The sequence below is a fragment of the Heteronotia binoei genome, chromosome 6, assembly GCF_032191835.1.
Source record: "Heteronotia binoei isolate CCM8104 ecotype False Entrance Well chromosome 6, APGP_CSIRO_Hbin_v1, whole genome shotgun sequence".
NCBI classification, from domain to species: Eukaryota; Metazoa; Chordata; class Lepidosauria; order Squamata; family Gekkonidae; genus Heteronotia; species Heteronotia binoei.
Window position 1 is genome coordinate 138,819,875 of NC_083228.1, and position 136,346 is coordinate 138,956,220.

At 50.3% G+C, this 136,346-nt stretch overlaps 1 protein-coding gene and 1 pseudogene across 1 annotated transcript; both read left to right on the plus strand.

Moving 5' to 3' along the window:
• The first annotated feature begins 40,839 nt into the window (after positions 1–40,839).
• Positions 40,840–82,952, plus strand: LOC132574467 (cytochrome P450 2J2-like; annotated as a pseudogene).
• Positions 82,953–84,442: 1,490 nt separating this feature from the next.
• On the plus strand, positions 84,443–120,373 carry LOC132574373 (eukaryotic translation initiation factor 4E type 2). Its single transcript, XM_060242735.1, has 6 exons — positions 84,443–84,577; positions 92,749–92,863; positions 97,094–97,228; positions 112,122–112,226; positions 119,135–119,287; positions 120,188–120,373. Exons 1-6 carry the CDS (start codon positions 84,558–84,560, stop codon positions 120,371–120,373), a joined length of 714 nt encoding a protein of 237 aa, XP_060098718.1. The 5' UTR covers positions 84,443–84,557.
• Positions 120,374–136,346: the final 15,973 nt, after the last annotated feature.

A 136,346-nucleotide genomic window follows, 5' to 3' on the forward strand; every position in this document is an offset into this window, starting at 1 on the left:
CTGCCTGGGGCTTTTTTTGTAGAAAAAGCCCAGAAGAAACTAATTTGCATGTTAGGCTTCACCCCCTGACATCACCATTGTTTTGCGCAGGGGTTTTTTGGTAGGAAAAAGCCCAGAATGAACTCATTTGCATATTAGGCCATAGCCCCTCATGCCAAAGCCTGACGGAACTGTATTCCTGTGCGCTCCTGTTCAAAAAAAAAAGCCCCGGGTCTGCCTATGGGGGAGTACTGCAGTCAAGCTCTCTGCTCACGACCTGAGTTCAATCCCAGCGGAAGCTGGTTCAGGTAACCGGCTCAAGGTTGACTCAGCCTTCCATCCTTCTGAGGTCGGTCAAATGAGTGCCCAGCTTGCTGGGGGGGAAGTGTAAAAGACTGGGGAAGGCGATGGCAAACCACACCGTCAAAAGTCTGCCGTGAAAACGTTGTGAAAGTGACGTCACCTCGCTGTGGAAGCACCAGTCGGAAACGACTGGTGCTTCCACAGGGGACAACCTTGACCTTTATTAAATTTCTCGTTCTCTACAGCTGCCAACGAGACATTTTGTCCCTGACAGATGTTAATCGGCTCTGCCGTGCCTCTGGACTCTGCTAACTGGATCAGCTTATTTTTCACAAAGCGTTTTCCTAGATTAGACCTGATTTCAGAGTGCTCTCACTTTGCCTGTCTAGCTGCAAGCGGGAGTCTTCCTCCCGTGGGCATTCGATGAAATTGCTGAGCAGACAGGTTAAAACGGATAAAAGGAAGTCCTTCTTCACCCAAAGGATGATTAACATGTGGAATTCACTGCCACAGGAGGTGGTGGCGGCCACAAGCATAGCCACCTTCAAGAGGGGTTTAGATAAAAATATGGAGCAGAGGTCCATCAGTGGCTATTAGCCACAGTGTGTGTGCATATATAAAAATTTTCTGCCACTGTGTGACACAGAGTGTTGGACTGGATGGGCCATTGGCCTGATCCAACATGGCTTCTCTTATGTTCTTATGTTCCCCTACACGGAGCAGGCGGCTTAAAATTTTGACTGGATCTTGTGCTCAACTGGCTTTCCTTCCTCATGTTCTACCCCACCACATTCCTTCCCCACTCCGCAACCTCGAATATCAACATTTCTACCCAATGAATGGGCACATCCCATTATACCTTTGCAACGGTGCTGCTGCCCACTATGCAGCGATCTGGCAATGACCTCTTTCACAATGAACTACTGATTTAGCGATCCAGAGAGTGTGAACTCATTGCAGACAAAAGGAGAGCATTCTATTAACTCTGTCGTTAAGATACTGGGAGCGATGCAGGATCAGGTACATCAATGCTATTAGTCACAGTGTATGGTTGGAACTCTCTGTCTGGGACAGTGATGCTCTGTATTCTTGGTGTTTGGGGGGTGGGGTGCAACAGTGGGAGGGCTTCTAGTGTCCTGGCCCCATTGATGGACCTCCTGATGGCACCTGGGTTTTTTTGGCCACCGTGTGACACAGAGTGTTGGACTGGATGGGCCATTGGCCTGATCCAACATGGCTTCTCTTATGTTCTTATGTCTGAGGCAGTGATGCTCTGTATTCTTGCTGTTTGGGAGGGGCAACAGTGGGAGGGCTTCTAGTGTCCTGCCCCCACTGATGGACCTCCTGATGGCACCTGGTTTTTTGGCCACCGTGTGACACAGAGTGTTGGACTGGATGGGCCATTGGCCTGATCCAACATGGCTTCTCTTATGTTCTTATGTCTGGGGCAGTGATGCTCTGTATTCTTGGTGCTTGGGGGTGGGGGGCAACAGTGGGAGGGCTTCTAGTGTCCTGGCCTCACTGGTGGACCTCCTGATGGCACCTGGGTTTTTTGAAATACAAAAGTGATCTCAAACCCAACAACAGGCAAATGCAAAGGATATGAAGTCCTACGTTGGCATCTTTAGCCCAAGTTCTCCAAATGAAGACCTAGGTGCTTTATTTTCTCCGTTTCAATTTCATATCAATCTTCAATAGTGGTTAGGCCTTCATTTTATGAGGTGTGATTCAAACCAAATTCAACAGTGTTTTTTGTTTCCTGTTCAAGAAATGATGTTCAAGTCACATCACAACTTGTTCTTTTTTGTTTCTTATTCTGTACACTTATATTAAAAGTCCTGGACATCAAGGAATTATTCTTCATGTCCTTATTCTGAGCTCACTCAATGGAGCCACGCTATAGGCTCATAGACGTCTTCACTAAACACGGCTGAAGGTTCATATGAAATTGAAACAGAGAAAATAAAGCACCTAGGTCTTCTTTTGGAGAACTTGGGCTCAAGATACCAATGTGGGACTTCATTTCCTTTGCATTTGCCTATTGTTGGTTTTGGGATCATTTTTGTACTTGTGTCATGCCGGCAATCCATATTATTGTTTATTGTATAACCTGACTTTTTTGGCCACTGTGTGACACAGAATGTTGGACTGGATGGGCCATCGACCTGATCCAACATGGCTTCTCTTATGTTCTTACGTCTGGAGCAGTGATGCTCTGCGTTCTTGGTACTTGGGGGGGGGGCAAGAGTGGGAGGGCTTCTGAAGTTCTGACCCCACTGGTGGACCTCTTGATGGCACTTGGGTTTTTTGGCCACTGTGTGACACAGAGTGTTGGACTGGATGGGCCACTGGCCTGATCCAACAGGGCTTCTCTTATGTTCTTATGTGACACAGAGTGTTGGACTGGATGGGCCATTCGCCTGATCCAACAGGGCTTCTCTTATGTTCTTATGTGACACAGAGTGTTGGACTGGATGGGCCATTCGCCTGATCCAACATGGCTTCTCTTATGTTCTTATAGATGGAACATTCTGTCTGGGGCAGTGATGCTCTGTATTCTTGATGCTTGGGGGCTTCTGAATGTCTGGCCCCAGTGGTGGATCTCGTGATGGCACCTGGGTTGGCCTGATCCAGCATGGCTTCTCTTATGTTCTTATTTTGTTTAACCCCAGCTTTTAACTGATTTATTAGGGGGGTTTTTAGCCGCCACTCACCTGAGGAGGGTCTTGGGGCCACAAGACTTTTAAAAAATAAATCATAATAAGTTAAAAACCAAGAAACTCAAACAATTCATAAAAATATTAAGATGAATAACTCAATTCTGAATAAATTTCTGAATAAAACTTTGTTGGCCTTAAAGGTGTAGACTCCTACTTTGTTCCAATACCCCACAACTATCAAACCAACCCAGAACATCTAGTGAATCTCCAAAGGCCAACCTGAACAATTTGGACTTACAAACCCTGCAGAAACGAAACAAGTCCTGCAGGGTGTGGGTGTTTTTGGACAGTGCACTCCACAGGGTAGGGGCCAACACTAAGAAAGCCCATCCCCGGAAGGAATTCCCTATTTTAAAGCTGCATTGGTGGTCTGCTTTCAGCTGCATATGGAGTAGTCCATGAATTAGACATAGAACGAAATTTGAGTCCAGTGGCACCTTTGAGACCAATAAAGTTTAAAGACAATCAGTTTCTCCTGGTATGTCCCCCAGAGAGCATTATGCTCAGGCAACCAACACCTACGGGAAGTCTCTGGTCCAAAGCATGTCCAGATACAACAACTCAGCCTTGGCTTCAACTTGATGGAACTACTAACTGAGACCCAGTTTGGTGTAGTGGCTAAGTGAGCAGACTCTTATCTGGGAGAATCGGGTTTGATTCCACACACCTCCACACACACCTGCTGGAATGGCCTTGGGTCAGTCATAGCTTTCGTAGGAGTTGTCCTTGAAAGGGCAGCCGCTGTAAGAGCTCTCTCAGCCCCGCCCACCTCACAGGGTGTCTGTTGGTGGGGGGGAGGAAAGGTAAAGGAGACTGTGACCGCTGTGAGACTCTGAGATTCAGGGTATAGGGTGGGATATAAATCCAATATCTTCTTCTTCTTCTTCTAACCTCACCGCCCTGTAGAGCTGGCTACAATTCTGCATGGCCTATGAGGCACAGATGTTCTGCCAAGTTGAAGACCGCAACAGTTTTTAACAGTTTTAACAGGTTTTAACAACTATCCAGCTTACTGTTTTTCACCCCCACTCCCCCACGCTGTCGTTAATAGGGGGCTCAGAAATTTGTTTTACGGTGCCATGTAAATATTAAGTTTGATCGATCAGGATTTTAGATGGATTAATGTATTTGATACGAATTTGTCGTGCATCGCCCTGAGCCCACTTGCAGGGAAGAAGAAGAAGAATTGCAGATTTATACCCCACCCTTCTCTCTGAATCAGAGACTCAGAACGGCTTACAATCTCCTATATCTTCTCCCCCCACAACAGACACCCTGTGAGGTGTGTGGGGCTGAGAGGGCTTTCATAGCAGCTGCCCTTTCAAGGACAGAGTCTCAGAGCGGCTCACAATCTCCTTTATCTTCCTCCCCCCACAACAGACACCCTGTGAGGTGGGTGGGGCTGAGAGGACTCTAACAGCAGCTGCCCTTTCAAGGACAGAGTCTCAGAGCAGCCTGCAATCTCCTTTAACTTCCTCCCCCACAACAGACACCCTGTGAGGTGGGTGGGGCTGAGAGAACTCTTACAGCAGCTACCATTTCAAGGACAACTCCAGCAAGAGTGATGGCTGACCCAAGGCCATTCCGGCAGGTGCAAGTGGAGGAGTGGGGAATCAAAGGCAGTTCTCCCAGATAAGAGTCCGCACACTTCACCACTACACCAAAATGGCTCTCAGGAGACAGACACCCTGTGAGGTGGGTGGGGCTGAGAAAGCTCTGACAGAAGCTGCCCTTTCAAGGACAACCTCTGCCAGAGCTCTGGCTGACCCAAGGCCATTCCAGCAGCTGCAAATGGACTGGACTCAAATCTTGTTGCTGGACTCAAATCTTGCTCTTCTTTGCCAGAAAAGTGGACTACCCACCTGAAATGAAAAGAAACGACTTAGTCGTGGAGGGGGAGGGGTCGCTAATCAACCATCTTCCTGTGAAAGGTTTTAGTCTGGGACCTACAGAACTACCGCCCCTGCCCCCCCCCCCCAAGATATTTCTGGTTGCAACCATTTTCTATTCTCCCATCAGTACCAAAAAATGGTGTCTACATTCATCTACAACAGGGATGGCCAAGCTCGCTTAACGTAAGAGCCACATAGAAACCACATCAGATGTCCGAGAGCCGCAAGACAAAACGTCGGAGTTTGAGAGCCGGAAGGAAGGAAAATAGATGGGGGGTAGGGAGGGAGGGACATGTGGAAAGGAAGCAACTTTAGGGTTTGTAGAATCTTTCGGGCTCAAGTGCCGTGTCCTACTGGAGAAAGTTTTCCTTCCAGACGTTTCGTTCTCAGCTGCGGAGAACATCCTCAGTGGCGTTGCAGCCGGAGCAGGCGCTCAGACCTTCTTGGCTGCTGTGCATTGAGTGGGGCCAGGGCTGCTGGAGAGCTGCTATTTATAGGCTGGAGGGGGTGTGGTGAAAGGGCAATTGGTTTGTTTGCCCTTTGTTTGCCAGGGCAGCTCTCCAGCAGCCCTGGCACAGCAGCCAAGAAGGTCAGAGCACCTGCTCCGGCTGCAACGCCACTGAGGATGTTCTCCGCAGCTGAGAACGAAACGTCTGGAAGGAAAGCTTTCTCCAGTAGAACACGGCACTTGAGCCCGAAAGGTTCTACAAAACCTAATGATGTGACCAGCCGTGAAAACCTGAAATCTTTGATAAAGCAACTTTAACTTTAAATGCACTCTCCAAGCTGCCAGATGTGCAGGGGGAGACAAATGCCTTCTCCCAAGCCAGCCAGCAGGGTGGTGGGGGCTTTGAGAGTCACACATTATGTGTGAAAGCACTACATTTAGCTCCCAAGCCACAGTTTGGCCACCCTTGATATATAAGGAAAAGAGACTGCTTAGTCAGAGAAACTGGGAGGGAACATTTCTTTCCACATAGCCCTGCATGTGAGGATAGCAGAATCCAATGAGGCACACATTTCGTAGAATCATAGAATCATGCAGTTGGAAAGGACCTCCAGGGTCATCTAGTCCAACCCCCTGCACAATGCAGGAAACTCACAAACCCCTCCCCCTAAATTCACAGGATCCACATTGCTGTCAGATGGCCATCTAGCCTCTGTTGAAAAACCTCCTAGGAAGGAGAGCCCACCATTTCCCGAGGAGGAAGCCTGTTCCACTGAGGAACTGCTCTAAACTCACAAACCCCTCCCCCTAAATTCACAGGCTCTTCATTGCTATCAGAGGGCCATCTAGCCTCTGTTGAAAAACCTCCAAGGAAGGAGAGCCCACCACCTCCCGAGGAGGAAGCCTGTTCCACTGAGGAACTGCTCTAAACTCACAAACCCCTCCCCCTAAATTCACAGGCTCTTCATTGCTATCAGAGGGCCATCTAGCCTCTGTTGAAAAACCTCCAAGGAAGGAGAGCCCACCACCTCCCGAGGAGGAAGCCTGTTCCACGGAGGAACCGCTCTAACGGTCAGGAAGTTCTTCCTCATGCTGAGCCGGAAACTCTTTTGATTTCATTTCAACCTATTGGTTCTGGTCCTACCTTCTGAGGCCACAGAAAACAATTCACAGAATCCTAGAGTTGGAAGGGACCTCTGGGGTCATCTAGTCCAACCCCCTGCACAATGCAAGAAACTCACAAACCCCTCCCCCTAAATTCACAGGATCTTCATTGCTGTCAGATGGCCATCTAGCCTCTGTTGGAAAACCTCCAAGGAAGGAGAGCCCACCACCTCCCAGGGAAGCCTGTTCCACTGAGGAACCACTCTAAACTCACAAACCCCTCCCCCTAAATTCACAGGATCTTCATTGCTGTCAGAGGGCCATTTAGCCTCTGTTGAAAAACCTCCAAGGAAGGAGAGCCTACCACCTCCTGTTCCACGGAGGAACTGCTCTAACGGTCAGGAAGTTCTTCCTCATGTTAAGACAGAAACTCTTTTGATTTAATTTCAACCCGTTGGTTCTGGTCCGACCTTCTGGGGCCACAGAAAGCAATTTCCAAGGCCAAAACAATTCTCTTGATTAATATACAACTGTCAACAACTGCAATTGCTCTGAACGCACTGGGGCTTCACAGTAGCTATAGTAAAAGAAAAAAATGCAAACCACGTCTGTAACCTGTAAGAGCCCCGAAACTTCTCGCCTGCTTATAGACTAATAAACCTCTTATAGAGTAATAAACCTCTCTTCATTTAATAAATCATTCATTTGAAACACAGAAGAAGAAGAAGAAGATATTGGATTTATATCCCGCCCTCCACTCCGAAGAGTCTCAGAGCGGCTCACAATCTCCTTTACCTTCCTCCCCCACAACAGACACCCTGTGAGGTGGATGAAGATATTGGATTTATATCCCGCCCTCCACTCCGAAGAGTCTCAGAGCGGCTCACAATCTCCTTTCCCTTCCTCCCCCACAACAGACACCCTGTGAGGTGGGTGGGGCTGGAGAGGGCTCTCACAGCAGCTGCCCTTTCAAGGACAACCTCTGTCAGAGCTATGGCTGACCCAAGGCCATGCTAGCAGGTGCAAGTGGAGGAGTGGGGAATCAAACCCGGTTTTCCCAGATAAGAGTCCGCACACTTAACCACTACACCAAACTGGCATAGAGATGGAAGGGACCTCCAAACTTGCATAGAGATGGAAGGGACCTCCAGGGCCGTCTAGTCCAACTCCCTGCACAATGCCGGAAATTCACAAATACCTCCCACTAAATTCACAGGATCTTCATTGCTGTCAGATGGCCATCTAGCCTCTGTTTAGAAACCTCCAAGGAAGGAGAGCCCACCGCCTCCCGAGGAAGCCTGTTCCACTGAGGAACCGCTGTGTCAGTAAGTTCTTCCTAATGTTGAGCCAGAAACCCTTCTGATTTAATTTCAACCCGCTAGTTCTGGTCCTACCTTCTGGGGCCACAGAAAGCAATTTCCAAGGCAAAACCATTCTCTTGATGAATATACAACTGTCGACAACCGCAATCGCTCTGAGCGCACCGGGGCCATACCGTAGCTATAGCAAAGTAAATAAATAAATAAAAATGCAAACCACGTCTGCAACCCAAAACTTCTCGCCTGCGCATAGACTAATAAACCTCTTATAGAGTAAGAAACCTCTCTTAGGCCATGATCACACACATTAAATAATGCACTTTTGATCCGCTTTCAAATGCACTTTCCGACTCGATTTTACTGCTTGAACTGGCAAAAGCCCAGTCGTAAAGTGCACTGAATGTGGCTTGAAAGTGCGTTATTTTGTGTGCGCGATCACGGCCCCAGTTTAATAAATCGTTCATTTGAAACACAGCTGCAGAAATACCTCGGTCAGGATACTGCGGTCTAATCGAAAATATTTCAGTTGCCATAAACATCCGACAATTGGGATCGGAGCGGGCCCAGGTGGGAATTTCCTTATTTCTCTCCGCAGTTTGACAAACTGCGCCACAAGGTAGCTCAGAAAAAGCAGGCTGAAGACGGCACCTAGAGCCAACATTGCGCTGCAGCTTTCTCAGGCTACTGGAAGAGCAGCGGCGTTGCGGCACTGTCCCGGCACCCTGTTATTTCTTTCCCACGGGTGTGTTCCCATCCACTATCCACGGATTTCCACCAACCCTTCCCTTTCGCCTTCGCCTCTTCCAATCGCAGGCCTGCCACTTCAGGCGTTTTCTCAGCTGAAGCGTGTTGAGCAGCTTTTGTGACTGAGTTCTGGCTGGAAAGCCCTTCCAAGATGGAAAAAAAAAACAAAAACCCGTTCTCGTTTGCTCTTTGAAACCTGCAACTGGTAATTAAACGCAGCTGCACGGACTACACCTTTTGGCTTGTGACATGCCGTCTGACTTGCCAGAGATGGAGATCTGTCCTATCTGCAGCTATCCAATCCGATCCAAATACCTTTATTGGCATAAAAATAAAAAGTACAGCATGGCAAATTTACATAGAGTTTCAGTTATAAATGACGAGCCCCGTGGCGCAGAGTGTTAAAGCTGCAGAACGGCAGTCCTAAGCTCTGCTCGCGACCTGAGTTCGATCCCCGGCAGAAGCTGGGGTTTTCAGGTCAAAAAGGCAAATGCAATTTTGGGCTGCATCAACGGAAGTATAGCATCCAGATCACGTGATGTGATGGTATCGCTGTTAAGAGAACATAAGAGAAGCCATGTTGGATCAGGCCAACGGCCCATCGAGTCCAACACTCTGTGTCACACAGTGGCAAAAATTTTTATATATACACTCACACTGTGGCTAACAGCCACTGATGGACCTGTGCTCCATATTTTTATCTAAACCCCTCTTGAAGGTGGCTATACTTGTGGCCGCCACAAGTTGTGTTCAGTTTTGGGCACCACATTTTAAGAAGGATGTAGACAAGCTGGAACCGGTCCAGAGGAGGGCGATGAAGGTGGTGAGGGGTCTGGAGACCAAAGTCCTATGAGGAAAGGTTGAAGGAGCTGGGCATGTTTAGCCAGGAGAGGAGGTGGCTGAGAGGTGATAGGATCACCATCTTCAATAAAGGGCTGTCATATAGAGAATTGTTTTCTGTGGCCCCAGAAGGTAGGACCAGACCCAATGGGTTGAAATTGAATCAAAAGAGTTTCTGGCTCAACATTAGGAAGAACTTCCTGACAGAGCGATTCCTCAGTGGAACAGGCTTCCTCCTTGGGAGGTGGTGGGCTCTCCTTCCTTGGAGGTTTTTCAACAGAGGCTAGATGGCCACCTGACAGCAATGAAGATCCTGTGAATTTAGGGGGAGGGGTTTGTGAGTTTAGAGCGATTCCTCAGTGGAACAGGATTCCTCCTTGGGAGGTGGTGGGTTCTCCTTCCTTGGAGGTTTTTAAACAGAGGCTAGATGGCCATCTGACAGTGATGAAGATCCTTTGAATTTGGGGTAGGTATTTGTGGGTTTCCTGCATTGTGCAGGGGGTTGGACTAGATGACCCTGGAGGTCCCTTCCAACTCTAGGATTCTAGGTAGCTGGCTGAAGGTTGACTCAGCCTTCCATCCTTCTGAGGTCGGTAAAATGAGCCCCCAGCTTGCTGGGGGGAAAGCTTAGAAGACTGGGGAAGGCAATGGCAAACCACCCCATAAAAAGTCTGCCGTGAAAACGTTGTGAAAGCAATGTCACCCCAGAGTCAGAAATGACTGGTGCTTGCACAGGGCATAACTGGGGCGGCATAAGCAGTAGTGAGAACATAAGGAAAACCCTGCAGGACCTTTCCTTTCCTAAGTTATAAAAGCCAGTCAAACATCAAGAAGGGGCGAATAGTCTTTTGCTCCCTGATTGTTATGGCAGCCAAAAAGTACTTTGTGTCAAGCATGCGGGTTCAATGAAGTTGATACAAAGACTACGTTTATTGATAGACCGATATTTTCTGTGTAACAGGTTCTTGAGAGTAATGCTGCCAATATATTGATACAATACTTTTAAGGCTTACTTCCAAAGGATTCCAAGGGATGGGGGTGCGGGGTAGCTCTCACACATAAACTATCATAAATGTCTACATTCTCATAGTGTTATCAGGACTCTGTCCTTGCTTTCCCCGGATTTTATTTATTTATTTTATTTTATGATTTATATCCCGTCCTTCCCAAGTGGCTCAGGGCGGCTTACAGCATAAAATCCCACATAAATTAAGTTTAGGTATTTAATACAGTTAAAATATGTAAAACATTTAACATTAAAACATTAAGAGCAACAAAAGTCTAATAAACCACACTTAGTTTCCTGTGCCAGTTAGTTATAAGCCAGCCGGAAGAGGGTTGTCTTACAGGCCCTGCGGAACTGAGCAAGGTCCCGCAGGGCCCTCACCTCCTCCAGCAGCTGGTTCCACCAGGAAGGGGCGATAACAGAGAAGGCCCTGTCCCTGGTAGATTTCATGCGGGCTTCTTTTGGCCCAGGGATAACCAGGAGGTTTTGAGTTCCCGATCTCAGTACTCTCTGGGGAACATGTGGGGAGATACACCGTACTCCCTACCAGGAATGTATGGGAAGGTGCTGATTACTTCTCCTCATGTTAGTTTCAGTTCTCACTACTTCTACTTTTAGGCAATAAAGCAAGACGGGAGAAGGGAAAGAATAACAAAGCTGGATCCTCCATGACACTTCACAGGCCAGGTTTAGGCAGGACCCTACAACAATCAATTATCAATGGAATTTCACCACGCTTGACACTTCGCAACTAGGCTTGTGATACGGGAACACTGGTCAGATAGCAGAAAGAAAACGATCTTCACTTCCGATAATCCATAAAGGCTAGACAGGATAGTTTTGATTATACAGTCCCGCACTTCCCCGTAAAAATCACAATGGAGTAAGGCATGGGCAACCGCTTCGAGGCGCCTTCCAACACATGGGCAGAATCTTCCCTGATAAGGGATGCTGGCAAACCTCCCGGACAGTACCGCTGAGGGTAAGACGTTGAGTCTTGCTAACATAAAGGAGTGGCGTAATTGGGGCGGTGTAAGCAGTAGTGAGAACATAAGAAAAACCCTGCAGGACCTGAGCAGATGCCCCTCAAATTCACATGTTCTGTTTCGAAAAGCACCCGATCGGATGCTTCTAGGAAACTCTGAAGTACAGCCGCAAAGCCAGGGCTTTTTTTTGTAGTCAGAACTCCTTTGCATGTTAGGCCACGCCCCCCTGATGTAACCAATCCTCCAGGAGCTGACAGTAGGCCCTGGACGAAGAGCCCTGGAAGCTCTTGGAGGATTGGCTACATCAGGGAGGTGTGGCCTAATATGCAAAGGAATTTCTGCTAGAATTCCACTCCTGGGCCACACACCCCTGAGGTAGCCAATCCTTCTGGAGCTGACAGTAGGCCCTGGAAGAAGAGCCCTGGAAGCTCCAGGAGGATTGGCTACATCAGGGAGGTGTGGCCTAATATGCAAAGGAATTTCTGCTAGAATTCCACTCCTGGGCCACATGCACCTTGATGTAGTCAATCCTTCTGGAGCTGACAGTAGGCCCTGGAAGAAGAGCCCTGGAAGCTCCAGGAGGATTGGCTACATCAGGGAGGTGTGGCCTAATATGCAAAGGAATTTCTGCTAGAATTCCACTCCTGGGCCACACGCACCTTGATGTAGTCAATCCTTCTGGAGCTGACTGTAGGCCCTGGAAGAAGAGCCCCGGAAGCTCCAGGAGGATTGGCTACATCAAGGGAAGGGGGGTGGCCTAATATGCAAAGGAGTCCCTACTAGAAAGAAAAACCCTGCGCAAAGCAATTTGCATCACAGCAATTCAGATGCTGGAGAAGACTCTTCCGAGTCCCTTGGACTGGAAGAAGAAGAAGAAAACTGCGGATTTATACCCCGCTCTTCTCTCTGAATCAGAGTCTTAGAGCGGCTTACAATCTCCTATATCTTCTCCCCCCACAACAAACACCCTGTGAGGAGGGTGGGGCTGAGAGAGCTCTCCCAGAAGCTGCCCTTTCAAGGACAACTCCTATGAGAGCTATAGCTGACCCAAGGCCATTCAGCAGCTGTAAGTGGAGGAGTGAGGAATCAAACCTGGTTCTTCCAGAGAAGAGTCCACGCACTTAACCGCTACACAAGATCCAATCAGTCAGTCCTAAGGGAAATCCACCCTGACTTTTCCCTGGAAGGTCAGATGCTGAAGCTGAAGCTCAAATACTTTGGCCACCCAATGAGAAGGGAGCCTTCACTGGAGAAGACTCTTGAGAGTCCCTTGGACTGCAAGGAGATCCAATCAGTCAGTCCTAAGGGAAATCCACCCTGACTGTTCCCTGGAAGGTCAGATGCCGAAGCTGAAGCTCAAATACTTTGGCCACCCAATGAGAAGGGAGCCCTCACTGGAGAAGACTCTTGAGAGTCCCTTGGACTGCAAGGAGATCCAATCAGTCAGTCCTAAGGGAAATCCACCCTGACTGTTCCCTGGAAGGTCAGATGCTGAAGCTGAAGCTCAAATACTTTGGCCACCCAATGAGAAGGGAGCCCTCACTGGAGAAGACTCTTGAGAGTCCCTTGGACTGCAAGGAGATCCAATCAGTCAGTCCTAAGGGAAATCCACCCTGACTGTTCCCTGGAAGGTCAGATGCTGAAGCTGAAGCTCAAATACTTTGGGCACCAAATGAGAAGGGAGCACTCATCGGAAAAGACCCTGATGCTGGGAAAGACAGAAGGCAAAAGAAGAAGGGGATGGCAAAAGAGGAGATGGCTGGATAGCGTTACTGATGTAACTAACCTGAATTTGAGCAGACTTTGGAGGATGGTGGAAGACAGGAGGGCCTGGCGTGACTTGATCCGTTGGGTCGCAAAGAGTCGGACTCAACTGTACAACAACAATTCAGATACTTTGAATACAGCGATTCTGTTTAGCTGTCATGCCTCTGATGTGTTGGGTCTGTGTTGTGGGGATGTCAACTCTGGGCTGGAAAATTCTGGGAGATTTGGAGGTCAACCATAAAGCAGGCTTTGTTGAAGGTGTGTGTGTGGGGGGGGGGACACCTCAGTGGAGTATAACACCATAGAGTCTACCCTCCAGAGTGGCTGTCTTCTCCAGGGGAACTGGTCCCCGTCACCTGGAGACCAGTTTTAATTGTGGCGGATCTTCAAGCCTGACTTGGATGTTGGAAATGCTAGAGAGGAGTGTCAGCAAGCTACCCAGCTTGCAGGCAAGTAATGGTGGTACTCAAGCAATGGGTCTTTGATGCAACACAGCTCTGTGGGTAGTCCAGCAACATGGAGAAAGATGACAGTATGGTGGGAATCAACCTATTGGAAAAGGAGGAGGAGGTTGGATTTATACCCCACCCTTTACTACCCAAAGGACTGTAGTGAAGGGTGGGGTATAAATACAATCTCCTCTTCCTCCTCCTCCTCCTCTGCTTACAATCTCCTTTCCCTTCTCCTCCCCACAACAGACGCTCTGTAAGCAATGTTACCTTTAAGCTGCAGAGCCTTGCGAGCAAAAATTCCACTTTGCGAGCCGCTGGCATTAAAGTTGTGAGCTCTTGGCGTTAGAGTTGTGAGCTACAGCATCAATTAGTGTGCTCTGGGCCTCTTTTCCCAAGACAAAAATGTGTGAGCCGGAGGCTAAAAATCTGCGAGCTAGCTGACGCCAACTCAGCTTAGAGGGAACATTGCCTGTAAGGTCGGTGGAGCTGAGAGAGTTCCGACAGAATCTGCTCTCGAGAGGAACAGCTCTGCTAGAACTTGTGACTGACCCAAGGCCATTCCAGCAGGTGCATGTGAAGGAGTGGGGAATCAAACCCAGTTCTCCCAGAATCAGAGTCCGCGAACTTAACCGCTATACCAAGCTGGCTCTCACACATCATAAAACTGGCTCTCATACATCATAAAGCTGGCTCTCATAAATCTTAAAAAGGTGAGAGCTGGCCAGATACAAGAGCTCAAACACCGCGATATGTAATACGTGTGACTCCTCCAATATGAAGAAATACGGCCCTTTTCAGACAGCTTATATATTCCGTTCTAGTAACTGGTTATTAATGTTATTTTCCCTGTCATTTCAGACAGCCCTGTTTTAGTAACTGTCTGCTAGGGGAATCTATTTACTTGTCTGTACAAACCCACTTTCCTCCAGTTAGCAAAGACGGCTGAGCCGTTGCTGATGCAAACGGCTTTCTCCTATTTTCAAAACCCTCTCTGCATCTGAATCACTGTGGTGCGCTGTGTAAAATGCCTGCAATGCTGGTTTTTTCCTCCCCTCCCCCTCTCCCGTGGGGAGGGACGGGGGCTCAGTGGTAGAGCATCTGCTTGGGAAGCAGAAGGTCCCAGGTTCAGTCCCTGGCATCTCCAAAAAAGGGTCCAGGCAAAAAGGCGTGAAAAACCTCAGCTTGAGACCCTGGAGAGCCGCTGCCAGTCTGAGTAGACAGTAATGACTTTAGGGAGGGACGGTGGCTCAGAGGCAGAGCATCTGCTTGGTAAGCAGAAGGTCCCAGGTTCAATCCCCGGCATCTCCAACTAAAAAGGGTCCTGGCAAAAAGGCGTGAAAAACCTCAGCTTGAGACCCTGGAGAGCCGCTGCCAGTTTGAGTAGACAAGACTGACTTTGATGGACCAAGGGTCTGATTCAGTATAAGGCAGCTTCATATGTCCATATGTCCATGTTCCTCCCCATGGAGTTTTATTTGAACTTTCTATGGCCCTTTCTACATTGGACCTCCACCCAGGTTTTCTCTGAATTGAACTCGTGTTCATTTACCTTGCAGGAAAGCCCTAGGCAAAACAGCATCCGTATATCCCAGGGTAATTGTGGGTCAAAACTGGAATGAACTCAGCGTCAGTCATGTAGCAATGAAACAAAAGCCCGAGATAACGACAGTGGTGAATTCAAGTGCAGCATGGAAACGAAAATGCTCTCCTTCGATGCCAATAAAGGTAACTGAACTGAACTGGATTTAAATCACAAAAAAAGGTGAGAGCCGGCCAGATACAACAGCTCAAGCAATGCAAGATGTAATATCTGTGACTCCTCCCGTATGAAGAAATATGTAAGACGCTGCTGCTTTTGTCACATCTGAACAAACTAGGGCATCTTACGTTATTACATATCGCTAAGATGATATGCCTATCATAGATCTGCCGGAAGGTTTCTGGAACCAGTGTGTTCTTGCAATGATCAGATAGAACCAATAAGTAGGGCTAAGCAGGATAGGTAAAGATGCAAATTATGGATTAACTGTGGGTGGTGGGGTGGGGGGGTGGAAAGGGCCATCTCATCATAGCCAATTCATGGTGTCCCCAGAAGGTTTTCAAGGCAAGAAATATTCAGAGGTGGTTTGCCATTGTCCGCCTTTGAGTAACAATCCCGGACTTCCTTCGTGGTCTTCCACTCTAGTACTAACCAGGAGGGACCCAACTTAGCTACCGAGATCTGACAAGATTGGGCTACCGTGGGTGTGGTAAAGTTCAAACTGGATGATAAACAAGTTATGTAAAATTCCAGTGAAGTAAGATCAGGCCATTGGCCAATAAGAACATCAGAAGAGCCCTGTTGGATCAGACCAGTGGTCCATCTAGGCCAGCATCCTGTCCCACCAGTGGCCAACCAGTTCCTCTGGAGGGCCAGCAACAGGGCACAGAGGCCGAGGCCTTCATGAGAACATCAGAAGAGTCCTGCTGGATCAGACCAGTGGTCCATCTAGTACAGCATCCTGTCCCACCAGTGGCCAACCAGTTCCTTCGCTTGGGAGGGGCACAGTGAAAGGGCTTCTGACCCCGCTGGTGGACCTCTTGATGGCGCTTGGGGTTTTTGGCCACTGTGTGACATGGAGTGTCGGACTGGATGGGCCACTGGCCGGATCCAACATGGCTTCTCTTATGTTCTCTGGGCCAACAACAGGGCAGAGAGGCTGAGGCCTTCATAAGAACATCAGAAGAGCCCTGCTGGAACCAACCTGTGGTCTATCTAGTCCAGCATCCTGTCTCGCACAGTGGTCAACGAGTTGCTCTGCAGGTCCAACAACAGAGCATAGAGGACAAGGCTTTCCCCCCATGTTGCCTCCTGGCACTGCAATTCGGAGATTTACTGCTTCTGGGCATAGCTCTCTTTAATCACCATGGCTAGAAGCCACTAATATAGACCTCTCCTCCATGAATCTGTCTAATCCCCTTTAAATCTCTACATCCTCCAATAGTGAATTCCACATTTTGATCACTTGCTGAGTGAAGAAGTATTTCCTTTTGTCCAGAGAACAGAACCAATCAAGCTGTATGACCAGGGTGGGCAGAGGAGGCTAAGAAGATGCTGACCACCAGGGGTAGAATTCTAGCGGGAGCTCCTTTGCATATTAGGCCACACACACCGATGTAGCCAATCGTCCAAAAGCTTACATAAAAGAGCCTTGTAAGCTCTTGGAGGATTGGCTACATCAGGGAAGTGTGGCCTAATATGGAAAGTAGCTCCCGTTGGAATTCCAACCCTGCTGACCACCTTAGGTGGTGGTGAGGTGACCACACAGGCTTTTCAAGACAAGAGACATTCAAAGATGGTGTGACATTACCTGACTAGGCCTAGAAGCCCTGGAACTTCCTTGATGGTCTCCCATCCAAGTACTAACCGTGACAACCCAACTTAGCTTCCGAGACCTGACAAATTCGGGCCACTGTGGGTGTAGTTAAGTACGAATTAGATAACAAATGAGATATGTAAGATCAGGGCGAAGCGCAATCAGTCCCTTAGCTAATAAGAACGTAAGAAGAGCCCTGCTGGATCAAACCGCTACTTAGCTTCTGAGAAACGGACGGGCAGGAGATCCCCTGGTTTGGAGGACCTTCCCCTGCTTCAGGGTCATCCGAAAGTGGGGGAAGGTCCTCCAAACCAGGGGGCCTGCAAGACCATCCTTTTAGGTCGGCTTTTACAGACTGCTGATTTATGACTACTAAACGAATGGATCCGCCAAAATGACTTTGCCTAGGGACCCTCGCTATCATGTAAACTGACAGAAATAGCGCCAGGAACATCACTGTTACTGTCAAATTGTGTCAAATGTGAATTTTAGAATTGTTTTGGATAATGTTGATTTTAAAGTCTTGTATATTTATTGTATTGTATATCTTATGGATGTTGTTAGCCGCCCTGAGCCTGCTTAGGCGGGGAGGGCGGGATATAAATAAAATTTTATTATTATTATTATTATTAAAGTGGGGTGGGGGGGATGTCTGCTGGGTAGTCCATTATTCCCTATGGAGACCAATTCCCATAGGGAACAATGGAGAATTTATCGGTGGGTATCTGGGGCTGCTGTTATTTTAGGTAGAGACACCAAATTTGAAGCATAACATCCGATGCTTCTCCTCAAAAGACCCTCCAAGTTTCAAAAAGAGTGGACTGCCGGGTTCAATTCTATGAGCCCCTAAAAGACGTGCCCCTATCCTTCATTATTTCCAATGGAGGGAAGGCGTGGGGTCCCTTTAAATGTAATGGCCAGCATTCCCTTTGGAGTTCAGTTATGCTTGTCACAACCTTGTTCCTGGCCCCACCCCCAATATCACCTGGCTCCACCCCAAAGTTTCCAGATATTTATTGAATTAGACTCGGGAAACCTAAGGATACCACCAAGAAATCGTTTCCCCACCAGACCTGGCCTGTTCATGCAGTTTGGAGTGCTGCTACCGTGGGCAACAGCAGCACTGTCTCTGGGCACCTCACACACGTCCCCAAATGATTCTGGGCAACCATGAGTATGGGTGGCAGAGCGCTTCAAGTGGCCCTTCTCTGTTAGCCAAATTGCCTCTGAGATCGAATTGGGGAATTAAATGAATAGGCAAATGGCCAGAGCAGGATCAACAACTTATGTCTAAGTTGTGGCAGCCCGGGAAAGGATATAAGAACATAAGAGAAGCCATGTTGGATCAGGCCAATGGCCCATCCAGTCCAACACTCTGTGTCACATAAGAACATAAGAGAAGCCTCATTGGATCAGGCCAACGGCCCCTCCAGTCCAACACTCTGTGTCACATAAGAACATAAGAGAAGCCATGTTGCATCAGGCCAATGGCCCATCCAGTCCAACACTCTGAGTCACATAAGAACATAAGAGAATTCATGTTGGATCAGGCCAATGGCCCATCCAGTCCAACATTCTGTGTCACATAAGAACATAAGAGAATTCATGTTGGATCAGGCCAATGGCCCATCCAGTCCAACACTCTGGGTCACACAGTGGCCAATAAATCAAGTGCAATCAGGAGATCCATCAGTGGGGCCAGGACACTAGAAGCCCTCCCACTGTTGCCCCTACCAAGCACCAAGAATACAGAGCATCACTGTCCCAGACATAAGAACATAAGAGAAGTCATGTTGGATCAGGCCAATGACCCATCCAGTCCAACACTCTGTGTCACACAGTGGCCAAAAAACCCAGGCGCCATCAGGAGGTCCACCAGTGGGGCCAGGACACTAGAAGCCCTCCCACTATTGTCCCCCAAATACCAATAATACAGAGCATCACTGCCCCAGACATAAGAACATAAGAGAAGCTGTGTTGGATCAGGCCAATGACCCATCCAGTCCAACACTCTGTGTCACATAAGAACATAAGAGAAGCCTCATTGGATCAGGCCAACGGCCCCTCCAGTCCAACACTCTGTGTCACATAAGAACATAAGAGAAGCCATGTTGCATCAGGCCAATGACCCATCCAGTCCAACACTCTGAGTCACATAAGAACATAAGAGAATTCATGTTGGATCAGGCCAATGGCCCATCCAGTCCAACATTCTGTGTCACATAAGAACATAAGAGAATTCATGTTGGATCAGGCCAATGGCCCATCCAGTCCAACACTCTGGGTCACACAGTGGCCAATAAATCAAGTGCAATCAGGAGATCCATCAGTGGGGCCAGGACACTAGAAGCCCTCCCACTGTTGCCCCTCCCAAGCACCAAGAATACAGAGCATCACTGTCCCAGACATAAGAACATAAGAGAAGTCATGTTGGATCAGGCCAATGACCCATCCAGTCCAACACTCTGTGTCACACAGTGGCCAAAAAACCCAGGCGCCATCAGGAGGTCCATCAATGGGGGCAGGACACTAGAAGCCCTCCCACTGTTGCCCCCCCCCCCAAACACCAAGAATACAGAGCATCACTGTCTTATGTTCTTATGTTCCTTTAAATGGCTTCCTTCCATAGGAAAGAATGAAGGATAAGAGCACCTTCTTTGGGGGCTCATAAAATTGGACCCCCTAGTCCAATCTTTTTGAAACTTAGGGATTATTTTGGGGAGAGCCACTGGATACTATACTGAAAATGTGGTGCCTCTGCCTCAAAAAACAGGGGCCCCAGAGCCCCAGATACCCGTGGATAAATTCTCCATTATTTTCTATGGGAATAAGTCTCCATAGGGAATAATAGAGTTCCCAGCAGACATTTCCCTCCCCTCCCCCCCCCGGCTTTCTGATGACCCTGAAGCGGGGGGAGGGCCTCCAAACTGGAGGATCCCCTGCCCCCACCTGGGGATTGGCAACCCTCTCTCTGTGGCAGCGCCAGTTTTATGGAACACCCTCCCGGAGGCTATCGGGGCCCTGCGGGACCTCTCTCAGTTCTGCAAGGCCTGCAAAACTGAATTGTTTCGGCTTGCACACAACACCTAAGGTGGGAGAGAGCTACCTCTTTGCTTGGATTGATTACTGTTGCCAGCGATAGTAGTAACATCTCTGAGGACCACCGACGGTTGTTGTGAAATGCCGAAAGCCCATTGTTGGGCTGTTGGGAATACTGAGTGGCATGGTATAACCTGGGGTGGCCAAACTGCTGCTCAGGAGCCGCAAGTGGCTGTTTCACACATATTGTGTGGCTATTGGAGCCCTCACTGCCTTGTCAGCCGGTTTGGAGACGGCATTCAAAGTGAGTTGCTTTCTTTCCACCTCTCCGATCGATTTCCTGCCTTCCTTCAGCCTGGTGTAGTGATTAAGGGTGCGGACTCTTAACTGGAAGAACTGGGTTTAATTCCCCACTCCTCCACTTGCAGCTGCTGGAATGGCCTTGGGTTAGCCATAGCTCTTGCAGGAGTTGTCCTTGAAAAGGCAGCTGCTGTGAGAGCTCTCTCAGCCCCACCCACAACACAGGGTGTCTGTTGTGGGGGAAGGAGATAAAGGAGATTGTAAGTCGCTCTGAGACTCTGATTCAGAGAGAAGGGTGGGGTATAAATCTGCGGTCTTCTTCTTTTTCTTCTCCTCCCTCCCTCCCTTCCTTCCCAATCCGGATCAGAACATCTACTGACCATCCCTGGCCTGAAGGACGTCCGACTCTCCTCAACCAGGGGCAGGGCCTTTTCAGCCTTGGCCCCAGCCTGGTGGAATCAGCTCCCCACAAAGACCCAGGCCCTTACTGAATTGCTACCTTTTCGTAGGATCTGTAAAAGGGAGATATTCTGCTGGGCCTTTGGTTGAGTCAGCAGATGTCCTACTCCATCGGCGCCCTTCTTTGCTGTGATACCATCTTATTATCATAACAATTACTTACTGTAGAATTAGACCATCAGCATGCTGTAGAATGTGCCCAATTGAAACCGTCATCTATAACTCTCTTACAACTTGTTTGGCGTTTTTATTGGATTGTTTCTATATTGCTTGATTTGATTTGGTGTAGTGGTTAAGTGTGCGGACTCTTATCTGGGAGAACCGGGTTTGATTCCCCACTCCTCCGCTTGCACCTGCTGGAATGGCCTTGGGTCAGCCATAGCTCTGGCAGAGGTTGTCCTTGAAAGGGCAGCTGCTGTGAGAGCCCTCTCCAGCCCCACCCACCTCACAGGGTGTCTGTTGTGGGGGAGGAAGGTAAAGGAGATTGTGAGCCGCTCTGAGACTCTTCGGAGTGGAGGGCGGGATATAAATCCAATATCTTCTTCTTCTTCTTCTTATACGTTTTAATTGGTTTTTAGGATGTTGTAATCTGCCCTGAGCCCATTTCCGGAAAAGGGCGGAATATAAATGAACTAAAATGAATAAAAACCATGCACATTGCACAAGAGATCACTTTCCCTGTAAAAGGACAGCAAGTCGATATCAGAGTCTTGAAAAAGGAAATACAAGAAAAGGATTTTGTTTAAAAAAGGTAAAGGTAGCCCCCTGTGCAAGCACCTGTCATTTCTGACTCTGGGGTGACGTTGTTTTCACAATGTTTTCACAGCAGACTTTTTACGTGGTGGTTTGCCATTGCCTTCCCCAGTCATCTACACCGGAGGTCCCCAACCCCTGGTCCGTGGACCAGTACCGGGCCGTGGCCTGTTAGCAACTGGGCCATGAGTTGTATAATTATTTCATTATATATTACAATGGAACGGGGTGGCCAATGGTAGCTCTCCAGATGTTTTTTTTGCCTACAACTCCCATCAGCCCCAGCCATTGGCCTTGCTGGCTGGGGCTGATTGGAGTTGTAGGCAAAAACATATCTGGAGAGCTACCGTTGGCCACCCCTGCAAATGGAAGAAGACGACGACGACTTTGGATTTACATCCCACCCTCCACTCTGAACCTCAGAGTGGCTTACAATCTCCTTTATCTTCCTCCCCCACAACAGATATCCTGTGAGGTAGGTGGAGCTGAGAGAGCTCTCCTAGAAGCTGCCCTTTCAAGGACAACTCTGTGAGAGCTATGGCTGACCCAAGGCCATTCTGGCAGCTGTAAGTGGAGGAGCGGGGAATCAAACCTGATTCTCCCAGACAAGCGTCTGCACACTTAACCACTACACCAAACTAATAGAAATAAAGTGCACAATTGTGTTATCCTGAAACCGAGAGCTCCCCCACCCCACCCCCGGTCCGTGGAAAAATTGTCTTCCACAAAACCGGTCCCTGGTGCCAAAGAGTTTGGGTACGCTGGTCTACACGGTCCCCCCGACAAGCTGGGTACTCATTTGACCGACCTCGGAAGGATGGAAGGCTGAGTTAACCTGGAGCCGTCTACCTGAACCCAGCTTTTGCTAGAATCGAACTCAGGTCATGAGCAGAGCTTAGGACTGCAGTACTGCAGCTTTACCACTCTGTGCCACGGGGCTCAAAAGAAGAAGATTACCATCCATTAATCAAATGCTATAAATCATGCTATGCGATCTGAGTGATATGGATTATAATAATTAAGCGTTAATCCTGTTGAAGTCTTGTGAAGGCACGTATGGGGGACTTTCTGGAATACAAAATGTATTCTTTACGGTGGAAAACTAGTTTTATCAGCCTTCTCTGGGACACGCTGTTTGTTCTCAGAGCAGTTGCACAGGGAGCAGCATTTGAACCTCCGATCTGCCTGCTCCTGCCTGCTACGATATAGGCCTCGGACTCAGGTTCGAATCCCCACTCTGCTACGAAGCTTAGTGGATGACCTTGCGCCAGTCAGGCTGTGACAGGGCCATGATGTAGATGTAGGGTTGCCAAGTCCAATTCAAGAAAGACCTGAGGACTTTGGGGGTGGAGCCAGGAGACTTTAGGGGTGGAGCCAGGAGCAAGGGTGTGACAATCTGGGGATGTTTAGCCTGGAGAGGAGGCGGCTGAGAGGTGATATGATCACTATCTTTAAGTACTTGAAGGGTTGTCATCTAGAGGAGGGTGTGGAATTGTTTTCTGTGGCCCCAGAAGGTAGGACCAGAACCAGTGGGTTGAAATTATTTCAAAAGAGTTTCCAGCTCAACATTAGGAAGAACTTTCTGACAGAGCGATTCCTCAGTGGAACAGGCTTCCTCAGGAGGTGGTAGGCTCTCCTTATTTGGAGGTTTTGAAACAGAGGCTAGATGGCCATCTGACAGCGATGAAGATCCTGTGCATTTAGGGGAATTTGTGAGTATTTGTGAGTTTCCTGCATTGTGCAGGGGGTTAGACTAGATGACCCTGGAGGTCCCTTCCAACTCTATGATTCTAAATGACCCCTGCCCACAACAGTTGGAACTTCTACACCCAAAGGGTGATTAACATGTGGAATTCACTGCCACAGGAGGTGGTGGCAGCTACAAGCATAGACAGCTTCAGGAGGAGATTGGATAAACATATGGAGCAGAGGTCCATCAATGGCTATTAGCCACAGGGTATCATAAGGCCCCTGTATAAATCGATGCTGCAGCTTCATTTGGAGTACTGTGCACAATTCTGGTCACTGCACCTCAAAAAAGATATTATAGTATTGGAAAAAGTGCAGAAAAGGGCAACTAGAATGATTAAAGGGTTGGAACACTTTCCCTATGAAGAAAGGTTAAAACGCTTGGGGCTCTTTAGCTTGGAGAAACGTCGACTGAGGGGTGACATGATAGAGGTTGACAAGATTATGCATGGGATGGAGAAGGTAGAGAAAGAAGTCCTTTTCTCCCCTTCTTACAATATGAGAACTCGTGGGCATTCAATGAATTTGCTGAGCAGTCGGGTTAGAACTGATAAAAGGAAGTATTTCTTCACCCAAAGGGCGATTAACATGTGGAATTCACTGCCTCAGGAGGTGGTGGCAGCTACAAGCATAGACAGCTTCAAGAGGGGATTGGATAGGCATATGGAGCAGAGGTCCATCAGTGGCTCTTAGCCACAGCTTATCATTGGAATTCTGTCTGGGGCAGTTATGCTCTGTATTCTGGGTGTTTGAGGGGGGGCACATTGGGAGGGCTTCTAGTGTCCGGGCCCCACTGGTGGACCTCCTCATGGCACTTGGATTTTTATGGCCACTGTGTGATACAGAGTGTTGGACTGGTTGGGGCATTGGATTGATCCACCATGGTTTCTCTTATGTTCTTAATTCACTGTCACAGGAGGTAGCGGCGGCTGCAAGTATAGACAGCTTCAAGAGGAGACTGGATACACATGGAACAGAGGTCCATCAGTTGTTGGAACTCTCTGTCCGGGACAGTGATGCTCTGTATTCTTGATGTTTGGGGGGGGCGGTGCACAGTGGGAGGGCTTGTCATAGAATCATAGAGTTGGAAGGGACCTCCAGGGTCATCTAGTTCAACCCCCTGCTCAATGCAGGAAATCCACAAATACCTACCCCAAATTCAAAGGATCTTCATCGCTGTCAGATGGCCATCTAGCCTCTGTTTAAAAACCTCCAGGGAAGGAGAGCCCACCACCTCCCGAGGAAGCCTGTTCCACTGAGGAACCACTCTAACCGTCAGGAAGTTCTTCCTAATGTTGAGACAGAACCTCTTTTGATTTAATTTCAACCCATTGGTTCTGGTCCTACCTTCTGGGGCCACCAAAAACAATTCCACACCATCCTCTATACGACAGCCCTTCAAGGACTTGAAGATGGTGATCATATCACCTCTCAGCCACCTCTGCTCCAGGCTAAACATTCCCAGCTCCTTCAACCTTTCCTCAGAGGACTTGGTCTCCAGACCCCTCACCATCTTAGTCACCCTCCTCTGGACCCGTTCCAGCTTGTCTATATTCTTCTTAAAATGTGGTGCCCAAAACTGAACACAATACTCCAGGTGAGGTCTTACCAGTGGAGAGTAAAGCAATACCATCCCATCACGCGATCTGGACACTATACTTCTGTTGATACAGCCCAAAATTGCATTTGCCTTTTTAGCCGCTGCATCACACTGTTGACTCATGTTCAGCGTATGATCCACTAAGACCCCTAGATCCTTTTCGCACGTACTACTGTTAAGACAAGTCTCTCCCACCCTATAACTATGCATGGGATTTTTCCTACCGAATTGCAGAACTTTACATTTATCCCTGTTCAAATTCATTTTATTGATTTTAGCCCAGTTTTCCAGCCTGTCAAGGTCATCCTGTATCCTGTTTCTGTCTTCTGTCTCATTTATATCAGATCCGGCCCTCATAGCAAATGAGTTTGACACCCCTGATCTAAAGTTACGGCTCCCCAAAGAGTCTGAGACTGATTTCCTTCTGGGGGCCTGATTTGGCCCTTGGGCCGCATGTTTGACACCCCTGTCCTCCGAGAGCTTACAGGGCTCTTCTTACAGGGCCTACTGTAAGCTCTTGAAGGATTGGCTACATCAGGGTGTGCGTGGCTTCATATGCAAAGGAGTCCCTGCTACAAAAAAAAAGCCCTGGATATGAAGAGTCTGAAACACGCTTCCCTCCCCTCTCTGTTTCATTTGGTGAGTCCCACCCAACCACTCCCCCCCCGCAAATATGCAATGTAAATGTTCCAAAGTACCTTGGTACCATTTTTGGCCTGACTTGATCTTCTTGCCAAGCAATGTCATTAAATCACCTCTAATTGCTGGTATTATAAAAGGGGAGCAAATTTATCTGAATCCATTCTCTCCAACTCAGGTGTAATTTAATAAACGTGTTCCATATCATCTTTCTTCCCCTTTACCCATGAAGCCCCTGAAGTATAAGCATTGCTTATAGAGACAGTGTTCCAGTCCCATGATTATGTTAAGAACATAAAGAGAACTTGCCATGTTGGATCAGGCCAAAGTTGAGATTCTTCTTCCCTTCACTCGGAGTCTCAGAGTGGCATACAATCTCCTTTTTCTTCTCCCCATGTGACGGAACGGCCCTGGTTTCCCTGACAGACCCCGTTCCGCTTTTTGGAGGGAGCTATTTCTCCTCTGGTCACTTGGGCTCGCTGCCACCACCTGCTCAGTCTAGGGGTTCGGATTGAGAGGAACAGGACTCCCAATCCCCCTCTCCAGCTCTGAGGCCAGGCCTGCCACCCTGTACTTGGGTATCACAGAGGCCACAGCACTTCTTCGGAGAACCCCTGGAGGATTGGCACCCTATCCAACTACTGGCCTTCCCCCTTTCCCCGGGGCCCCCTTCATAAAGCAGCGTGGTCTAAAGCGGTTGGGGATCTATGTGGTACAGAGTTTGACTGCCAGCATTCAAAACAGTAAAAATATTTAATTAGAAGAGGAAAAGAAAAGAAAAGAAAAGAAAAGAAAAGAAAAGAAAAGAAAAGAAAAGAAAAGAAAAGAAAAGAAAAGAAAAGAAAAGAAAAGAAAAGAAAAGAAAAGAAAAGAAACAGTTGCATGTAAAAGTTTAGCACAGCACCCGAACAACAACCAGAAGGACAAATAAAAGGTGGATTTAAACGCATCCTCCCGTCCCTGGTCTAACCTTGCCCTGCCTTGTGGATGCCTTCTTCCGTCTGACTGCCTGGGGTCCTCTTCCTCTTGAGTAGGCCTCTCCCACAGTCAGGAGCCCACAGACTGACAACCTCTCTCCTTGAGGGCCAGGGGGAAGGCCGGTAGTTGGATAGGGTGCCAATCCTCCAGGGGTTCCCCGAAGAAGTGCTGTGGCCTCTGTGATACCCAAGTACAGGGTGGCAGAGGACCTTGAGGCCTGGCCTCAGAGCTGGAGAGGGGGATTGGGAGTCCTGTTCCTCTCAATCCGAACCCCTAGACTGAGCAGGTGGTGGCAGTGAGCCCAAGTGGCCGGAGGAGAAATAGCTCCCTCCAAAAAGGGGAACGGGGTCTGGCAGGCAAACCAGGGCAGTTCCGTCACACCCCACAACAGACACCTTGGGAGATTGGTGGGGCTTAGAGCGCTCTCAGAGAACTGCTCTCGAGAGAACAACTCTGAGAGAGTTAGGACTGACCCAAGGTCACACCAGCAGAGTGGGGAATCAAACTCAGCTCTCCAGATTAGAGTCTGGACACTTAACCATTATACCAAACTGGCTCTCAGGAGGAGTGGAACAGAAGAAGAAGACTGCAGATTTATACCCCAGCCTTCTCTCTGAATTAGAGACTCCAAACGGCTTACAATCTTCTCTGTCTTCTCCCCCCACAACAGACACCCTGTGAGGTGGGTGGGGCTGCGAGGGCTCTCCCAGCAGCTGCCCTTTCAAGGACAACCTCTGCCAGGGCTATGGGTGACCCAAGGCCATGCTAGCAGGTGCAAGTGGAGGAGTGGGGAATCCAACCCGGTTCTCCCAGATAAGAGTCCGCACACTTCACCACTACACCAAACCGGCTCTCCAAACAGGGCCTGAAGGCCAGAGCAGACCCGTTCTGCCACACGTGTAAAAGTGTGTTTCCTCTTTGTTTGCCGTCATCCCAAGTTACAAAACGCAGTCTGTGATGTATCCAGTGCCTTGGGGTATCCTGGTAATGCTGCACAAAGGGCAGAGGTTTCCAGTCCCTTTAGCTCACCCTTGTCATGGATTAGTGTTCTTGGTGGGTGCAAGAGATCCAGGCATGTAGGTAGGATCTGCATGACAGACTACCTTTTTATTAATGATCAAGCTGGAGCACATATATGGAAAAGACCTTCCATGTCTAATGGATACAGACCTGAGCAGGGGTCGTTTTGTAGAAAAACAGGTGGTGGAGCTCATTAGCATAACTCATCAGCATATGTCCCCCCCCCCCCAGCCAAAGGCAACCCGATGCAAGAAAGGAGAGCCCCGGACATAGGGTTGCCAAGTCCAATTCAAGAAATATTTGGGGACTTTGGGGGTGGAGCCAGGAGACTTTGGGGGTGGAGCCAGGAGACATTAGGGGTGGAGCCAAGATCAAGTCTGTGACAAGCATAATTGAACTCCAAAGGGAGTTCTGGCCATCACATTTAAAGGGACGGCACACCTTTTCAATTTCTTCCTTCCATAGGAAATAATGAAGGATAGGGGCACCTTCTTTTGGGGCTCATAGAATTGGACCCCCCTGGTCCAATCTTTTTGAAACTTGGGGGGTATTTTGGGGAGAGGCACTAGATGCTATACTGAAAATTTGGTGCCTCTGCCCCAAATAACAGCCCCCCAGAGCCTAGGGTTGCCAAGTCCAATTCAAGAAATATCTGGGGACTTTGGGGGTGGAGCCAGGATACTTTGGGGGTGGAGCCAGGAGACATTGGGGCGGAGCCAGGAACAAGAGTGTGACAAGCATAATTGAACTCCAAGAGAGTTCTGGCCATCACATTTAAAGGGACAGCACACCTTTTTAAATGTCTTCCTTCCATAGGAAATAATAAAGGATAAGGGCACCTTCTTTTAGGGCTCATAGAATTGGACCCCCTGGTCCAATCGTTTTGAAATTTGGGGGATACTTTAGGGAGAGGCACTAGATACTATATTGAAAATTTGGTGCCTCTACCTCAAAAAACAGCTCCCCCAGAGCCCCTGAAACCTCCAGATCAATTCCCCATTATACCCTATGAGAAGACTTTTCCCTCTCCACCCCCCCCCCCCCCCGTTTCTGGCAAATCTGATGCAGGGGACTCTGTACTCACGAGTTGCTGCCAGCTTCTCACAGCAACACAGGCACACCAGCTAGGCACTTTATGGCATGGAATAGGAAGCCGGCAGAACTCACCTCCGGAGGTGCAAAGGCACATGGTCCTTTGGGGGCGTGGCTGGGCTCCCCTCCCTTCACCGGCCAGCTGACTGGGGGCGGGAAGCAGCCTGAGAAAACGGAAGAGCTCTGGCTGCTGCGATCGGGGCTGGGTGGGAAGGGCTGCCGTTCTCCCCCTCCCCCCCCGCTTTCCCTTTTATGGCCAGCGGGGGGAGGAGGCTCCAAATCGGGGGTCTCCAGGCCTAGCGGGGGATTTGGGAACCCTACCAGAGCCCCAGATTCCTGTGGATCAATTCTCCATGATTTTCTATGGGAATAAATCTCCATAGGGAATAACAGAGTTCCCAGCAGACATTTCTCTCCCCTCCCCCCGCTTTCTCACGACCCTGAAGCGGGGGGAGGGCCTCCGAACGGGGGGATCCCCTGCCCCCACCTGGGGATTGGCAACCCTACTCAGACAAGTGAGGCCTGCTTGGACTGACTAGAGATCCAGCCTGCCCTTGCACTCACCTGGGGCTCTCCTTGGCCACCCCCCCCCCCCCACAGCAAAAGGCCAGCAAGCCACCTGCCACCCAAAATCACATAAGAAGCTTCGGGGAGGCGGGCGCAGCATGGCGGAAGGGAAGGGAGGGGGCTGTTGGTGGCTAGCCGCAGCGGAGAGAGGCAAACTAGGCGGTTGTCGTGGGCACTGGGAGGGGGAAGCCCAATTCGGCGCTGACAGTAAGCAATATCACTCTAAGAATGTAGAGGTGTTATCTCCTTGAATGGGATGCCTCTCTCTGTCTTAACCTGGGAGCTGCCCTCTGAGCCCCTCCTCTCTCCCTTTGTCCTCTCCCTCTGTCCACATGGCCCTTCATGGAGACACGTGTCTCTGAACTCATTTTTGGGCAGCAAGTCAATAAGACGGTTACAACTTGACGCTTTCCAGTATTTGAAAAAATAATGGTCTCGGCCTAAAGAGAACCAATCCTGGCTTTAAAAAAAAAAAAAAAAAAGTATATACAGATATATTTGACAGAAGCTTATTTTTATATCTCTGCCAGATTGTAAAAAATGGAATTTAGGAACAAGTTTTCAGTCAGCTTAGTTTGTGTGTTTAGCTTTGCATGCCATAAAAAATCTTTTATCAGATGGGGTTAAGTATGAGGATTCTATTTGTTCCCAATATGAATTATCCCAATAAATTATTGGGAACAAATATTCATATTCAGCTTTTATTCAGACTGAATTATAATATGCTAATGTTCCAATTATAGCTTATTTAATTGTAAACGAAATCAATTCGAATATCTATATTCAGCCCAATTCAAATTATTAAAAAACAACAAGTTTCATAGTTTTGTTCTTCTTTTTGAAGCCTCTCTTGTGGAGGAGGGGGAAGATCTCCTCCTCTTCCCCCCCCCTTTCTGAACAGTCACGATTGGTTTTGAAGTAGGAATTCCATGAACACCACAGGAGGTGGTGGTAGCTACAAGCATAGCCAGCTTCAAGAGGGGATTGGATAAAAATATGGAGCAGAGGTCCATCAGTGGCTATTAGCCACAGTGTGTGTGTGTATTGGCCATTGTGTGATACAGAGTGTTGGACCAGAGGGGCCATTGACCTGATCCAACATGGCTTCTCTTATGTTCTTATGTGACACAGTGTGTTGGACTGGAGGAGCCATTGGCCTGATCCAACATGGCTTCTCTTATGTTCTTATGTGACACAGAGTGTTGGACTCAAGGGGCCATTGGCCTGATCCAACATGGCTTCTCTTATATTCTTATGTTCTTCTGGGGAACACACTGTGTGGCATGCGCGAAAGTAAACTTGTTAGCTACTTTTTCAATGGAAGAAGATACTGGATTTTATTCCGTCCTCCACTCCGAAGAGTCTCAGAGCGGCTCACAATTTCCTTTACCTTCCTCCCCCACAACAGACACCCTATGAGGTGGGTGGGGCTGAGAGGGCCCTCACAGCAGCTGCCCTTTCGGGGACAACCTCTGCCAGAGCTATGGCTGACTCAAGGCCATTCCAGCAGGTGCAAGTGGAGGAGTGGGGAATCAACCCCGGTTCTCCCAGATAGGAGTCCGCACACTTAACCACTGAACCAAACTGGCTCTCCAATGGACTTAACTCTGCATAGGATTGCCCTGTAAACTTGGCAGCGAGCCAGTATGCATTTTTTAATTCCCCATGTTTGTATGCCTTTTCCCATCCGTATGTGTTCTCAATCTACTCCAAAACAAATAACAGATTAAAACACCCAATAAAACCAAGAGATGATAAAACTACCATAAAACCAAGAGATGATAAAACTACCATAAAACCATCAAATCAATCGGTAATCAACCTGAGAGGGAGAAAGGGAACAATAAAATACCAAGCACCTTCCAGTACATTCAGTGTAGTCCAAAGGTTCTTTAAGGTGCCGCATCTTTGTCCTCTTAGAATCATAGAGTTGGAACCTCCAGGGTCATCTAGTTCAACCCCCTGCACAATGCAGGAAACTCACAAGCACCTCCCCCTAAATTCACAGGATCTTCATTGCTGTCAGATGGCCATCTAGTCTCTGCTTAAAAACCTCCAAGGAAGGAGAGCCCACCACCTCCCCAGGAGGAAGCCTGTTCCACTGAGGAACCGCTCTAAACTCACAAACCCCTCCCCCTAAATTCCCAGGATCTTCATTGCTGTCAGATGGCCATCTAGCCTCTGTTTCAAAACCTCCAAGGAAGGAGAGCCCACCACCTCCCAAGGAGGAAGCCTGTTCCACTGAGGAACCACTCTAAACTCACAAACCCCTCCCCCTAAATTCACAGGATCTTCATTGCTGTCAGATGGCCATCCAGCCTCTGTTGAAAAACCTCCAAGGAAGGAGAGCCCACCACCTCCCGAGGAGGAAGCCTGTTCCACTGAGGAACCACTCTAAACTCACAAACCCCTCCCCCTAAATTCACAGGCTCTTCATTGCTGTCAGATGGCCATCTAGTCTCTGCTTAAAAACCTCCAAGGAAGGAGAGCCCACCACCTCCCCAGGAAGCCTGTTCCACTGAGGAACCGCTCTAAACTCACAAGCACCTCCCCCTAAATTCACAGGATCCTCATTGCTGTCAGATGGCCATCTAGTCTCTGCTTAAAAACCTCCAAGGAAGGAGAGCCCACCACCTCCCGAGGAAGCCTGTTCCACTGAGGAGTCTCTCCAACCGTCAGGAAGCTTTTCCTAATGTTGAGGCGGAAACTCTTTTGATTTAATTTCAACCCGTTGGTTCTGGCCCTGCCTTCTGGGGCCAGAGAAAACAATTCCACACCATCCTCCATCTTAGCCGATTGAGGAAGAATTTCATCATCTGTGCACAGGTACATAGATCAGGAGTCCTCATCACAGTGCCCACCAACCCCTTGAAAGCCAGTTTGGTGTTGTGATTAAGAGCATGGACACTGATCTGGGAGAACCGGGTTTGATTCCCCATTCCTCCTCCACGTGCAGCCATCTGGGGAGACCTTGGGTCAATCACAATTCTCTCAGAGTTCTTCTCTCAAGAGCAGTTCTCTCTGAGCTCTCTATGCCCCCACCTGCCTCACAGGGCGTTTCTTGTGAGGAGGGGAAGAGAAGGAGATTGTAAGCCACTGTCACATTCTCAGGGCGCAGGCAGGCGGGAGTCCAAAGCCAGTCCAAGGTCAAAGTCCAGGAAGTCAAGCAGGGGCCAAGTCACCAAAGCAAAATCACAAACCAGAATGAGAAGTCAGTGTCCAAAAGCCAAAGGGGTCAGGGTGCCAAGGAATTCAAGCAGGTCAGGATCTGGAATCAGGAAGGAGCGTGGATGCAAGCCAGGGAATCAACTTGGGTGGGAGTTATATGGGAGCCTCGATCAGCCTGCTGCCTGGGCAGCAGCGACTCTGCTAGAATATCTCAGGGGCTGAGAGTTCTGAAGCATCAGCGTGCCTCATGTCTTCGCTCTGAAAGTTCTTTCCGAAGCCTGCTTCGAACTCTTGACATGGGAGAGGGAGAGCTTGGAGGAGATTGATTGTCAACAGCCGGCACTGGTGCCTGGAATGTGGGGAGAGGGATTGATGGGCCAGCTGCTGGTTGTACGGCTGAGGAGCCGGTTGGCAACCCTTCCACATCTGTTAACCCTTCCAGCTCCCCCTCATCAGGGCTCATGATGACAGCCGCTCTGAGACTCCGAGTGAAGGGCAGGATGTCATTCTTCTTCTTTTAAGTAATAATATCTTTATTAATGATTTTTAACTGTGTCAATACTGCATAGCTAGATAATCTCCATAGTCAAATTTAAGGAGTATTACAGTCAAATTTCAATATGTCAAAATATAAAAGGTAACAGAAAATAGCTCACATTCGAATTAACCATCTTCATCAAAGTTCTAAGTGAAACAGAAATCATAGTATAGTTTAGTCCTAAGTCTCCAAGTACATTAAATAAAAAAAGGCAAAAGGTAAAGGTAGTCCCCTGTGCAAGCACTAGGGTTGCCAAGTCCAATTAAAGAAAAATCTGGGGACTTTGGGGGCGCAGCCAGGAGACTTTGGGGGTGGAGCCAGGAACAAGGATGTGACAAGCATAATTGAACTCCAAGGGAGTTCTGGCCATCACATTTAAAGGGACAGCTCACCTTTTTAAATGCCTTTCTTCCATAGGAAATAATTAAGGATAGTGGCACCATCTTTTGGGGCTCATAGAATTGGACCCTCTGGTCCAATTGTTTTGAAACTTGGGGGGTATTTTGGGGAGAGGCACTAGATGCTATACTAAAAATTTGGTGCCTCTACCTCAAAAAATAGCCCCCCCAGAGCCCCCAATACCCACGGATCAATTCCCTATTATTCCCTATGGGAATCGTTCTCCATAGGGAATAATAGAGTGCCTAGTAGACATTTCCCTCCCCCCCACGCTTTCTAAAGGGGGGGGAGGGCCTCCATACCAGGGAATCCCCCCTCCCTGACCCCTCCCTCTCTCACACACACAAATACTTACTGGGTCTTCTGCCGGAGAACTCTGCCTGCTGTGAAAACGAAAGGAAAGAAAGGGAGGGGCCGTTCTCCAAAGCCCTTCCTGTTACCTCCTTCCTGCCCAGCCTTAAAGGGGCAGACATTTTACAAACTGCTCAGGAGCTCTACACCAACATGAACCCTACAGGTATGTTCTCCCCTCGCCTCCACCCCCCACCCCCCCCCCCCGCTTCCCGATTTCTGGAGACCGGGGGATGAAGCTGCGAACCCAGAAGTCTCCCGCCAAAGCGGGGGGGTTGGGAAGCCTAGCAAGCACCAGTCGTTTTCGACTCTGGGGTGACGTTGCTTCCACGACGTTTTCACGGCAGACTATTTACGGGGTGGTTTGCCATTGCCTTCCCCAGTCATCCACACTTCCCCCCAGCAAGCTGGGCACTCATTTCACCGACCTCGGAAGGATGGAAGGCTGAGTCAATCTGGAGCTGGCTACTTGAACCAGCTTCCGCTAGGATCGAACTCAGGTCGTGAGCGAAGAGCTCCGACTGCAGTGCTGCAGCTTTACCACTCTGCGCCACGGGGCTCTTAGTCTCCAAGTACATTAAACAAAAAAAGCAACTGCGAAAAGAATGCCATTTGTTGATATAATACTCTACGTGGTAGAACTTACCATGTGTTGTCAACTCAGAGAGCTGAGGAAGGAAGGAAGGAAGGAAGGAAGGAAGGAAGGAAGGAAGGAAGGAAGGAAGGAAGGAAGGAAGGAAGGAAGGAAGGAAGGAAGGAAGGAAGGAAGGAAGGAAGGAAGGAAAATAGATGGGGAGGGAGGGAAAGGTGGAGAGAAAGCAACTTTATAGTTTAATAGATTCTCCAAGCTGCTGGCTGGCTTGGCTTGGAGAAGTGATTTAAAGAGACAAATACCTTCTCCAAACCTGTCAATGGGGCCTTCAAGAGCCACCCGCTACGTGTGAAAGAACCACATATGGCTCCCAGGCTGCAGTTTAGTCTCCCCTGCACGCGACTCAAACTTTGTCCTCTTGCTTCAGACCAACACGGAGACCCGCCTGAATTTGCTCTGCTCCGCCGGGAAGGGAACTCTGCTGGCACTCGAGCGGCGTTCCTGCCAGTCGTGAACAAACAAAGGTTTCGTTTTGATATCCGAACGTGACCTCCGGAGAGGTTGATAACCTTCCAGTCCCCTCCTCTGCAGGCATCCGTCTAATTGCAGAGGGGTTCTTCCGTTTAAAGGCGAAGTGTACAGATCATTACGATGAAGATTTTATGGTGTTTTCCCCCATGGTTCTCCCCTTACAGGCTCCTATCTGTTTTCACTGACTCATAAGTCGCACACGGTGTCCAAATGCCATTGAAAGAGCGGGATAAGCATATAAATGAAGCTGCTGGGCTTGCCAGTCCCTAGGTGGGCAACCCGGAAACTGCAGTATACTGATTAGCAAACACTATAAATAAACCGCTGTGTTTTTACGTTGCAAATAAATGCTTAAGCAATTTCTTTTATAAGGATGCAGTCTGGTGTAGTGGTGCAGTGTGCAGACTCTTATCTGGGAGAACCAGGTTTAAATCCCCACTCCTCCACTTGCACCTGCTGGAATGGCCTTGGGTCAGCCATAGCTCTGGCAGAGGTTGTCCTTGAAAGGGCAGTTGCTAGGAGAGCCCTCTCAACCCCACCCACCTCACAGGGTGTCTGTTGTGGGGGAGGAAGGGAAAGGAGATTGTGAGCCACTCTGAGACTCTTCGGAGTGAAGGGCGGGATATAAATCCAATATCTTCATCTACCTCACAGGGTGTCTGTTGTGGGGGAGGAAGGTAAAGGAGATTGTGAGCCCCTCTGAGACTCTTCGGAGTGAAGGGTAGGATATAAATCCAATATCTTCATCTACCTCACAGGGTGTCTGTTGTGGGGGAGGGAGGTAAAGGAGATTGTGAGCCGCTCTGAGACTCTTCGGAGGGGAGGGCAGAATATAAATCGAATATCTTCATCTACCTCAAAGGGTGTCTGTTGTGGGGAGGAAGGTAAAGGAGATTGTGAGCCGCTCTGAGACTGTTCGCAGTGGAGGGTGGGATATAAATCCAATATCTTCATCTACCTCACAGGGTGTCTGTTGTGGGGGAGGGAGGTAAAGGAGATTGTGAGCCGCTCTGAGACTCTTCGGAGTGGAGGGCAGGATATAAATCCAATATCTTCATCTACCTCACAGGGTGTCTGTTGTGGGGGAGGGAGGGAAAGGAGATTGTGAGCTGCTCTGAGACTCTTCAGAGTGGAGGGCGGGATATAAATCCAATATCTTCATCTACCTCACAGGGTGTCTGTTATGGGGGAGGAAGGGAAAGGAGATTGTGAGCCGCTCTGAGACTCTTCGGAGTGGAGGGCAGGATATAAATCCAATATTTTCATCTATCTCACAGGGTGTCTGTTGTGGGGGAGGAAGGGAAAGGAGATTGTGAGCCGCTCTGAGACTGTTCGCAGTGGAGGGCGGGATATAAATCCAATATCTTCATCTACCTCACAGGGTGTCTGTTATGGGGGAGGAAGGGAAAAGAGATTGTGAGCCGCTCTGAGACTCTTCGGAGTGGAGGGCGGGATATAAATCCAATATCTTCATCTTTCTCACAGGGTGTCTGTTGTGGGGGAGGAAGGGAAAGGAGATTGTGAGCCGCTCTGAGACTCTTCAGAGTGGAGGGCGGGATATAAATCCAATATCTTCATCTACCTCACAGGGTGTCTGTTATGGGGGAGGAAGGGAAAGGAGATTGTGAGCCACTCTGAGACTCTTCGGAGTGGAGGGCGGGATAGAAATCCAATATCTTCATCTACCTCACAGGGTGTCTGTTATGGGGGAGGAAGGGAAAGGAGATTGTGAGCCGCTCTGAGACTCTTCGGAGTGGAGGGCGGGATAGAAATCCAATATCTTCATCTACCTCACAGGGTGTCTGTTGTGGAGGAGGAAGGTAAAGGAGACTGTGAGCCGCTCTGAGACTTTTCGGAGTGGAGGGCGGGATAGAAATCCAATATCTTCATCTACCTCACAGGGTGTCTGTTGTGGGGGAGGAAGGTAAAGGAGATTGTGAGCCGCTCTGAGACTCTTCGGAGTGGAGGATGGGATAGAAATCCAATATCTTCATCTACCTCACAGGGTGTCTGTTGTGGGGGAGGAAGGGAAAGGAGATTGTGAGCCGCTCTGAGACTCTTCGGAGTGGAGGGCGGGATATAAATCCAATATCATTATCTTCTCCTCCTCCTCCTCTTCTCTTTGGCTATGTATCCTGAAAGAGCTTGTTGCTTTTTAAAAGGTTGGAGTCCTAAAGAAAACTCTTCATAGCCCTAAAATTTTACCGTGCCTTGGAGGGTAAATTAAGAACATAAGAACCCTGGTGAAGCAGACCAGTGGTCCATCTAGTCCAGCCTCCTATCCCACACAGAGGTCAACCAGTTCCTCTGGGGGGCCAACAACAGGGCACAGAGGCCAAGTCCCTCATAAGAACATCAGAAGAGCCCTGCTGGATCAGACTAGTGGCCCCTCTAGTCCAACATCCTGTCTCACACAGTGGCCAACCAGTTCCTCTGGAGGGCCAACAACAGGGCACAGAGGCCAAGGCCTTAATGAGAACATCAGAAGAGACCTGCTGGATCAGACCAGTGAAGGTCCATCTAGTCCAGCATCCTGTCTCACAGTAGCCAACCAGTTCCTCTGGAGTAGCTTCCCAATCCCCAGGTCCCAGTGGGGGATCCCCAGGTTTTACAGGCTTCCCCCCTCCCACAGCCATCATGCACCTCCATGAATGATTCTCATAGGGAATGATGGGGAATTGATCCGCGGGTATTGGGGGCTCTGGGGGGGGCTGTTTTTTGAGGTAGAGGCACCAAATTTTCAGTATAGCATCTAGTGCCTCTCCCCAAAATACCTCCGAAGTTTCAAAAAGATTGGACCAGGGGGTCCAATACTATGAGCTCCAAAAGAAGGTGCCCCTATCCTTCATTATTTCCTATGGAAGGAAGGCATTTTAAAAGGTGTGTTGTCCCTTTAAATGTGATGGCCAGAACTTCCTTGGAGTTCAGTTATGCTTGTCACACCCTTGCTCCTGGCTCCACCCCAATGTCTCCTGGCTCCACCCCCAATGTCTCCTGGCTCCACCCCCAAAGTCCCCAGATATTTCTTGAATTGGACTTGGCAACCCTATGTCCGGGGCTCTCCTTTCTTGCATCGGGTTGCCTTTGGCTGGGGGGGACATATGCTGATGAGTTATGCTAATGAGCTCCACCACCTGTTTTTCTACAAAACGACCCCTGCTCAGGTCTGTATCCATTAGACATGGAAGGTCTTTTCCATATATGTGCTCCAGCTTGATCATTAATAAAAAGGTAGTCTGTCATGCAGATCCTACCTACATGCCTGGATCTCTTGCACCCACCAAGAACACTAATCCATGACAAGGGTGAGCTAAAGGGACTGGAAACCTCTGCCCTTTGTGCAGCATTACCAGGATACCCCAAGGCACTGGATACATCACAGACTGCGTTTTGTAACTTGGGATGACGGCAAACAAAGAGGAAACACACTTTTACACGTGTGGCAGAACGGGTCTGCTCTGGCCTTCAGGCCCTGTTTGGAGAGCCGGTTTGGTGTAGTGGTGAAGTGTGCGGACTCTTATCTGGGAGAACCGGGTTGGATTCCCCACTCCTCCACTTGCACCTGCTAGCATGGCCTTGGGTCACCCATAGCCCTGGCAGAAGTTGTCCTTGAAAGGGCAGCTGCTGGGAGAGCCCTCGCAGCCCCACCCACCTCACAGGGTGTCTGTTGTGGGGGGAGAAGACAGAGAAGATTGTAAGCCGTTTGGAGTCTCTAATTCAGAGAGAAGGCCGGGGTATAAATCTGCAGTCTGCTTCTAATTCCGTTCCACTCCTCCTGAGAGCCAGTTTGGTATAGTGGTTAAGTGTCCAGACTCTAATCTGGAGAGCTGAGTTTGATTCCCCACTCTGCTGGTGTAACCTTGGGTCAGTCCTAACTCTCTCAGAGTTCTCTCGAGAGCAGTTCTCTGAGAGCGCTCTAAGCCCCACCGATCTCCCAAGGTGTCTGTTGTGGGGTGTGACGGAACTGCCCTGGTTTGCCTGCCAGACCCCGTTCCCCTTTTTGGAGGGAGCTATTTCTCCTCTGGCCACTTGGGCTCGCTGCCACCACCTGCTCAGCCCAGGGGTTCGGATTGAGAGGAACAGGACTCCCAATCCTCCTCTCCAGCTCTGAGGCCAGGCCTCAAGGTCCTCTGCCACCCTGTACTTGGGTATCACAGAGGCCACAGCACTTCTTCGGGGAACCCCTGGAGGATTGGCACCCTATCCAACTACCGGCCTTCCCCCTGGCCCTCAAGGAGAGAGGTTGTCAGTCTGTGGGCTCCTGACTGTGGGAGAGGCCTACGCAAGAGGAAGAGGACCCCAGGCAGTCAGACGGAAGAAGGCATCCACAAGGCAGGGCAAGGTTAGACCAGGGACGGGAGGATGCGTTTAAATCCACCTTTTATTTGTCCTTCTGGTTGTTGTTCGGGTGCTGTGCTAAACTTTTACATGCAACTGTTTCTTTTCTTTTCTTTTCTTTTCTTTTCTTTTCCTCTTCTAATTAAATATTTTTACTGTTTTGAATGCTGGCAGTCAAACTCTGTACCACATAGATCCCCAACCGCTTTAGACCACGCTGCTTTAGGAAGCGGGCCCCGGGGAAAGGGGGAAGGCCGGTAGTTGGATAGGGTGCCAATCCTCCAGGGGTTCTCCGAAGAAGTGCTGTGGCCTCTGTGATACCCAAGTACAGGGAGGCAGAGGACCTTGAGGCCTGGCTTCAGAGCTGGAGAGGGGGATTGGGAGTCCTGTTCCTCTCAATCTGAACCCCTGGACTGAGCAGGTGGTGGCAGCGAGCCCAAGTGGCCAGAGGAGAAACAGCTCCCTCCAAAAAGCGGAACGGGGTCTGTCAGGGAAACCAGGGCTGTTCCGTCACATGGGGAGAAGAAAAAGGAGTTTGTATGCCACTCTGTGAGTGAAGGGAAGAATCTCAACTTTGGCCTGATCCAACATGGCAAGTTCTCTTTATGTTCTTAACATAATCATGGGACTGGAACACTGTCTCTATAATGATGGGGAATTGATCCGCAGGTATTGGGGGCTCTGGGGGGGCTGTTTTTTGAGGTAGAGGCACCAAATTTTCAGTATAGCATCTAGTGCCTCTCCCCAAAATACCTCCGAAGTTTCAAAAAGATTGGACCAGGGGGTCCAATACTATGAGCTCCAAAAGAAGGTGCCCCTATCCTTCATTATTTCCTATGGAAGGAAGGCATTTTAAAAGGTGTGCTGTCCCTTTAAATGTGATGGCCAGAACTTCCTTGGAGTTCAGTTATGCTTGTCACACCCTTGCTCCTGGCTCCACCCCAATGTCTCCTGGCTCCACCCCCAATGTCTCCTGGCTCCACCCCCAAAGTCCCCAGATATTTCTTGAATTGGACTTGGCAACCCTACTCTGGAGGGCCAATAACAGGGCATAGAGGCCGAGGCCTTAATGAGAACATCAGAAGAGTCCTGCTGGGTCATACCAGTGGTCCATTTAGTCCAGCATCCTGTCTCACACAGGGGCCAAAAAGTTCCTCTAGAAGGCCAACAACAGGGCAGAGAGGCTGAGGCCTTCATAAGAACATCAGAAGAGCCCTGCTGGGTCAGACCAGTGAGGGTCCATCTAGTCCAGCATCCTGTCTCACCCAGTGACCAACCAGTTCCTCTGTCCAAGCAGAGGTTCTTCCACTAAGCCACAAGCTAACACACCTCTGGAATTATTATCTGAGGAGGGATCCAAATAGGCAGCCGTGTTGGTCTGAAGGAGTAGAACAAAACAGGAGTCAATTGCACGTTTAAGACCAACTGAGTTTTATTCAGAACACAAGCTCTCGTGTGCTCTCTAAGCACACTTCATCAGACGAGAGCACACGAAAGCTTACGTTCGGAATAAAACTAAGTTGGTCTTAAAGGTGCAATCGACTCCAGTTTTGTTCTATCCGAGGAGGGTTGTCATATTGTCCAGAACCGAAAGACCTGGCCTGCTATTGGACCTTTAACCGCTCCAGGGGGAGCAGGGTTTAGACAGCGGCGCTTTCGACGACAGGGAAATAAACGCTGAGATAACCTGCTAAGGTTAAGCTGCGGATAAAGGCACGGGACAGAGGTCGATAAAAAAAAAATACCATTCATAGGTTACCAAATATTTGAACTGCCCATATAAGGGCAGCATGAGAGAAGATTTGAGAGCAGCTTCTCAGCGGAATCCTGCTGAAGCAGAGAGCGGAGGAGCCTGGAGAAGGGAGATGGGCCCTCTGTTCCCAGCCCTTCTGGGTCTCCTGGCTGTTTTTTTGGCCTGGAACTTCCTGAAAGTCCAAAAGGCCAGGAGCAAACTCCCGCCAGGACCGGCCCCGCTTCCTTTCTTCGGCAACCTGGTGTCGCTCCGCTTTAAAATCCATCACGAAGCTTTGATACAGGTACTGCGGCTTGAGCGTGGGGCGGTCACTGGCTTCTTCCAGGGAGTGGAGGCGTTGTTGGTTCTACTGGGTGGGTCCTGCTCACCAGCGGCGGATGTCAGGGAAGGGTTGCCGTGGCTCAGTGGTAGAGCATCCGCTTGGCATGCAGAAGGTCCCCGGTTCAATCCCCAGTATCTCCAGTTAAAAAGGACCAGGCAGGAGGGGATGGGAAAGACCTCAGCCTGAGACCCTGGAGAGCTAAGGAGGGGGGTTGTGGCTCAGGGGTAAAGCATCCGCTTGGCATGCAGAAGGTCCCAGGTTCAGTCTTCGGCATCTCCAGTTGAAAAGAACCAGGCAGGAGGGGATGGGAAAGACCTCAGTCTGAGACCCTGGAGAGAAGAAGAAGAAGAAGATATTGGATTTATATCCCGCCCTCCACTCCGAAGAGTCTCAGAGCGGCTCACAATCTCCTTTATCTTCCTCCCCCACAACAGACACCCTGTGAGGTGGGTGGGGCTGAGAGGGCTCTCCCAGCAGCTGCCCTTTCAAGGACAACCTCTGCCAGAGCTATGGCTGACCCAAGGCCATTCCAGCAGGTGCAAGTGGAGGAGTGGGGAATCAAACCCGGTTCTCCCAGATAAGAGTCCGCACACTTAACCACTACACCAAACTGGCGGCTGTGGCTCAGTGGCAGAGCATTCGCTTGGCATGCAGAAGGTCCCAGGTTCAATCCCCAGCATCTTCAGATAAAAAGGACCAGGTAGTAGGTGATGGGAAAGACCTCAGCCTGAGACCCTGGAGAGCTAAGGAGGGGGGCTGTGGCTCAGCGGTAGAGCATCCGCTTGGCGTGCAGAAGGTCCCAGGTTCAGTCTTCGGCATCTCCAGTTGAAAAGAACCAGGCAGGAGGGGATGGGAAAGACCTCAGTCTGAGACCCTGGAGAGACATAGACAGCGGCAGTGGCTCAGTGGCAGAGCATTCGTTTGGCATGCAGAAGGTCCCAGGTTCAGTCCTCAGCATCTTCAGATAAAAAGGACCAGGCATGAGGTGATGGGGAAGACCTCAGCCTGAGACCCTGGGGAGCTAAGGAGGGGGGCTGTGGCTCTGTGGTAGAGCATCTGTTTGGCATGCAGAAGGTCCCAGGTTCAATTCCCGGCATCTCCAGTTAAATAGGACCAAGCAGGAGGAGATGGGAAAGACCTCAGCCAGAGACAATGGAGAACTAAGAAGAGGGGCTGTGCCTCGGGTAGAGCATCCGCTTGGCATGCAGAAGGTTCCAGGTTCAACCCCCGGCATCTCAAGTTAAAAAGGACCAGGCAAGAGGGATTGCACAATAAGCCTCTACTTTCCATTCCGATAAAGACTAATTCACCCCCAAAAATTCTTTATAAGTCCAATTTTTTTTACTGATGGCAAAAAAATATTTTGACAAATCCGGGTTTGCTCAATGTATGCAGAGGATACTTCAGCATCAAGTTAAGGTACCAACACCAGCTTACACTCAATCCGACAATTAATGGTGTTAATACCGTTAATTAATTGTTGGATTGAGTGTGAGCAAGTTATTTCTTGAGTAAATCCAAGCGGGCAGCCGTGTTGGTCTGAAGCAGTTGAACAAAGCAGGAGTCAAGTCGCACCTTTGCATCAGACGAGGAACCCAGCACAGTGAGCAAAGTCATACATAGCTATGTATGGCTTTGCTCACTGTGCTGGATTTCTCGTCTGATGAAGGGTGCTTAAGAGAACACGAGAGCTTACGTTCTTAATAAAAATTGGTTGGTCTTAAAGGTGCCGCTTGATTCCTGCTTTATCTATTGAGCGTGAAGAGTGAAGCGTAATATTGGCAATAAATCCTGTAGCTTAGAATCATAGTTTCATAGGGTCATCTAGTCCAACCCCCTGCACAATGCGGGAAACCCACAAATACCTACCCCTAAATTCACTGACTGAGGTCCCGATGCTAAGCACACTTACCTGAGAGCAGGGCTTTTTTTTTGTAGCAGGAGCTCCTTTGCATATTAGGCCATGCCCCCTGATGTAGCCAATCCTCCAAGAGCTCTGCATATGGCCCATATCCAACCTGTCCTACATGAGCTGCCCTGGCTCATGGAATCATAAAATCAAAGAGTTGGAAGGGACCTCCAGGGTCATCTAGTCCAACCCCCTGCACAATGCAGGAAGCCCACAAAGACCTCCCCCTAAATTCACAGGATCCTCATTGCTGTCAGATGGCCATCTAGCCTCTGTTGAAAAACCTCCAAGGAAGGAGAGCCCACCACCTCCCGAGGAAGCCTGTTGCACTGAAGAATCGCTCTAACGGTCAGGAAGTTCTTCCTAATGTGGAGCTGGAAACTCTTCTGATTTAATTTCAACCCACTGGTTCTGGTCCTACCTTCCGGGGCCACAGAAAACAGTTCTGCACCATCCTTTTTTGACAGCCCTTCAAGTACTTGAAGATGGTGATCATATCACCTCTCAGCCGCCACGCCCCCCTGATGTAGCCAATCCTCCAAGAGCTCACAGTAGGCCCTGTAAGCTCTTGGAGGATTGGCTATATAAGAGGGTGTGGCCTAATATGCAAAGGAGCTCCTGCTGCAAAAAAAAAAAAGCCCTGCTTGAGAGCTTTTTGTTGTTGTTGTTCAGTCACACAGTCAAGTCTTTGCGACATAAGAACATAAGAGACGCCATGTTGGATCAGGCCAATGGCCCATCCAGTCCAACACTCTGTGTCACACAGTGGCCAAAAAAGAAAGGAGGTTCACAAGTGGGGCTAGAAGCCCTTCCACTTTGCCCTCCCCCAAGCACCAAGGATACAGAGCATCACTGCCCCAGACAGTTCCAATAATACGCTGTGGCTAATAGCCACTGATGGACCTCTGCTCCATATTTTTATTCAAACCCCTCTTGAAGCTGGCTATGATTGCAGCCGCCGCCACCTCTTGTGGCAGTGAATTCCACATGTTATATCCAGGAATCACCGTGTCCCACTGATTCTCTCCATTCCACCAAGTTTCTGAAATTCCCACAATGTCTATGTTTTCCCCCAACACTAAACATTCCAACTCCCCAATTTTACTTCGAACACTCCTGGCATTTGTATACAAACATCTATAATTTCCCAGGCAAGCTAGGCCCGCCACCTTCCTCCTGCTGCCTCGAGACTTTGGCAGACACTCCATACTGTTTGTCACCATCTCAGTGGACAACTCTGATCCATTACCCAGTAGAAAAGTAACAGCTAACCCTTCATCTCTTTGAGATGAGTCCTTCCGAACCAGAGACATTTCATCTCCTGTCGGCTTTCCCCCAAGATTTAGTTTAAAAACTGCTCTGCCACCTTTTTGATTTTAAGCGCCAGCAGCCTGGTTCCTTCTGGGGACAAGTGGAGACCATCTCTTTGGTACAGTTCCCGCTTGTTCCAGAAAGCATCCTAGTGCCTAACAAACTCAAACCCTTCCTTCCTACACCACCCTGTGCGGATGTGACCCCATGGACAAAGTCATGCCAGGCCCTCCTGTCTTCTACCATACTCCAAAGTCTGCTCAAATTTGTGTTTGTTACATCAGTAATGCTGTCCAGCCATCTCATCTTTTCCCATCCCCTTCTTTTGCCTTCTGTCTTCCCGAGTATCAGGGTCTTCTCAAGTGAGTACTTCCTTCTCACTTAGTGGCCAAAGCATTTGAGCTTCACCTTCAGCATCTGACCTTCCAGGGAACAGTCAGGGTTGATTTCCCTTAGGGCTGACTGATTGGATCTCCTTGCAGTCCAAGGGACTCTCAAGAGTCTTCTCCAGTGAGTGTTCCCTTCTCATTGGGTGGCCAAAGTATTTGAGCTTCAGCTTCAGCATCTGACCTTTCAGGGAACAGTCAGGGTTGATTTCCCTTAGGACTGACTGATTGGATCTCCTTGCAGTCCAAGGGACTCTCAAGAGTCTTCTCCAGTGAGTGTTCCCTTCTCATTGGGTGGCCAAAGTGTTTGAGCTTCAGCTTCAGCATCTGACCTTTCAGGGAACAGTCAGGGTTGATTTCTCTTAGGGCTGACTGATTGGATCTTCTTGCAGTCCAAAGGACTCTCAAGAGTCTTCTCCAGGGAGTGCTCCTTTCTCATTGGGTGGCCAAAGTGTTTGAGCTTCAGCTTCAGCATCTGACCTTCCAGGGAACATTCAGGGTTGATTTCCCTTAGGACTGACTGATTGGATCTCCTTGCAGTCCAAGGGACTCTCAAGAGTCTTCTCCAGTGAGTGTTCCCTTCTCATTGGGTGGCCAAAGTGTTTGAGCTTCAGCTTCAGCATCTGACCTTTCAGGGAACAGTCAGGGTTGATTTCTCTTAGGGCTGACTGATTGGATCTTCTTGCAGTCCAAAGGACTCTCAAGAGTCTTCTCCAGTGAGTGCTCCCTTCTCATTGGGTGGCCAAAGTGTTTGAGCTTCAGCTTCAGCATCTGACCTTCCAGGGAACAGTCAGGGTTGATTTCCCTTAGGGCTGACTGATTGGATCTCCTTGCAGTCCAAGGGACTCTCAAGAGTCTTCTCCAGCACCACAGCTCAAAAGCATTTATGCTTTTTACTGTTAACTAAAACGAGTCATTAGCAATTGGGTCAAAAGGCAACCTGTACAGTCTGTGACACGTTTTGACACAAACCTCAACTCTCTACGAGAGTTCAGTGACCTGCATGCTAGTAACTCTCTTATCTTGCATAGGTGAGTTCTGCACCGAAAAGTCACTGACTGATTTCGCAGTCACCCTACGCCGCTCTCACGTTCGTCTTCTCGGCGCGGCATCCTTCTGATTTCCCACTATCTGCCCCGGGGCTGCAGCAAAGATCAACATTTAAGCGCAGCAAACAAACTGGTTTTTAGCGGTTTCTGTTTGCTGCGCTTAAACGGCGATCTTTACTGAAGCCCCGTGGCAGATAATGGGAAGTCGGAAGCACGCCGCGCCGGGAAAACGAATGCACGAGCAGCGTAGGGTGAATGAGAAATCGGTAACAGTTTGTACTTCAGTGTTTGATGTACTTCAAATGTCCTTAATGTGGCCATCACAGGGACTCTGCATACAGCCCATATCCAACCTGTCCTGCCTGAGCTGCCCTGGCTCCAAGTGGAATAACGGATCAGGGTCAAAGTTCTGGTACTAAACTTCAAGGCCTTAACATTTTGGGACCAAACATATCTACGGGAGTACCTCTCCTAGTATTCTAATTTTCTTATTTATTCTGAACTGGCAGAGACTGACCAAGAGTGAGATCTTGGGGTCGTGGTAGATAACTCACTGAAAATGTCAAGACAGTGTGCGTTTGCAATAAAAAAGGCCAATGCCATGCTGGGAATTATTAGGAAGGGAATTGAAAACAAATCAGCCAGTATCATAATGCCCCTGTATAAATCGATGGTGCGGTCTCATTTGGAGTACTGTGTGCAGTTCTGGTTGCCGCACCTCAAAAAGGATATTATAGCATTGGAGAAAGTCTAGAAAAGGGTAACTAGAATGATTAAAGGTTTGGAACACTTTTCCTATGAAGAAAGGTTAAAACGCCTGGGGCTGTTTAGCTTGGAGAAACGTCAACTGTGGGGTGACATGATAAAGGGTTTATGCATGGGATGGAGAAAGTAGAGAAAGAAGTCCTTTTCTCCCTTTCTCACAATACAAGAACTCGTGGGCATTCAGTGAAATTGCTGAGCAGTCAGGTTAAAACAGATAAAAGGAAGTCCATGGACAAAGTCACGCCAGGCCCTCTTGTCTTCCACCATCCTCCGAAGTCTGCTCAAATTCGTGTTTGTTACATCAGTAACACTGTCCAACCATCTCCTCTTTTGCCCTCCCCTTCTTCTTTTCGCTTCTGTCTTTCCCAGCATCAGGGTCTTCTCCAGCGAGTGCTCCCTTCTCATTGGGTGGCCAAAGTATTTGAGCTTCAGCTTCAGCATCTGACCTTCCAGGGAACAGTCAGGGTTGATTTCCCTTAGGACTGACTGATTGGATCTTCTTGCAGTCCAAGGGACTCTCAAGAGTCTTCTCCAGTGAGGGCTCCCTTCTCATTTGGTGGCCAAAGTATTTGAGCTGCAGCATCTGGCCTTCCAGGGAACAGTCTGGGTTGATTTCCTTTAGGACTGACTATAAGCACATCTATATCTTGTGACTAATAGCCATGGATGGACCTCTTCTCCAGATACTTATCCAGTCCGCTTTTAAAGCCGGCTATGCTTGCAGCCACCACCACCTCCTGTGTTAGTGAATTCCATGTGTTAATCACCTTTTGGGTGAAGAAGGACTTCCTTTTATCTGTTCTAACCCGACTGCTCAGCAATTTCATTGAATGCCCACGGGTTCTTGTATTGTGAGAAAGGGAGAAAAGGACTTCTTTCTCTACCTTCTCTATCCTATGCATCATCTTGTCAACCTCGATCGTGTCACCCCGCAGTCGACGTTTCTCCAAGCGAAAGAGCCCTAAGCGTTTCAACCTTTCTTCATAGGGAAAGTGTTCCAGCCCTTTAATCATTCTAGCTGCCCTTTTCTGCACTTTTTCCAATGCTATAATATCTTTTTTGAGCAAAGGCAGTCCAGAAGGATGTCATGATGGAGGGTATCTGAAGCCGCCAAGAAGTCCAGAAGAATTAACAGGGTCTCACTTCCCTGTCCATCTCCCCTAGCACATGTCAGATCATCTACCAAATTGGCCAAGGAGAAATAAACTTGCCTTTTTTTTAAAAAAAGTCAACACTTGTGTTTTGAAACCATAAAATAATCTCCTGTATTGCCCAATGTTTTTAAAACACTCTTGGCTTGAGTCCCTCACCTCCACCCCAGGCTATCAGAGGAAGTTCAGTGAACTCCAGGGCATTTAAAGAACAGAAGATCCATGCCGACACTTGAGTTAGTCCAGGGCTGGCCAAATTTACTTAATGTAAGAGCCACACAGAATAAACAGCAGATGTTTGAGAGCCACAAGACATGAACATCAGATGAGGAAGGAAGGAAGGAAGGAAGGAAGGAAGGAAGGAAGGAAGGAAGGAAGGAAGGAAGGAAGGAAGGAAGGAAGGAAGGAAGGGAGAGAGGGAGGGAAGGAGGGAGTTAGGAAGGAAGGAAGGAAGGAAGGAAGGAAGGAAGGAAGGAAGGAAGGAAGGAGGGAGGGAGGGAGGGAAGGAGGGAAGGAAGGAGGGAGGGAAGGAGGGAAGGAAGGAAGGAGGGAGGGAGGGAGGAAGGAAGGAAGGAGGGAGGGAAGGAGGGTAGAAGGGAAGGAAGGAGGGAGGAAGAAAGGAAGGAAGGAGAGAGGAAGGAAGGAGGGAAGAAGGAGGAAAGGAAGGAAGGAGGGAAGGAGGGAGGGAGGGAGGAAGGAAGGAGGAAGGAAGGAAGGAAGGAAGGAAGGAAGGAGGAAGGAAGGAAGGAAGGAAGGAAGGAAGGAAGGAAGGAAGGAAGGAGGGAGGGAGGGAGGAAGGAAGGAGGGAAGGAGGGGGGGAGGGAGGGAGGAGGGAGGAAGGAAGGAAGGAAGGAGGGAGGGAGGAAGGAAGGAAGGAAGGAAGTAGGGAGGGAGGGAAGGAAGGAAGGAGGGAGGGAGGAAGGAAGGAAGGAAGGAGGGAGGGAGGGAGGGAGGAAAATAGATGAGAGGAGGGAGAGAGAGATGGAAAGAAAGCAACTTTAAATGCATTCTCCAAGCCTCCAAAGTGATTCAAAGATACAAATGCCTTCTCCAAGCCAGCTGATGGGGCGGTGGGGGCTTCGAGACCCACACAATATGAGTGAAAGAACCATGTGCTGCTCCTGAGTCGCAGTTTGGACACCCCTCCATTAGTCAATTGAGCTGCAGAGAGGAGGCATGACTTGGTGGCAGAGCATCTGTTTTGCCTGCAAAACGTTCTAGGTTCAGTTGCAAGCATTTCCCATTAAAAAGATCAGATGTTCGCCACTTTTGGGGTCAGGCAGCAATTTTGGCCTGTTGTTGGCCCTCCAGAGGAACTAGTTGGCCTCTGTGTGAGACAGGCTGCTGGACTAGATGGACCCCTGGTCTGATCCAGCAGGGCTCTTCTGATGTTCTTATGAAGGCCTCGGCCTCTCTGCCCTGTTGTTGGCCCTCCAGAGGAATTGGTTGGCTTCTGTGTGAAACAGGATGCTGGACTAGATGGACCTTCACTGGTCTGATCCAGCAGGGCTCTTCTGATGTTCTTATGAAGGCCTCGGCCTCTCTGCCCTGTTGTTGGCCCTCCAGAGGAATTGGTCGGCTTCTGTGTGAGACAGGATGCTGGACTAGATGGACCCCTGGTCTGATCCAGCAGGGCTCTTCTGATGTTCTTATGAAGGCCTCGGCCTCTCTGCCCTGTTGTTGGCCCTCCAGAGGAATTGGTTGGCTTCTGTGTGAGACAGGATGCTGGACTAGATGGACCCCTGGTCTGATCCAGCAGGGCTCTTCTGATGTTCTTATGAAGGCCTCGGCCTCTCTGCCCTGTTGTTGGCCCTCCAGAGGAATTGGTTGGCTTCTGTGTGAAACAGGATGCTGGACTAGATGGACCTTCACTGGTCTGATCCAGCAGGGCTCTTCTGATGTTCTTATGAAGGCCTCGGCCTCTCTGCCCTGTTGTTGGCCCTCCAGAGGAATTGGTTGGCTTCTGTGTGAAACAGGATGCTGGACTAGATGGACCTTCACTGGTCTGATCCAGCAGGGCTCTTCTGATGTTCTTATGAAGGCCTCGGCCTCTCTGCCCTGTTGTTGGCCCTCCAGAGGAATTGGTCGGCTTCTGTGTGAGACAGGATGCTGGACTAGATGGACCCCTGGTCTGATCCAGCAGGGCTCTTCTGATGTTCTTATGAAGGCCTCGGCTTCTCTGCCCTGTTGTTGGCCCTCCAGAGGAATTGGTTGGCTTCTGTGTGAAACAGGATGCTGGACTAGATGGACCTTCACTGGTCTGATCCAGCAGGGCTCTTCTGATGTTCTTGGGAAGGCCTCAGACTCCAAGCCCTGTTGTTGGCCCTCCAGAGGAACTGGCAGGAGATACCCCCTCCTAGTTCTGTCCTTATTTGAGAGAAGAAAAAGTGACGCCTCAGAAGAGATGGGGAGGAAAGGTTGTGTGTTGGCTGCCAAGGGAACACCTTGCTGGAAAAGCAAAGGATCCTCTTGCTGGATGAGGGTTGCCAGCCTCCAGGTGGGGCAGGGAACAAGGTACAAACCTCCGCGAAAAACCACCCCCGAAAAGAAATAATAGAAATGTTTATAAGTACCCAAGAAAAAGAAACAAATCATATGAATTGAAACTAATCCTGAAATAGACAAAAGACCGCGCTCACACTCAAGTCCCTTGATAAGCGAATTAATTAACGCCAAGAAGATGAGAAGAGTAGTCCAAGTCGTGGCAAAGGGAGTCCAGAGCTCCAAGACGTCTTCCCGGATTTTTAGATGAAATAATCCAGTGCAGCAGGGCACAAGAAACGCAACAGGGCCGTACTTGATCCCCCGTTTCACTAACAAGCTTCTACCAGCTGTGGAAAACCATCATACATTTTACCATAGAGCAGCGCTTCAGAAATCTTATCAACGAAGGACGCGGTCTTTGTCTATTTCACGATTAGTTTCACTTCATACGATTTTGTTTCTTTTTCTTGGGTATTTATAGACATTTGTATTGGGTTGTTTTTTTTTTGAGGTTGGTTTTTTGCGGAGGTTTGTACCTTGTTCCCTGCTCCGTTGTTCCGCGTTTCCCTGTTGGTTGCCTATCCTCCAGCTGGAGCCTGGAGATCGCCCGCTTCTCCAACTGATCTCCAGTTGGCAGAGATCAGCTCCCCTGAAGGAAACGGCTGCTTGGAAGGGTGGACTCCAGGGGTGGCCAACGGTAGCTCTCCAGATATTTTTTTTTGCCTACAACTCCCATCAGCCCCAGCCAGCATGGCCAATGGCTAGGGCTGATGGGAGATGTAGGCAAAAAACATCTGCAGAGCTAACGTTGGCCACCCCGGTGTACTCTGATATTGCACCATGCTGAGGCCCCTCCCTTCCCCAAACCCCGCCCTCTCCCGGATCCACCCTGAAAGTCTCCAGGTATTTTCCAACACAGACTTGGCAATCCTACGCTTTGGATACCGGTGACAAAAAAGGAAGAAGAAGATACTGGATTTATATCCCGCCCTCCACTCCGAAGAGTCTCAGAGCGGCTCACAATCTCCTTTACCTTCCTCCCCCACAACAGACACCCTGTGAGGTAGATGAAGATATTGGATTTATATCCCGCCCTCCACTCCGAAGAGTCTCAGAGCGGCTCACAATCTCCTTTACCTTCCTCCCCCACAACAGACACCCTGTGAGGTAGATGAAGATATTGGATTTATATCCCGCCCTCCACTCCGAAGAGTCTCAGAGCGGCTCACAATCGCCTTTACCTTCCTCCCCCACAACAGACACCCTGTGAGGTAGATGAAGATATTGGATTTATATCCCGCCCTCCACTCCGAAGAGTCTCAGAGCGGCTCACAATCTCCTTTCCCTTCCCCCCCCCCCCCACAACAGACACCCTGTGAGGTAGATGAAGATATTGGATTTATATCCTGCCCTCCACTCTGAAGAGTCTCAGAGCGGCTCACAATCTCCTTTACCTTCCTCCCCCACAACAGACACCCTGTGAGGTAGATGAAGATATTGGATTTATATCCCGCCCTGCACTCCGAAGAGTCTCAGAGCGGCTCACAATCTCCTTTCCCTTCCTCCCCCACAACAGACACCCTGTGAGGTAGATGAAGATATTGGATTTATATCCCGCCCTCCACTCCGAAGGGTCTCAGAGCGGCTCACAATCTCCTTTCCCTTCCTCCCCCACAACAGACACCCTGTGAGGTAGATGAAGATATTGGATTTATATCCCGCCCTCCACTCCAAAGAGTCTCAGAGCGGCTCACAGTCTCCTTTACCTTCCTCTCCCACAACAGACACCCTGTGAGGTGGGTGGGGCTGAGAGGACTCTCACAGCAGCTGACCTTTCAAGGACAACCTCTGCCAGAGCTATGGCTGACCCAAGGCCATGCTAGCAGGTGCAAGTGGAGGAGTGGGGAACCAAACCCGGTTCTCCCAGATAAGAGTCCGCACACTTCACCACTGAACCAAACTGGCTCTCTGGAAGCAGATTAGGCCTCCTTTTTTGAAAACGGGTACAAACTTCAAATGTATATTTATAAAATCATCTCGTGCCGTCCTCTTTAACCCACAAAATCCACAACTGCTGGGTGACTTAAACAAACAAACACTCTCGGTTTGTGTCTCTACTCTCCTCCCGGCTGGAAGGAGTTCAGTGAACTCTGGAAGATTGTATTTAACTAAGCAAACAGCAATGCCAACATTTAGGTAATGGCTTTCCGTAACACTGTCTTATCTTCGCTACGGGAATCCAGCTTCCGTCCTGCACGTCCCACACCCTTTGTCCAGAGGACTGACATGGCTAAACTTTGACAAAGTGAGATAGGAGGGATGTAAACAAAGACAGGGCCTTTGTGTTGGAAACATCCATCCATCCAGGCCTCGAATCAGCGGGAGATCACAACAGCAAGCTCCTGAACCTTTCTGAGAGTTCCACCTCCTCCTTCCCACCTTGTCCGCTGAACAGTAGGTGCAGTTGCCTAACAATCCCTGGATGAGCTCCAGCACCTCTTTTTCTAAAAAACGACCCCTGCATCCATCCAATTTATATTCCTTTAAAGCCCTATATGGCTGAGGACCAGCTTACTTTAGGGACCGTCTCTCCCCACACGTTCCCCAGGGAGTACTTAGATCTGGATCCCAAAACCTATTAGTGATCCCTGGGCCGAGGGAGGTGAGACTAAAATCCACCAGAGAGAGGGCCTTCTCGGTAGCAGCCCCCTACTGGTGGAACCAGCTGCCGGAGGACGCGAGGGCCTTGCGGGACCTCGCCCAGTTCCACAACACCTGTAAAGCCACACTCTTCCGGTCAGCCTTTAACTGATTTAGAGTTACCATTATAGTAAGAGAAAATGTAAGAACACCGAAGCCATCGGAAGGGAAATAACTACATACGATGTTAGCACCAGATTGTTTTAATTACTGAATTTTAAGGAAAAGGCAAGGTACCCTGTGCAAGCACCAGTCATTTCCGACTCTGGGGTGACGTTGCTTTCATGACGTTTTCACGGCAGACTTTTGACAGGGTGGTTTGCCATTGCCTTCCCCAGTCATCTACGCTTTCCCCCCAGCAAGCTGGGGACTCATTTCACCAACCTCAGAAGGATGGAAGGCTGAGTTAACCTTGAGCCGGCTACCTAAACCCAGCTTTTTACGGGGTGGTTTGCCATTGCCTTCCCCAGTCATCTACACTTCCCACCCGCAGCAAGCTGGGGACTCCTTTGACCCATCTCAGGAGGATGGAAGGCTGAGTCAACCTGGAGCCGGCGACCTGAAACCCCAGCTTCCGCCGGGAATCGAACTCAGGTCGTGAGCAGAGCTTAGGACTGCAGGGCTGCAGCTTTACCGCTCTGCGCCACAGGGCTCTCTGTTGAATTTTAAATCGATGTGCTTAATGCTGTGAAATTTTGAATGGATTCTTGAGATTTGATCGCCGCGAGCGCCTTGAGCCTGCTTCGGCGGGGAGGGCGGGGTATGAATCAAATAAAGTCAAAAGTATTCTGCGCTCTCCCGCAATTTTGGGAGGCAGAGAAAAAGTTCTTTGTCAATTCTCTCTGCCTCATGCATAATTGTATAGACCAGGGGTGGCCAGCTGTAGCTCTCCAGATCTTTTTTGCCTACAACTCCCATCAGCCCCAGCCAGCATTGCCAACAGCATGGGATGGAGAAAGTAGAGAAAGAAGTACTTTTCTCCCTTTCTCACAATACGAGAACTCGTGGGCATTCGATGAAATTGCTGAGCAGACAGGTTAAAACGGATAAAAGAAAGTCCTTCTTCACCCAAAGGGTGATTAACATGTGGAATTCACTGCCACAGGAGGTGGTGGCGGCCACAAGCATGGCCACCTTCAAGAGGGGTTTAGATAAAAATATGGAGCAGAGGTCCATCAGTGGCTATTAGCCACAGTGTGTGTGTGTGTGTGTGTATGTATGTGTGTGTATATAAATATATATATATATATTTGGCCGCTGTGTGACACAGAATGTTGGACTGGATGAGCAATTGGCCTGATCTAACATGGCTTCTCTTATGTTGTTATGGGGCTGATGGGAGGTATAGGCAAAAAACATCTGGAGAGCTACTGTTGGCCATCCCTGGTATAGACCTCTATCACATCCACCACCACCACCCCTTAGCAGTTTCTTCTAAATGGAAAGGCCCCAGGGTCTTCAGCCTTTCCTCATTGGGAAGGTACTCTCACCCTCTCATCACCTTGGTTGCCCGCCTCTGGACTTTGCCCAGCTCTGCAATGTCTTTTGGAGATAATAGTGACCGGAACTGTACCAAGGGCTTTTCTGTGATAGCACGAACTCCTTGGCCTATTATGCTACACACCCCTGATGCAGCCGATACTCCTGGAGCTTACAGCAGGCCCTGTCTGAAGAGCCCTGTAAGCTCTCGGAGGATTGGCTACATCAGGGTGTGTGTGGCCTAATAGGCCAAGGAGTTCCTGCTACAAAAAGAAAAAAGCCCAGGTTGGAAGTAAAGGACTTTGCACTGGCTCAAACTGCCCTGGCCAATGCTAGCCCGATCTTAGAGGCTGCTGAGTCTCCTCTTCCAAACAGAGAGCCAATTTGGTGTAGTGGTTAAGTGTGCGGACTCTTATCTGGGAGAGCCGGGTTTGATTCCCCACTCCTCCACTTGCACCTGCTGGAATGGCCTTGGGTCAGCCAGAGCTCTCGCAGAGCTGTCCTTGAAAGGGCATCTTCTGTCAGGGCTCTCTCAGCCCCACCCACCTCCCAGGGTGTCTGTTGTGGGGGGAGAAGATCTAGGAGATTGTGAGCCGCTCTGAGTCTCTGATTCAGGGAGAAGGGCGGGGTATAAATCTGCCCCCACCTCACAGGGTGTCTGTTGTGGGGGGAGAAGATAGAGGAGATTATGAGCCGCTCCGAGTCTCTGATTCAGAGAGAAGGCCAGGGTATAAATCTGCAGGCTTCTTCTTCTCTTCTCTTAACTTCCAACCAGTGTGTGTTGGGGTGCGGAGTGGGGGGGGGGGGGGGGGGAGAGAGACTGTTTAGAGGAACAAAAGGTGTGGAAGTGAACGGATACTCATTTCAAAACAGCTCAATTCGGTTTCCCCAATGCAAAGGGGAAACACCATGGTCAGCTCCAGACTGTGATTCGCCGAATGTTTCACCGACCACAAGGCAACAGCGCCATCTGCAGGCAAACATTTCCTGGCGCCAGAAAAGATGCTTGCCTGAGAAAGGGCTGGATTGACAATTCGGCCAAGTGGGCACTGGCCTATAGGCCCCCATGCCTTTAGGGGCCCCAGGCCAGCTCCCCTCCTCCCCGGTTTCCCCCCTGCTTGCAGCCCTCCCAGCCTGCCCACACAGCCAGCAACTGAGGCGCTCTTTGTCCGACTTTCCTGGTGTGGCTGCTGCTGGCGTCCTCCGCAAGTTTGCCTTTTCCTGCCTCCCCCCCCCCCCCCCCCGCCGCCGCTTTGTCAAAGGGGCTTTTGAGAAGGTACCTGCGGGCTGCAGTGGGGCCGCAGGTGGCAGGATGGATGCTCCAACCCTGAGGGGGCCCGCAAGATTTTGACTGTCTAGGGGCCTCCGCAGGGTTTAATCCGGCACTGGCCTGAGGAGTTCCCAGCCGTATTGAGCTTAGTGGCATTTTGGGGTAGTGTCAGTGAAGCGGAGCACATTTTTACAAGATGTAACACAAGGAACCCTTGGGTGAACATACGAAAAGCCATGTTGGATCAGGCCAATGGCCCCTCCAGTCCAACACTCTGTGTCACATAAGAACATAAGAGAAGCCATGTTGGAGCAGGCCAGTGGCCCCTCCAGTCCAATACTGTGTCACAGAAGAACATAAGAGAAGCCATGCTGGATCAGGCCAGTGGCCCCTCCAGTCCAACACTCTGAGCGTTTTCGCACTCACCTTCAGCCGGCGTGACACCCCTCTTTACCGCGCAGGATCTGCGCGGATTTCGCACTAAACGCCGCGGAGCAGCCGGAAAGTCCCAGTGCTTTTGCTGTGCAAACGGAAACCGCCAAAAAGCAGTTTCCGTTTGCGCGGCAAAAGCGCCGGGACTTTCCAGCTCTTCCGGCTGCTCCGCGGCGTTTAGTGCGAAATCCGCGCAGATCCTGCGCGGTGAAGAGGGGGGTCGCGCCGGCTGAAGGTGAGTGCGAAAACGCCCTCTGTGTCACATAAGAACATAAGAGAAGCCCTGTTGGATCAGACCAGTGGCCCCTCCAGTCCAACACTCTGTGTCACATAAGAACATAAGAGATGCAAAGTTGGAGTAGGCCAGTGGCCCCTCCAGTCCAACACTCTGTGTCACAGAAGAACATAAGAGAAGCCATGTTGGAGCAGGCCAGTGGCCCTTCTAGTCCAACACTCTGTGTCACATAAGAACATAAGAGAAGCCGTGTTGGATCAGGCCAATGGCCCCTCCAGTCCAACACTCTGTGTCACATAAGAACAGAAGAGAAGCCATGTTGGATCAGGCCAGTGACCTCTCCAGTCCAACACTGTGTCACTTAAGAACATACGATAAGCTATGCTGGATGTAGCCAGTGACCCCTCCAGTCCAATACTCTGCCACACAGTGCCCAAAACCTAGGTGCCATCAGGAGGTCCATCAGTGGGGTCAGAATACCAGGGGCCCTTCCACTCTTGCCGCCCCAAGTACCAGGCCCGGAGCCATGGGAGGGGAGGGCTTGGGGGCCCCAGCCTCAACATCGAACCCCCCCCCCTTGATCTGTATGGCAACTCCAGGCAGCCCCGCTCTCCGCGGCTCTCACAGCCCCCGCTTCTCTGGCTGCCTCCGATTCCCCACCACTCTGGCAGCCCCGCCCCCTTTATGGCACCTCCCGCTCCCTTCCTCTCTCCCACCCAGGGAAGTGCTGGCTCCTGGGCCTCTTCCAAGGCCCTCCCCCACCCGCCAATCAGCTGATCAGCGAGCAAAGCCACAGGGAGGCTGGCGCTTTTCTGCCGGCCTTCCAGCGCTCTCCGGACCTTTAGCGCTGGGGCAGCGGCGAAAGGAAAGACCAGCAAGCCCTGGAAAAGTGCCCGCCTCCTCCGCTCCTTCCTCCCCACTTCCCTCCCACGCAATTCGGGGAGGGAAGTGGGGAGGATGCAACGGAGGCGGCAGGCGCTTTTCCAGGGCTTGCTGGTCCTTCCTTTTGTCACTGCCACAGCGCTAAAAGTCCGGAGAGCGCTGGAAAGGCAGCAGAGGAACGCCGGCCTTCCTGCTGCTTTTCCAGCCAATCAGCTGGTCTGGGGGGGCGGCCTTGAAAAAGCCTCAGGAGCCGGCGTTTCACTGGGAGGGAGGGGGAGGCGCCACGGGTGGGGTTGGGGGCTGCCAGAGCGGCTAGGGTTGCCAAGTCCCCCACGTTCTGGAACCAAGTTGCCAAGTCCCCCTCCTGGGAGGTTCAATGTCACTCTCTCTCACTCTAGCTGTCGCGCTTTCGCATTTGCTCTCGCTGTCACTCTCTGTCTCGCTCTTTCCTCTCGCTCTCATGCTATTTCTCTTGCTGTCGCTCTACCTCCCCCTATGTCGCTGGCGCAATGACGTCACCCAGAAGTGACGTCGTCGTGCCAGTGACATCGCGCACGGCCACTCTAGGCGTTCCCAGGGAAACTCTATGGTTTCCCCGGACGCTCTAGCCATTTGGGAGGGGAAAACTCTATGGTACAACGGATACCATAGAGTTTCCCCTCCCAAATGGCTGGAGCATCTGGGAAAATCATAAGAGTTCCCCCCAAAACGCCTAGAGTGGCCACTGAGCGACATTGCCGGCACGATGACGTCATTTCCGGGTGACATTATTGTGGCGGCGACGTAGGGGAGGTTCCCCTCACTGGCCCAATGTGGGCCGGTGGGTTGGGAACCTCCTGGGTGGGGGAAACCCCGCCTGAACCGGGGGGCTTGGGAGTCCTAAGAGCGGCAGGAGAGAGTGGGGGCCCACCAACCCAGGGTGGGTTTGTTACAGTCTCTTCTTTATGGCACGTTCTTGCTTTTCAGATGGCCTCAAACTACGGAAATGCCTACACTCTCTGGCTGGGGCACACCCCCATCATCATTCTGAACGGATACCAAGCTGTGAAAGAAGTTCTGGTCACCCGTTCGGAAGACTTTGCCGAGCGGACCCATTCCCAGTTCCCTCCAGAACTTAATCGGCGACGCGCATGGTACGTGGGGGTGCTGAGGATGTGCAACCAGGCTCCTAGCCAGAAAAATTGGGGTGGGAAGGTCCAGGGGACACAATTTTGGGTGGGGGGTGGGCTGCAGTGCTTGGCTGCTTCTTCGCTCCAGCGGCCTGCCTGGCCTAGCCCCAGCTCCATCTCTCACTGTTGCTCTCTCTTTCGCACGCTCTCTCTCACTGTCACTCTCTTGCTCTCTCTCTCTTGCTGTCACTCTCTTGCTCTCTCTCTCACTCAAGCTGTCACTCTCTCTCTCTCTCTCTCTTTTGCTGTCACTCTCTCTCTCTCTCTCTCACTGTCACTCTCACATTCTGTCTCGCTCTTTGTGGGACGCGAGCCAGTTTGGTGTAGTGGTTAAGTGTGCGGACTCTTATCTGGGAGAACCGGTTTGATTCCCCACTCCTCCCCTTGCACCTGCTGGAATGGCCTTGGGTCAGCCATAGCTCTGGCAGAGGTTGTCCTTGAAAGGGCAGCTGATGTGAGAGCCCTCTCCAGCCCCACCCACCTCACAGGGTGTTTGTTGTGGGGGAGGAAGGTAAAGGAGATTGTGAGCCGCTCTGAGACTCTTTAGAGTGGAGGGTGGGATATAAATCCAATATCTTCTCTTCTTCTTCTTCTTCTTTCCTCTCACTCTCATGCTATCTCTCTCATTGCCGCTCTCTTGTGCTCTCTTGCTCCGGCTCTTGCTTGTGCTCCTTCCCTCCCTTTTCCTCGAGTCCTGTTGCTGATCGCATGAAATGAGAACATATTGGAGACCAAGCCCTATGAAGAAAGGTTGAAGGAGCTGGGCATGTTTAGCCTGGAGAGGAGGCGGCTGAGAGGTGATAGGATCAGCATCTTCAAGTCCTTGAAGGGCTGTCGTCTAGAGGATGGGGTTCAGTTTTGGACACCACATTTTAAGAAGGATATAGACAAGCTGGAACAGGTTCAGAGGAGGGCGACAAAAATGGTGAGCGGTCTGGAGACCAAGTCCTATGAAGAAAGGTTGAAGGAGCTGGGGATGTTTAGCCTGGAGAAGAGACGACTGAAAGGTGATAGGATCACCATCTTCAAGTCCTTGAAAGGCTGTCATATAGAGGATGGTGCGGAATTGTTTTCTGTGGCCCCAGAAGGTAGGACCAGAACCAACGGGTTGAAATTAAATCAAAAGAGTTTCCAGCTCAGCCTTAGGAAGAACTTCCTGACAGTTAGAGCAATTCCTCAGTGGAACAGGCTTCCTCGGGAGGTGGTGGGCTCTCCTTCCTTGGAGGTCTTTCAACAGAGGCTAGATGGTCATCTGACAGCAATGAAGATCCTGTGAATTTAGGGGGTGGTATTTGTGAGTTTCCTGCATGGTGCAGGGGGTTGGACTAGATGACCCTGGAGGTCCCTTCCAACTCTATGATTCTATGATGCTAACCTGGCCACTTCACTGCTCACCAATGTTCCCTTTAAGCTGTGGAGTCTTGTGAGCAAAAATTCTTCCTTGTGAGGTGCTAGCATTCAAGTTGTGAGCTAATGCAGAAAACAGTTTGTTCTTGGGAACATCCTTCCTGAGCTAAGACAAAAATGTGTGAGCCAGAGGCGAAAAAACTGAGAGCTAGCTCACACTAACTCAGTTTAGAGGAAACACTGCTGCTCACCCCTAATTCAAGACTGACAAGATTTCCACAGCGTAAGCTTTCGAGAGTCGAAAATGCCTTTCATCAACACACAGGCACTAGAATTCAATTGCACAAGCACTGGAATTAATTGCATGAGGAGAAATGCAAGTGGAGACAGGCTAAGTTTGACCTTAGCGCAAGCGAAAATACTGAGCTTGAAAGCTACAATCAAGAAACAAATTACATGCACATAAAAACCAAATCCTTCTTTGCCTGAACGTGTCAACTGGCTGTCTTTAAGCAGCGACTGGATGAACACTTGTAAGGAATGCTCTAGAGCAGGGGTGGCCAAACTGTGTCTCGGGAGCCACATGTGGCTCTTTCACGTGTATTGTGTGGCTCTCAAAGCCCCCACTGCCCCATCGGCTGGCTTGGAGAAGGCATTCCTCTCTTTAAATCATTTCTCCATGCCAAGCATTTTAAGTTAAAGTTGCTTTCTTTCCACCTCTCTGCCCCATGCCTGCCTTCCTGCTTTCCTTCCTCCCTCTCTTCCTCCCTTTCTCCCTCCCTCCCTCCCTTCCTCCCTTCCTTCCTTCCTCCCTCACTCCCTCCCTCTCTTCCTTCCTTCCTCCCTCCCTCCCTCCCTTCCTCCCTTCCTCCCTCCCTTCCTTCCTTCCTCCCTTCCTTCCTTCCTTCTTCCCTCCCTCCCTCCCTCCCTCCCTCCCTTCCTTCCTCCCTCCCTTCCTTCCTCCCTCCCTCCCTTCCTCCCTTCCTTCCTTCCTCCCTCCCTCCCTCCCTTCCTTCCTCCCTTCCTCCCTCCCTCACTCCCTCCCTCTCTTCCTTCCTTCCTTCTTCCCTCCCTCCCTCCCTTCCTCCCTCCCTCCCTCCCTTCCTTCCTTCCTCCCTCCCTTCCTCCCTTCCTTCCTTCCTCCCTTCCTTCCTTCCTCCCTCACTCCCTCCCTCTCTTCCTTCCTTCCTTCTTCCCTCCCTCCCTCCCTCCCTCCCTCCCTTCCTCCCTCCCTCCCTTCCTTCCTTCCTTCCTTCCTTCCTTCCTCCCTCCCTCCCTCCCTCCCTCCTTGCAGCTCTCAAACATCTGACATTCATGTCTTGTGGCTCTCAAACATCTGACGTTTATGCTATGTGGCTCTTACGTTAAGCAAGTTTGGCCACCCCTGCTGTAGAGCTTGGACACAAATGGAGTTGGGAACATCAAATAAAGGGTTCGGAATTAAATTCCTGGCTGCAGCATCACTTACATTAAAAGAGAAGTCATGACAGATGCTCTAGGCCAGGGGTGTCGAACTCATTTGTTATGAGGGCCGGATCTGACATAAATGACTTTTTGGCTTGGGCCAAGCAATGTCAGGCTGGGCCATGCGTGTACCTATTTAAGATTAGATGGCAGAGATATAAATTTTATTTTAAAAACACAGAAAAACACAAATATGTTTTTTTTTACAAACTTAAAACATGCTTATAATGTTAGCACTCGTTGGTCTTAAAGACGCTTTCTTTTTACTTCTCTCTTGGGATCCAGGGAACTGGGCAAAGGAAGCTCTGCCTCTTTCCTTCCTTCCCCAGGGGTCCAGGAGGGGGAGGAGCCTCAGCCAATAGAAGGAAGAGAGGCTTGGCTCAGTAGCTCGGCTGCGCAATTGAGAAAGCCTGGCAAAGCAAGCTCTGCCTCCCCCCTTCCTCCCCAAGAGAGAAGCCTCAGCCAGTGGAGAAAATAGAGGTATTGCTCTATAGCTCCTGTGCGATTGAGCAAGCCTGGCAAAGCAAGCTGTGATGCAGAAGGAAGCAAGAGAGAGGGAGGAGACAGATGACAGCCAGTTGCTCGGGGGCCTGATGGGAGCCCTCCGGGGGCCTGATCAGGCCCCAAACTGCATGTTTGACACCCCTGCTCTAGGCTGATCCTGCATTAGGCAGGGGGGAGGTTGGATTCGATGTCCTGTATGGCCCCTTTCAATGAGGAGATTTTATGAATTGTCCTGTGTGAACAGCTATTTGCCACCTGTTACCCCCCAGTCTCTTGTCTCCGTGACGGCAGGCATTCTTTTTTCCAATGGCCACCCCTGGAAGCAGCAGAGGCGGTTCAGCCTCATGACCCTGAGGAACCTGGGGCTCGGGAAGTCGATCCTGGAAGACAGCATTCGGCAAGAGGCCAGCGGCCTGATTGAAGCCTTTGCCCGAGAGAACGGTAAAAACCAGGCCTTGTTATTGTGCTCTTCCTTTCTTACTCCCCGCCCCCCCCCCAATTAGGCTTGCCAATCCCCAGGTCCCAGCGGGGGTTCTTCCGCTTTCCCAGGCTGCTTCCCGCCCCCAGTCAGCTGGCCGGCGCGGGGGGGGGAAGCCCCGCCCCCAGAGGACCATGTGCGTTTCTACCTCCGGAGGCTTCAGTCTCTGATTGAAAGGCTTCCTCTTGGGATGGGGTGTCTGTGTTACTTTGAAGAAGTTGGCAGCAACTCGTGAGTAGAGAGGCCAATCCCCCTTCAGAGTCGCCAGAAACAGGGGGGGGGGGGATATCTGCTGAGCATTATTCTCTATGTGGAGATTGATTCTCATAGGGTATAATGGGGAATTGATCTGGAGGTTTCGGGGGCTCTGGAGGAGCTGTTTTTTGAGGTAGAGGCACTAAATTTTCAGTATAGTATCTAGTGACTCTCCCCAAAGTATCCCCCAAGTTTCAAAACGATTGGACCAGGGGGTCCCATTCTATGAGCCCCAAAAGAAGGTGCCCCTATCCTTCATTATTTCCTATGGAAGGAAGACATTTTAAAAGGTGTGCGGTCCATTTAAATGTGATGGCCAGAATTCCCTTGGAGTTCAATTATGCTTGTCACACCCTTGTTCCTGGCTCCGCCCCAATGTCTCCTGGCTCCACCCCCAAAGTCCCCAGATATTTCTTGAATTGGACTTGGCAACCCTACCCCCAATACTTGCTTTTGGGCTCCATTGTTCAAACCCCCTGAATTTGGCTGAACTCAAAGATTTGACAAACTTTCTAAGATTTACCCCCACCAAAAATGGGGAAATAACCAAAACATATCAAGCAGACAGATGGAAATCTTCATCATGCCACTGTGGCCACCTAGGAAGAGTAATTGAAAAAGTCTGATGGGAGCTGAGTTAATGTGAGTTAGCTCTACGCCTCCCAATCCTCAGGTCCCAGTGGGGGATCCCCCGGTTTTACAGGCTTCCCCCCACCCCCTGCCAGCTGGCTGGCGGGGGGAAGGCCTGCCCCCAGAGCTACCATGTACCTCCAGAGCTCCAGCAGGTTTAGAAACCGGCAAACAGGTCCCATTTTAAAATGTGCGTCCGTGTTTCTGTCGTTTGTGTGCCGTTAAAGTTGAGCAGGAAACAGGAAGCACTTCATGGGGAAGGGTCAGCAGCAGCTTCCATTTGTTTTGCTTTCGTTTTCAGAGCAAGTAACCAGACCCAGTAAGTGTGTGTGTGTGTGTGAGGGGGGGGGCAGGGGATTCCCCGGTTTGGAGGCCCTCCCCCCGCTTTAGAAAGCCGGGGGGGGGGAGGGAATGTCTACTGGGTACTCTATTATTCCCTATGGAGAACGATTCCCTTCGGGGATAATGGGAAATTGATTCATGGGTGTCTGGGGCGGGGGGAGTGTTCTTTGAGCTAGAGGCACCAAATTTGCAGCATAGCATCTGATGCCTTTCCTCAAAACACCCTCCAAGTTTCAAAAGGATTGGACCAGGGGGGGCCAATTTTATGAGCCCCCAAAGAAGGTGCCCCTATCCTTCATTATTTCTAATGGAGGGAAGGCACTGAAAAGGTGTGCAGTCCCTTTCAATGGAGAGCCAGTTTGGTGTAGTGGTTAAGTGCGCGGACTCTTATCTGGGAGAACCGGGTTTGAACCTGGTTCTCCCAGACAGTATGTGCCAGATTCTCACCTCCTCTCCGGAGGCCCCAAGGACACTGCCTCCGGGAAATGTAACCACCAACTGAAGAGATAAGGGGGGGGGGGGGGGGAGTGTTGGGAAAAGTCTCACATGCAAAAGCAACCTTTTGTTTTGGGAATTAAGGGGTAGAGATGATTGCTTTGATGTAGAAGGTTAAATGCCAATGGTTCGAGCTGATCTCCATCCGTTCCAATACCTGCCATGCTGGAGTCACTCTGAAGTATCCTATAAACGCAACTTTGTTTCAAAATACCAAGTCGGCTTACTTGTGACCTTCAATGAACCCACGCCCGACACAGTCTCCATAGGGAATAATGGCACAGTCTCCATAGGGAATAATGGGAGTGCCCAGCAGACAGTTCCTTTCCCCACCCTCCACTTTCTGATGACCCTGAAGCGGGGGGAGGGCCTCCAAACTGGGGGATCCCTGCCCCCACCTGGAGTTTGGCAACCCTAACAACCCAACTCTACAACTCGGCCAGACTTACTGGTGGTGGCTCCATTCCACACAAATTTGACCCAGCCCTGCCAACTTGGGATGCTGTGGATCTCCCCCGTCTTTCCAGCCCTGACATCCTTTCCCATTAGACTTCTGAGGGACCAAACCCTGAACCTTCTGCACACAAGACGTACACCAAACTGTGTGGGTTTTTTCCAATTCACAGGCAAGCCAATAGACCCCAGCATCCTCCTCCACGCTTCCATTAACAACGTGATGGCCAGCGTGCTTTTCGGGCACACCTTCACTGATGAGGAGGAAAACTTCCAGGACCTGATTGATGGCTCAATCAAAAGCCATGCACGAATTCAACGAGAAGGTGTGGGCGAGAGTGAGTATCACCAATACGGAGTAATGTCTCCTTCCCCGTGGCCCTTTTCTTCTGCAGCTTGGAGGAGGGAATGGCAAGGGGTACTTGGTGCAACTTCGGGGAGGGACGGTGGCTCAGTGGTAGAGCATCTGCTTGGGAAGCAGAAGGTCCCAGGTTCAATCCCTGGCATCTCCAAAAAAGGGTCCAGGCAAGTAGGTGTGAAAAACCTCCGCTTGAGACCCTGGAGAGCTGCTGCCAGTCTGAGAAGACAATACTGACTTTGATGGACCAAAGGTCTGATTCAGTAACTCTTTTTTTAAAAAAAATTAATTAAATTTTATTATATACCGAACAAAGTTACCATTCAAAAGGAGTATATATAGAATCATAGAGTTGGAAGGGACCTCCAGGGCAGGGGTAGCCAACGGTAGCTCTCTAGATGTTTTTCCCCCCCTACAACTCCCATCAGCCCCAGCCATTGGCCATGCTGGCAGGGGCTGATGGGAGTTGTAGGCAAAAAAAACATCTGGAGAGCTACCGTTGGCCACCCCTGCTCTAGGGTCATCTAGTCCAATTCCTGCACAATGCAAGAAACTCACAAACACCTCCCCGCTAAATTCACAGGATCTTCATAGCTGTCAGATGGCCATCCAGCCTCTGTTTAATAACCTCCAAGGAAGGAGAGCCCACCACCTCCCGAGGAAGCCTGTTCCACTGAGGAATCGCTCTAACGGTCAGGAAGCTCTTCCTAATATTGAGCCGGAAACTCTTTTGATTTAATTTCAACCCACTGGTTCTGTTCCTACCTTCTGGGGCCACAGAAAACAAATCCACACCATCCTCTCTAGGACAGCCCTTCAAGGACTTGAAGATGGTGATCATATCACCTCTCAGCCACCTCCTCTCCAGGCTAAACATCCCCAGCTCCTTCAACCTTTCCTCATAGGACTTGGTCTCCAGACCCCTCACCATCTTCATCTTCCTCCTCAGGACCCATTTCAGCTCGTCTATATCCTTCTTAAAATGTGGTGCCCAAAACTGAACACAAGACTCCAGGTGAGGTCTTACCAGAGCAGAGTAAAGCGATGCCATCACGTCACGTGATACTTCTGTTGATACAGCCCAAAATTGCATTTGCCTTTTTAGCCATCGCATCACACTGTTCACTCATGTTCAGCGTATGATCCACTAAGACCCCTAGATCCTTTTTGCACAGACTACTGCTAAGACAAGTCTCCCCCATCCAATAACCATGCATTGGATTTTTCCTACCTAAATGCAGAACTTTGTATTTTTCCCTGTTAAAATTCATTTTATTGGTTTTAGCCCAGTTTTCCAGCCTGTCAAGGTCATCCTGTATCCTGTTTCTGTCTTCTGTGTTTGCAACCCCTCCCAATTTAGTATCATCTGCAAATTTAATAAGAATTCCCTCTATTCCTTCATCCAAATTGTTGATAAAGATGTTGAACAAAACAGGTCCCAGGACAGATCCTTGAGGCACTCCACTTGTCACTCCTCTCCAAGGGGATGAGGAACCATTCACAAGCACTCTTTGGGTGCGATCTGTCAACCAGTTACAGATCCAGCTAATGGTAACCGGATCCAAACCACATTTTACCAACTTGTCAATAAGGATAGTATGTGGAACCTTATCAAAACCCTTACTGAAATCAAGATAAACAATGTCTGCAGCATTCCCCTGATCCAGCAAAGTAGTCACTTTCTCAAAAAAAAGAGATCAGGTTAGGCTGACATGACTTCTTCTTGAGAAAACCATGCTGGCTCTTAGTAATCGCATCCATTCTTTCTAAATGTTCCAGGGCCAACTGTTTGATAATTTGTTCTAAAACTTTTCCAGGTATAGATGTCAAGCTGATGGGTCAGTAGTTACCCAGATCCTCTTTTTCCCCCTTCTTGAAGATGGGGACAACATTCGTCCGCCTCCAGTCTTCCGGCACCTCTCCTGTTCTCCAAGAATTTTCAGAAATAATAGCCAGAGTCTCAGAAATTACATCCGCAAGCTCTTTTAGAACCCTTGGATGCAATTCATCTGGCCCTGAGGACTTAGTTTCATTTAAAGAAACTAGGTATTTATGTACCACCACTACGCTGATCCTAGGTTGGAACTTCAGACCCTCCTTATACGTTCTGTTTTTGCCATGTTGAGCACCGTTTCCCTCAGAAGAGAAGACTGAGGAAAAGTAGGAATTGAGCAGTTTCGCCCTCTCTTCATTACCTGTTACAATTTCACTTTCTTGCCCTCGCAATGGGCCTACCATGTCCTTGCTCTTTTTCTTACTCTGAACATAAGAAAAGAACCCTTTTTTGTTGTTTACAGCATCTTTGGCCAGCCTAAGCTCATACTAAGCTTTAGCTTTCCTAACTTTTTCTCTACAAGCACTTGTGATTTGTTTATATTCATCCTTGGTTATAAGGCCCTCTTTCCAATTTCTAAAGGAGTCTTTTTTTATTTCTCAAGTCTTTAGAGAGCTGTTTAGGGAGCCTCTTCGGCTTCTTTAGGATTTTTCCATTTTTTCTTCTCATAGAAATTGTCTGTGATTGTGCTTTCAGTACTTCGCTTTTCAGAAACTCCCACCCCTCCTGAACCCCCTTCCTCCTAAGTATTTCTGACCATGGGATTTTACCCAGCATAGTTCTCAGTTTATCAAAGTTTGCCTTTCTGAAGTCCAGCCTATAAGTCTGACTACGTATAGCTTTTCCCTTCCCTAAGACTGCAAATTCCAAAATCACATGGTCACTACTGCCCAGGGTGCCCACTATTTCCACTTCTTCAATCAATTCTTCCTTGTTGGCGAGAATCAAATCCAAGATAGCAGATCCCCTTGTTTCCTTCTTCACTTTCTGGAAAAGTTGTCAGCAAGACAAGTCAGGAATCTATCTGACTTTTCATTTTTAGCAGAGTTGGACATCCAACAGATGCCCGGGTAATTGAAATCTCCCATGATCACTGTATCCCTTCTCTTGGAGAACTTTGCAATCTGCTGTAGAAGTATCTCATCCAAGTCCTCTGCCAGACCCCCACAATAATATCACTGTTATTTCTTACTCCTTTTATTTTTACCCAGAGACTCTCAACTGAGCTGCCATGCTCAGATTCACATATTTCCTCACAAGTATATACCTCCTTCACATATACTGCTACGCCTCCACCCTTTCTCATTTGCCTGTCCCTTTTAAATAAGCTGTACCCCTGAATCCTAATATTCCAGTTGTGAGTGTCATCCCACCAAGTTTCAGTAAGGCCTATTAAGTCATAGTCTCCTTCCTGTATTAGGACTTCCAATTCCTCCTGTGTTTCCCATACTCTGTGCATTAGTGTAGAGACATCAGAATCCACGTTTTATGCATCCCGAGGGTTTCATTTCCATACAAGCCTGCAAGTTAATATTACCTAGCGTATGCACCACTCTCTGCAAATCTTTAATGTTCTCATCCCCAGTTTCTGGCATCATACGAGCCTTTGAATTATTGTCTCGCTCCCCCATACAATTTAGTTTAAAGCCCTCCCTATTAGTTTAACAAGGCTGTTACCAAACACCCTTTTTCCTACCGCCGTAAGGTGCAAACCATCTCCCGACAGAAGACCACCACCTTGAAAGCCATATATGAACATATGAAGCTGCCTTATACTGAATCAGACCTTTGGTCCATCAAAGTCAGTATTGTCTTCTCAGACTGGCAGCGGCTCTCCAGGGTCTCAAGCTGAGGATTTTCACACCTATTTGCCTGGACCCTTTTTTGGAGATGCCAGGGATTGAACGTGGGACCTTCTGCTTCCCAAGCAGATGCTCTACCACTGAGCCACCGTCCCTCCCCATATACACCAGACATTATAATAGTGCAGCATACATTAAAAGAAGTGTACAAAGTAACGATGTAGACTGGTCTGAATTGGAGCACTTTCCCTGTGAGGTAAGGCTGAAGAGTCTGGGACTTTTCCAACTAGAAAAGAGACGATCCAGAGGGGACATGATGACAGAAGTTTATAAAATGATGCAAGAGCAGGAGACAGTTGAGAAAGAGAAATTTGTCTCCCTCTCCAAAAAGACTAGAACTCAAGAGCATCCCATGAAGTTGATGGGCAGTAAAGTCAAAACAGACAAACAGAAATACCACTTTACACAAAGAGTAAGAAGATAAGAGAAGCCATGTTGGATCAGGCCAATAACCCATCCAGTCCAACACTCTGTGTCACAGAAGAACATAAGAGAAGCCATGTTGGATCAGGCCAATGGCCCATCCAGTCCAACACTCCATGTCACATAAGAACATAAGAGAATCCATGTTGGATCAGGCCAATGGCCCATCCAGTCCAACACTCTGTGTCACATAAGAACATAAGAGAAGCCCTGTTGGATCAGGCCAATGGCCCATCCAGTCCAACACTCTGTGTCACATAAGAACATAAGAGAAGCCATGTTGGATCAGGCCAATGGTCCATCCAGTCCAACCCTCTGTGTCACATAAGAGCATAAGAGAAGCCATGTTGGATCAGACCAATGGCCCATCCAGTCCAACACTGTGTGTCACATAAGAACATAAGAGAAGCCATGTTGCATCAGGCCAATGGTCCATCCAGTCCAACCCTCTGTGTCACATAAGAGCATAAGAGAAGCCATGTTGGATCAGGCCAATGGCCCATCCAGTCCAACCCTCTGTGTCACATAAGAGCATAAGAGAAGCCATGTTGGATCAGGCCAATGGCCCATCCATTCCAACCCTCTGTGTCACATAAGAGCATAAGAGAAGCCATGTTGGATCAGGCCAATGGCCCATCCAGTCCAACCCTCTGTGTCACATAAGAGCATAAGAGAAGCCATGTTGGATCAGGCCAATGGCCCATCCAGTCCAACACTCTGTGTCACATAAGAGCATAAGAGAAGCCGTTGGATCAGGCCAGTGACCCCTCCAGGACACAGGACTCTGTGTCACATAAGAACATAAGAGAACCCTCCCCCCTCCGATCCCAGCGCTTGCTTTAAACATCACAGCTGAAACCAGGCACACAGGAAAGGAGGAAGCACACTGCCCCCTCCGCAGCCGGCGCTTGCAAAGCGCTGGGGCCACGTGGAGCGATCCCAGCGCTTGCCTGAAGAAGATGGCGCCAGGCAGGCAGGCGCAGGGGAAGCGCCAGATCGGAGGCAGAGCCAGCGGATCGCCCCCCAGGAGGAAGGTGTGTCCTATCCTCCGGAGCGCCTTATGGTGTGAAAAATACGGTATTCATGGAGAAGTCTATCAATGGGTACTAGCCATGGTGGCTGAGGGGAACCACCACATTCAGAGCCACTGATCCTCTGAAGCCTTTTTCTGGGAGGCAACATCAGGAGAAGGTCTCAGCCTCTTTGTCCCGTTGTTGTCCCTCCAGAGGAACTTGTTGGCTACTGTCTGAGGCAGGATGCTGGACTAGATGGTCTGACCCAGCATGGCTCTTCTTATGAAGGCCTCAGCCTCAATGCCCCATTGCTGGTCATCCAGAAAAACTGGTTGGCCACAGTGTGGTACAAGATGCTGCACGAGATGGACCACTGGTCTCAGCCAGCAAGGCTCTTCTGATGTCCTTATTAAGACCTTGGCCTCTATGCCCCATTGCTGACCATCTAGAGGAACTGGTTGGCCACTGTGAGAGACAGGATGCTGGACTAGATGGACCCTCACTGGTCTGATGCAGCAGGGCTCTTCTGATGTCCTTATTAAGATCTTGGCCTCTATGCTCTGTTGTTGGCCCTCCAGAGGAACTGGTTGGCCCCTGTGTGAGACAGGATGCTAGACTAGGTGGACCCTCACTGGTCTGATGCAGCAGGGCTCTTCTGATGTCCTTATTAAGATCTTGGCCTCTATGCTCTGTTGTTGGCCCTCCAGAGGAACTGGTTGGCCATTGTGTGAGACAGGATGCTGGACTAGGTGGACCCTCAGTGGTCTGATGCAGCAGGGCTCTTCTGATGTTCTTATGAAGGCCTTGGCCTTTGTGCCCTGTTATTGGCCCTCCGAAGGAACTGGTTGGCCACTGTGTGAGACAGGAGGCTGGACTAGATGGACGACTGGTCTGACCCAGCAGGGCTCTTCTGATGTTCTTATGAAGGCCTCGGCCTCTCTGCCCTGTTGTTGGCCCTCCAGAGGAACTGGTTGGCCACTGTGTGAGACTGGATGCTGGACTAGATGGATGACTGGTCTGATCCAGCAGGGCACTTCTGATGTTCTTATGAAGGCCTCGGCCTCTCTGCCCTGTTGTTGGCCCTCCAGGGGAATTGGTTGGCCCCTGTGTGAGACAGGATGCTGGACTAGATGGACCCTCACTGGTCTGATCCAGCAGGGCTCTTCTGATGTCCTTATTAAGACCTTGGGCTCTATGCCCCATTGCTGACCATCTAGAGGAACTGGTTGGCCACTGTGAGAGACAGGATGCTGGACTAGATGGACCCTCACTGGTCTGATGCAGCAGGGTTCTTCTGATGTCCTTATTCAGATCTTGGCCTCTATGCTCTGTTGTTGGCCCTCCGAAGGAACTGGTTGGCCACTGTGAGAGACAGGATGCTGGACTAGGTGGACCCTCACTGGTCTGATCCAGCAGGGCTCTTCTGATGTCCTTATTAAGACCTTGGCCTCTATGCCCCATTGCTGACCATCTAGAGGAACTGGTTGGCCACTGTGAGAGACAGGATGCTGGACTAGATGGACCCTCACTGGTCTGATCCAGCAGGGCTCTTCTGATGTCCTTATTAAGACCTTGGCCTCTATGCCCCATTGCTGACCATCTAGAGGAACTGGTTGGCCACTGTGAGAGACAGGATGCTGGACTAGATGGACCCTCACTGGTCTGATGCAGCAGGGTTCTTCTGATGTCCTTATTAAGGCCTTGGCCTCTATGCCCCATTGCTGACCATCTAGAGGAACTGATTGGCCACTGTGAGAGACAGGATGCTGGACGAGATGGACTATTGGTCTGATCCAGCAAGGCTGTTTTTATGTCTTTCTTCCAAACAGCTCTATGAGGCCTTCCCAGCGGTGATGAAGACCCTGCATCCTCTCCTGGAGAAAATGCTACGAGCGTTCAGTCACTGGAAGAAACTGGAAAGACTAATTGCGAATGAGATCCGGGAACACCAAAAGAGCTGGATGTCTGGAGAGTCACGAGACTTCATCAACTTATACCTTGCTCAAGTGGAAAAAGTAAGTACAAAAAAAAGAAGGGGCAGAGGAGGAAGAGGTTTTGCTCTTCATAAACAAACCACAGTTACTTGGGGCCCATGACACATCAGTTGCTGTATGTTCTTTGCCTGCATGTGGGTGACAGTTTAGTTGGTGGCATATCAAGAAAGCTTTCTGCAGCACTGTGTCTCAAAAACAAACAAAACTAAGTCCCTCAAGGACTTGGTGTCCACCCCTATTAGTAACCACCAGGTCTTTTTTTTGTAGCAGGAACTCCAGAAAGCCTATTGTATTGTGAGAAAGGGAGAAAAGGACTTCTTTCTCTACTTTCTCCATCCCATGCATTATCTTGTAAACCTCTATCATGTCACCCCGCAGTCGACGTTTCTCCAAGCTAAAGAGTCCCAAGCGTTTCAACCTTCCTTCATAGGGAAAGTGTTCCAGCCCTTTAATCATTCTAGTTGACCTTTTCTGCACTTTTTCCAATGCTATAATATCCTTTTTGAGGTGCGGCGACCAGAACTGCACACAGTACTCCAAATGCGACCGCACCATCGATTTATACAGGGGCATTATGATACTGGCTGATTTGTTTTCAATTCCCTTCCTAATAATTCCCAACATGCCGTTGGCCTTTTTTTATTGCAAACGCCCCACGTGTCCTGGCCCCACTGATGGACCTCCTTATGGTGCCTGGTCTTTTTTGGCCACTGAGTGACAGAGTGTTGGACTGGATGAGCCATTGGCCTGATCCAACATGGCTTCTCTTATGTTCTAAGGAATTCTGGGTTGAACCCCATGGGTGCCCAAGGCAGTTGTACACAAGTAACCAGACCGTTGTATAAATAAGAAAGAAAAAGATTGATAAAGTCTATTTCAATTTCTATATGAACATTTATTATATAGCCCATGAATTTAAATCAAGCAGCAAGGAAACAAGAAAAAGTAGCTTAACTATCTAACTCATGGACACTCAATGAAATTGCTGAGCAGTTGGGTTAGAACAGATAAAAGGAAGTCCTTCTTCACCCAGAGGGTGATTAACACGTGGAATTCACTGCCACAGGAGGTGGCGGTGGCTACAAGCATAGACAGCTTCAAGAGGGGCTCAGATCAACATATGGAGCAGAGGTCCATCAGTGGCTATTAGCACAGCATATCGTGCCCCTGTCCTTCATTATTTCCTATGGAAGGAAGGCATTTAAGAGGTGTGCAGTCCCTTTAAATGCGATGGCCAGAACTCCCTTTGGAGTTCAATTATCCTTGTCACATCCTTACTCCTGGCTCCACCCAATGTCTCCTGGCTCCACCTCCAATGTCTCCTGGCTCCACCCCCCAATGTTTCCTGGCTCCACCTCCAATGTCTCCTGGCTCCACCCCCAATGTCTCCTGGCTCCACCTCCAATGTCTCCTGGCCCCACCCCCAAAGTCCCCAGATATTTCTTGAATTGGACTTGGCAACCCTAGGTAGGCACATTGGGGGTGGGGAGAAATGCTCTGGTTTGGGGGCAAAATTCAATGGTAGAATTCGCTTCAAATCATAGAGTTTTGCCCCAAATCCCAGAGTGGTCCCCCCCCCCATGATGTATCTACATCACTTCCAGTTTTCATAGGCACATCTGGCCAGTAACAGGGTGTGATTTGGGCGGAGGAGAGAAGCGCCCAAAACCGAGAGACCCCAGCCCACGGTGGGGGAATCTAGCAATCCTAACCAGGACCTGTTGCTGTTCGCATTAACCCTTGAGGGGGCAGCTGGGGGTGGTTTGCCTCACTGTCTGTCTCTTTCTTTCTGGTCTCCAGTGTAAAGATGACCCCACCTCTCCATTTACTGAAATGAACATGCTGCAAGTGCTCATGGAACTCTTCATAGCCGGCTCAGACACATCCAACGTCACCTTATGCTGGGCACTTCTCTACATGGTGGAATACCCGGAGATACAAGGTTTGGATGGATGCCTGGCAGCCGGTTTCTCCCTGCTTGGCTCTGGGCAGGCCGCAGATTCAGCAGGAGCTCCCAGGAACACAGCTCCTGAACCTTTCTGAGCATTCCCCCTCCTCCTCCCCACCTCCCTTGTCCACTGAATGGAAGAAGAAGACTGTAGATTTATACCCCGCCCTTCTCCCTGAATAGGAGACTCTGAGCAGCTCTCAATCTCCTATATCTTCTCCCCCCACAAAAGACACCCTGTGAGGTGGGGGCAGATTTATACCCCTCCCTTCTCTCTGAATCAGAGACTCAGAGCGGCTCACAATCTCCTATATCTTCTCCCCCCACAACAGACACCCTGTGAGGTGGGGGCAGATTTATACCCCGCCCTTCTCTCTGAATCAGAGACTCAGAGCAGCTCACAATCTCCTCTATCTTCTCCCCCCACAACAGACACCCTGTGAGGTGGGGGCAGATTTATACCCCGCCCTTCTCTCTGAATCAGAGACTCAGAGCAGCTCTCAATCTCCTATATCTTCTCCCCCCACAAAAGACACCCTGTGAGGTGGGGGCAGATTTATACCCCTCCCTTCTCTCTGAATCAGAGACTCAGAGCGGCTCACAATCTCCTCTATCTTCTCCCCCCACAACAGACACCCTGTGAGGTGGGTGGGGCTGAGAGAGCTCTCACAGCAGCTGCCCTTTCAAGGACAACCTCTGCCAGAGCTATGGCTGACCCAAGGCCATTCCAGCAGCTGCAAGTGGAGGAGTGCGGGAATCAAACCCGGTTCTCCCAGAGAAGAGTCCGCACACTTCACCACTACAGCAAACTGGCTCTCAGTAGGTGCAACTACATAACAATCCCTGGATTAGGTGAATGGGCAGCCAGGAGTTTTGCCACGCCCCCAGCAGCCCTCATTAACCCCTTAAGAAGCCCGCACCACCCTTTCTCCACTTCTTAGATGATTTTGGGCAATGGGTGGCTTGCTTAGTCCATCGATAACTGTTGCAGCCAAGGAGAGCCCCAGGTGAGCGAGGCCTGCTTGAGCTGGCTCTAGCCAGCCCAAGCAGGCGTCACTCAGCTGGGGCTCCCCTTTTAAGCATCGGGTTGCTTTTGCCTGGTGGGGGGTGGCATATGCTAATGAGTTATGCTAATGAGTTCCACCATCTATTTTTCTACAAAATGACCCCTGGCTCTGGGGATATCAAACAACCCATGTCCTGAGAGGAAGGTCCAAATGCCTTCACTCGGCAGCAGGGACGTCTTGGCTCAGCGGTGCAGCATCTGCTTTACAGGCACACGAACACGTAAAGTTGACTCTTAGGGTTGCCGGGTCTGAGTTTGGAAATACCTTGAGACTTGGGTGGGTGGAGACAGGGGAGGGCGGGGTTTGGGGAGGGGAGGGGCCTCGGCTCAGTTCAGTGCCACAGAGTCCACCCTTCAAAGCAGCCGTTTTCTCCAGGAGAGCTGATCTCTGCCAGCTGGAGCCTGGCAACCCTATTAGTCCATCGATCCATCAAAGTGCTGGCAGGTGCTGTCCAGGGTCTCAAGGCTGAGGTCTTTTCCATCACCTCCTGCCTGGTCCTTTCAGATGGAGATACAGGGGATTGAACCTGGGACCTTCTGCATGCCAAGCAGATGCTCTGCCACTGAGCCACAGCCCCTGTCTATGTCTCTCCTGGGTCTCAGGCTGAGGTCTTTCCCATCACCAACTGCCTGGTCCTTTCAACTGGAGATGCGGGGATTGAACCTGGGACCTTCTGCATGCCAAGCAGATGCTTTGCCACTGAGCCACAGCCCGTGTCTATGTCTCTCCTGGGTCTCAGGCTGAGGTCTTTCCCATCACCTCCTGCCTGGCCCTTTCAACTGAAGATGCTGGGGATTGAACATGGGAGCTTCTGTGTGTCAAGCAGATGCTCTACACCACTGAGCCACAGCCCCCCTCCTTAGCTCTCCTGGGTCTCAGGCTGAGGTCTTTTCCATCACCTACTGCCTGGTCCTTTCAGCTGGAGATGCTGGAGATTGAACCTGGGACCTTCTGTGTGTCAAGCAGATGCTCTACACCACTGAGCCACAGCCCCTGTCTATGTCTCTCCAGGGTCTCAGGCTGAGGTCTTTCCCATCACCTCCTGCCTGGCCCTTTCAGTTGGAGATGCTGGGGATTGAACCTGGGACCTTCTGCATGCCAAGCAGATGCTCTGCCACTGATCCACAGCCCCCCTCCTTATCTCTCCAGGGTCTCAGGCTGAGGTCTTTCCCATCTCCTCCTGCCTGGTCCTTTTAACTGGAGATGCTGGGGATTGAACTTGGGACCTTTTGCATGCCGAGCGGGCGATCTACCACTGAGCCACAGCCTGTTCTGCAGAAGGTCCGTCTCTGGGATCTTCAGCTGAAGGGTCAGACGATGCGAAAGACCTGCCTGAGATGCTGGACTGTGGCTGTCGAAGAAGACAATACCCAAGCGTGGTTTTGTACGGGAAAAGGTGCAGGAGCTCAGTAGTGTATCTCATTTGCATATGCCCCAGGATCTGTGTGCAGCGGGGAGAAAACTCCCCGCTGCATGCAGATCCTGGCTGGAGGTTCAGGAGCTGTGTTCTTGTGAGCTCCTGCTGAATTCAAGCCCTGACAATACCTATCTTGACAGACTCAGGGTCTGATTCAGGCCATTGGCCTGTTCCAACATGGCTTCTCTTATGTTCTTATGTGACACAGAGTGTTGGACTGGAGGAGCCATTGGCCTGATCCAACATGCTTTCTCTTATGTTCTTATGTGACACCGAGTGTTGGACTGGATGGGCCATTGGTCTGCGGATCAAGACAGTGTCAAGACAGTGTGCGTTTGCAATAAAAAAGGCCAATGCCATGCTGAGAATTATTAGGAAGGGAATTGAAAACAAATCAGCCAGTATCATAATGCCCCTGTATAAATCGATGGTGCGGTCTTATTTGGAGTACTGTGTGCAGTTCTGGTCGCCGCACCTCAAAAAGGATATTATAGCATTAGAGAAGGTGCAGAGAAGGGCAACTAGAATGATTAAAGGGCTGGAGCACTTTCCCTATGAAGAAAGGTTGAAACGCTTGGGACTCTTTAGCTTGGAGAAACGTCGACTGCGGGGTGACATGATAGAGGTTTACAAGATAATGCATGGAATGGAGAAAGTAGAGAAAGAAGTACTTTTCTCCCTTTCTCACAATACAAGAACTCATGGGCATTCGATGAAATTGCTGAGCAGACAGGTTAAAACGGATAAAAGGAAGTACTTCTTCACCCAAAGGGTGATTAACATGTGGAATTCACTGCCACAGGAGGTGGTGGCGGCCACAAGTATAGCCACCTTCAAGAGGGGTTTAGATAAAAATATGGAGCACAGGTCCATCAGTGGCTATTAGCCACAGTGTATGTGTGTATATAACATTTTTTGCCACTGTGTGACACAGAGGGTTGGACTTGATGGGCCGTTGGCCTGATCCAACATGGCTTCTCTTATGTTCTTATGTCTGATCCAACATTGCTTCTCTTATATGGCACAGAGTGTTGGACTGGATGGGCCATTGGCCTGATCCAACAGGGCTTCTCTTATGTGACACAGAAAGCTGGACTGGATGGGCCATTGGTCTGATCCAACATGGCTTCTCTTATGTTCTTTTGTGACACAGAGTGTTGGGCTGGAGGGGCCAGTGGCCTGATCCAACATGGCTTCTCTTATGTTCTTAAACTACAGAGTGACAGTAGAGACTAGGATGGCAGATTCCGCCTCATGGAAATGGCCTATTGTCCAGGTCCAGCAGGTCTTGTAGCACTGGGATGGAATGAAGGGGGGAGGCCGGTAACAAGTGACATCCATTGCCTCAGCTGAAAGCCTGGCTAAAGAGCTCTGTTTTACAGGCCCTGCGGAATTGGAGCAAATCCCGCTGGGCCCAGATCTCCAGGGGGAGTTCATTCCATCAGGCAGGGGCCACGACTGAAAAGACCCTGGGCCTCGTTGAGGCCAGGTAGATGTCTTTGGGGTCAGGTATTACCAAAAGTTGTTGGGTCGCTGATAGTAAAGACCTGCGGGGCTCTTACAGGGTTTGTATTTTTTTATGACTATATTTTCGAATACTAAGTGCTCCAGTGAAATTTCTAGGCTCCATTGGGTGAGTTTGTGCTGGACAAATTGTCAAGCTATGAATTGTCAAAAAGGTGATGAGCAAAAGACATCAATGACTTGGACGCAACAGGTAAGAAAGCTATACAAGGAAAGTCAAGCTTGAGTTAAAAGAATCCCTTGGAGGTTCAAGAGCCTTCTCTCTCTGTTGGCAGAACGAGTGCATAAGGAGCTGGACACTGTCCTTGGTCCATCCCACGTCATCCGCTACGAGGACCAGAGAAACCTGCCGTTCACCAATGCAGTGCTCCACGAAATGCAGCGATTCAGTAGCGTGTCTGCGCTGGGGATCGTGCACAAGAGTACCAAGGACACACACATCATGGGAATGCCTCTTAGCAAGGTAGGGTTTGCTGCTCTCTAGGTAGCACCGGGAGATCTTCAGCTATTACAGTTGATCTCCAGATAACCAAGAACCGTTCCCTTAGAAAAAATGGCTACTTTCGAGGATGGACTCTATGCCACTGTATCCCCTGGAGGCCCGTCACCTTTTTCAACCCTGCACTTCTTCAGCCCACCTCCAAAATCTCCAGGTATTTCCCAATCCAGAACTGGCAACCCTACGCTAGGGGAGGGCTTGTACCCTTCATTCGTAGTCAGGTACATCAGTAAAGCAAGAACATCAGGAGAGCCCCCCTAGATCAAACCAGTGGTCCATCTGGTCCAGCATCCTGCCTCACACAGTAGACAATCAGTTCCTCTGGAGGGCAAACAACAGGGCACAGAGGCCAAGGCCTTCATAAGAGCTCTGCTGGATCAGACCAGTGGTCCATTTAGTCCAGCATCCAGTCTCACACAGTGGCCAACCAGTTCCTCTAGAGCAGGGGTGTCAAACATGCAGCCCGAGGGCCAAATCAGGCCCCTGGAAGGCTCCTGTCAGGCCCCCGAGCAACTGGCTGTCATATGAAAAAAGGCTTGGCTCAGTAGCTCTGCTGTGCAACTGAGAGAGCGTGGCAAAGCAAGCTCTGCCTCCCCCCTTTCCTCCCCAAGGGCGGAGCCTCAGCCAATGTAGAAAATAGAGGCTTTGCTCTGTAGCCCCTGTGTGATCGACCAAACCTTGCCAAGCAAGCTGTGATGCAGAAGGAAGCAAGAGAGAGGGAGAAAGAAGCAGATGACAGCCAGTTGCTCAGGGACCTGATCTGGCCCCCAGACACGTTTGGCTTAAGGGGCTCAATGAGTGACATGTGTGCCTAACCTGCCATAGCCCATGTCCTGGTGCTTAAACCCACTGGACAGACCGTCAAGGAGAAGTGATAAAACACCTTATCACCGCAGCTTTCCCTCTGTTGTATCTAAAAATCCAACCTAGGGTTAAGAACATAAGAGAAGCCCTGGTGGATTAAGCCAGTGGCCCATCCAGTCCAACGCTCTGTGTCACACAGTGGCCCAAACCCAGGTACCATCAGGAGGTCCACCAGTGGAACCAGAACTTCAGAACCCTCCCACTGTTGCCCCCACAAGCTCCAAGAACACAGAGCGTTGCTGCCCTGAACGATGAGACTCAGCCTCATGCAGTACCATTTCTCTGTAGGGTGTCATGGTTCTCCCCAACATCTTCTCCGTCCATTATGACCCAGAGCACTGGGAGACGCCGCGCAAATTCAACCCAGGGCATTTCTTGGATAAGGATGGGAATTTCATGAAGAAGGACGCTTTCTTACCCTTCTCGGCAGGTAACGCAGGGCTTAATATTTGACTCGTATTTCGGAGAGCGTAAACGCCTTGAAAAGAGCCCCGTGGTGCAGAGCGGTAAAGCTGCAGAGTCCAAGCTTTCTGTTCACGACCTGAGTTCGATCCCGGTGGATCGAAGCTGGGTTCGGGTTGCCAGCTCCAGGTCGACTCAGCCTTCCATCCTTCCAAGGTCAGTAAAATGAGGACCCAGCTTGCAGGGGAGAAAGTGTAGATGACTGGGGAAGGCAATGGCAAACCACCCCGTAAAAAAGTCTGCCATGGAAACGTCATGAAAGCAACGACACCCCAGGGTCGGAAACGACTGGCGCTTGCACAGGGGATGACCTTTACCTTTAAACACCTCAAACTCTACAGCAGGGGTGGCCAACGGTAGCTCTCCAGATTTTTTTTGCCTACGACTCTCGTCAGCCCCAGCCAGCATGGTCTTTTAAGATGCCACAAAATTCCATTTATTTTGCTTTTTGCAAGAACTTGATTTCCTAGTTTGCTTGCGTTCCTCCCTTCGAACCTGGCTTTACGTGTTTGCCATTGCATGACCTTTCTCACAATACAAGAACTCGTGGGCATTTGATGAAATTGCTGAGCAGACAGGTTAAAACGGATAAAAGGAAGTACTTCTTCACTCAAAGGGTGATTAACATGTGGGATTCACTGCCACAGAAGGTGGTGGCGGCCACAAGCATGGCCACCTTCAAGAGGGGTTTACATAAAAATATGGAGCACAGGTCCATCAGTGGCTATTAGCCACAGTGTGTGTGTATATATAAAATTTTTTGCCACTGTGTGACACAGAGTGTTGGACTGGATGGGCCATTGGCCTGATCCAACATGGCTTCTCTTATGTTCTTATGACCCATGTTCCCACCTTCCTCTTGCAGGAGTCCGTGTGTGTTTGGGAGAGAAGATGGCAAGAACCATGATGTTCATCCTCTTTGCCAGTCTGCTGAGGGCATTCCGGTTCCAGCGGCCAGAAGGGGTGGAGGAAATAAACAGAGAGGGCGTTCCGGGACACGCTATGGCCCCACATCCGTACAAGTTATGTGCCATTCCCCGCTAGGCTGCGTAACATCCAGCCTTTTTTTTTTTTTTAAACCCTCTTTATTCTGTAAATCACTATGTGGTGGTCTTTGTTTCTTTTTGCACTACGTAAATTATAATCCAAGAGCACAGATATGTTACCGTTTTGCGTCATTGCGATTCTCATGGATTTTCCAAAAGATTTGTGGGAACTGGAGTTAGTTGATGGTGCTGGGGCTTCTCGTTCGGAGTGCGCTAACTTCATTCAGAGAACCAAGTTTGAGTCCAGTGGCACCTTTAAAACCAACAAAGTTTCATTTGTTCTTCAGGCCAACACGGCTACCCACCTGAATCTATCTTCATTTAGAGAGTTGAACATATATGAACATATGAAGCTGCCTTATACTGAATCAGACCGTCGGTCCATCAAAGTCAATATTGTCTTCTCAGACTGGCAGCAGCTCTCCAGGGTCCCAAGCTGAGGTTTTTCACACCTATTTGCCTGGACCCTTTTTTGGAGATGCCGGGGAATGAACCTGGGACCTTCTGCTTCCCAAGCAGATGCTCTACCACTGAGCCACCATCCCTCCCCTGATTGGCAGCCGCTCTCCAGGGTCCCAAGCTGAGGATTTTCACACCTATTTGCCTGGACCCTTTTTTGGAGATGCCGGGGATTGAACCTGGGACCTTCTGCTTCCCAAGCAGATGCTCTACCACTGAGCCACCATCCCTCCCCTGATTGGCAGCGGCTCTCCAGGGTCTCAAGCTGAGGTTTTCCACACCTATTTGCCTGGACCCTTTTTTGGAGATGCCAGGGATTGAACCTGGGACCTTCTGCTTCCCGAGCAGATGCTCTACCACTGAGCCACCGTCCCTCCCCATTACATTACATTACTTACAGTTCTTTGGAGAAAAATAGTTACTATTAAACCAGTTTGGCTCTATAGTTGGAACCAAGGAGCAAGTTTTTATAGAACTCTAATCGTTAGGGCTGCCGGGTCTCCATTGGAAAATACCTGGAGACTTGGAGGGTGGATCCAAGAGAGGGCGAGGCCTGGGGAGGGGCCTCAGCATGGTACGATGCCCTAGAGTCCACCCTTCCAAGCAGCCATTTTCTCCAGGGAGCTGATCTCTGCCAGCTGGATCAGTTGGAAAAGCGGGAGATCTCCAGGCCCCACCTGGAGGCTGGACTCTTCAACATTTCAGGCACTTAACAAGGCACCCTTTAAGCTGCACAGCCAATCAAAAACCCTGCTGGACAAAAGTCCTACCTAGCCCCACCCGCTTTCTAAAAGCACTTGTTGGGTGCCTTGGTGCCCGAGACCACCACAGTGGCTTTCTTTGGATAGTACCTGGACAGGAGACTTGCCTTGAAAACCCTACAGGTCCCCCCACATATTGGTGGCAACTTGACGACACTTTCTACCATTAATCTGAGACAGGGTCTTCTCAGTCACAGCACCAAAGCTCAGGAACTCTCTCCCGAGAGCCAGTTTGGTGTAGTGGTTAAGTGTGCGGACTCTTATCTGGGAAAACCGGGTTGGATTCCCCACTCCTCCACTAGCACCTGCTGGCATGGCCTTGGGTCAGCCATAGCTCTGGCAGAGGTTGTCCTTGAAAGGGCAGCTGCTGTGAGAGCCCTCTCAGCCCCACCCACCTCACAGGGTGTCTGTTGTGGGGGAGGAAGGTAAAGGAGATTGTGAGCCGCTCTGAGACTCTTCGGAGTGGAGGGCGGGATATAGATCCAATATCTTCATCTACCTCACAGGGTGTCTGTCTTCTGAGAGCCAGTTTGGTGCAGTGGTGAAGTGTGCGGACTCTTATCTGGGAGAACCGGGTTTGATTCCCCACTCCTCCACTTGCACCTGCTGGAATGGCCTTGGGTCAGCCATCGCTCTGGCAGAGGTTGTCCTTGAAAGGGCAGCTGCTGTGAGAGCCCTCTCCAGCCCCACCCACCTCACAGGGTGTCTGTTGTGGGGGAGGAAGGTAAAGGAGATTGTGAGCCGCTCTGAGACTCTTCGGAGTGGAGGGCAGGATATAAATCCAATATCTTCTTCTTCTAATCTTCTATCCCCACCCACTGCCATCTTCCACCAACAGCTGAAGACTTTTTTATTATTATTAATTTGCATTGCTTCAGTGAACCTTCCTTCCTAACCAATGTTTTTTTCATTGCTGTTTTTATGTTTTGTATGCATTTACAATGAGCTTTTTTAACAGCTTTAATTATGCGTGTTGCAGGGGGCCGTTGATTTAATAGCTTTAAAATGGGGTTTCTAGTGTGTAAGTTTTAAATTGTCAACTACCTTGGTGGCCCTTGCAAGGGCAGAAAAGTGGCATATACATTTTGTTAATCGCAATAATAAATAAACTTTTTAAGTTGCTTCAAGCTTTTCCTCTTGGCTGGCAGTTAAATCTTTTTATTGTTTCTGAGCACAAAACCCACACAGTGGCCAAAAATCCAGGTGCCTTCAGGAGGTCCACCAGCAGGGCCAGAACTTCAGAATTCCTCTCACTCTTGACCCCCAAGCACCAAGAAGACACAGCATCACTGCCCCAAACATAAAAACGTAAGAGAAGCCATGTTGGATCAGGCCAGTGGCCCATCCAGTCCAACACTCTGTGTCACACACTGATAAAAAAAAACCAAAAACAGGTGCCATCAGGAGGTCCATCAGTGGGATCAGGACACTAGAAGTCTTCACACTGTGCCCCCCCCACCCAAGCAGCAAAAATACAGAGCTTCACTGCCCCAGACAGAGTTCCACCTATACCCTGTGGTTAATAGCCACTGATGGACCTCTACTCTACGTTTATCCAATCCCCTCTTAAAGCCATCTATGCTTGTAGCTGCCACCAGCTCCTGTGGCTGTGAATTCCACGTGCTGGGTGAAGAAATACTATAGTTAGAGCTGTATGGAGTTATGCATAGGGTAGAGGAAGTGGGTAGATGGATATTCTCCCCTAAAACCTCTATAATACTACTAGCACTGGCTCCATCCTCAAAGTCCCCAGAGATTTCCACCCCCCAAAGTCCCCATCTTTCAGCATAGCAAAGCATCCAGTGCCTCTCCCCAAAACCCCTTTGGAATTCAGACTTGCTTGCTCCCGGCTCCACCCCCAAAGTCTTTTGGCTCCACCCCCAAAGTCTCCAGATAGTTCTTGAGTCAGTCCTGGGAACCCTAGAGCTCAATGAGGTGCATGCGTCTCTGCCCCAAGTCCAGGGGTGGCCAAACTGCAGCTCGGGAGCCACATGTGGCTCTTTCACACATATTGTGCGGCTCTTGAAGCCCCCACCGACCCAATAAGCCAGCTTGCAGAGGTTTGTCTCTTTTAAATCACTTCTCCAAGCCAAGCTGGCTGGCGGCTTGGAGAAGGCGTTTAAAGTTGCTTTCTTTCCACCCCTCTCTCTTCCTCTCCCTCCCAACTCTCAAACCTCTGACATTCATGTCCTGTGGCTCTCAAACATCTGCCGCTTATTCTATGCGGCTCTTAGGTTAAGCAAGTTTGGTCAAGTCTAATACCCCAACTCAAACCGGAAGCCGGGCAAGACGCGCGTCTCCTGCCCTTCACCACACACCAGTTCAATCCTAGAGCGACACCTGGCGGCGAACAATGGCGAGGTTCCCTCTTCCCCCTTCCTACCGGAAGTTTAAATCCTCCCTCGTTTCTCCATCGACAACCGACCCGCCTCAGCCTCCGTCCGGAATCCTCTTCCTGCCCTTCGCCACAACAAACCTCAAGCCTAGAGCGACACCTCCTGGGGAACAGGGGCGGGTTCCCCTCTTCCCTCCCTACCGGAAGTGGAAGCCCTCCTGTTATTTCTGTATCGCCCAACGACCCGTGGGGTGCATCAATCTCAGCGCCCGTCCGGAAACCGCCTCCCAGGAGAAAGGTTCCGCGCCGCCGGAAGTGAAGGACGGCCGGGCGCCGCGCGGAAGTGTAGTCGGGCCGAGGGGGAGGGAAGGCGGCCGGGAGCGAGCGACTGAGGAGGATGAACAACAAATTCGACGCGTGAGTCGGCCGCGGCGTCTCTCCTCTCAGGGCCCGGGGCGGGGCGGGAGCTGCCAACGGCCGCAGGGGAAGGGAGGAGAGGGGCGGCACCTCTCGGGGTCAAGTGATGGGGGGGGGGGCTGTGCTGCCTCCCCCCCCCCCCGCTTGTTCCCTCGGGCTGCCGTTTCTTAAAGGCGCAGGCGCCTCTTTGGTGGCGCCCAGAAACAGAGGCGGTTAGGGTTGCCAATCCCCAGGTGGGGGCGGGGGGTCCCCAGGTTTGGAGGCCCTCCCCTCCTTCAAGGTTATCAGAAAGCTGGGAGGTGGGAAACATCTGCTGGGCACTCCATTATCCCCTATGGAGACCGATCCTCATAGGGAATAATGGAGAATTGATCTGCAGGTATCTGGGGCTCGCGGGGTGTGTGTGTGTGTGTATGTACTGTTTTTTGCGGTAGAGGCACCAGATCTTCAGCATAGCATCCGGTGATTCTGTTCAAACCACCCTCCAAGTTTCAAAAGGATTGGACCAGGGGGTCCAATTCTATGAGCCCCCAAAGAAGTTGACCCTATCCTTCATTATTTCTAATGGAGGGAAGGCATTGAAAAGGTGTGTGGTCCCTTTAAATGTGATAGCTGGAACGCCTTTTGGAGTTCAATTATGCTTGTCACACCATTGCTCCTGGCCCCACCCTCAAAGTCTCTTGGCTCCACCCCCAAAGTCCCCAGATACTTCTTAAAATGGACTTGGCAGCATTACCCACAAGACATCCCCAGTGACCCCTGCTCCGTGCCCAGAAGATGGCAAAAACGGTCCTCATAGGTGGCAAAAACCATCTTCAAAGGTGGCAAAAACCACCTTTCCAGCATAGCAGCCAGTGCCTCTCCCCAAAACACCTCCCAAGTTTCAAAAAGATTGGACCAGGGAGTCCAGTTCTATTAACCTCAAGAGGTGTCTGTATCCTTCATTATTGCTAATGTAGGGAAGCCATTTAAAAGGTGTGCGGTCCCTTTAAATGTGATGGCCAGAACTCCCTTTGGAGTTCCGATGTGCGTGTCACAACCTTGCTCCTGGCTCCACCCCCAAAGTCTTTTGGCTTCACCCCCAATGTCTCCAGATATTTCTTGAGTCAGTTCTGGCAACCCTAAAGGTGATGCTTCACTGCCCCAAAACAGCTGCTTGAGATTCCTGTCGAGTGGCTCAAAAGGGTGTGCGTGTCTTTTTGGAGGGAGAGGGACCAGTAGTGCGTAGTGTTGTCAAAACCCAGGTAGGGCCTGAAGAACTCCCGGAACTGGAGGGGCTGTGGCTCAGTGGCAGAGCCTCTGCTTGGCATGCAGAAGGTCCCAGTCTCCCAGATTCAATCCCCGGCATCTCCAGCTAAAAGAACCAGGCGGGAGGTGAGGGGAAATACCTCACTCAACCTGAGAAGCTAGTTTGAACACACAACTATCTAGATGGAGCCATAGTCTGATTCAGTTGAAGGCAGTTTCATGTGTGTTTGGAGAATGGCTCAACGGTGAAGCATCTCCTTGGCACGCAGGAGGTTCGGACCTCGGTATCTCCAGTTAAATCCTCAGCATCTCCAGTTAAAAGGGACCAGGCAGGAGGTGATGGGAAAGACCTCAGCCGGAGACCCTGGAGAGCCATGAAGTGGGGCTGTAGCTCAGTGGCAGAGTGTCTGCTTGGCATGCAGAAGGTCCCAGGTTCAATCCCTAGCATCTCCAGTTAAAAGGACCAGGCAGGAGGTGATGGGAAAGACCTCAGCCGGAGACCCTGGGGAGCCATGAAGTGGGGCTGTAGCTCAGTGGTAGAGCATCCGCTTGACACACAGAAGGTCCCCAGTTCAATCCCCAGCATCTCCAGTTAAAAGGGACCAGGCAGGAGGCGATGGGAAAGACCTCAGCCTGAGACCCTGAGGAGCCATGAAGTGGGGCTGTAGCTCAGTGGTAGAGCATCTGCTTGGCACACAGAAGGTCCCAGGTTCAATCCCCAGCATCTCCATTTAAAAGGACCAGGCAGGAGGCGATGGGAAAGACCTCAGCCTGAGACCCTGAGGAGCCATGAAGTGGGGCTGTAGCTCAGTGGTAGAGTGTCTGCTTGGCACACAGAAGGTCCCCAGTTCAATCCCCAGCATGAGTAGACAACATGGACCTTGATGGACCCCAAGGGTCTCACTCCATGTAAGATAGCTTCAGGTGTGTTCAAGGGGGAATGTGGCAACTCAGATGCAGCTGGAGAGCAGGTGTCATGGCTATAGTGTCTGATGGGGATCTAGGAGACACACGGGAGGGGTTGTGGCTCAGTGGCAGAGCCTCTGCTTGGCATGTAGTAGGTCCCCGGTTCAGTCCTTGGTATCTCCAGTAAAAAGGACCAGGGAGGAGATGACAGGAAAGACCTCAGCCTGAGACCCTGGAGAGCCATGAAGTGGACCTGTAGCTCAGTGGTAGAGCATCTGCTTGACACACAGAAGGTCCCAGGTTCAGTCCCCGGCTTCTCCAGTTTAAAGGGACCAGGCAGGAGGTGATGGGAAAGACCTCAGCCTGAGACCCTGGAGAGCCATGAAGTGGGGCTGTAGCTCAGTGGTAGCGCGTCTGCTTGGCACAGAGAAGGTCCCCGGTTCAATCTTTGGTATCTCTGGTTAAAAAGGACCAGGCAGTTGGCAATTGGAAAGACCTCAGCCTGAAACCCTGGAGAACCACTGCCAGTCTGAGTAGACAGTCCTGACCTTGATGGACTTATACTGAAGCGTCTGATTCAGTATAAGGCAGCTTTGTGTGTGTGCATTGCTACCTCCTTTCTGATCAGGGTTGCTATGGCCTTGTACAGCTGCTTGGCAGGCAGAAATGGGACTGGTAAATTTCATCTTCCATTGCTCCTCTCCTTCATGAGGGCATATCCATATTAGGGGAAGTGAAAGCTGCCAGTCTTTGTAGACAATACTGACCTTGATGGACCTGAGGGCCTGATCCAGTATAAGGCAGCTTTGTGTGTGTTCAAGGGGGCTCATGGCGGCAAAAACGTAGCTGGAGAGCTGGCGGATGCAGGAGACCCACTGGCTGAGCCTCTGCTTGGTATGCAGAAGGTCCCAGGTTTCATCCCTGTCCTATCCACTTAGAAGGATCAGGCTGGAGGTGACGTGAAAGACCTGGAGGTGATGTGAGAGCCAGTTTGATGTAGTGGTTAAGTGTGCGGGCTCTTATCTGAGAGAACCGGGTTTGATTCCCCACTCCTCCACTTGCACCTGCTGGCATGGCCTTGGGTCAGCCGTAGCTCTTGCAGGAGTTGTCCTTGAAAGGGCAGTTTCTTTGAGAGCTCTCTCAGCCCCAGGGTGTCTGTTGTGGGGGAAGGAAGATATAGGAGATTGTAAGCCGCTCTGAATCTCTGATGCAGAGGGAAGGGTGGGGTATAAATCTGCAGTCTTCTTCTCTGCCTGAGACCATGGAGAGCTACAGTAGACAATACAGACCTTGAGGAACCAAGTGTCTTATTCATTACAAGGCAGCTTTAGGTGTTCAGGTGTCCATCTTATTTCCGGATTACAGAGCACAGTTCCCTTAGAGAAGAAGGATGCTTTGGAGGGTAGACTCTGTGGCATTAAATCTGGCTGAGATTTAATGGTTTGTGAGTTTCCTGCATTGTGTAGGGGGGTTGGACTAGATGACCCCAGAGGTCCCTTCCAACTCTAGGATTCTATGATTGAAAGGTGCTCTTCAGCTTGGAGAAACGTCATCTGAGGGGTGACATGATCGAGGTTGACAAGGTTATGTGTGGGATAGAGAAGGTAGAGAAAGAAGTCCTTTTCTCCCTTTCTCACAATACGAGAACTCGTGGGCGCTCCATGAAATTGCTGAGCAGCCGGGTTAGAATTGATAAAAAGAAGCAATTCTTCAGCCAAAGGGTGGTTAACACATGGAATTCACTGCTACAGGAGGTGGCAGCAGCTACAAGCATAGCCAGTTTCAGGTGGGGATTAGATGAACATATGTAGCAGAGGTCCATCAGTGACTATTAGCCGCAGGGTACAGATGGAATTTTTTGTCTGGAGCAGGGATGTTCTGTATTCTTGGTGCTTGGGGGCGGGGGAGCAACAGTGGGAGGGCTAGTTTCCTAGCCCCACTAGTGGAACTCCTGATGGTTCCTGTTTTTTTGGCCACTGTGTAACACATTGTTGGATGGATGTGCCATTGGCCTGATCCAACAGGGCTTCTCTCATGTTCTTATGCCTGGGGCAGCGATGCTCTGTAGTCTTGGTGCTTGGGTGGGGGAGCAACAGTGGGAGGGCTTCTAGTGTCCTAGCCCCACTAGTGGACCTCCTGATGGTACCTGTTTTTTTGGCCACTGTGTAATACAGTGTTGGATTGGATGTGCCATTGGCCTGATCCAACAGGGCTCGTCTTATGTTCTTATGTGGAGCAGAGGTCCATCAGTGGCTATTAGCCACAGCATATTGATAGAATTCTCTGTCTGGAGGAAGTGATGCTCTGTATTCTTGGTGCTTGGGGGGGGGGCAACAGTGGGAGGGCTTCTAGTGTCCTGGCCCCACTAGTGGACCTCCTGATGGTACCTGGTTTTTTTTGGCCACTGTGTGACACAGAGTGTTGGACTGGATGGGCCATTGGCCTGATCCAGCATGGCTTCTCTCATGTTATGTCTGGGGCAGGGATGCTCTGTAGTCTTGGTGCTTGGGGGGGCAACAGTGGGAGGGCTTCTAGTGTCCTGGCCCCACTGATGGACCTCCTGATGGCACCTGGGTTTTTTGGCCACTGTGTGACACAGAGTGTTGGACTGGATGGGCCATTGGCGTGATCCAACATGGCTTCTCTTATGTTCTTATGTCTGGGGCAGGGATGCTCTGTAGTCTTGGTGCTTGTGGGGGGGCACAGTGGGAGGGCTTCTAGTCTCCTAGCCCCACTGGTAGACCTCCTGATGGCACCTGGGTTTTTTGGCCCCTGAGTGATTCAGTGTTGGACTGGATGGGCCATTGGCTTGATCCAACATGGCTTCTCCTATGTTCTTATGTTCTCACTCTCCCCAGGCTCCACTCCCTAAATCTCCAGGACTTTCCCCACCTGGAGCTGGCAACCCTAGCTAGGGGATGCTCTGGGAACAGAGAGAGCACGGGCCCAAATCCCTTGGCTGGAGGAAGGATTTCAGAGTTATCCTCTCAGCACCTTCAGGAAATTCTGTCTCCTTGCACTAAAAGTTAGATAAAAGCAGGGGTGGAATTCTAGCAGGAGCTCCTTTGCATGTTAGGCTACACCCCCCCTCCCCGATGTAGCCAATCCTCCAAGAGCTTACAAAAAAGAGCCTTGTAAGCTCCAGGAGAATTGGCTACATCGGGGGTGTGTGGCCTAATATGCAAAGGAACCCCTGCCAGAATTCCACTGCTGGATAAAAGACAAATCCGATAACTGCTGAAGTTGCTCAAGATTTATGGGCGAGGACTTAGGGTTGCCAGTTGGAGAGGGAGGGAAGGTTTCCAACCCCCAGGTCCTAGCTGGGGATCACTTTCTTACAACTGATCTCCGGGCAGCAGAGAGAGAAGATGGATGCTTTGGAGGGTGGACTCTATATGGCGTTGTACCCTCTGAGGTCCTTGTCACCCCCAGGATCCATCCCCCAAACTCCAGGAGTTTCCCAACCCTAAGTCAGGGGAGGGACTTCAGCAATATCCAAAGCAACCATCTTCTCTAGGAAAAAATCTTTGTGGCCTGGGGATCAGTCGTAATTCTGGGGGATTTCCAGGATCCACCTGGGGGTTGGCAACGGGGTTAGCAGTGGGTCCAGGATGGACACAAGGAAATACTTCTTTACACAGAGTGATTAAAACGTGGGATTTGCTCCCAGAGGATGTAGCTGTGGCCACAGGAATAAACAGCTTCAAAAAAGGGGGTTGAATAGATTTCATGGAAGATAAGTCTATCAATGGCTACTAAACTAAGGGGAACCTCCACATTCAGAGGCATTAATCCTCTGAATCCCAGAGCCAGGGGGGTGGCATTGCCCTGTTGTTGGCCCTCCAGAGGAACTGGTCAGCCCCTGTGTGAGGCAGGATGCTGGACTAGAGGGACCTTCATTGGTCTGATCCAGCAGGGCTCTTCTAATGTTCTTAGGAAGGCCTCAACCTCTCTGCCCTGTTGTTGGCCCTCCAGAGGAACTGGCTGGCCACTGTGTGAGACAGGATGCTGGACGAGATGGACTCTCACTGGTCTGATCCAGCAGGGCTCTTCTGATGTTCTTATGAAGGCCTTGGCCTCTCTTCTCTGTTGATGGCCCTCCAGAGGAACTGGGTGGTCACTGTGTGAGACAGGATGCTGGACTAGATGGACCACTGGTCTGATCCAGCAGGGCTCTTCTGATGTTCTTAGGAAGGCCTCAACCTCTGTGCCCTGTTGTTGGTCCTCCAGAGGAACTGGCTGGCCACTGTGTGAGACAGGATGCTGGACGAGATGGACTCTCACTAGTCTGATCCAGCAGGGCTCTTCTGATGTTCTTAGGAAGGCCTTGGCCTCTCTGCCCTGTTGTTGGCTGTCCAGAGGAACTGGTTGGCCACTGTGTGAGGCAGGATGCTGGACTAGATGTACCACTGGTCTGATCCAGCAGGGCTCTTCTGATGTTCTCCTTTTGGCAATGAGCATCGCTGTTGCTTTGACCCTTTTATTCTGCAGAAAAAGAAGGCAGCTCCTACCTCTGTAGCTAAGGCAGACCACAAGTGCAACACAGAACGTAGGGGTCCAGGCATGTGGTTTTTCTGACCTTTGTGCTTTAGAAGCTGAGCCTTTACATCTTTCAACAGAGGCTGGATGGCCATCTGACAGCAATGCGGATCCTATGAATTTAGGGGGAGGCGTTTGTGAGTTTCCTGCATTGTGCAGGGGAGTTGGACTCGATGACCCTGGAGGTCCCTTCCTACTCTAGGATTCCATTTCATTCCTTTCTTCCTTCCTTCCTTCCTTCAAGGTGGGCTCTCCTTCCTTGGAGGTTTTTAAAGAGGCTTGATAGCCATCTGACAGCAATGAGGATCCTATGAATTTAGGGGGAGGTGTTCGTTGAGTTTTCTGCATTGTGCAGGGGGTTGAACTAGATGACCCTGGAAGTTCCTTCCAACTCTAGGATTCCATTCCATTCCTTTCTTCCTTCCTTGGAGGTTTTTAAAAAGGCTGGATAGCCATGTGACAGCAATGCGGATCCTATGAATTTAGGGGGAGGCGTTTGTGAGTTTCCTGCATTGTTCAGGGGAGTTGGACTCGATGACCCTGGGGGGTCCCTTCCGACTCTGTGATTCTGCGATCTTGCTAGGAGGGGATGCAGAGGCTTGAACACAGATGAGCAAAAGCTCTGCAACCAGTACGGATGGCAGGAGCACCAGTGTCTTCCACCGCTCTCCAGCTGGGGTTCATTTAATGTTAATTTAATTTGCTATTTATATCCCGCCCTATCCTGCAACGCAGGCTCAGGGCACCTTACAGCATTGAGAACATTGCGATAACAAGAAATAAAGCATATCAACAAAATTAAACTCTCCCGCAAATATAAAACGCAAAGATTAAAACAAAGGACCGTAGGTCAGCCAATTGGCACCGCCTGAGATCACAATTCAAACAGTTGGTTCAGGTTCAGCTAATTGGCACGGCTTTGGCACAACTTCAGATAACTTGACGCCACTTAGAACTGTAATTCGAACACTTGGCACAACTTAGGCACCTAGATAGTAAAGTGCTGGGGGAAGCAGAGATTTCAGAGGACGCCCATCAGATCAATTGCAAGCCTGGTGGAAGAGCTCCGTCTTGCAGGCCTCGTGAAACTTCGATAAGTCCCGCAGGGCCCGGATCTCCAGCGGGAGCTCATTGCACCAGGTAGGGGCCCAGACCGAAAAGGCCCTGGCCTGTGTTGAGGCTAATCGGGCATTCTTAGGACCAGGGATCGTAGGAAGATGTTGTGTGGATGATCTCAAAGCCCGGGGGGGAGGGGGGCTCGTATGTGGAGAGGCGGTCCCGAATTTATGCAGGCCGTAGAGGGCCTTAAAGGTAAGGACCGACACCTTGAAATGGATCCGGTACTCGATAGGAAGCCAGTGCAGTTCGCGCAGCACCGGATGCATTTGAAGCAATCTTTTGGGACTCGGCAGTCAGCAGCGTGGCGCCGGCAGCCCCCGCTCCTCCCAAACTTGACGCTTCTCTTCTCCTTTCGCCAGTCTGAAGGACGATGACAGTGGAGACCATGACCAGAACGAAGAGAACGGCACACAGAAAGATGGTGAGAAGGAAAAAAACGATCGAGACAAATCCCAGGGTAACAGCAAGAGGAAGGTATGTTCTTGCCCCGGCCATAACGGTAACCGGCGCTCGCTCTTCTGTTTGGCTAATCCGGCCCAGTTCCTGAGTTTTATTATAACGGTCACAGGCCAGATAAAAAGCACAAATCTTCTATCAGAAATAAAAAGTGAAGACGCACAAATCTATCGGAGGTGTACTACTAAAATGTGCTCTTTCTGCCAGTGAAATGTGCCCTTTCCACCAGCAAGGCACCTTATTTCGTTTTATCGTTTTACTGTTTTGGTTTTAACCTGTGATTTTACATTTGAATGGTGGGTTTTTATTGTGTAACTTACATTGTGGCCCGCCCTGAGCCCTTTATGGGAAAGGGCGGAATATAAGCCTACCAAATAAATAAATAAATGTCCTCAAAGATTTCAGGTTTTCACGGCTGGTAACATCATTAGGGCTTGTAGAATCTTTCGGGCTCAAGTGCCGTGTTCTACTGGAAAAAGTTTTCCTTCCAGACGTTTCGTTCTCAGCTGCGGAGAACATCCTCAGTGGTGTTGCAGCCGCAGCAGGCGCTCTGACCTTCTTGGCTGCTGTGCATTGAGCGAGGCCAGGGCTGCTGGAGAGCTGCTCCAGCCTAGAAATAGCAGCTCTCCAGCAGCCCTGGCCTCACTCAATGCACAGCAGCCAAGAAGGTCAGAGCGCCTGCTCCGGCTGCAATGCCACTGAGGATGTTCTCCGCAGCCGAGAACAAAACGTCTGGAAGAAAAACTTTCTCCGGTAGAACACGGCACTTGAGCCCGAAAGATTCTACAAACCCTAAATGCATGTCCATTTAATTCGGCAGTGATTAAATGTAGGTGGAATTTTAGTGTCTAGCTGTTGTCATTCTCAGGGGTCATTTTGTAGAAAAATAGGTGGTGGAGCTCATCCAGGGATTGTTCTGCAGCTGCACGTGCTATTCAATGGACAAGGAGGTGGAACTCTCAGAAAGGTTCAGGAGCTGTGCTCCTGTGAGCTCCCACTGAATCCGAGGCCTGGTCATTCATAATAGCTCCACAAAGTCTACACCAGGTGTGGCCAAACTTACTTAACGTAAGAACTGCAAGACATGAACATCAGATGTTTGAGAGCTGGAAGGAAGGAACTAGATATGGGAGAGAGGTGGCAAGAAAGCAACTTTGAATTCATTCCCCAAGCCACCAGCTGGCTTGACTTGGAGAAATGATTCAAATGCCTTCTCCTTGCCAGCCAACAAATCGGTGGGGGCTTCAAGAGCCACACAATATGTGTAAAAAAGCCACAGTTTGGCCACCCCTGGTCTACACCAAAAGAAAAAGCTGCTACTTTTTGCCACTGTGTGACACAGAGTGTTGGACTGGATGGGCCACTGGCCTGATCCAACATGGCTTCTCTGATGTTCTTATGTGACACAGAGTGTTGGACTGGAGGGGCCACTGGCCTGATCCAACAGGGCTTCTCTTATGTTCTTATGTGACACAGAGTGTTGGACTGGAGGGGCCACTGGCCTGATCCAACAGGGCTTCTCTTATGTTCTTATGTGACACAGAGTGTTGGACTGGATGGGCCACTGGCCTGATCCAACATGGCTTCTCTTATGTTCTTATGTGACACAGAGTGTTGGACTGGAGGGGCCATTGGCCTGATCCAACATGGCTTCTCTTATGTTCTTATGTGACACAGAGTGTTGGACTGGATGGGCCACTGGCCTGATCCAACATGGCTTCTCTTATGTTCTTATGCTATGATTTGAAAGTGTTCTTCCATTTGATCTCTCGGGCACAACACCTACCTCTTGCTTTAGCGATTGCGAGTATTGCATCAATCAACAGTTTCCCCCAAGATACCTTATCCGTTAGCACCTTAACGAGGCTAGGACTTCTCTGGTGTAGAGCTGGTGCGGCTTTGGCTCCTTTAAAGAAGAAGAAGAATTGCAGATTTATACCCCACCCTTCTCCCTAAATCAGAGACTCAGAGCGCTCACAATCTCCCCTATCTTCTCCCTCCACAACAGATGCCCTGTGAGGTGGGGGAAGATTTATACCCCGCCCTTCTCTCTGAATTAGAGACACAGAGCGGCTCACAATCTCCTATCTCTTCTCCCCCCACAACAGACACCCTGTGAGGTGGGGGCAGATTTATACCCCACCCTTCTCCCTAAATCAGAGACTCAGAGCGGCTCACAATCTCCTCTATCTTCTCCCCCCACAACAGACACCCTGTGAGGTGGGGGCAGATTTATACCCCGCCCTTCTCCCTGAATCAGAGACTCAGAGCGGCTCACACTCTCCTCTATCTTCTCCCCCCACAACAGACACCCTGTGAGGTGGGGGCAGATTTATACCCCACCCTTCTCTCTGAATTAGAGACACAGAGCGGCTCACAATCTCCGCTATCTTCTCCCTCCACAACAGACACTCTGTGAGGTGGGTGGGGCTGAGAGGGATCTCCCAGCAGCTGCCCTTTCAAGGACAACTCCTACTAGAGCTATGGCTGACCCAAGGCCATTCTAGCAGGCGCAAGTGGAGGAGTGGGGAATCAAACCCGGTTCTCCCAGATAAGAGTCCGCACACTTAACCACTACACCAAGCTGGCTCTCAGGAGACAGACACCCTGCGAGGTGGGTGGGGCTGGAGTGGGCTTTCACAGCAGCTGCCCTTTCAAGGACAACCTCTGCCAGAGCTATGGCTGACCCAAGGCCATCTCAGCAGGTGCAAGTGGAGGAGTGGGGAATCAAACCCGGTTCTCCCAGATAAGAGTCCACACACTTAACCGCTACACCAAACTGGAAGCCAGTTTCTGGCATTCAGTCACAGCATGACCAAAAGAACAGAACTTGGGAAAGGGCTTTACTGGGTGCCTGGGAAGAGATGCATTCTGGGAAGTGCCATTCACAAAAGGGGTTTTCTCCTGTTCAGGTGAACGGCCATCGTTTGTTCCTACAGGGGAAGCAAAGGGACAGACACGCCATTGGTGAAAAAGGACCCTCCTCTCTCAAGAGTGGTCATTGGGGCTCCTTGCAGACTTGCTGTGCCCCTCCTTCCAAGAGGATCTTGTAGCGAGAGCCAGTGTGGTGTAGCAGTGAAGTGCGCAGACTCTTATCTGGGAGAACCGGGTCTGATTCCCCACTCCTCCCCTTGCAGCTGCTGGAATGGCCTTGGGTCAGCCAGAGCTCTCTTATCTGGGAGAACCGGGTCTGATTCCCCACTCCTCCCCTTGCAGCTGCTGGAATGGCCTTGGGTCAGCCAGAGCTCTCTTATCTGGGAGAACTGGGTCTGATTCCCCACTCCTCCACTTGCAGCTGCTGGAATGGCCTTGGGTCAGTTTGGTGTAGTGGTTAAGTGCGCTGACTCTCATCTGGGAGAACCGGGTTTGATTCCCCACTCCTCCACTTGCACCTGCTGGAATGGCCTTGGGTCAGTTTGGTGTAGTTGTTAAGTGCGCTGACTCTCATCTGGGAGAACTGGGTTTGTTTCCCCACTCCTCCACTTGCACCTGCTAGAAAGGGTTTGGGTCAGCCATAGCTCTGGCAGAGGTTGTCCTTGAAAGGGCAGCTCCCGGGAGAGCTGTCTCAGCCCCACCTATCTCACAGGGTGTGATTCCCCACTCCTCTGCTTGCAGCTGCTGGAATGGCCTTGGGTCAGCCATAGCTCTCATAGAGGTTGAAAGGGCAGCTGCTGGGAGAGCTCTTTCAGAAGATAAAGGAGATTGTAAGCCACTCTGATTCAGAGAGAAGGGCGGGGTATAAATCTGCGGGCCTCTTCTGTTAGAACGCTGCAAACATTGCCAGCTTTGGGGTTTTTGGCTTGCAAATCTCGTCTGCTCGCTTTCATCCCGTCTGTTTTTCCTGCTCGGACAAAGGCTCAGTTCTCCGTGCGATCCGTTTTCCTAGCGGCGGGAAGAACATAGAGGCCTGACGGCAGAGTTCACAAACCGGCCACGTCTCGTGAGTCGCTTGAGAGAGAGAGAGAGATCAAACGATCCTCCTGAGACTCTCGGAGAAACTCAGGCAGAGCCGAGGACTGCTAATCTCTCGTTTGAAATATGGTCCATTCCTGCCAGGCTAATGGTGTGTTTCAGGCTATTAACAGAGATGGGATTTCTCTAGGAAAATGAGCCTAAGCGGTTCTTCCACGCTCCGCAGCGGCAAGAGCGGGGTGAGCTTTCAATGCCGCAAACTTTTCTTTCGGCTCTCTGTCCCCCCCCTCGCAGAAATGCGTGAGGATAAATGAGTGTATCAATTTTCGCACACAGGCTGTGGTTCCGGGGCCAGCCGAGCACCCCCTGCAGTATAACTACACCTTCTGGTACTCCAGACGAACCCCTGGGAGGCCCACCAGCTCCCAAAGCTACGAACAGAACATCAAGCAAATTGGCACCTTTGCTTCCGTGAGTACAGGGTGGATCTTCCACTTCTTTGTAAACCAATGTTCTTATTTTTTTTGCAATGTATCGAAAAGTATTCATCAAACATATATTTAAGTGTATTAACCAACACACTGCAAAATTTCCTCCTCCTCCCACCTTTTTCATGACCTCCGCCGGGGTTCAAAGCAATTTAAAAAAAAAATAAAGGTAAAATTCACAATTATAGAATCTTCACTAAGATTACATTTGCCTTCACACTTAATAAACCAAGACTATGTAATACTTATTATTATAATTGACCCTCTATTTATCTCATAGTCTAACCCTCAGGGGAATAACTCTCAGCCCCACCCACTTCACAGGGTGTCTTTTGTGAGGGGAGAAGATGTAAGCTGCTCTGAGTCTCTAATTCAGAGAGAAGGGCGGGGTATAAATCTGCAATTCTTCTTCTTCTTCTAGAGCCCTCTCAGCCCCACCCACCTCACAGGGTGTCTGTCGTGGGGGGAGAAGATATAGAAGATTGTAAGCCGCTCTTAGTCTCTAATTCAGAGAGAAGGGCGGGGTATAAATCTGCAATTCTTCTTCTTCTAGAGCCATATTTATCTCATAATCTAACCCTCAGCTGAATTGCCTATAAAATCAAAAGTCAATATTTGCTCGTTTATCTTCTCAGTAAAGATTCAATTAATATTGTCAAAAATCACTAAATGTCTCTTCACTCTCCATTGTTTTTCAATATATTTTTGAAATTTCTCCCATTCATCTTTAATATTCATTTTTCAATATATTTTTGAAATTTCTCCCATTCATCTTTAAACTTTTCTGAATCACAGTCTTTTAAGATTCTAGTAAGTTTGTCCATTTCACTCCAGTTTAGTACTTTTAAGATCCAGCCCCATTTTTCTGGTATTTTATCTTGCTTCCACATCTGCGTATATAATGTCCTTGCAGCTGAAAGCAAATACCACACCAGTGTTCTATCCCATTTTGGAAAGCTTTCCATTTGTAATCCCACCAGAAAGACATCTGATGCTCTCTTGATGTTGATCTTCCACTTCTTTAATGGGATTCAATTGCTGTTATCTGCACATGGGGAGACTTTGGGTGGGGCGAGAGCCCTTGCTTTGCCAGGCCCCAGGTTCGAGTCCTGTCATCTTGGTCTGAACGAATGATGGAAGATTCCCCTCCTTCCGTTTCTCTCACAATGTTATCCTAGGATCCCCTGGCAAAAAAGCTTGGCGGTAAATTACTGACAGACCAAGGATGCCTCACTCATTTATGGAATTTGCAGCCACGGGGTGTGAGGATGGCCACCAGAGAGCCAGTTTGGTGTAGCGGTTAAGTCCGCGGACTCTTATCTGGGAGAACCAGGTTTGATTCCCCCACTCCGCCACTTGCAGCTGCTGGAATGGCCTTGGGTTAGCCAGAGCTCTCTTATCTGGGAGAAGCGGGTTTGATTCCCCACTCCTGCACTTGCACCTGCTGGAATGGCCTTTGGTCAGCCAGAGCTCTCTTATCTGGGAGTACTGGCTTTGATTCCCCACTCCTCCACTTGCAGCTGCTGGAATGGCCTTGGGTCAGCCATAGCTCTCTTATCTGGGAGAACCGGGTTTGATTCCCCCACTCCGCCACTTGCAGCTGCTGGAATGGCCTTGGGTTAGCCAGAGCTTGCGTAGGGATTGTCTTTGAAAGGGCAGCTGCTGTGAGAGCCCTCTCAGCCCCGCTCACCTCACAGGGTGTCTATTGTAGGAGGAGAAGATATAGGAGATTGAAAGGTGCTCTGAGTCTCTGATTCAGAGAGAAGGATGGAGTATAAGTCTGCAGTCTTCTTCTTTGTTTTGGTCTTGACCTTTAAGGCCTTCAATGATCAGGGACCAACGTACCAATGGGACCACCTCTCCTGGTCTGCCCCCTGGGGGGCGCTACGCTCAAGTGACCAACTTCTTTCGGAAGTCCCTGGCCCAAAGCGTCCAGCTGCCCTCGACCAGAGCCACAGCCTTTTCGGCCCTGGCTCTGACTCGGTGGGACTCTCTGCCGGTTTCGTAGAAAAACAGGTGGTGGTGCTCATTAGCATAACGCATTAGCATAGGCCGCCCCCCCCCCCACTCAAAAGGCCAGCAAGTCACCCACCACCCAAAATCACATAAGAAGTGGAGAAATGGTGGCGTTGGCTTCTCCAGGGGTTAATGAGAAGATGATATTGGATTTATATCCCGCCCTCCACTCCGAATCTCACAATCTCCTTTATCTTCCTCCCCCACAACAGACATCCTGTTTGATTCCCCACCGCGTTTGATTCTCCACTCCTCCACTTGCACCTGCTGGAATGGCCTTGGGTCAGCCGTAGCTCTGGCAGAGGTGGTCCTCGAAAGGGCAGCTGCTGAGAGAGCCCTCTCAGCCCCACCCACCTCACAGGGTGTCTGTTGTGGGGGAGGAAGGGAAAGGAGATTGTGAGCCGCTCTGAGTCTCTGATTCAGGGAGAAGGGCGGGGTATAAATCTGCCCCCACCTCACAGGGTGTCTCTTGTGAGGGGAGAAGATGTAGGAGATTGTAAGCCACTCTGAGTCCCTAATTCAGAGAGAAGGGCAGGGTATAAATCTGCAATTCGTCTTCTTCTTCTAGAGCCCTCTCAGCCCCACCCACCTCTCAGGGTGTCTGTTGTGGGGGAAGAACATAAGAGAAGCCATGTTGGATCCAGCCAATGGCCCATCCAGTCCAACACTCTGTATCACACGGTGGCCAAAAATTTATGTCTGTGTGTGTGTATGTGTGTGTATGTATATATATATATATACATACACACACACATATACATAAACACACACACATATATATACACACTGTGGCTAATAGCCACTGATGGACCTCTGCTCCATATTTTTATCTAACCCCCTCTTGAAGCTGGCTATGCTTGTAGCCGCCACCATCTCCTGTGGTAGTGAATTCCACATGTTAAGATGTAGGAGATTGTAAGCCACTCTGAGACTCTGATTCAGAGAGAAGGACGGGGTATAAATCTGCCGTCTTCTCCTCCTTCAAATACTCGCGATGTCCCCAGCACTCCTCAGGAGTGTAGCCATCTGAAAACCTTCTCCTTCTCTAAAGCAGTCTGGAATTCGCGAGCATTGCAAAGAGATTTGTTTTGGCCGAGTTCCTCGTGCCTTTGTTGCCGTCGCTTTGAAATTCACCCTGGAGCGGCCAGGATTGAAACCTTGTCGATCCACGGGCCGGGGGGGGGGGGGAACCCTGCCGAACGGGTTTGGCGTACTCGTTGGCACAGTTGCCTGGATCGTATCGCAGCCAGCTAAGGTGTAGCGGGGCGAGAATTCCGCTTTTTTCTTTTTTTTTTTAGCCAAGCTGAAAATTAGCTGCCTCCGCCTCCAAAAACAGCTCACGCAGAGCCCCAGATACTCATGTATCAAATCTCCATTATGCCCTATGGGAATCGGTGCCTGTAGTGTATACCGGAGCGCCCAGCAGACATTTCCTCTCCCCTCCCCCCACTTTCTGATAACCCTGAAGTGGGGGGAGGGCCTCCAAACTGGGGGATCCCCTGCCCCCACCTGGGGATTGGGAAACCCAAAGAGCAACGTGGAAAAGTTAAGCAGGGAAAAAGCCCAAAGGCATCCACGAACAACCCAGCTTACTGTGGAAAACTTTATATAAATGAATACTTGTTAAAGAGACAATAGCTGTAATACAGAATTACAAAGCCATAAACAAAGGCCAGAATATAATCCCCCGAAGACAAAGTCTTATCTTTCAAACAAAAGTTCCTCTCTTGTTGATGGAAGTCTGGGGAAAGCCTTGAAAAGCCGTGAAGTACAATTCCAGGAGGAGAACAGTCCTTACAGCCAGGAAAGCGTATGTAGAAAAATCCACAGCGTTATTCCGCTAAGGCGACACAGCGCAACTTCGCAATTTTTGAAGCCGGGAAGGTGTACAAGCGAAAAGCGGTAAACCACTATTTCTCATGAGCAGCAAAGTTTACCACTTTTCACTTGTATATCTTCTGTGTCGCCTTAGCGGAATAACACTGTGAATTTTTCTACATACGCTTTCCTGGCTGAAAGGAATACGAACATAAGAGAAGCCATGTTGGATCAGGCCAATGGCCCATCCAGTCCAACACTCTGTGTCACATAAGAGAAGCCATGTTGGATCAGGCCAGTGGCCCCTCCAGTCCAACACTCTGTGTCGCAGAAGAACATAAGAGAAGCCCTGTTGGATCAGGCCAATGGCCCCTCCAGTCCAACACTCTGTGTCACATAAGAACAGAAGAGAAGCCATGTTGGACCAGGCCAATGGCCCCTCCAGTCCAACACTCTGTGTCACATAAGAATAGAAGAGAAGCCATGTTGGACCAGGCCAATGGCCCCTCCAGTCCAACATTCTGTGTCACATTAGAACATAAAAGAAGCCCTGTTGGATCAGGCCAATGGCCCCTCCAGTCCAACACTCTGTGTCACATAAGAGAAGCCATGTTGGATCAGGCCAGTGGCCCCTCCAGTCCAACACTCTGTGTCGCAGAAGAACATAAGAGAAGCCCTGTTGGATCAGGCCAATGGCCCCTCCAGTCCAACACTCTGTGTCACATAAGAGAAGCCATGTTGGATCAGGCCAGTGGCCCCTCCAGTCCAACACTCTGTGTCGCAGAAGAACATAAGAGAAGCCCTGTTGGATCAGGTCAATGGCCCCTCCAGTCCAACACTCTGTGTCACGTAAGAACATAAGAGAAGCCATGTTGGATCAGGCCAGTGGCCCATCCAGTCCAACACTCTGTGTCACGTAAGAACATAAGAGAAGCCATGTTGGATCAGGCCAATGGCCCCTCCAATCCAACACTCTGTGTCACCGAAGAACATAAGAGAAACCCTGTTGGATCAGGTCAGTGGCCCATCCAGTCCAACACTCTGTGTCACATAAGAACAGAAGAGAAGCCATGTTGGATCAGGCCAATGGCCCCTCCAGTCCAACACTCTGTGTCACATAAGAACATAAACCCTGTTGGATCAGGCCAATGGCCCCTCCAGTGCAACACTCTCTGTCACACAGTGGCCAATATATATATATATTTATACACACACACACAGTGGCTAACAGCCACTGATGGACCTCTGCTCCATATTTTTATCCAATCCCCTCTTGAAGCTGGCTATGCTTGTAGCTGCCGCCACCTCCTGTGGCAGTGAATTCCACATGTTAATCACCCTTTGGGTGAAGAAGTTCTTCCTTTTATCCGTTCTAACCCGACTGCTCAGCAATTTCACTGAATGCCCACGAGTTCTTGTATTGTGAGAAAGGGAGAAAAGGACTTCTCTCTCTACTTTCTCCATCCCATGCATAGTCCTGTAAACCTCTCTCATGTCACCCCGCAGTCGACGTTTCTCCAAGCTAAAGAGCCCCAAGCGTTTTAACCTTTCTTTATAGGGAAGGTGTTCCAAACCTTTCATCATTCTAGTTGCCCTTTTCTGGACTTTTTCTGGGCTTGGTCCAGATTATTATCTTCTTGGAATTGTACTTCACGGTTTTGCAAAGCTTTCCCTGGACTTCTATCAACAAGAAAGGAATCTTTGTTTGAAAGATAAGACTTTGTCTTCGAGGGATTATATTCTGGCCTTTGTTTATGGCTTTGTAATTCTGTATTACAACTATTGTCTCTTGAACAAGTATTTATTTATATAAAGTTTTCCATAGTAAACGGGGTTGTTCGTGGATGCCTTTGGGCTTTGTTCCTGCCGCACCTGGGGATTGGCAACCCCTACAGCCAGAAGCTTCAGACCTCATAGGTAGACCGATGTAATCACGGCTTTTGTTTGTAGCAGGAACTCCTTTGCTTATTAGCCAATCGTCCTGGAGTCTAAAGGGTTCTTAGTGCAGAGCCTATTGTAAACTAGGGGTGTGGCTACATCAGGGGGTGTGGCCTAATATGCATAGGAGTTCCTGTGATTAAAAAAAAAGCCCTGAGTAACAGTGAGGTAGGAAAAATCCCATGCATGGTTATAGGATGGGGGAGGCTTGTCTTAGCCGTAGTCTGTGCGAAAAGGATCTAGGGGTCTTAGTGGATCATTCACTGAACATGAGTCAACAGTGTGATGTGGTGGCTAAAAAGGCAAATGCGATTTTGGGCTGTATCAACAGAAGTCTAGTGTCCAGACCATGTGATACGATGGAATTGCTTTACTCTGCTCTGATAAGACCTCACCTGGAGTCTTGTGTTCAGTTTTGGGCACCACATTTTAAGAAGGATATAGACAAGCTGGAAGGGGTCCGGAGGAGGGCGACGAAGATGGTGAGGGGTCTGGAGACCAAGTTCTATGAGGAAGGGTTGAAGGAGCTGGGCATGTTTAGCCTTGAGAGGAGGCGGCTGAGAGGTGATATGATCACCATCTTCAAGTACTTGAAGGGCTGTCATATAGAGGATGGTGTGGAATTGTTTTGTGGCCCCGGAAGGTAGGACCAGAACCAATGGGTTGAAATTAAATCAAAAGAGTTTCCAGCTCAACATTAGGAAGAACTTCCTGACCGTTAGAGCGGTTTCTCAGTGGAACAGAGCAGCAGGGAGATCGGGGGTGCCGGAGAAGTGGCAGCAGAGAGAGCGGGGGCCGCCAAAGCGGCAGGGAAAGGAGGGGCCATTAAGGTTGGAGGGGGGTTGGGTGGGAAGGCTTCCCCCCCTCCCCCTCCATGGCTACGGGCCTGCTGGCACCGCTACCTTTTCTTCACCCAGGCCAGCGTTCTTCTGCTCTCGGAGCAGAGCTGAGCTGCGGAGCAAAGCACCCGGACGGGCAGCTTGCTAGGAATTGAGCCAGAGGTGAGGGAAGGGTTTAGATAGAAGAAGAGCCGGTTCCTATACCTGCTTTCATCTGCGCAAGGTAGTTCGAAAGCGACTCGCAAGCCTCTTCCCTTCCCCTCAGCGGACGCCCTGTGAGGTAGGTGGCGCCGAGAAGCGCTCTTGAGAGAACCGCTCTGAGAGCACTGTGACTGACCCAAGGTCACCCAGCGGCTGCACGTGGAGGCGGAACAGGGGAATCAGACCCGGTTTTCCAGATTGGAGTCCACTGCTCTTAACTGCTACACCTACGCGGACTGCCATTCTCTGTTCCCCCCGCCGTCGACATATCCCTTTGTGCCTGTCTCACTGTTTGGATGTGATTGCAGCAGAGTTTAGGAGCCCCGCGGCGCAGAGTGGTAAAGCTGCAGTACTGCAGTCCAAGCTCTCTGCTCACGCCCTGAGTTCGATCCCGGTGGAAGAAGCTGGGTCCAAGTAGGCGGCTCAGGGTTGACTCAGCCTTCCATCCTTCCGAAGTCGGTAAAATGAGTCCCCAGCTTGCTGGGGGTGGGGGGGGGAAGTGTAGACGACTGGGGAAGCCACCCTGTAAAAAAATCGGCATTGAAAACGTCGTGATGCGACGTCACCCCAGAGTCGGAAACGGCTGGTGCTTGCACAGGGGACTACCTTTAGCTTTTTGAGGGAAGGGATTTTTTTTTAATTTATTTATATTTGACTTATATCCCGCCCTTCCCACCGAAGTGGCTCAGGGCGGCTTACAACATAGTAAACTTACATAAATTTAGCTTAAAAATATTTACATAATAAGGATTAAAACAATAAATTAATAAGACATAAAAACATAAAAACCAGTGGTCTATTAAATGCATTCTAGTTCCATCCAAAAAATTTCTCAGTATTAGTTAGTTGTTGTAGGCCTGCCGGAAGAGGGCTGTCTTACAGACCCTGCGGAACTGCCCTAGGTCCCGCAGGGCCCTCACCTCTTCCGGCAGCTGGTTCCACCAGTAAGGCGCCGTTACCGAGAAGGCCCGATCCCTGGTGGATTTCAGGCGGGCCTCCTTTGGCCCGGGGATTACTAACAGGTTTTGTGAACCCGATCGTAGTACTCTCTGGGGAACGTGTGGGGAGAGACGGTCCCTAAGGTAGGCAGGTCCTAGGCCATATAGGGCTTTAAATTAGAAGATTAGAAGAAGAGTCGGTTCCTATACCTGCTTTCACCTGCACAAGTGGCTTACAAGCCTCTTCCCCTCCCCTCCGCAGACACCCTGTGAGGTAGGTGGGGCTGAGAAGCACTCTTGAGAGAACAGCTCTCAGAGCACTGTGACTGACGCAAGGTCACCCAGCAGCTGCACTTGGAGGAAGAAAGGGGAATCAAACCCAGTTTTCCCGGATTACAGTCTTAACCACTGCACCTACACTGGCTGCCATCTTCTGTTCCACCCTACCATCATAGAATCCTAGAGTTGGAAGGGACCTCCAGGGTCATCTAGTTCAACCCCCTGCACAGTGCAGGAAACTCACAAACATTTCCCCCTAAATTCACAGGATCCTCATTGCTGTCAGATGGCCATCTAGCCTCTGTTGAAAAACCTCCAAGGAAGGAGAGCCCACCACCTCCCAAGGAAGCCTGTTCCACTGAGAAACCGCTCTAACGGTCGGGAAGTTCTTCCTAATGTTGAGCCGGAAACTCTTCTGATTTCATTTCAACCCGTTGGTTCTGGTCCTACCTTCCGGGGCCACAGAAAACAATTCCACCCCATCCTACATATGACATCAACGCATCCCTTTTTGCCATTAAAACCTCGATATCCCCTCTACCTTTTGGGTGCGATTGCAGCAGAGTTTAAACAGGGCCTTTGTAATTTCTGATCCGATCAGTCGCGGGGAAAAAATGTTTGCTGGAAAGCCACCATTGGTTTTGGCCACTGGGGGGCAGCAGCGGCCTCCCAAACGGCAGGCTGCCTCTTTTAAATTGCAGGCATGGGGGGGGGCAGTTTGGGTAACTACATCAAGCTATCCAGCTAAGTACTTAAAAGCTCCCTGAGTGAACCCCCTCCTTTTTTGCAAGCGATGGGAGGTTTGATATATTGCATTGTAAAAGACTCCCAATATGGATTTTAACAGAGACAAACTAGCGGAGTAGTTCTTTTTACGGCGGCTGCAGCAGCAGACTGCTAGTCTGAGATACAGAACAGAGAGCGGGGAATTTCTCTCTTTCCCTGAAACCCTCGGCTAGCATCGATTGCAAACGAAGCTGCCTTACGCTAAATCGCCGTTATCTGTGCTGCCTTCCCAGACTGGCAGCGGCCGTCGAGGATCTCTCACAGATCTCTCCCCAGGATCTCTCACAGATCTCTCCCCATCGCTCGTTTCCTGCTCCTTTTAGGAGATCCGTTTTGGTGTCACGGTTAATTTTGCGGACTCTTACCTGGGAGAACTGGGTTTGATTCCCCACTCCTCTGCTTTCAGCTGCTGGAACGGCCTTGGGTCAGCCGTAGCTCTGGCAGAGCTGTCCTTGAAAGGGCAGCTTCTGTCAGAGCTCTCTCAGCCCCACCCACGTCACAGGGTGTCTGTCGTGTTTGTGCGGGGGGAAGGTAAAGGAGATTGTGACCGCTCTGAGACTGAGATTCAGCATATAGGGCGGGATATAAATGCAGTATCATCTTCTTTTTTTAACATTATAACTTTTATTAATAAGATACGAATCGACAGAAAAAAGATAATGTACATAAAAAAACACAACAACAACAAACAACACATACAATATACTGGAGCATAAAGATCAATCTACCGTATTTTTCGGTCCATTAGACGCACCTTCCTCCTGGGGGGCAATCCGCTGCCTCTGCCTCCGATCCGGCGCTTCCCCCGCGCCTCCCAGCGTGGCTCCATCTTCTTCCAGCAAGCGCTGGGATCGCTCCACGTGGCCCCAGCGCTTCGCGAGCGCCGGCTGTGGAGGGGGCAGCGTGCTTCCTCCTTGCCTGTGTGCCTGGCTTCAGCTGTGATGCTTAAAGCAAGCGCTGGGATCGGAGGGCGGAGGGAGCGATCCCAGCGCTTGCTTTAAGCATCACAGCTGAAGCCAGGCACACAGGCAAGGAGGAAGCACGCTGCCCCCTCCGTAGCCGGCGCTCGCGAAGCGCTGGGGCCACATGGAGCGATCCCAGCGCTTGCTGGAAGAAGATGGAGCCACGCAGGGAGGCGCGGGGGAAGCGCCGGATCGGAGGCAGAGGCAGTGGATCGCCCCCCCCCCCAAGGAAGGTACGTACCTTCGCTCCATAAGACGCACACACTTCCCCCCCCACTTTTTTGGGGGGGAGTGTGTCTTATGGTCCGAAAAATACGGTAGTTTACATACATCACGTTCCATCCTTATCTATTTTTAAAGTCTTACATTTTATAGGCCAACTTTATTTTAATTCCATCTCTTCCTATTTATCTGCTCTACTTTACCAATTGCCTGTTTCATAAATTAGCCTACCAATTTCAGCCAGTCATATAACGGCTTCCGAGTTTCTTTACATCCTTAAATATGCCCATCTTTCAACTGAACTGTCATTTCAGCTGTTTCCAACAATTTTTGGAGAAATTCCTCTCTTCTTGCAGTCTGCTGTGTTTTCCAGTACCTAGCATGTTACTCTTGCTGCTGTTACAGCATGCAGTAAGAATCTTTTTTGTTAATTTGGGAAAAGGGCTCGGACATATATTCAACAAGTACAACTCAGGGAGGTGCTGAATATTTATTTTCAATATTTTTTGGAGCCAACTATTAATTCGACCCCAATATTTCCTAGCCTTATCGCATTGCCACCAAATGTGGCAAAAAGCACCATTTACCCTCTTACACTTCCAGCATTTATTGGAAATATTTGAATACATCTTAGACAATTTTCTCTGGGGTAATGTGCCACCTGCACACCATTTTATAAAGGTTTTCCTTAAAGGTGGATGATCTTGTAAATGTTATAGCTTCACTCCATAGCTTCTCCCATTCTGATAATTCTATGGTATGCCCAATATTTTGCATCCATTTTATCATACTTCCCTTAATAATTTCGTCCTGCATTCTCATCTCTAATTAAAAAGTTATAGGTTTTTTTAATAAGTTTCTCGTCGTTGTCTTCTTCTTGACTGGAGATGCCAGAGATTGAACCTGGGACCTTCTGCATGCCAGGCAGAGGCTCTTCCACTGAGCCATGGCCCCCTCCCAAACACCCACGAAGCTGTCTTCTACTGAATCAGACCCTCAAAGGTCCATCAAAGTCAGTCTTGTCTACTCCGGCTGGCAGCGGCTCTCCAGGGTCTCAAGCTGAGGTTTTTCACACCTATTTGCCTGGACCCTTTTTAGTTGGAGATGCCGGGGATTGAACCTGGGACCTTCTGCTTACCAAGCAAGATGCTCTACCACTGAGCCACCATCCCATTTAAGACTAACAAGAGGCCTGTGGCATCTAAGAGAGGGCTAATATCCCCCAGGTTTGCCTCAGATAGCACCTGTGTTGCTGGGTTGCCTCGTCTCCTGATGTGTGACTGCTTCCCCACAACAGAAGTGAAGTCCCGGGGAGGGGTTTCTTTCTTCCAGATGGCTTTTCCCCCTCAGTTTTTCCATCAAAAGGGAGAAGGGGTTTGAAAAATGAAGCAAGCAATTCCATATGCAATATTCCTTTTGAAATTATGGGATACTTATAAGGGATATTTTAAGGGAAAGCATAGGGAGCCCGTTTGCTGTAGTGGGTTAAGTGCATGAACTCTTATCTGGGAGAACCGGGTTTGATTCCCCACTCCTCCACTTGCAGCTGCTGATTCCTCTTCTTCCTCCTTTTTCTTCCTCTTTTTCCTCTTCTTTGTCCTCTTCTTTTTCTTCCTCTTCTTCTTCATCTTCTTCTTTCTCTTCTTCTTTCTCTTCTTCTTCTTCCTCCTCTTCTTCCTCTTCCAGGATGATGGACTAGTTCAGCAGTCCCCAATCTTTTTGTGGAAGACAATTTTTCCACGGACCGGGGCGGGGAGTGCGATCATTTCGGGATGACACTATTGTGCATTTTATTTCAATTCATTTGGTGCAGTGGTTAAGTGTGTGGACTCTTATACTGGGAGAGCCGGGTTTGATTCCCCACTCCTCCACTTGCACCTGCTGGAATGGCCTTGGGTCAGCCATAGCTCTGGCAGAGGTTGTCCTTGAAAGGGCAGCTGCTTTGAGAGCCCTCTCAGCCCCTCCCACCTCACAGAGTGTCTGTTGTGGAAGAGGAAGATAAAGGAGATTGAGAGCCGCTCTGAGACTCTTCGGAGTGGAGGGTGGGATATAAATCCAATATCTTCATCTCCCTCACAGGGTGTCTGTTGTGGGGGAGGAAGGTAAAGGAGATTGTGAGCTGCTCTGAGACTCTTCGGAGTGGAGGGCAGGATATAAATCCAATATCTTCATCTACCTCACAGGGTGTCTGTTGTGGGGGAGGAAGGGAAAGGAGATTGTGAGCCGCTCTGAGACTCTTCGGAGTGGAGGGCAGGATATAAATCCAATATCTTCATCTACCTCACAGGGTGTCTGTTGTGGGGGAGGAAGGGAAAGGAGATTGTGAGCCGCTCTGAGACTCTTCAGAGTGGAGGGCAGGATATAAATCCAATATCTTCATCTCCCTCACAGGGTGTCTGTTGTGGGTGGGGGGAAGGTAAAGGAGATTGTGAGCCTCTCTGAGACTCTTCGGAGTGGAGGGCGGGATATAAATCCAATATCTTCATCTACCTCACAGAGTGTCTGTTGTGGAAGAGGAAGATAAAGGAGATTGAGAGCCGCTCTGAGACTCTTCGGAGTGGAGGGTGGGATATAAATCCAATGTTTTCTAATTCTTCTTCTTCTTTCTCCATTGTAATATATAATGAAATAATTCTACAACTCATAGCCCGGTTGCTAACAGGCCACAGACCACGAGATACTCGACTGGATGGACCACTAGTCTGATCCAGCAAGGCTTTTCTCATGTTCTTATGAAGGCCTCTGCCCTGCTATTGTCCCTCCAGAGGAACTGGTTGGCCAGTGCACGAGACAGGATGCTGGACTAGCTGGACCCTCACTGGTCTGATCCAGCAGGGCTCTTTTGATGTTCTTATGAAGGCCTCAGCCTCTCTGCCCTGTTGTTGGCCACTGTGTGAGACAGGATGATGGACTGGATGGACCACTGGTCTGATCCAGCAGGGCTCTTCTGATGTTCTCATGAAGGCCTCAGCTTCTATGCCCTGTTGCTGGCCCTTCAGAGGGACAGGTTGGCCACTGTGTGAGATGGGACACTGGACTGGATGGACCATTGGTCTAATCCAGCAAGGTTCTTCTGATGTTCTTATGAAGGCCTCAGCCTCTCTGCCCCGTTGTTGGCCCTTCAGAGGAACTGGTTGGCCAGTATGTAAGACAGGATGCTGGACTAGATGGACCACTGGTCTGTCCCAGTAGGGCTCTTCTTACGTTCTTACATTCTTAGCACACAGCATTAGTTAACATCACTGTATGGAGGGAGGCATCTTTCAAGTCTTCTCACCTGCTCCAGAGTCTTCCTCCTGCTGTAGAAAATCAAAGAAATTGGATTACATTTGGAAGTGTCCCAAGTCCTGGGTCAAGCAAGCATTTGACGGAGCCAGAGAACCTTTTCTTCAAGTCCGTGGAGGTCTTTGGTTCTCCAGAGTGGCCATGCAAGTTCAGAATCCGAATCTTTTCAGAAAGCGGCGCTGATTAGAGAGAGGGGCGCGAGGCGGCAGCGTTTTGAAAGATAACAATTTATTCCTTAAACGACAAGTGGGTGATTTTATCCGCAGCTAATACGACGCTGTCTTGCCGCGACGGTGATGTAGTTTCGGTGGTAATCTTTCCTTACGCAATCTCTTAGGCTGGAGGCAAAAATTAATTTCTGTCACAGCGTGGAGCCGTCAGCTAGCGGGATTGTGTTTGTGATACAGACGCTAATCCTGCGGCCGGCGACGGTAAACCGAGGCTGGACGTTTTTGTGTCGCTTCTGCGTCCTGCTGGCTGTGCTGAAAGGGAGGCTGGCTTTCAGTCCAGATTATGATTTCTTTTTAAAATCCTCTTGCTTAATGCAGTTTCCTGCTCTTGGCTCTTTTTGCCAAGGGGGCGAACCCCAAGATACGCTTACATAAGAACATAAGAGAAGCCACGTTGGATCAGGCCAATGGCCCACCCAGTCCAACACTCTGTGTCACACAGTGGCCAAAAAACCCAGGTGCCATTAGGAGGTGCAGTGGTTAGGAGGTCCACCAGTGGGGCCAGGACACTAGAAGCCCTCCCACTGTTCCCCCTCCCAAACACCAAGAATACAGAGCATCACTGCCCCAGACATAAGAACATCAGAGGACCCACATTGGATCAGGCCAATGGCTCATCCAGTCCAACACTCCGTGTCACACAGTGGCCAAAAAACCCCAGGTGCCATCAGGAGGTCCACCAGTGGAACCAGGACACTAGAAGACCTCCCACTGTTCCCCCTCCCAAGCACCAAGAATACAAAGCATCACTGCCCCAGACATAAGAACATCAGAGGACCCATGTTGGATCAGGCCAAAGGCCCATCCTGTCCAACACTCCGTGTCACACAGTGGCCAAAAAACCCCAGGTGGTATCAGGTGGTCCACCAGTAGGGCCAGGACACTAGAAGCCCTCCCACTGTTCCCCCTCCCAAGCACCAAGAATACAGAGCATCACTGCCCCAGACATAAGAACATCAGAGGACCCACATTGGATCAGGCCAAAGGCCCATCCTGTCCAACACTCCGTGTCACACAGTGGCCAAAAAACCCCAGGTGGTATCAGGCAGTCCACCAGTAGGGCCAGGACACTAGAAGCCCTCCCACTGTTGCCCCCTGCCAAGCACCAAGAATACAGAGCATCACTGCCCAAGACATGAGAACATAAGAGGAGCCATGTTGGATCAGGCCAATGGCCCATCCAGTCCAACACTTTGTGTCACACAATGGCCAAAAAAACCAGGAGCCATCAGGAGGTCCACCAGTGGAGCTAGAAGCCCTCCCACTGTTGCCCCTCCCAAGCACCAAGAAGACAGAGCATCAGTGCCCCAGACAGAGAGTTCCAAAGATAAGATCCGCCTGACGCTGTGGTTGCTCTTCCAGGTGGAGCAGTTCTGGAGGTTTTACAGTCACATGGTCCGCCCTGGGGACCTGACGGGTCACAGCGACTTCCATCTTTTCAAAGAAGGGATCAAACCCATGTGGGAGGTGAGTTGGTATCCGCTCGGAGAGGGTGGCTTGTCTGGGTTTCTAGCCCACGGGTCAATTTTCCAGGGCGGAATAGCATTGGGATTGGAAGCTGGGTTTAAATTGCTGCGTCTTTGTTACCGAGGTCCAATTTGGTGTAGCGGTCAAGTGTGCCGGACTCTTATCTGAGAGAACCGGGTTTGATTCCCCACTCCTCCACTTGCAGCTGCTGGAGCGGCCTCGGGTCAGCCATAGCTTTCGTAGGAGTTGCCCTTGAAAGGGCAGCTCCTGTAAGAGCTCTCTCAGCCCCACCCACCGCACAGGGTGTCTGTTGTGGGGAAGGAAAGTAAAGGAAACAGTAAGCTGCCCTGAGACTCAGATTCAGAGTGAAGGGCGGGGCATAATGGAGGGTGAATTCGAACCTGGGTCTCCTAGGTTATCGCCTGACGCTCTCCCCACTATAACACCCTGGCTCTCGTAATACGAAGAACGACTAAAAGTGGTTTGTGCTGCAGCTTTGGCTAGGCCATTTTCTACTGTAGTCTGTAGTCTCGGTCACCTCGAGACTAGACTACTGTAATGCCCTCTACATGGGGCTGCCCTTGTGCCGAACTCGGAAGTTGCAGCTAGTGCAGAATGCTGCGGCCAGGCTGCTACTGGGACTACCTCGGTGGGAACGTGTGCGGCCTGGGCTGAAGGAACTGCACTGGCTTCCAATTATATTCCGAGTTCGCTATAAGGTGCTGGTTATCACCTTTAAAGCCCTATATGGCCGAGGCCCTGCCTACCTTAGGGACCGCCTCTCCCCACACGTTCCCCAGAGAGCACTAAGATCTAGTTCTCAGAGCCTTCTAAGGATCCCTGGACCAAAAGAGGCTGAACTAAGAGTAACAAGAGAGCAGGCCTTTTCTGTAATGGCCCCCCACTGGTGGAACCAATTGCCGGAGGAAGTGCGAGCCCTGCGGGACTTTAATCAATTCCGCAGGGCTTGCAAAACCACTCTCTTTCTGCAAGCATATGAGGAACCCTGAAAGCGATACCTCGCCATCGCAATACGTCAACTGAATATAGCACCTTAACTTAATTTTAGCTGTAATTTAATGTAACTGTTTTAACTGTATGTATTAATTGTATTTTAAAATTGTTTTATAAATCATGGTATACCATGTCACGTTAGCCGCCCTGAGCCTGCTCCGGCGGGAAGGGCGGGATATAAATAAAAGTTTATTATTATTATTATTATTATTATTATTAGGATCCCGTAACCTTTAGAGAGCCCTCCAAAGTAGCAGATCCTTCAGCGCTGTTAACTGAAAGAAGGGGATCTCTTTGCTGTAAAATGTCAGGACAAAGATCCGAGTGGGCGACCGGGTTAGTCTGAAGCAGCGGAGCAAAGCTGGAGCTCGGTAGCACCTTCAAGGCGAGCATTTTATTCAGAACGGAAGCTTGCGCGCGCACGCCCACTTCGTCGGACAACGAAACGGGGTACGGGGAGCAGTTCCGTATAGCTGGTGGGCTGTGGTTAAGCATGCAAAACGGTACCAAGTCGGAATTTCGGCAGAGAATTTTGCATCCCCGCCAGCTATACGTAACTCCACTGTACCCTTGAGTGGTCTGGGACCGACGTATCTACGGGACTGCCTCCTCCGCTATGTCGCTGGAAGGCCGTTGTCCTCCACCGGTCGAAATCTGCTGGTGATCCTTGGCCCGAAAGAGGTTCGGCTGTCCTCAGCAAGGCCCAGGGCTTTTTCAGTGCTGGCCCCGACTTGGTGGAACGTTCTGCCGGAAGACATCGGGGCCCTGCGGGATCTTTCACAGTTTCGCGGGGCCTGCAAGGCAGAGATGTTCCGCCAAGATGGGGAGGGACTGTGGCTAAGTGGTAGAGCATCTGCTCGGTAAGCAGAAGGTCCCACGTTCAATCCCCGGCATCTCCACTAAAAAAGGGTCCAGGCAAATAGTTGTGAAAAACTTCAGCTGGAGACCCTGGAGAGCCACTGCCAGTCTGAGTACACAAGACTGACTTTGATGGACCTTTGAGGGTCTGATTCAGTAGAAGGCAGCTTCGTATGTTCATAAGCCTTTGCATAAGGAAAGCGACAGTTGCCGTTCTGGCACCTTTTCCTCCCCACCCCCTCTTGGGGGGATCCCCCCACCCCTGATGGGATGTAATGCCTGAATCTCTCGGCTTGGCTTCGCGAACGAAGATTTAAGAAGGGTGCAATAGTCCATGTTTGCTGCAGGCTCGCTGGTGGCTGACAAGACCAATGTGGGACAGGCAGGTCCGGCCACAGCGGCTGCAGGGAAAAGTCTGATTTAGGGTTGGTCCTGTAGCAGTGCGATTCTGCTGTGAATAAGATTCTGCCTGAATAAGAGCACTTTAAAAACACCAACAGGGTTTGTAATTTTTTAATGTAACTGATTTTATGTAATGACTCAGGGGGGTCTTACCAGTTGCTGCCAGCACTCTGGGTGAAGGGTCTCCCTCGAGAAGGCCCGGAATCCCCTCCCAAGCCCTTCAGGCCTAGGGTTGCCAATCCCCAGGTGGGAGCTGGGGATCCCCCGGTTTGGAGGCCCTCCCCCCCCCCGCTTCGGAGTCATCAGAAAGCGGGGGGGGGGAGGGAATGTCTGCTTGGCACTCCATTATACCCTGTGGAGATCGATTCCCATAGGGTATAATGGAGAATTGATCTGTGGGTATCTGGGACTGCAGAGGGTCTGTTTTTTGAGGTAAAGGCACCAAACGTTCAGCTTAGCATCCCGTGCCTCTCCTCAAAACACTCCCCAAGTTTCAAAAAGATTAGACCAGGGGGTCCAATAATATGAGCCCCCAAAGAAGATGCCCCTATCCCCCATTATTTCCTATGGAAGGAAGGCATTGAAAAGGCGCGCGGTCCCTTTCAATGTGAGGGCCAGAACTCCCTTCGGAGTTCAACTGTGCTTGTCACGCCCTTGCTCCTGGCTCCACCCCCAAAGTCTCCTGGCTCCACCCCCAAAGTCCCCAGATATTTCTTGAGTTGGACTTGGCAACCTTATTCAGGCCTCCCTTAGCTTAGGCCAAATAATGGGCGTGAGGACCGGGCAGAGTGAACAACAAGGGGAAAAAAGGTTTATTTAAAAGGTCAATGCAATTTAACAAACAAGGTGCATAAAACAGTAAAAGGGGTGAAGGGAAAAATAACTAAATGCCCTAACTTGTCTATCCATACAGTCCCTAAACTGCCAGTCAGACCTGGGCCTACTCACCCTTCCTCACAGGGCGAGGGTCTCTCCCTGGCAGCAGCTCTTCCTCAGCTCTGCCTCCTAGGAAAAGAACACCCCCTTCTTTTATCTCGGCCCTTTTATCTCCTCCTCCCAGACCCCACCCCTCTCTGGGCCAGTTCCCTCCAAAACCCTTGCCACCCAATCAGAGGGATAGAGGGGATCCTGGGAAATGTAGGCTCTTCCCAGTACTCCTAGGCAGGCTTCCCTGGGGCCTGCAGGCCTCGCTAGGCCCAGGATCGTGACAATATATATCGGGTTGGCCAATGGTAGCTCTCCAGATGTTTTTTTTGCCTCCAACTCCCATCAGCCCCAGCCAGCATGGCCAATGGCTGGGGCTGATGGGAGTTGGAGGCAAAAAAAACATCCGGAGAGCTACCATTGGCCACCCCTGATAATATGTATAGATTTAATGTTGTACATCGCCCAGAGCCTGGCACGAGCCGGGATAGGGTGATTCATCAAATATAAATAATAGTAATAATTTCATTGTCTGACGCAGTGTGCATGTGCAGAAAAGCTTCCATTCTGAATAAAACTTGGTTGGTCTTAAAGGTGCTACTGGGCTGCAACTTTCAGAACAAAAGGTTGAGTCCAGCGGCACCTTTGCCGGCAAAGTTTTATTCAAGGTATAAACTTTCGCGTGCAGGGACGCTGCCAGCTTGGTGTTTGCCCCCCGTCAAGCGCTGATTGCTGATCTGCTGCTCACTCCCTGCCTGTACATGTGGACTAGTGACTTCCGTGTCAGCGTATCTGAAGAAGTGCACGTGCACCCAAAAGCCCAGGGGTTTTTTCGGAGCAGGATCTCCTTTGCATATTAGACCACACACCCCTGATGGAGCCAATCCTCCGAGAGCTTACAAGGCTCTTCGTACAGGGCCCGCTGTCAGCTCCTGGAGGATTGGCTACAACAGGGAGGTGTGGCCTAATATGCAAAGGCAGGGGTGGAATTCTAGCAGGAGCTCCTTTACGTATTAGGCCACACACCCCTGATGCAGCCAATCCTCCAAGAGCTGACAGGGCTCTTCGTCCAGGGCCTGCTGTAAGCTCCAGGAGGATTGACTACATCAGGGAGGTGTGGCCTAATATGCAAAGGCAGGGGTGGAATTCTAGCAGGAGCTCCTTTATGTATTAGGCCACACACCCCTGATGCAGCCAATCTCCCAAGAGCTTACAGGGCTATTAGTACAGGGCCTGCTGTCAGCTCCAGGAGGATTGGCTACAACAGGGAGGTGTGGCCTAATATGCAAAGGCAGGGGTGGAATTCTAGCAGGAGCTCCTTTACGTATTAGGCCACACACCCCTGATGCAGCCAATCCCCCAAGAGCTGACAGGGCTCTTAGTACAGGGCCTACTGCAAGCTCCAGGAGGGTTAGCTGCATCGGGGGGGGGGGGGGTGGCCTAATATGCAAAGGAGTTCCTGCTACAAAAAAAAGCCCTGACTAGTAGTACATGGACTGAAAATCACAGAGCCAAAATTAGCTCACCAGTACCTAAATACAGGCCTTCGATGCTTAAACTGAGAGAGAACTGCCACGTGACATCAGCTAGAGTTCCCGGTGACCAGCCGTCTGAAAAGCAGAACCGCCGACATAGTAATGGCACAGCACCGTGGAATAGTTTTTACATTTTAATTGTATTAATGTTTTATAGATTTTATGGACTTATTGTTTTAAATCGTGTAAACGACTGTTGTAAGCCGCCCTGAGTCCGCTGGCGGAGAGGGCGGGATAAAAGTCTAATGTAAATAAATAAATAAAATCAAAATACATGCATATTTTTAAGAAGTGCCGGACTGTCACATAAGAAACACCGGGGCTTTTTTTGGTAGCAGGAACTCCTTTGCATATTAGGCCACACGCCCCTCATGTAGCCAATCCTCCAAAAGCTTACAGGGCTCTTCTTACAGGGCCTACTGTAAGCTCTTGGAGGATTGGCTACATCAGGGGGGGTGTGGCCTAATATGCAAAGGAGTTCCTGCTATAGAAAAAAAATGCTCTCTTCATCTCGTTTCCTTCCTGCCCTGCCTTCAAAGGTGCCGCGGGACTTGAATCTCCTGCTGATGGACACAGCTATCCTCTGAAATATGCTTCCAAGAGGTATCTGTTCTTTAAAGCATCACCCGTTCCCCAGATTGGCTTGAATGTTACAAATGAGTTCTGTGTACCTTAGACCAGGGGTGGAATTCGAGCAGGAGCTCCTTTGCATATGAAGCCACTCCCCCCTGATGTAGCCAATCCTCCAAGAGCTTACAGGAGTCTTAGCCCAGGGCCTACTGTAAGCTCCCGGAGGATTGGCTACATCTGGGGTGTGTGGCCTAATATTCAAAGGAGTTCTGTGTAAACACACAGACCCCACCCCCGCAAAATCCTATACCTTGAGTAAAACTTCGTTGGTCTTAAAGGCGCTGCTGGAGTCAGACTTTGTTCTTGTAAAACTTAGACTGCTACAAAAGCAACCCTGCTTTTAGGATGAAGACAGAGCCCCCCAGAGCCAGTTTGGTATAGCAGTGAAGCGCGCAGACTCTTCTCTGGGAGAACCGGGTTTGATTCCCTACTCCTGCACTTGCACCTGCTGGAATGGCCTTGGGTCAGCCAGAGCTCTCTTATCTGGGAGAACCGGGTTTGATTCCCCACTCCTCCACTTGCAGCTGCTGGAATGGCCTTGGGTCAGCAATAGCTCTCTTATCTAGGAGAACAGGGTTTGATTCCCCACTCCTCCACTTGCAGCTGCTGGAATGGCCTTGGGTCAGCCATAGCTCTCTTATCTGGGAGAACCGGGTTTGATTCCCCACTCCTCCACTTGCAGCTGCTGGAATGGCCTTGGGTCAGCCATAGCTCTCTTATCTGGGAGAACCGGGTTTGATTCCCCACTCCTCCACTTGCAGCTACTGGAATGGCCCTGGGTCAGCCAGAGCTCTGGCAGAGGTTGTCCTTGAAAGGGCAGCTGCTGCAAGAGCTCTCTCAGCCCCACCCAGCTCACAGGGTGTCTCTTGTGGGGTGGAGAAGATATAGGAGATTGCCAGCCGCCCTGAATCTCTGATTCGAAGGGCTGGGGAATAAATCTACAACAGGTATAAATCTGCAGTCGTCTTCTTTTCCTTGAATTGAACTGGGCAACCCTGTAAGAGAAGCCATATCGGATCAGACCAGTGGCCCATCCAATCCAACACTCTGTGTCACTCAGTGGCCAAAACCCAAGTAATAAGATATGGGAAAGTCCTCTGAACGAGGCCCTGGAGAACTGCAGGCCACCCTGACCCTGACATAGACCTAAGGCTCCGACTGGGCAAAGAGCAGCTTCGTGTGTTCAAACCCAAACTGTGCCTCTTTTCACAATTTGGTGTAGTGAGAGCCAGTTTGGTGTCGTGGCGAAGTGCACAGACTCTTCTCTGGGAGAACCGGGTTTGATCCCCCACTCCTCCACTTGCAGCTGCTGGAATGGCCTTGGGTCAGCCACAGCTCTGGCGGAGGTTGTCCTTGATAGGGCAGCTTCTGTCAGCGCTCTCTCAGCCCCACCCACCTCACAGGGTGTCTGCCATGGGGGGAGAAGGTCTAGGAGATCGCCAGCCGCCCTGAGTCTCTGATTCGGAGGGAAGGACGCGGTATAAATCCGCCAGTCCTCTTTCGGAGGACCGGAGTTTCCAGCTCTTCCATTTCCCTTCTTGGCAGGACGACGCCAACAAGAACGGCGGCAAGTGGATCATCCGCCTCCGGAAGGGCTTAGCCTCTCGCTGCTGGGAGAACCTCATCTTAGCCATGCTGGGGGAACAGTTCATGGTGGGGGAAGAAATCTGCGGGGCGGTCGTCTCCGTCCGTTTCCAGGTGAGCGTTCCCAGGAATCCCGGGGCCAGCTCAGTGGGGCTTGGGTGCTGCAGCCTCCCACGTATACGCCACGCCCCCCCCCCCCGATGTAGCCAGTCCTCCAAGAGGATTCGTACAGGGCCTTCTGTAAGCTCCGGGAGGATTGGCTACATCGAGGGGGGCGTGGCCTAATGTGCAGAGCCAGTTTGGTGCAGTGGTGAAGTGCACGGGCTCTTATCTGAGAGGACTGGGTTTGATTCCCCACTCCTCCCTCTTGCGGCTGCTGGAATGGCCTTGGGTCAGCCCTAGCTTTCGCAGGAGTTGTCCTTGAAAGGGCAGCTTCTGGGAGAGCTCTCTCAGCCCCACCCATCTCACAGGGTGTCTGTTGTGGGGGGGGAGAAGATAAAGGAGATTGTAAGCCGCTCTGAGACTCTGAGATTTGGAGTGGAGGGTGGGATATAAACAGGGCTCTTTTTCTAGCAGGAGCTCCTCTGCATATTAGGCCACGCCCCCCTGATATAGCCAATCCTCCAAGAGCTTACAGGGCTCTTAGTACAGGGCCTTCTGTAAGCTCCAGGAGGATTGACTACGTCAGGGGGTGCGCAGCCTAATGTGCAGAGCCAGTTTAGTGCAGTGATTAAGTGTGCGGACTCTTATCTTAGAGAACTGGGTTTGATTCCCCACTCCTCCCTCTTGCGGCTGCTGGGATGGCCTTGGGTCAGCCCTAGCTTTCGCAGGAGTTGTCCTTGAAAGGGCAGCTTCTGTCAGAGCTCTCTCAGCCCCACCCACCTCACAGGGTGTCTGTCGTGGGGGGAGGAAGGTAAAGGAGAATGTAAACCACTCTGAGATTCGGAGTGGAGGGCGGGATATAAATCCAGTGTCTTCTTTTTCGCTTACGGACTTCCGTTGGCCATCCCACAGGAGGATATCATCTCCATCTGGAACAAGACCGCCAGCGACCAGGCGACCACGGCCCGGATACGGGACACGTTACGGCGCGTGCTGAACCTGCCCCCCAACACCATCATGGAGTACAAAACGCACACCGACAGCATCAAGTACGTGCAGCAGGCGGCACGGGGGTGGGAAGGGGAGACAGAGCCGTGATACGTTTGATTTTGCCGTACCAGCACAGGGCGTGGCTCAGAACAGAAGCGATGCTCACCACCCAAGTGGGAGGGACGGTGGCTCAGTGGTAGAGCAACTGCTTGGGAAGCAGAAGGTCCCAGGTTCAATCCCCGGCATCCCCAGCTAAAAAGGGTCCAGGCAAGTAGGCGTGAGAAACCTCAGCTGGTGACCCTGGAGTGCCGCTGCCAGTCTGAGTAGACAATACTGACTTTGAAGGACTGAGGGTCTGATTCACTAGAAGGCAGCTTCGTATGGTTGCTAAAAAGGCAAATACAATTTTGGGCTGTAACAACAGAAGTATAGTGTCCAGATCACATAAAGTGATGGTATCGCTTTACTCTGCTCTAGTAAGACCTCAGCTGGAGTATTGTGTTGAGCTAAGAAGGATATTGACAAGCTGGAATGGGTCCAGAGGAAGTGAGGGGTCTGGAGACCAAGTCCTATGAGGAAAGGTTGTAGGAGCTGGGCATGTTTAGCCTGGAGACGAGGCAGCTGAGATATGATCACCATCTTCAAGTACTTGAAGGGCTGTCATCTAGAGAATGGTGTGGAATTGTTTTCTGTGGCCTCAGAAGGTAGGACCAGAACCGATGGGTTGAAATTAAATCAAATGAGTTTCTGGCTCAACATTAGGAAGAACTTCCTGACGGTTAGAGCGGTTTCTCAGTGGAACAGGCTTCCTCGGGAGGTGGTGGGCTCTCCTTCCTTGGAGGTTTCTAAACAGAGGCTAGATGGCCATCTGACAGCCGTGAAGATCCTGTGAATTTAGCCGTTTCCCCCCCCCCTCCCACGTTTTTGGAGATCGGGAGAAAAAGCTGCTAATCCAGGGGTCCCCCGGCAGGGCGGGGGGGTTGAGAAGCCTACTTGGTTATTTATAGTCTGCTTTTCTCACCGAGGCTCCATAGTGTAGGTCAGGGGTGGCCAAACTTGTTGGACGTAAGAGCCACATAGAATAAACGTCAGATGTTTGAGAGCTGCAAGACATGAACATCGGCAAGAGGAAGGAAGGAAGGAAAACAGATGGAAAGGGAGAAGGGGAGAGGCGGAAAGAAAGCAAGCAACTTTAACTTTAGAGGCATTCTCCAAGCCAGCCAATGGGGTGGGTGGCGGAACTTCGAGAGCCACACGATATGTGTGAAGGAGCCACGTAGGGCTCCTGAGCTGTAGTTTGGCCACCCCGGAGTTGGTCAGGTACTGTCAACAGAGCTGAAACAAAGCAGGAGCTTTTAAGTGCTATACGTGAAGTGGGCATAGAAGCTACTCAGTCTGGAGTGTGATCGTAACGGTCATGATCCCTCTCCCAGTTTGGTGTAGCGGTGAAGCGCGCAGACTCTTATCTGGGAGAACGGGGTTTGATTCCCCCACTCCTCCTCTTGCACCTGCTGGAATGGCCTTGGGTCAGCCATAGCTCTGGCAGAGGTTGTCCTTGAAAGGGCAGCTGCTGTGAGAGCCCTCTACAGCCCCGCCCACCTCACAGGGTGTCTGTTATGGAGGGGAAGGTAAAGGAGATTGTGAGCCGCTCTGAGATTCAGAGTATAGGATGGGATTTAAATCCAATATCATCATTTCTTTTTCTTCTTCCTCCCCTTCTTCTTCTTCTTCTTCTTCTTCTTCTTCTTCTTCTTCTTCTTCTTCTTCTTCTTCTTCTTCTTCTTCTTCTTCTTCTTCTTCTTCTTCTTCTTCTTCTCTTTGCCAATTCCACGTTCTCACCATTTCGCTGCAGTGCAGTCCCCTTTAACCTGCGCAAACAAAGCTCTCTTGAATAATTCAGTTTTGCATCATTTGTGAAAAACCAGGGGAGCGGGAGTCCTCTTAACTTAGTCAGGGAGGCTGTTCCATCAGGTGGGGGCCACCATAGATCTTATCACGTGGGTTCCCATGCCTCTTCTCCCCAGTAAGCATTCTGATTTCCCCAGAATGCAGCTCTCGAACCATTGAACCAACCCTGATCTCCAAAGGCAGAAGAAGAAGACTGCAGATTTATACCCCGCCCTTCTCTCTGAATCAGAGACTAAGAGCGGCTTACAATCTCCTTTATCTCCTTCCCCCGCAACAGACACCCTGTGAGGTGGCTGGGGCCGAGAGAGCTCTGACAGAAGCTGCCCTTTCAAGGGCAACTCCTGCCAGAGCTATGGCTGACGCAAGGCCTTTCCAGCAGCTGCAAGTGGAGGAGTGGGGAATCAAACCCGGTTCTCCCAGATCAGAGTCCGCTACACCAAAATGAAGGAGCGCTTGGAAGGCTGAGAAAAGGTTATCCGTTTTCCTCCCCCATCAGTGCCAAGGTGGCGGGAAGGGGAGCACCTTTTTGAGGGGCCTGCCATTCCCAGGGAAATAAAACACTGACGCTAACAGGGATTTATGGACCCATTCGATTGATAAACCTTCTCGGGGAAGGCGCTATGTAAATTTACAGCGCTGTACAAATGATTTCTAATCATAATAAATGCCGCATATTAAATCCTCTCAGACCCCCCATCCCCCGCCCCCGGTGACAGAAGCTCTTTAACTAGAATGGAGGATTCTGGTACACGGCGAAGACAGCTGTATTTTAAGAGCGTTCTAGTTTACCACGCTGGGCCATTTGGGACGACTTTTATTTTCCCGCAAAAGCGATGAAGGATGGCCGCGCGTTGAGGGAGCTTTCAGAGCGGGGGTGAAGGATGGGCCGAAACCCCCCTTTTTCACTTAAGTGCACTCTAAGCGGAGAAGCAGGTCGGAGTCACGCACGCCGCCACGGAGAGACAAACGTCGAGCCCGAGACGAGGGAGGAAAGATGAGTGATGCGGGGAGGGAGAGCTTTGCGCGGCTGGGGGTTTTCCCGTTCGGTCGCCGAGCCGGGCTGGCCTCTCCCCACGCGCCCTGCGGATGCCTGGCTGTATTTCTCAATGAAGGAAGCCAAGACTCCGTGAAGAGACGCTGGGAGAACATAAGAACTGACCTCCAAAGGGTCCTCTAGCTCTAGAAGGAGGAGGAGGAGGAGAAGAAGAAGAAGATGATATTGGATTTATATCCCACCCTCCACTCCAAAGAGTCTCAAAGCGGCTCACAATCTGCTTTACCCTCCTCCCCCACGACAGACACTCTGTGAGGTGGGTGGGGCTGGAGAGGGCTCTCACAGCAGCTGCGATAGCGACGGCTAACCCAAGGCCATTCCAGCTCTTGGAGGATTGGCTACAACAGGGGTGTGAGGTCTAATATGCAAAGAAGAAGAAGATATTGGCTTTATATCCCGCCCTCCACTCCGAAGAGTCACAGAGCGGCTCACAATCTCCATTACCTTCCTCCCCCACAGCAGACACCCTGTGAGGTAGATGAAGATATTGGATTTATATCCCGCCCTCCACTCCGAAGAGTCTCAGAGCGGCTCACAATCTCCTTTCCCTTCCTCCCCCACAACAGACACCCTGTGAGGTAGATGAAGATATTGGATTTATATCCCGCCCTCCACTCCGAAGAGTCTTAGAGCTGGTCACAATCTCCTTTTCCTTCCTCCCCCACAACAGACACCCTGTGAGGTAGATGAAGATATTGGATTTATATCCCACCCTCTACTCCGAAGAGTCTCAGAGCGGCTCACAATCTCCTTTCCCTTCCTCCCCCACAACAGACACCCTGTGAGGTAGATGAAGATATTGGGTTTATATCCCGCCCTCTACTCCGAAGAGTCTCAGAGCGGCTCACAATCTCCTTTCCCTTCCTCCCCCACAGCAGACACCCTGTGAGGTAGATGAAGATATTGGATTTATATCCCGTCCTCCACTCCGAAGAGTAACAGAGCGGCTCACAATCTCCTTTACCTTCCTCCCCCACAGCAGGACACCCTGTGAGGTAGATGAAGATATTGGATTTATATCCCGCCCTCCACTCCGAAGAGTCTCAGAGCAGCTCACAATCTCCTTTCCCTTCCTCCCCCACAACAGACACCCTGTGAGGTAGATGAAGATATTGGATTAATATCCCGCCCTCCACTCCGAAGAGTCTCAGAGCGGCTCACAATCTCCTTTCCCTTCCTACCCCACAACAGACACCCTGTGAGGTAGATGAAGATATTGGATTTATATCCCGCCCTCCATTCCGAAGAGTCTCAGAGTGGCTCACAATCTCCTTTCCCTTCCTCCCCCATAACAGACACCCTGTGAGGTGGGTGGGGCTGGAGAGGGCTCTTATAGCAGCTGCCCTTTCAAGGACAAGTCCTGTGATAGCGACGGCTAACCCAAGGCCATTCCCGCTCTTGGAGGATTGGCTACAACAGGGGTGTGAGGTCTAATGTGCAAAGAAGAAGAAGATATTGGCTTTATATCCCGCCCTCCACTCCGAAGAGTCTCAGAGCGGCTCACAATCTCCTTTCCCTTCCTCCCCCACAACAGACACCCTGTGAGGTGGGTGGGGCTGGAGAGGGCTCTCATAGCAGCTGCCCTTTCAAGGACAACCTCCGCCAGAGCTGTGGCTGAACCAAGGCCATTCCAGCAGGTGCAAGTGGAGGAGTGGGGGAATCAAACCCGGTTCTCCCAGATAAGAGTCCACACACTTAACCACTACACCAAACTGGAGGAGGAGGAGAAGAATCAAAAACGGGTGGTTTTGGCACAACTTTCTCAGTGTTCTATAATCACTGGAATCCTTATTTGGAGCCACGGGAATAGATTTTACCTGGACCTACACTTTGTCTTGCTGTCTGTTTCCCCTTTCCAGTCCTAAAGGCTCTTGAATAAATATTATCGAAGCTGATGATGATGATGATGATGATGATGATGATGATGATGATGATGATGATGATGATGATAGTGGATTTATATCCCACTCTTCGCTCTGGATCTCAGAGTCTCAGAGCAGCTTACAATCTCCTTTACCTCTCCCCCTCCTACAACAGATACCCCGTGAGGTAGGTGGGGCTGAGAGAGCTCTCGCAGAAGCTGCCCTTTCAAGGACAACTCCTACGAGAGTTGTGGCTGACCCCGGGCCATTCCAGCAGCTACCAGTGGAGGAGTGGGGAATCAAACCCGGTTCTCCCAGATAAGCATCCGCGCCAGTTTGGTGTGGTGTAGTGGTTAAGTAGTAGCCCACAACTTTAATGCCAGTAGCTCACAAAGTAGAATGTTTGCTCACAAGGCTCTGCAGCATGGAGTATTGGACACTGGCCAAAAAGCCAGGCGCCATCAGGAGGTCCACCAGTGGGGCCAGGACACTAGAAGCCCTCCCACTGCTGCCCCCCCTCAAGCACCAAGAATACAGAGCATCACTGCCCCAGATAAAGGAACATAAGAGAAGCCATGTTGGATCAGGCCAATGGCCCATCCAGTCCAACACTCTATGTCATACAGTGGCCAAAAAACTCAGGTGCCATCAGGAGGTCCACCAGTGGGGCCAGGACACTAGAAGCCCTCCCACTGTTGCCCACCCTCTCCCCTCCCCTCCCCCCGCAAGTACTGTGTGACACAGAGTGTCGGGCTGGATGAGCCATTGGCCTGATCCAACATGACTTCTGTTTAAGTTCTTACGTTGATACAGATAAAGTCACCTCAGCCTGCTAGGTTGTGTAAGGTAGTTAAAAGATAACAGAGGTCAGCCATGGCCTTAGAGCAGGGGTGGCCAACGGTAGCTCTCCAGATGTTTTTTGCCTACAACTCCCTTCAGCCCTAGCCACTGGCCATGCTGGCTGGGTCTGATGGGAGTTGTAGACAAAACACAGCTACCGTTGGCCATCCCTGCCTTAGAGCAAAATTGACAGCCGCCATGAGCCCTCAACTGCTTCTAAAATGGCCTTAGCCCTCCTGGGATTGGGTCATGGCTGCCGTCAAATTTAGTTTGGTTCTTACAGTCAGCTAGAGGTGGGAGAACGAGGAAGGAAGCCGCCGTAAGAGAGGTTGCAGAGGGCTTTTTCTCAAGAAGCAGAAAGCGGCGGCCAGATTCGCTGCGTGAGCCGACGGCCGCGGAGCGTCTCCGCGACGCAAACACAATTCGCCGCACGCGGATACCCGGCGACGCAAACAGCCCAATGCACCGTGCACATATGCACAGCGAGATGACAAAGTAACACGATACTAATGCAATCAAATCCGTTGAACGCGTAGCGCTAAAAATAAATGTGACTCCGTGTTTCCTTGCTGCCGGGACAAGAGGGCATTACGTCTGGGATCCCTCAGGGATTTGTCATTTAAAAAAAAAAAATATCCCATAATTTCAGACAGAGATAGACATGGAGCCAATTTGGTCCAAAATAGGAAACAGCCAAGCAAAGAAAACAGTGTAACATGTTAGGTAAATCTTCATTATCCTTTGAAGTGGCAGTGCGCAGACAGGATTGGCGTTTCCTGCAATGCCAGCGTGCGGAGTGAGACACCTGATTCCCTGGGGACTCCAGGGAAGAGCAATCGTCTGTATTTTCATTATCAGGTGGCTGGAGAATGCGTTCACGTACAAAGTCCCAGGGAACCGCAAGGCGGAAAGCTTCAGGGTCTATCGGTTTTAACGCGAGGCACGTGGCCCTCTTTGCAGTGCCTTTGTCCAGCTGGGGGGAGGGCTTGCTGGGTTTCGGTCCCATCGATCCGTTCCACCGGCAGAGGCGCTTTCCGCCTTCCTCCAGAGGGAAGGTGGCGCCGTTAGCAAAACGGATCCGACCCCTGCTGTTTCCGCCACGTGATAATGCACCATTCCCCCACCCTTTCTGAGGCTCTGGACACCTTTGACATTTTGAAAGGGGGGGTGTAGGTGCCATCCCAACATGGCCGCCACAGGAGGCGGAGCCGGTTACAATCTCCTGTATCTTCTCCCCCCCACAACAAACACCCTGTGAGGTGGGTGGGTAGGGTTGCAAGTCCAATTCAAGAAATATCTGGGGACTTTGGGGGTGGAGCCAGGAGACTTTGGGGGTGGAGCCAGGTGACATTGGGGGTGGAGCCAAGATCAAGGCTGTGACAAGCATCATTGAACTCCAAAGGGAGTTCTGGCCATCACGTTTAAAGGGACGGCACACCTTTTCAATTCCTTCCTTCCATAGGAAATAATGAAGGATAGGGGCACCTTCTTTTGGGGCTCATAGAATTGGACCCCTTGGTCCAATCTTTTTGAAACTTGGGAGGTATTTTTGGGAGAGGCACTAGATGCTATACTGAAAATTTGGTGCCTCTACCCTAAAAAACAGCCCCCACAGAGCCCCAGATACCCGCGGATTAATTCTCCATGATTTTCTATGGGAATAAATCTCCATAGGGAATAACAGAGTTCCCAGCAGACATTTCCCTCCCTTCCCCCCGCTTTCTGACAACCCTGAAGCAGGGGGAGAGCCTCCAAACCAGGAGATCTCCTGCCCCCACCTGGGGATTGGCAACCCTATGGGTGGGGCTGAGAGAGCTCTCACAACAGCTGCCCTTTCAAGGACAACTCCTGCGAGAGCTATGGCTGACCCAAGACCATTCCAGCAGGTGCGAGCGGAGGAGTGGGGAATCAAACTCAGTTCTCCCAGATCAGAGTCCGCACACTTCACCATTACACCAGAGTGACTCCCTGAATCATCCTGAGCTTTCTGTTCCCCTACATCTGCACGCACGGAGACAGAACGGACAATTTAGAAATGCTTCTCTAGCTCCAACTCGGCACCCCTTGGAGGGCTGGAAAGTCTCGAGGCCAAGATCCATCAACGGGGCACTCCCATGTTTTCCCCTCCCTCCCCTGGCAAGGAGTTTTCAGCGATGCTGTGCGCCGGGAAAGACGCAGACACGCCGAGTCCCAACAAACAGCAGCACTCGGCAAGTTCACAGGCTGCCCTGCAGCATCGGCCTTTCCGATCCCTCTTTGTCTACGGGAGTTCAGACAGAAGGGTTAGTTCCAGTCGGTGCTTTGTAGCGTGTGTATGTTTTGCGAGGAAGCGGGAGGGGTGTTTTGTGTTGTTGCTCCTTCCCTGAAGTGGTCCCCTGGGGCGGCGGGATTGATCCTTTGCCCATCCGCTCCAAGGGGAGCCTGAGGGAGGGTGGCAGAGGGGCAGGGGCCGCAAGCTCCCGGAAGGGGGTAGGGGGAAGCAAACCGACTGATGGCGTGCCAGCTTGTGTCAACGTGCTCCTTCATTAAGCCCCGTCACGGCAGGCATTAACTGGCCCCCTCGGCAGTCTCTGCAGAACGGCTGGCCTCGGAATGGACGCGGAGAGCAGATGGCCTTCTTGGCTTCCCCCCCATCCTCCCAGGTCATCCCGAAAGCTCATCCAGCCTTAGAGAAAAGCAGGAGACAAGTGGCACCTTTACGACCAACTAAGTTTTATTCAGAATGTAAGCTTTTGTGTGCTCTAAGCGTGTGATGGATTCTGCTTAGAGCAGGGGTGGCCAACGGTAGCTCTCCAGAGGTTTTTTTTGCCTACAACTCCCATCAGCTCCAGCCAGCATGGTCAATGGCTGGGGCTGATGGGAGTTGTAGGCAAAAAAACATCTGGAGAGCTACCGGTGGCCACCCCTGGCTTAGAGCATACGAAAGCTTACATTCTGAATTAAACTTAGTTGGTCTTAAAGATGCCACTTGTCTACTGCTTTTTTCTATTGCTTCAGACCAACACGGGTGCTCACTTGGATCTCATCCAGCTTTATTCACTTACCCAGTTTGGTGAGCCAGTTTGGTGTCGTGGTTAAGTGTGCGGACTCTTATCTGGGAGAACCGGGTTTGATTCCCCACTCCTCCACTTGCACCTGCTGGAATGGCCTTGGGTCAGCCAGAGCTCTGGCAGAGGTTGTCCTTGAAAGGGCAGCTGCTGTGAGGGTCCTCTCAGCCCCACCCACCTCACAGGGTTTGATTCCCCACTCCTCCACTTGCACCTGCTGGAATGGCCTTGGGTCAGCCAGAGCTCTGGCAGAGGTTGTCCTTGAAAGGGCAGCTGCTGTGAGAGCCCTCTCCAGCCCCACCCACCTCACAGGGTGTCTGTTGTGGGGGAGGAAGGTAAAGGAGATTGTGAGCCGCTCTGAGACTCTTCGGAGTGGAGGGCGGGATATAAATCCAATATCTTCATCTACCTTGCAGGGTGTCTGTTGTGGGGGAGGAAGGGATGGACCAAGGGTCCAATTCAGTATAAGGCAGTTTCGTATGTTTTTGAGCTCATGAGGGTTCAGCAGCTTCTCCCTGCAACGAGTCAGGATTTTTTTCACCACCATGCCTCCTGCTCATTTGAGTCAGCCGTGAGGAGACAGGGTGGGGGGGCATTGTCCATACCAGATGTGTAAGCATCTTGCTGTAATTTGTCCTAGGGAAAAAAAAACAAGAGGCAATAGCAAAGCCTCTGATCTCCGTGCAGTTCTTTCGCCCGTTTGTTGTGGTGGTTAAGAGTGGGGGGCTCTAATCTGGGAGAATCGGGTTTGATTCCCCCCACTCCTCCACGTGCGCTAAACAAGATCGAATAACATCACAGTAAAGAGCGCTAAACAGGGATCAGAAGCGCATACGTTGGAGATGTTTTAAGGATTTTATTGCGATTTTATTGTTATGATTTAATTCTGTGTTATTTTAACGGCTGTCAGGGGAGGGCGGGCTAGAAGTGTAAGAAAGAAAGAAATACAGTATGACCTTGGGTCAGTCAGGAGTTCTCTCGGAGCTGTTTTCTTGAGAACAGTTTTGTCAGAACTCTCGCAACCCCACCCACCTTGCAAGGGGGTCTGTTGCGGGGAGAGGAAGGAGACTCCCAGGTGCCTAACTCGTTGGCATAGGCAAACAGGTAGGAGCGAATTCTCTTTGAGCGAAAGGGGCAAAAGATAATGTTCAAACCTTAATCTCTCCATCCTATTGAAGTCAATGCCTTCTGGGGGGAACCTGGTAATGCCAGCAAAATGGTCCATGAGATTCCTCGGTGTGTTCCATTCGATGAATCTCCTCTTCCATGGATACACCTTTATAACTGCAGCGTAGGGGCTCTAGACTAACGAACAGGGGTGGCCAAACTTGCTTAACGTAAGAGCCAGATAGAATAAATGTCAGATGTTTGAGAGTCGCAAGACGGGAGGGAGGGAAAGAAAGCAACTTTAACTTTATCGTGTTCTCCAAGCCAGCCAACGGGGCAGTGGGGGCTTCAACAGCCACACAGTAAGTGTGAAAGAGCCACACGTGGCTGATGAAAGACAGTCTTTCGCACCGGCCTCCGGATCATTAGCAATTTTGGCCGAGTTAAATTACTCAGGTGGGGACTCTGAACATGAGAACATAGGAGAAGCCCTGTTGGATCAGGCCAATGGCCCATCCAGTCTAACACTCTGTGTCACATAAGAACGTAAGAGAAGCCATGTTGGATCAGGCCAATGGCCCATCCAGTCCAGCACTCTGTGTCACATAAGAGAAGCCATGTTGGATCAGGCCAATGGCCCATCCAGTCTAACACTCTGTGTCACATTAGAACATAAGAGAAGCCATGTTGGATCAGGCCAATGGCCCATCCAGTCCAACACTCTGTGTCACATAAGAGAAGCCCTGTTGGATCAGGCCAATGGCCCATCCAGTCTAACACTCTGTGTCACATAAGAACATAAGAGAAGCCATGTTGGATCAGGCCAATGGCCCATCCAGTCCAACACTCTGTGTCACATTAGAACATAAGAGAAGCCATGTTGGATCAGGCCAATGGCCCATCCAGTCCAACACTCTGTGTCACATAAGAGAAGCCATGTTGGATCAGGCCAATGGCCCATCCAGTCCAACACTCTGTGTCACATAAGAACATAAGGGAAGCCATGTTGGATCAGGCCAATGGCCCATCCAGTCCAACACTCTGTGTCACATAAGAACATAAGAGAAGCCATGATGGATCAGGCTAATGGCCAGTCCAATCCAACACACTGTGTCACACAGTGGCCAAAAAAACCAGGGGTCATCACAGATTTCTCCCCCTTCTTCCTTGAACGCTATACTTGTAAAGTTTTCATTTAATTATTTTCTTTATCAATGGCTGTATCCCGTGTACGGTATCCAACTGTGTTTTAATCAAGTTTTGCTGGTTGCATACCGAAATGCATTATTTTTTATTTGGATTTGGACTCCCGAGCGAAGCATGGTGTATAACTCCAATCTCCTCCTCCTTCCCGCCCACCCGAGGTTCCCAATGTGGAGCCTGCGGGCACTGCGGCACATGCCAAGTGTTTTTAGAAAGCGGGCAGAACCAGGCAGGGCTTTTGCCCAGCAAGGCTTCTGATTGGCCACTGGAGATTTGATTGGCTGTGCGGGTTTTTGGTTGTTTTTTTTAAAAGTTGCTCTGGCAGCCGCTGCCATCCCAGCCGACGAGTCTCCATTGTGTGACCAAGGGCGAGCTGCGGCGGAGAGCCCACCGCCTCCCGAGGAAGCCTCTTCCATGGAAAGTGGTGGGCTCAGCTCCTTTGGGAGGTCGATCTAGGGCACCTTTTTGAACCCATGGGCATCTTTAGAATGGGGATTGGATAAACATCTGGAGCAGAGGTCCATCAGTGGCTGTTAGTCATAGTGTATTGTTGGAACTCTCTGTCCGGGGCAAGCGATGCTCTTTATTCTTGGTGCTTGGGAGGGGCAACAGGGTGAGGGCTTCTGGTTTCCTGGCCCCACTGATGGACCTCCTGATAACCCCTGGGGTTTTTGGCCACTGTGTGACACAGGGTGTTGGACTAGATGGGCCATTGGCCTTATCCAACATGGCTTCTCTTATGTTCTTATGTCTGGGGCAGTGATGCTCTGTATTCTTGGTGCTTGGGAGGGGCAACAGGGTGAGGACTTCTAGTGTCCTGGCCCCACTGATGGACCTCCTGATGGCCCCTGGGTTTTTTGGCCACTGTGTGACACAGAGTGTTGGATTGGATTGGCCGTTAGCCTGATCCAACATGGCTTTTCTTATGTTCTTATGTGATACAGAGTGTTGGACTGGATGGGCCATTGGCCTGATCCAACATGGCTTCTCTTCTGTTCTTATGTCCGGGGCAGTGATACTCTGTATTCTTGGGGCACCTGTTGCCAAAGAACATTTTGAGAAATCTGTACACCCATTCAAATCTCCAACAGCCAATCAGAAGCCTTGATGGGGAAAAGGCACACCTGGCTCTGCGTGCTTTCTAAAATCACTTGGTGGGTATCATGGTGCTAACAGGCACCGTGTTGGGTATCCATGATCTAGGGCAGTGCTGTCTACGGGGACTGGCAAAGTAGCAAAAGGCAGAAGTCTCGGGCAGAGGTCTTCCCCTCACCTGAGACTCCTTTTTTGTAGTGGGGATTGACGTGTAGAAGAGGAGATTGGTTTCATACCCCACCCTTCACTCAGAGTCTCAGAGTGGTTTACAATCTCCTTTCCGTTCCTCTCCCCACAGCAGACACCTTGGGAGGCAGGTGGGGCTAAGAGAGCTCTGAGAGAACTGTCCTTGAGAGAACAGCTCTGAGAGAGTTATGACTTACCCAAGGTCACTCCAGCAGCTGCGTGTGGACGAGTGGGGAATCGAACCCAGTTCTCTCAAATTAGAGTCCATGTGCTCAACCACTACACCAAACTGGCTCTTTTCACATGCCACGGAGTTGCTCTACCCCTGAGTCCCGGACTCTGTCCCAAGGCAGTGGTGGCTGCGAGAGAGCGATGGTTTCCCTCGCCGTAGTGCAGCTCGATCTCTGACTTTGTGCCGCAATCTGAAAATTAGCACCGCAGTGGAAGTCAGCAACCTGAAGCAGAGGTTGAGAAGGCCAAATCCTGCCCGCTGTGTTATCTCAGAAGTCGTCAGAGCAGCTTCCCTGTGCCGCCGGAACGGGGACTTCACAGTTTGCAGCCCGCCGTACCGGATCGTACTGACAAATAATTGCCAGGTTTCCTCTGAACTCCCAGCATCTTCCTTCCCCGTAATCTCCATTTGTCTGAGTCTGCAAAGTAGGCAGCATTGGGTGTCCCCCCCCCCCTTCCTTCCCTACTAGCTTGCCCATCAGTGAGAAAAATAGCGCCGGTGGAGACGACATTAAGGCCCATTCCCCGAGATTTATCAAAAAGCACTTTTGCCGCAGATAGCGATAGCGTTTTTATGTTTATCGGCGGTGTCATTAGCAAAGCAGATTTAAGGCGGGGATGTGACTGCGAACAATCGGCTCTCCCTTCCCGATCAAAAAATGGCTCTATTAACAAACTCGTGTACAGCTTTCCAAGTGATGCATCGCCATCAGCTCCAAGGGGAGGTGGGCGAGCTTGCGACGGGCGAGTTTGCAGCTTGCGAGCTCTTGCGGGGAGCAGCCCCAGAAGGTGTGCGAACCCTCGGAATCTCGGTCTCCGGTTAAAGGGTTACAGGGCGAGCCACTTTCTCTGCCTACGAATGCGGCTCGCTAGATTTGATATCCCGCCACCAGCTGGGATTAGCCATTCCAGCGTCCATCTTCAAAGCTCTCGCTGTATAGTCCAGGACAGTGTTTCCCAGCCTGTGAGTCGGGACAAGCATAGGCAGTTTCAAGAGGGGATTGAGTAAACATCTGGAGCAAAGGTCCATCAGTGGCTATTAACCACAGCATATTGTTGTCTGGGGCAAATGATGCTCTCTATTCTTGGTGCTTGGGAGGGGCAGCAGTGGGAGAGCTTCTAGTGTCCTGGCCCCACTAGTGGACTTCCTGATGGCTCCTGGTATTTTTTAGTCACTGTGTGACACAGAGTGTTGGACTGGATGAACCACTGGCCTGATCCAACATGGCTTCTCTTATGTTCTTATATCTGGGGTGGTGATGCTCTGTATTCTGGGTGCTTGAGAGTGGCAACAGTGGGAGGGCTTCTAGTGCATTGGCCCCGTTGATGGACCTCCTGATGGCACCTGTTTTTTTTTGCCGCTGTTGGACTGGATGGGCCATTGGCCTGATCCAACATGGCTTCTCTCATGTTCTTATATCTGGGGCAGTGATACTCTGTATTCTTGGGGCTTGGGGGGGGGCACAGTGGGAGGGCTTTTAGTGTCCTGGCCCCACTGATGAATCTCCTGATGGCACCTGGGTTTTTTGGCCACTGTGTGGCACAGGGTGTTGGACTGGATGGGCCATTGGCCTGATCCAACATGGCTTCTCTCATGTTCTTATGTCTGGGGCAGTGATGTTCTGTATTCTTGGTGCTTGGAGGGGGCTACAGCGGGAGACCTTCTAGTGTCCTGGCCCCACTGATGGACCTCCTGATGGCACCTGGGTTTTTTGGCCACTGTGTGACACAGGGTGTTGGACTGGATGGGCCATTGGCCTGATCTAACTTGGCTTCTCTTATGTTCTTAAAAGTGGGTCATGAAACCCCTGAAAGCGGGTTGTGGGCCAGCCCTGTCTAATGGTCACCCCTTCCTTTTCCACAGGTCTCTTTTGTATTTTGGGAACCCCTAGAAACAGTTATCTTCCATGTCATACGTTAGTTGGTGTGTTTTTTTCCTGGTGTATACGTGTGGATGCAATTAAATATGTCCTGATGGTTACGGGAGTGAATTTCTCAGAATCTTGGGGGAGATTAGAGGTAGTAACAGAGACGGGGAGGGTGACCAGAGGCTGGAGTCTAACCTCCATACGTATGTCAGAATCCCACTTGGGGTCGACATAGGGGTAAACAATGAGAGCCAGTTTGGTGTAGTGGTGAAGTGCCCGGACTCTTATCTGGAAGAACCGGGTTTGATTCCCCACTCCTCCACTTGCACCTGCTGGAATGACCTTGGGTTAGCCATAGCTCTGGCAGAGGTTGTCCTTGAAAGGGCAGCTGCTGTGAGAGCTCTCTCAGCCCCACCCACCTCACAGGGTGTCTGTTGCGAGGGGGGAAAGATATAAGAGATTGTAAACCGCTCTGAGTCTGATTCAGAGAGAAGGGCGGGGTATAAATCTGCAGTCTTCTATGCCCTTTGTGCAATGTTTGTTGGTTTTTAAGCATGTTTGTATATTAAGTTAAAAAAAAGTAATGCCTTTAATTGTGTTTCTCTGTATCCTTTATAAAGTTTATTACCTGGCATTATATTTTATGATACGCATAGCCTGGCCCCACAAAGTCCCATTAATGTCAGATCCAGCCCTTGTAACAAACGAGTCCGACCAGGGGTGGATTTCTAGCAGGAGCTCCTTTGCATATTAGGCCACGCACCCCGGATGTAGCCAATCCTCCAAGTAGATCCTGTATTAAGAGCCCTGTAAGCTCTTGGAGGATTGGCTACATCAGGGGGGCGTGGCTTAACATGCAAAGGAGCGCCTGCTAGAATTCCAGCCCTGGTCTAGGGTATGCAGCACTCATTTGTAACATCCAAGCCAGTCTGGGGAACGGGTGATGCTTTAAAAAGCAGATACCTCTTAGAAGCATATTTCAGAGGGTAACTGTGTTGATCAGCAAGAGGTTCAAGTCCATTGGCACCTTTGGAGGCACGGCAGGAATGAAATGCGAGTTACGAAGAGAGCTTTTTTTAATAGCAGGAACTCCTTTGCATATTAGGCCACACACCCCGATGTAGCCAATCCTCCAAGAGCTTAATGGGCTCTTAGTACAAGGCCTGCTGTAAGCTCTTGAAGGATTGCCTACATTGGGGGGGTGTGGCCTAATATGCAAAGGAGTTCCTACTACAAAAAAAAGCCCTGATGCTTCTTATGTGACAGTCCAGCACTCCTTAAAAATATGCATGTACTAAGGAGCTAATTTTGGCTCTGTGATTTTCAGTGCATGTACTACTAGTCAGGGCTTTCTTTGTAGCAGGAACTCCTTTGCATAGTAGGCCACACACCCCTGATGCAGCTAATCCTCCTGGAGCTTACAATAGGCCCTGTAGGAAGAGCCCTGTAAGCTCTCGGAGGATTGGCTACATCAGGGAGGTGTGGCCTGCTATGCAAAGGAGTTCCTGCTACAAAAAAAAGCCCCGGTTATGAAGCTTGGGGGAAAAGCTGGGGTGTGTGGTGACAAGGCGCCAGGTCTGATTCAGTAGAACACAACAAAAAATGTAAGCTACTGACCAATTTACTAAGAAATGTAAAGAAACCAGTCCAAATGTCCAAAACATGTACATTCAAGTCCCA

Bases quoted from the DNA above. Each gene is read 5' to 3' on its own strand.
- LOC132574373 (XM_060242735.1), top strand. From the start codon at position 84,558: ATGAACAACAAATTCGACGC. The intron at 97,229-112,121 runs GTGAGTACAGGG...TTGCTCTTCCAG, and splicing joins AAATTGGCACCTTTGCTTCC to GTGGAGCAGTTCTGGAGGTT. The intron at 112,227-119,134 runs GTGAGTTGGTAT...CCTTCTTGGCAG, and splicing joins GGATCAAACCCATGTGGGAG to GACGACGCCAACAAGAACGG.